The 121,896-nt window shown below is 45.5% G+C and overlaps 2 protein-coding genes across 2 annotated transcripts; one reads left to right on the top strand and one right to left on the bottom strand.

Moving 5' to 3' along the window:
- Positions 1–24,576: 24,576 nt before the first annotated feature.
- On the bottom strand, positions 24,577–65,455 carry GCK (glucokinase). The gene is made up of 10 exons (XM_066589422.1): positions 65,432–65,455; positions 38,862–39,024; positions 34,267–34,421; positions 33,088–33,207; positions 31,345–31,440; positions 27,345–27,444; positions 26,961–27,144; positions 25,692–25,847; positions 25,321–25,554; positions 24,577–24,721 (listed from the first exon to the last, which is right to left on the bottom strand). The coding sequence occupies exons 1-10, from the start codon at positions 65,453–65,455 to the stop codon at positions 24,577–24,579; spliced, it is 1,377 nt and encodes a 458-aa protein (XP_066445519.1).
- A 15,990-nt stretch (positions 65,456–81,445) lies between these two features.
- YKT6 (YKT6 v-SNARE homolog) lies at positions 81,446–99,329 on the top strand. Its single transcript, XM_066593161.1, has 8 exons — positions 81,446–81,573; positions 81,643–81,757; positions 85,429–85,511; positions 86,052–86,152; positions 86,923–87,027; positions 95,820–95,885; positions 96,626–96,727; positions 98,253–99,329. Exons 2-8 carry the CDS (start codon positions 81,654–81,656, stop codon positions 98,286–98,288), a joined length of 597 nt encoding a protein of 198 aa, XP_066449258.1. The 5' UTR covers positions 81,446–81,573; positions 81,643–81,653; the 3' UTR covers positions 98,289–99,329.
- Positions 99,330–121,896: the final 22,567 nt, after the last annotated feature.

Raw genomic sequence — 121,896 nt, 5'->3', positions numbered from 1 at the left:
GCGTAGGCAGGACTTGAGGAGATACACAGGAGAAAAAGTGGTGAGGGATGCGGAAGAAGTAAATGCGATGTAGGACTAAAGGCTCCCATATAAATTAGGGTTTAGTCGTCCGAACCTATCAATAACGACAAGGCCGGACGACTGTCGAATGTGTACAGATGTGGCTCAACTTTCCACTGACAGAGGATGTTGGAGAAAAGAAGCATCAGGGACGTTGAATTTCCATTCCTGATCCTCTTGTTCCAGAAGAGATTTGCAGAGCTGTCTAGCCATTGGCTTACCTCCCTAAGCACATGAACGTTCAGCCAGGATGAATGCTCATGTGTATCGGGCAGCTGGGGGGAACAGCTGTTGGACGAACAATTGTCTAACAGTTGTTGAAGGTATATTGGCAACTTAAAGGGGTTGTCCCGCGAAACAAATAGGGGTATACACTTCTGTATGGCCATATTAATGCACTTTGTAATGTACATTGTGCATTAATTATGAGCCATACAGAAGTTATTCACTTACCTGTTCCGTTGCTGGCGTCCTCGTCTCCATGGTGCCGTCTAATTTTCAGCGTCTAATCGCCCGATTAGACGCGCTTGCGCAGTCCGGTCTTCTTCCTTTCTGAATGGGGCCGCTCCTGCCGGAGAGCGGCTCCTCGTAGCTCCGCCCCGTCACGTGTGCCGATTCCAGCCAATCAGGAGGCTGGAATCGGCAATGGACCGCACGGTGCACCGTGGGTGAAGATCCCGGCGGCCATCTTACTTAGGTAAGTAAGAAGTCGCCGGAGCGCGGGGATTCGGGTAAGTACTGGCCGTTTTTTTTTTTATTCCTGCCTCGGGTTTGTCTCGCGCCGAACGGAGGGGCTATTGAAAAAAAAAAAAAACGTTTCAGCGTGGGACAACCCCTTTAAGGTTTGTCTACTTTCAACCCCTTAATGCAGCAGCAAATACATTTGCATGATGGCTGCGGGGCACTTAACACAACAGGACATAAATTTATGTCTGGTAGATAGCGTGGGATCAGAAGTAAGCCTGCACCATTCCACAGCCGGCATCCTGCTGCAACAGCAGGGATTGATGAAAACATCGTTCTCTGCTCTTAACCCCTTACATGCCGCTATCAATGTAAATCCCAGCACGTAGAGGATTCATAGATGTAATCGTGGAGGGCCAATGGGCTGCCATGGCAATCGGACTCCAGACACTGCTGTCCCAGCCTGCCATGGTCTATGATCGCTAGTGTGAGTGATAAGCCATTGCAGTACTATTAGCATAGTGATCATAGCTTTTATGGTTCAAGTTTCCTACAGGAACATAAAAATGTAAAGAAAAAGAAAAATAGTGTAAAACAAAAGTTTAAAAAAGACTTTTTTGCACACAGTCTCCTGTTTGTATAAAAAAAACAACACATTTTTGTTATCATTGTATCCATAATGACCTGTACAATAAATTGATCACACTATCCTACACGGCAAAAAACTAAAAAACTGAGGAAAAATGCCTCCCCAAAAAAACGCAATACAAGTGAGCAAAAACGTCAGATGTAGCCCAAAATGGTACCAATAAAAACAACTTGTCACGCAATAAAAAAAGCCCTCATAGAGCTCCGTCCACAGATAAATAAAAAAAAGCATTGGGAATATGAATGCAACGATGCATAAAAAAAGAGTTTTAATTGCACAAAAGTTGAAAGACCTAAAAGAACTTTGGAATAGTCCTAAACGTACCAGGCCGCAGAAAAATGTATTATATCATTTATGCTGTATTAACACTGTAAAAACAAATGGCAGAATTGATGCGTTTTCTCTCCCTGCCCCTCAAAAAATTAATAAAAGTTTTACAATGCATTGTTCACATCAGCAGAGGATCGGTGGTACTGTATGGATACGAACCATCACTAGTACATTTGTTCATCCTTATACAATGTGCATTCCTTGGCAGCACAGCCCCCTGTTCACATGGGGAGATGTGCTGCTGACGAAAAAGAACGTTTTTATGCTTGCATAAAAAAATCAAATCAGCTAACAACCAAGTATGTGTTTGCTTATAAGCTGATTGTCGGTATATTCAGACAAACCGATGATTGGGATGGTGAACATTGATGCCGATCATCGGCCCGTGTAAATGGGCCTTAAGACATAAGCCCTATTGACAAGTCAGCTCGAAATGGGCTTGTTGACTGCTGGATCTTTGGACCTATTGTGTCATGTGGACTAGAGGATCAATCCCCTGGTGGGCCAGTCAGACCTTAAAGGGGTGGTCTCGCGAAACCAAGTGGGGTTATACACTTCCGTATGGCCATATTAATGCACTTTGTAATATACATCGTGCATTAAATATGAGCCATACAGAAGTTATTCACTTACCTGCTCCGTTGCTAGCGTCCTCGTCTCCATGGTTCCGTCTAAATTCGCTGGCAGCTTGCTTTTTTAGACGCGCTTGCGCAGTCCGGTCTTCTCCTTTCAGCACGAGCCGCTTCAGTGTGCTCCCCGCTACAGCTCTTCTGCGCATGCGCAGACGAGCTGTCACTGCTCGGGAGCGCGCTGGAGCGGCCATTCTGTACCTTCCTCTGTTAGAGGAAGGTGCAGAGCCGCCCAGCTGTCCGGAGAAGCCGCCCAGCTGTCCTGCCGTCCAGCTGTCTTGCCGTCCAGGTAAGTGATGGGCCGGGGGGGCTGCCGCTGCGCCGGGGGGGGGGGGGCTGCCGCTGCGAGGGGGGGGCTGTCGCTAGGCCGGGGGGGGCTGCCGCTGCGATGGGGGGGCTGTCGCTAGGCCGGGGGGGGGCTGCCGCTGCGATGGGGGGGCTGTCGCTAGGCCGGGGGGGGCTGCCGCTGCGATGGGGGGGCTGTCGCTAGGCCGGGGGGGGGCTGCCGCTGCGATGGGGGGGCTGTCGCTAGGCCGGGGGGGGCTGCCGCTGCGATGGGGGGGCTGTCGCTAGGCCGGGGGGGGCTGCCGCTGCGATGGGGGGGCTGTCGCTAGGCCGGGGGGGGGCTGCCGCTGCGATGGGGGGGCTGTCGCTAGGCCGGGGGGGGCTGCCGCTGCGATGGGGGGGCTGTCGCTAGGCCGGGGGAACTAGCGCTGGGCTCCGGAACCTAGCGCTGGGCTCCGAAACCTAGCGCTGGGCTCCGGGGCCTTTACCTGGGCTGAGGGTCTAGCGCTGGGGAGCCGGGGGCTAGCGCCGGTTACCTGCTGCCTGGCGGTGGGCGACTGGTCGGCGGCTGCGGGGCGTCTGGTCGGCGGCTGCGGGGCGTCTGGTCGGCGGCTGCGGGGCGTCCGGTTGCCATGGAGACACAGCTGGCAGCGTCTCGGGAGCGCGCACGTCGGGCTGCAGAGAGCGACGGGGAAAGAGCCGGCGGCCATCTTGAGGAAACTTTTATAAGTTGCTGAAACGCTGGAACGGTAAGTACAAACCAGCTAGGAAAGTAATTTACAGGGGTAATTAGTAATGTATGTTTAATTAGGGGGACTGGGCAAAAAAAAAAAAAAACTGCTTCCTCGAGACATCTCCTTTAAGTAGAGGTCTAGTTAGAATATGACATGTCTAGACGTATGCACGTCTTTCTGCATCATCCCATTCCAAGCTGAACCCACTCTGCTAATTTCCCTCTGCTTAAATCATCTGTTCTGATTGCACTGTGACTGTGTATATTTCATTTTTCCTGTCTACATTTGGTACGTTTTATTGACTAAATGAAACTTTACTTTTAGTCACTTCTGCCATCCACCTTTCCCAAAAGCATCTTCCCCCATGTTGTTGAGATGCTTGCCTTATCTAAGGAGAGCAATAAATAAATCCCCTCCCCTTTTGGTCTGTAGGTTTGCAATGCTAAACTCAGCTGTATAGTCAAATGGAACTTGATTAGCCACTCCCATTTGTTTCCTAGTTGTACCTTAACTTTCATTATAAAATCAGAGTAAGCTTAAAATCCACGCCAGTGGCTGCCTCGCTAATATAAGCTGTATGAAGTGAGAGCTGTATCAAGTGTTTTATGCAATTCAAAAATGGCAGTTGGACAAGGCAGGAAACAGGTAGGCCACAAACTCTGCCTAAATGCCTTACATTTCAAAGCTATCACTAATGTTGTCACCTTTGTCCTAAATCCTAGTTTTAGAACCTCTTTCAAATGACCACCTCTGGTGCACTATATTTACATCAGCCCTTCTCTCCTATCCTCACCTATGCACAGTTGATGTGCACCCTTTACTTTCTTACTAAGCCTCTAATCCCCTAATGCCACTGACAAACATAACAGTCACCCTCCAAAATCTCCTAACCACCTGCTCACCCTTGCTATCTTGCTGCTACTAGCAGCTGGGGATATCTCTCCCAATCCTGGCCCACCCTCCACTGCTCTTAACTATTTGCCCCCACTTGACTCACTTAGACACCCCTCAAGCCCAACTGGTAGCCCGTGCATACCCTCTCCTGACCCTTTTAAATGTGCGCTCTGGAACTGCCAGTCAGCATGCAATAAACTCCCCACCATCCACGACTTTCTTACTGCTAAATCCCTAAACCTGCTAGCTATCACAGAAACATGGATACAGCAGTCTGACACAGCCTTCCCTGCAGCATTGTCTTACAATGGCCCCCAGTTCTCCCATACCCCGAGACCAGATGACAGGCATAGTGGAGGAGTAGGTGCTTTTCTCTCCCCGAAATGTACCTACCAGGTCATCCTGCCCACACCCTCACTCACTTTTCCATCATTTAGGTACATATGCTACGACTTTTCCGTCCGCTGTCCATGCGAGTGGCAGTTATCTACCACCCCCTGTTTCTGGACCACTTTGCCGCCTGGCTTCCCCACTTCCTATCCTGCGAAATTCCAACCCTCATCTTAGGTGAACTTAACATCCCCACTAATGACCCCATCTCCCCATCTGCCTCTTAGCTTCTACCACTCACCTCCTCCCTCGGTCTCTCACAACTCACAGCTTCTCCCACTCATAGGGATGGCAATACTCTGGATCTGGTCTTCCTCCATCTCTGCTCTGTCTCCCACTTCTCTAACTTCCCTCTCCTACTCTCTGACCCTAACCTCCTCTCTTTCTCTGTAAAGCTTCCTAGTATCTCCCCAGACCCTCCTACCTACCGTACATACAGGAAACTTCAGGCAGTTCACACCCAATACTTTGCTGAGTCCCTACAGTCCTCTCTGTCCCCTATCTCTATCCTCTCCTGCCCCAACCTGGCTGCCGTACATTACAACGCCACTCTCAAACATGCCCTAGATGAAGCAACACTCCGCGTGACCCAAGTCATCCGCTGCAGACCGTGGCAACCCTGGCTCATGCCTCAAACAATGCTAGCGACCTTCTCCCCTCACACCTTTTCCTGTCTCTCTCCCCGGTGGTTATCTCTAGAGATGAGCGAGCATACTCGTCCGAGCTTGATGCTCGTTCGAGTATTAGGGTGCTCGAGATGCTCGTTACTCGAGACAAGACCCACGCGATACTCGTCTCGATTAAACGAGCACTGACTATTGAATTCAATGGAGCCGGCAATACAGCCGGCTCCATAGAAAGCAATCGGCTGCCGGCGATCGCGGGATGAATTGTCGGGAAGGGCTTAAATATATAAGCCCTTCCCTGCAATTCATCCAGAAATGTGTAAAAATTAAAAAAATATATATTCACCTTGTCCCGGCAGACGGAGTTCAGCACGGCCGGCCTGCAGTGGGTGTGAAGGGGGTGTGAGTCAGACCTGCCCCTGATTGGCTCAGCGCTGAGCCAATCAGAGGCAGGTCTCACTCACACCCATTCATGAATTCATGAATGGGTGAGTGAGTGCTGCCTCTGATTGGCTCAGGGGCAGCTCTCAGCTGAATGACATTCAGCTGAATGACAACACGCTCAGTGTTGCCCTTATCCACTCTTGCCTCAATTATTGCAACTCACTGCTGATTGGCCTCCCCTGCACCAGACTTTACCCCCTGCATTCCATCCTGAATGTGAAAGCCAGGCTCATCTTCCTGTCCAGCCGCTACTCGGACGCCTCTGCCCTGTGCCGGTCACTGCACTGGCTGCCCGTTAAATACAGAATTCAATTTAAACTCGCTACCTTCATCCATAAAGCTCTCCATAGCATTGCGCTGCCCATAATTGCCTCCCTCATCTCAATCCACCACCCAGCCCGGGCCCTATGCTCTGCTAACGAAATCAGACTGAGTGCCACATTAATTCGAACCTCTCATTCCCACCTGCAAGACTTCTCCAAAGCAGCACCAGTCCTCTGGAATGCGCTACCCAAAACTATCCGCGCAATCCCTGATTCACGAAACTTCAGGCATGCTCTAAAAATGCACCTCTTCAGGGAGGCATAGCATATCCCCTAAACCAAACCCCTCTGTACTCCCCCTGATAACATGCTCCCTGACCTACTGACTGCAATCCCTGCTAGCCGCCATCAACCGTCCCCTGCAGTCATACCGATTCAGCCACCACGTGGCTAAATGTCTGACCATTGTCTATGTGTATAGCATCCCTCACTCTCCACCTCACCATACCTTGCACATCTCCAGCCCCTTTACCTTCTGTATAACCCCATTATTTGTAGTATGTAAGCTTGTTGGAGCAGGACCCGCACCCCTATTGTTTCCATCAACTGATTGTTATGTAATCGTGGTTTTTGTATTTTTGTACTTTTGTCTTTCTGTATTCCCCCTGTCTATGTAAGCGCTGTGGAATATGTTGGCGCTATACAAATAAAGATTATTATTATTATTAGAGGACCAGATATCGTGCAAAGTGTCACCAATATAGTTTAATCTTCTTCCTCCTCTCTTTCTATTGAAATTGCAGATCTTCATCTCCCTATATAGGCCTAATCCTACAGCAAGCTTCGGGTATTTCTCATGTGATGACACTGATACTGTACCTAATCACTGTCATCTCCATAAAGACTTGTATATTTTATACTGTCTGTCTAATTCATAGGCCATTGTCAGACAGTTACATAGGGTCAGCTATAAGCCTTGTGTGCTGTTATCAGCTATTATTAGCTCTTCTACTCAAAGACCATTAACATTACTGCTTCTGGACATGAATGTAGCAACTGATTGGCAGAATGAAGGCTGCAGTGAGAGACGTGTTAAGGAAGGTGTGTAAGGATATGAGGAACCTTACATCACTGTCCTTTGTAATACAGGGTTATTACAAATAATCTTCCTGATGTGAACCCCCCATAACTCACCTTTAACCCCTTCATGACATGGCCTATTTTGGGCTTAAGGACGCAAGGATCATTGGCGGATTTTCTTCTCCATTTATCAAAAGTCATAATTTTTTTATTTTTCTGTCGACGCGGCCGTGTAAGGACTTGTTTTTTGCGTGGTGAACTGTAGTTTTGATCGGCATCATTTTTGGGTACATTTGACTATATTGTAAAACTTAATTTTTTTTTTTATGATACAGGGAGAGAAAACGCATCAATTGTGCCATAGTTTTTTTTTTTTTTTTACAGCGTTAATCATGCAGCATAAATAAGACATTCCATTTTTTCTGCGGACCAGTACGGTTAAAACGACACCAAAATTCTTAAATTTTTTTAGGTTTTTCCACTTTTCTGCAATAAAAACCCTTTTTTGGAAAAAAATTGTTTTCTAAATCGCTGCATTCAAAGTCCTGTAACTTTTTTATTTTTTGATGTACGGAGCTCTATGAGGGCTTATTTTTTGCGAGACGAGCTGTAGTTTTTATTGGTATCATTTTGGGGTACATATGGCTTTTTTGATCACTTTTATTGCGTTTTGAGTGAGGCAAAATGCTAAATATTAGCATTTTGCCTGTTTTTTAGCGTTTTTTTTTACGCTTTTTTCCGTGCACAGTCAAAATCATGTGTAGCTTATTGTACGCGTCGTTACAGACGCGACAATACTAAATATGTGGGGGTTTAATTTTTTTTTACCTTTTTTTATGCTAATCTGAGAAAAAGCATTAAAAAAGGTTTTTTTAAAACTTTTTTTAATTGATTTTTTTAATCTTTTTTTTTTACAACATTTGTGTCCTGGGGGACTTTCACCACAGCCCTGATGATTGCTGTGATAAGGCATGGCAGGGCTATTGCCCTGCCATGCCTTATCGCTTATACAGCGATCTCAGGCACTGGCAACACAGGACGCCAGTGTCTGGCGTCTTGTTGCCATGGCGACAGGCCGGGCTCTTGCATTAACATCACGAGAGCCGGCCGAAGACACAGTGGGAGCGCACTCCCTCTGTGAACTCTTTCCCTGCCGCGATCTACTTAGATCGCGGCAAGGAAGGGGTTAATAGCGGGGGCGCACATCTCAGATGCCCCCCCGCTGTTGCAGCAGGACGCCGGCTGTGACTGACAGCCGGCTCCCGCTGCGGGATAGCGCGGGATCACAGGATGTAAACTTACTTATGTCACTCAGATCCATAAATATGACATAAATGGAAAGAAATTCAAAAGGTTTTGCTGCACAACATCAAAAATGTTCTCCCCATCAGAGGTGGTCAGTGCGGCCCCCTCCGTCACTGGACACACATGGAGCCTGACGTCACGTTCCTGCCATACACGTTGCAGTGTATCACGATTGATTTCATTACCAAGTATCTTTCACCCTTTCATGACCAAGGGTCATTGATGCGCCTGCGTCCGGGTCACATTCTGTACGAGTACAATTTTACTAAAGTTATATGGCTTTTAAAATATATTAATACATAAAAAAAGAATTGCTGCCGCCATCTTTTGATCTCCATAACATTTTTGGTTTTTCTGTCGATATGGCTATGTGAGGGCACCTTATATTACAGGGTGACCTGTAGTTTGTATTAGTACCATTTTGGGAAAGATACGACTTTTTGATGGCTTTTTATTACCTTTTTTTCTTGGAGATAGAGTGACCCAATACTGCCATTGCTTATTTTTTTTAATCATGCAGAATTAATAATCTGATATTTTCATAAATTGGACCTGTATGGAAGTAGCAATATCAATTTTTAGATGTGACGACTGGGAAAGGTGTTGTTTTTTTTTACTTTTATTATTTTTTTATTTTAAAAACAATTAAAATATCTTTATTTTATCTTTATTTTACTTATTCTTATTTCTTTCATTTGTTCCCACAGGAAACTTAAATTTCTGATTGTTTGATTGCTTATACAGAATAATGCAATGCTATGGTATTGCATTATACTGTATTTTAACAGGCTGCCTATTCAAGAGATGCCACAGGCACATCTTTAATAGGGCAAATGACCATGGCAGCTGTGGGGACCTTCTGAAATCCCCATGCTACCATGATATTCAGATGGCTACCACACAATCTTATTGCAGTGGAGCCATTCAGAACATTTAAATCCCAATCGGGGCATTTAAGGGGTTATCTCTGATCGTGGCTGTTTCTGGCGAGTGTTGGCTGTCAAAAACATGGCTATGACTAAGGCCTCATGTCCATGGGCAAAATTGAATTGTAGAATCCATGCGGGTAACAATCTGCAGTTCAAGCAGCCCATAGAGAAGCATGGGGCGTCCGCCCTAAATTTAACACCCGCGGATTTGATTCGATTTGCAGATTGCACACGGGGAAAAGAAATTGCAGCATGCTCCATTTTACTGCGGGTGACGCACGGATGGGCTCCACTCATCTTTATGGGAGAGAGTGATCCACAGTGCATCCGCAAATACATTTGCGGATGCACTACGGATTTGTAGGTGGTGATCAGGCAGGGAAGTGTGAAAAAGGCTAGGAGATAGGGTTGCAGATTTTTTTCCGTGTGGATGATCCACTGTACATCCACGCAGAAAAACAAAGAATCCGCAGTACATCCGCATGCGGAATCCGCACATGCTGTGGACGTGAAGACTAAGAACACTAAGTGCATTTGTAGCACTTTGGAATTCTTTTTGTGCCCATGTGAACTCTGGCATGCTTTCAAAAAAGCTGTTCGATTAAAGAAGAATTATACAGAATTACCATGGGAGCTGGAGTGTTTTTGAGAAAAAGGAAAAATGTTTTGTGATCAGATGAATCAAAATTTGAAATTCTACTTGGAAACCACAGACATCATGTACTGCGGACTCAAGAGAGGAACCATCCAGCTTGTTATCAATGCACGGTTCAGAATCTGACATCTCTGGTGGTGTGGGGTTGCATGACCCGGGTATAACGGAGTTGTCGCTGCTATGACCTTCCCTTACCATTTCCCCACCTACCATTCGCTGCACAAACCACCGACACCATCTGTTGGATAAATTTGGCCACAGCAGCCATTTTATTATCACAAACAACATTAATACATTTAAACTTATTTCACCCCCAACCTCAATAATAACAATATCCCTCAAATGTAAACCTGGAAGAGGACCTTGGAGCCCAACCCCTGTCTCTACCACATCCTGCCGCCTCACACCAACAAGGGGATAGCTGTCCCGGCCACCCGCCGCAACTTGGCTGACTCAGGCGACGCTATCCCCGAACCTTTTCTAACTTTTCCTCCCGCCGCAGGTCGGCAGACTCGGGAGACCGACGACACTCTCCCTTAACCTCCGGCCGCCGTCTCATACCGACCCCGAGGCCGGCTAGCCACCCCTGGCTAGCCTCTCCCCCCGACTATCAGGGCTCCGCCCTGTAACCCCGGAGGCGACAGGCCACAAATTACGGCAAAGGAGGGGAAAAGGGGGCTATGTAGCCCCTGCCATTCCCCCACTACCTTCTATACGGGCTCCAAGGATCCCTCTCCCTCCCCCGCTGCTATGACAAGATCTCCTTCTCCTGACCCCCACCTCCCCCCTCTTGCTTCCTCTAGGGCGGGCGGGTGGGACTCTTTTGCTTCCTTCTCCTCTTCTTTTCGCCGCTCTGGGCCTCTCCCGTGCTTCTGCTCCTTTTATAGTACCTCCCGGTTGAGGCCCCGCCCCCTCCCAGAAACCACTGCGCCCGATGACGCCTCTCCTCCCCGTTAACCCTTTCATGCCTGCCTCCCGCCTACCGCCCTGCGGGCTTCCGGCTCCGGCGGTTCTTGACCCGGGTATAACGGAGTTGTCGCTGCTATGACCTTCCCTTACCATTTCCCCACCTACCATTCGCTGCACAAACCACCGACACCATCTGTTGGATAAATTTGGCCACAGCAGCCATTTTATTATCACAAACAACATTAATACATTTAAACTTATTTCACCCCCAACCTCAATAATAACAATATCCCTCAAATGTAAACCTGGAAGAGGACCTTGGAGCCCAACCCCTGTCTCTACCACATCCTGCCGCCTCACACCAACAAGGGGATAGCTGTCCCGGCCACCCGCCGCAACTTGGCTGACTCAGGCGACGCTATCCCCGAACCTTTTCTAACTTTTCCTCCCGCCGCAGGTCGGCAGACTCGGGAGACCGACGACACTCTCCCTTAACCTCCGGCCGCCGTCTCATACCGACCCCGAGGCCGGCTAGCCACCCCTGGCTAGCCTCTCCCCCCGACTATCAGGGCTCCGCCCTGTAACCCCGGAGGCGACAGGCCACAAATTACGGCAAAGGAGGGGAAAAGGGGGCTATGTAGCCCCTGCCATTCCCCCACTACCTTCTATACGGGCTCCAAGGATCCCTCTCCCTCCCCCGCCACAGCAAGCGAGGCTCGACCCCCTTGAGCCTGCGCCGCCCTCCACACCAACAGCGCGCGCTCAATGCCCTCCTGCAAGCCCTCCATCCATAAGTCCATCCCGATCTCATTCAGATGGACGCCATCTGCCCTCCAGTAGTTGCCAATACCTTTCTCCAGGTCTATGTGCCGCACCGATATTCCCCCTTTTTCCCCCACAAATCGCGAGACTTCTTTATTCAGCTTCACTCTCGCTCTGTTTAGGCCCTTTTCTGAAAGCGCCCCCCTCCACACTTTTCTTGGCACCACTTCAGACCAAACCACCACTACACCCGGGTATGACGCTTGTAACCTAAGGAAGTCATACCGAATGTCCCTCGATAGGTCCCTAAATCTCCTCTTTCCCAAGTCATTCCCCCCCGCATGTATCACCAATACGTCCGGTGCCCTATCCCATCTCACCCTCCTTTCCACTTCCTCTAAAACAGTGCCCCACGACAAGCCTCTAATCCCCAACCACCTAATTAGTGCTTCACTCTTCGGGAACCTTAATTGTCTACCGTTGGCACGCACCCCCGCTCTCTCCGCCCCCCAGAATACATATGAATGTCCCAAGATCCATACTAAAGCTGGGTGACCATCTGCAAAACAAAAACAACGATACAATTTGTTAACAACCACCCCTATATGTCCCCCCCCCCCACCCCTAGGCTTAAAGCAGGTGGGGGCGTACATAGGATTCAAAACGTCCTGACTCCCACCGACCTATTCTCTTTATCGCCTCCACTCCCATGCCCCTCACTGACGCCTCCGTTGCTGCTCCCACCCTAAATGAGTGTGACCCAAACTGCTCTTTGTCAAACCCCGCTACCCCCAATGCCTGCTTAAATATTGCTATGAATTGAAAACGGGATAAGAATTGGCCATTCTCATGGCGCAACAAGGGGCCTGACCGAGATTCTAACCCTCCACTATACTGCTCCCATGTCCTCCTAGGGCACATAAAGGCCCCTGGCACCTCGCCTAGCTGGATTACCTGTCCCCGACCCTGCTGGTCCGTCTTAGACCGACGGATCCGCAACTCCAACCTCCCTTCTATCACCCTTACGTCTCCTACTTGCAACCCGCCCCCGGAAGTCCTGCTGGGAGACACCAACTCATTTATCCTAAATGCACCGAAAAATGCCAGTGAAAAGGCTACCCTGAACAACCGCCTCTCAGACTCACTCCCGCATACAATGTCCAATGCTCTACCCAATTTCTCCAAGACGTCAAAGGAAACCGGCCGCCTAGTGTCTAAACTCCCCCTACCTTTCCTTAAACCCTTTAATGCCTGTTTTACCAAAAAATTTTTTGTCACATCCCCCACCCCCCTTAACTTAAAACCAAATGCTATACCCGCTATAAATTGATTAACCTGTGCCACTGACCTCCCCAATTCCGCGCTTCTCCCCAACCAGCTCAACAGCAGGCCTACTCTATCGTCCTCTGAATGTGCCCCCCCCCCCCCTTTCCTCAACCATTCCTCCCACTCCCGCCATGCTGCGCCATACGCTGCCCTAGTTCGCCGAGCCAGTGACCGCTCTATCAGGCCCCCCACTGCTCGCTTACCACGTTCCAGATTTGATCCGGGCATTCTCTCCCCACCAGCTGTGCACCCGGCGCCAGTGTCCGGAACCGCTCCCACTGAAACCGAGAGAGAGCATCCGCAATTGAATTCTCGACACCTGGAACGTGAGCCGCCACTACCCACATATTCAATGACAATGCTTGGAGCACTAACTGACGCAGCAAGTTTACCACAGGGGGGGATGATGCCGAAAGGCTGTTAATTACCTGCACCACCCCCATGTTATCGCAGTGGAATTTTACTTTTTTATCACGGAAGTGGTCACCCCACAGCGTGATGGCCACCACTATTGGGAATAGCTCCAATAGCACTAAGTTCCGTACCAATCCTTCTTGCTTCCACCGCTCCGGCCATTCCCCCGCGCACCATCTACCCTGAAAATAGGCCCCGAACCCTGCACTCCCTGCCGCATCAGTATATAACTCCCAGTCCACATTATTGCTGACCTCACCTATGATTACCGACCTGCCATTATATTTTTCAAGGAAGGTGGACCACACTGCAAGGTCTGCCTTGTGACTGGCCCCCAAACGGATAAAATGATGTGGTGCCCGAATCCCCGCCGTTGCTGACGCCAACCGTCTACAAAACACCCGGCCCATGGGCATGATTCTGCAGGCAAAGTTCAGCTTGCCTAACAGTGACTGCAGCCCTCTTAGCGTGATCTTTTTTCCTCTTTGCGCCGCACGTACCTCCTCTCGTAAATCACACAACTTATTTTCTGGTAAACGACACACCATTGCCACTGAATCAATGGTGATGCCCAGAAAACTTAGACATGTAGTGGGCCCCTCCGTCTTGTCGGGTGCTAACGGCACCCCGAACCGCCTCGACACCCACTGTAAGGTGCCCAGCAAGTTCGCACAAACTGGCGATCCCCCGGGCCCCACACACAAAAAATCATCCAGGTAATGAATGATCGACTGCACAGCCGCCGTATCCTTCACCACCCATTCTACAAATGAACTAAATGCTTCGAAGTATGCACATGAGATGGAACATCCCATGGGTAAACAACGATCTGCAAAATAACTCCCTTCCCAAAAACACCCCAACAACCTAACGCTTTCCTGTGCTACCGGGAGCAGGCGAAAAGCCGACTCAACGTCAGCCTTCGCCATCAATGCTCCTTTCCCGTACTTTCTAATCCACTGAAGCGCCGCATCGAACGACGTATACACCACCGAACATAGCTCAGGGTCTATTCCGTCGTTCACTGATGCCCCCTTTGGATACGATAAGTGGTGAATCAGCCGGAATTTATTCGGCTCCTTCTTTGGAACCACTCCCAAAGGAGACACCACGAAATCTTGCACCGGCGGTTCTTTAAACGGCCCCGCCATGCGCCCCAAGCTCACTTCCTTTTTTAACTTCTCCGTCACCACCCCCGGATAATCTAACGCCGATCGCAAGTTTTTCAACGAAAAGGGGACCCCATGTAACGGGGGCGGGATGTGAAAACCATCCCTAAAACCCCTAAAAAGCAACTCCGCCTTCTCTCTATCAGGGTATCTATTTAGATGAGGTACCATCTCTTCCAGAATCACCGGGGTCATCCCTTTTTGTAAAACCGCCGGGACCCTTTCCTTTCCCTTTTTTGAAACATTTCGATGCCCCGTGGGACCCTGCGCTACAATGGGAGCAGGCGTGGCGAAACTTGCAGGTTGCACCGAACTTGCACTGCCCCTCATTGTATTGCCAACAGTACCCAGGCCTACTTCCCCCCGCTGAGCTCCCCTGACCTCCTGCCGAACTAGAGGCCAGGCCGAACGACCCGGCACCGCCCTGAAAGGGCTGTCCAAATCGCGCGGGGGCCATTACTCTCAACCATAATCCAATGTCTTTATGCTCCCATCTGATAGATGGGCGCACCGCTTTACGCTGCCTGAACTGCTCATCATAGCGCAGCCAGGTCTGCCCCCCGTATACCCTATATGCCTCACCTATTGAGTCCAAATAGCAAAAAAGGCCGGAACAATTGTCCGGCGCTTTTTCGCCTATCACGCTCGCTAAAATGGCAAACGCCTGCAGCCAATTAGCGAACGTCTGGGGGATCAGGCGCCATCTCCTCTTCTCCTCCTCCTCTTTCTTAAACTCCGTTCTTTTCCCCTTGTCCAAATTGAATTTTTCCAAGGGGAGGAGGGAGAATATCTCGACATATTCATCCTTCCAGATCTTTTCCCTCACCTCTTTTTTGAGATGGGCCCCCAGCGGTCCCTCAAAGCAGACGTATACTTCGCCTTTTGCTTTGTCATCTAGCCGTATACCCTCCCCGTCCTTCTCTGTCTGTACCGCCACTGTAACCCCTGCTGCTGCCCCTACCTCCGTGGTACCCCCCATGGCCCCCGCTTGGAGGCTTTCCCCGGTGACTTGTGAGGCCCCTACGGGCCCCCGCTCCGCCAACGGGGGGGGTTGCATGGATCCCATCGCCTGTCCTACCCCAGTCCCCCCAGCAAGCGGTCCCACCATGCTGGATGACGCACTGCACGGCGAGCTCCATGCTGCGACAGGCGACGGGTTGTGGCCCCCCCCCTGCCTTCTCAAGAAATCTAACATAAGCCCCAGCAATGCACCTGCCTCGCCGCCTACACCCGGTGTGGTTCCTGTCGCTGCGCTACCCCCCGCCACTTGCGCAACGCTATTCCCCACATGCGCTGCGCGGCTAACATTGCTGGACATACTGTACAAAGAGCTTAACTCACCTGGCTGCGTAGGGGCTGTGAACCCACCAGCCGCCGAACCTCCCGATTGATCTCCTTCACCGTGCTGCGACCGATCTGCCAGAACCGCAACCGCCTCCGTTCTTCTTGGCCCCGCTTGACCGTGGGTCACCTCTGTCGATGTCCACCGCCTTCCTGATGCGCTCGCCGTCAGACCCAGAGATGTTCCAGGCCGCTCCACACCTGACCCGCTGCAAGGCTGCTCTCGTCCTGCAGAGCCGCCACCTCCTCTCCCTCTGCTCTTTGCATTCAGGTTAGCGTTTGGCCCCGCCCCCCTCTCAGCACGGGGCCTCATGCTGCCCGCCGCACTCCCCCGTTTCGCGGGAGTTCTCCCCGCCTTGCTCCCCCTGCCTGTCGGTGTTGCCGGGGGGAGCCTACTACGCGGGGGGGCCGGGGAGAGACTCCGCATCCTCTGCCTGCGTGAGGGACCGTGCTCGGGGCTCAATCTCTCTGGCGCACGGGCCCTCCGCGGCCTAAGCTCTTTTGCGTGCCCCGCTGGTGCTGCCGCCGCCGGCCCCGCACCCCTGGTTGACCTCCTTCCTTCCACCCGATCTGCTTCCGCCATCTCCGCGTTTTCTGCCGCCACTTCTTGTGTTGCTGCCGATGCCACGTTGGTATCAATCGCTGAAGATCCTGCCGCTGCACCGAGCGCTTCGTCTGAAAGCTCTAAGAGCCACTCCAGACCTCTTTCTTCTGCCGCTGCCCGGATTCTGGAAAGGACCGCCTCCATCTCTACAGGTGCTGCGATCTTCGGGCGCTTCTTTGCTGCTTTCGCTGCTGGCTCTCCTCTTCTTCCTGCTTCACTGCTCAGGACGGAGTCTTCCTGCTCTGCCGCTGTCCGGGGGTCCCACGTGACTTCCGGTGCTTCGGGTAAGCCGCGCGTCCTCTGCCCTCCCGCTGTCTGCCGATCGCCACCCCGGCTTGCTCTTCTCACCGTTCTTCTCCCGCCGCCTTCAGCCGCCGATCGCGCTTCTCCGTCGCTCCCTCCGCACCTGTCGTTCCAGCTGCCGACTCGCCGCTCCTGCTTCAGCGCTCGCCGACCCTCTTCCGCGCTTGCCGCTCTTCCTCAGCGCTCACCGCTCCACTTCAGCGCTCGCCGCCCTTCTTCAGCGCTCGCCGCACTCGCCGCTCCTCTTCAGCGCACGCCGCTCCTATTCAGCGCTAGCCGCTCCTCTTCAGCGCTCCCGATGCTTGATCTTTGCTTCGTGCTCTTTTGCTTCCTTCTCCTCTTCTTTTCGCCGCTCTGGGCCTCTCCCGTGCTTCTGCTCCTTTTATAGTACCTCCCGGTTGAGGCCCCGCCCCCTCCCAGAAACCACTGCGCCCGATGACGCCTCTCCTCCCCGTTAACCCTTTCATGCCTGCCTCCCGCCTACCGCCCTGCGGGCTTCCGGCTCCGGCGGTTCTTTAGTGCCTATGGCATGAGCAGCTTACACATCCTGAATGGCACTCATCAATGCGGAGCAGTATATAGAGGTTGTGGAACAATATATGCTCCCATCCAGATAATGTCTCTTTCAGGGAAGGCCTTTAGCAGTACAATGCTAAACCACATACTGCATCCATCACAACAGCATGGCTTCACAGAAGAGTCCGGGTGCTCAAGTGGCTTTCACCAATAGAAAACATTTGGCGCATTATGAAAAAAAAAATACATCAAAAAAGAAGGGGTTAAGTAGTAAGAGATTATCCCATCCCTACTGTACAAGTGAAGGGTGTTCGAGCAGTTACCTTCTAGGGACCTCGTTCCAAAGAGCCCCAGGCTTCCAGGTGACCCTGGCTGGCAACATACTTGGCTACAGGGGCGTAACTATAGAGGGTGCAGGGGATGCGGTTGCACCCGGGCCCAGCAGCCTTAGGGGGCCCATAAGGCCTCTCTTCTCCATATAGGGAGCCCAGTACTATGAATAAAGCATTATAGTTGGGGGCCCTGTTACAGATTTTGCATTGGAGCCCAGAAGCTTCAAGGTATGTCTCTGTGCAGCATGGTTTAGGTATGGGTACGGGTACAGATACAGATAGAGCGGGGGGGGGGGGGGGGGGGGCGCCAGCTCATGTTTTGCATCAGGGCCCCTGAGCCTTTAGTTACGCCCCTGCTGGGCTACTATACAATATGTAATATACAGTAACACAGTTTCCATAGAAAACACTAAAGAACCAGGCTGGATAATAACTACATTGTTTTAATCCTCTTTGCACTTGCACAACAAGTCAGTGGCATCTTACTGGTATCTTATTTTCACAGGCAGAGAACGGCATCAAAGTTCAACATAATGCCAGATATCACCATACAAGTTTTAACACGTGTCACCAATAAATTAAAACCTGAAATTGAGTAACATATTAGACATGCATGAACTGATTCTTTATAGAATTACAAACACGAAATGTATCTAATGGTCTATACAGCAACAGATCAATTCCAAGCTAATGTGGTATACATATAGCAATTGGATAACTATACTCTAAAGCCAGTATGAGAATAGTAGAATCTAGTGTAGCTTATTCAAGAGGCGAACAATAAATGATCCTAACATTCAAGAACATATACATATATAGGTTGGATGAAAAAGTAAGTGAATCTGCTGATATTAACTGAGTTTCTGCATTGACTACTAACTAAATGTGGTCTGACTGTTATTGAAGTCACAATGATAGATAATCTTAATAATAACACACAGAAGGTGTACCATTTATGACTTTTATTGAGTACATTGAAAAAACATCCATAGTGCAGGGAGAAAAAGTAAGTGAACCCATACATTTATATAACCTGTAGATCACCATTTTAGCTGCAATCACCTCCACATAATGTTTCCTGTAACAACAGTACAAATTAGATTTACACAATGTTGAATGGGAATTATGGACAATTCCCCCCTGCAAATGTGTTTCAGTTTAACAATATTTCTAGGATGCCTTGTGTGCACAGTCCTATTCAGGTCATGCCATAGCATTTGTACCATTTTTTAGAGTCTCCTGGAGGTGTTTGGCTGCTAAATCTGGATTCTTTCTCACATCTTTCAGGATTGCCCTTTGTGCACTTGGACAAGCAATCAAGGAAAAAATCTCAGCTCTCCGTTAAACTATACAAGATCGCACTTGGGGTCTTACTTGTTTAGGTGTGCCGGACCCGTGGCACCCCTCACATCCAGGTAGGCGTAATAGTAAAGGCAAGGAGAGGTTCCCATATATATCCTACTAGCTGATATATCCGGCTTCGCCCGAGTTAATTTGGTACTGGTGTTTATCTGGTGTTCACACGGAAAACCTTATAAAGTCGTGGTTACTTTAGAGATACCGGAAAAACATATGTTCACCATTTTGCATAGTTCTCTGCGTTACCCAGGAAACACCACGGGGAGGTAACCATGCAACGTTTCCTTTATATAAAATGACATCAGGAGGTGAGAGAATTAGATTCCATACGTGAAATTTGGATGCTAATTCTTTTGCACTTAGAATTGAATAATCGAGTTGGGACCCATTAACTTTTCTTATTTATGACATAATCAATGCCCTGCCAAATTTCATGTTTCTATGACATCGGGAAGTGAGAGAATTAGATTTCGTACGTAAAATGTGGATGCTAATTCTTTTGCACTTAGGATTGAACAATCAAGGTGGGACCCATTAACTTTTCCTATTTATGACATAATCAATGCCCGCTACAAATTTCATGTTTCTATGACACCAAGAAGTAAGAGAATTAGATTCCGTATGTAAAATTTGGACACTAGTTCTTTTGCGCTAGAATTGAATAATCGAGTTGGGACCCATTAACATTTCCTATTTATGACATAATCAATGCTCGTGCCAAATTTCACTTTTCTATGACATTGGGAAGTGAGAAAATTACATTCCGTATGTAAAATTTGGATGCTAATTCTTTTGCGCATAAAATTGAATAATCGAGTTGGGACCCGTTAGCTTTTCCTATTTATGACATAATCAATGCCGCTACAAATTTCATGTTTCTATGACACCAGGAAGTGAGAGAATTAGATTCCGTATGTAAAATTTGGACGCTAATTCTTTTGCACATAGAATTGAATAATCGAGTTGGGACCCATTAACTTTTCCTATTTATGACATATTCAATGCCCGTGCCAAATTTTAAGTTTCTATGACATTGGGAAGTGAGAGATTTAGATTCCGTACGTAAAATTTTGACGCTAATTCTTTTGCGCTAGAATTGAATAATCGAGTTGGGACCCAATTACTTTTCCTATTTTGGAGATAATCTATGCTTGTGCCAAAATTCATGTTTCTACGACATCGGGAAGTTGAGGAACTTTTGTCGAGCCAGTCAGTGAGTCAGTCAGTGAGTGAGTGAGTCAGTGAGGGCTTTCGTCTTTATATATATAGATTTATTGCTCTATTGGGAACCTCTCCTTGCCTTTACTATTACGCCTACCAGGATGTGAGGGGTGCCACGGGTCCGGCACCCCTAAACAAGTAAGACCCCAAGTGCGATCTTGTATAGTTTAACAGAGCGCTGAGATTTTTTTCCTTCATTGCTTGTCTTTCTCTCTCTGACATATATATGTTTGGAGCTTCCTCATGCTGCTCTCCGCCATTGGATGACTTATTAGGACCGTTGAACTACTTTATACTCTCTAAACAGTGAGACTATAAGCCCGTCTGGATAATACAACCGACCGGCCCCTATTTTATAGGACTGGCCGAGTCGGGGTGAGTCATATATCTTACATACCTTTCACAAAATTGTATAATATTTGCCATACACCACTGGAGCGCCGCTTCTGAATATTGTTTCTTTGTGCTCTTGGAGTGATCATAACAGGACGCCCACCCCTGCAGAAAGTAGCAACAGTCCTGAATTTTTCCCATTTGCACATCATTTTTCTAACTGGGGATTGATGTATACCCAGGTCTTTAGCAATGCTTTTGTAGCCTTTTCCACCTTCATGCATCTTTATAACACCTCTTCTGATGTCTCCTGAAAATTGTTTTCATTGAGGCTTGGTTCACATTAAGCAATCTTTCTTGAGAATATTTGCCAGTAACCAGGCTTTGTGTACCTTTATTTAATTAGCAAAGCACCCATGAAACCCACTTTTCAAATCTCATTTAATTAAAACATTGCAATAGTTCTTGGAGAAGTCATTAACACAGAGATTACACTTACATTTTCTCCCTGCAGTGTGGATATTTACTCAGTGTGGTAATAGAAGACATGAAGGGTACAATAATTTGTGTATTATTAGTTTATTTAGATTGTGTCTGTCTAATTTAAATACCAATCCACATTTTCTTAGTAATCAATGCAGGTAAATCCATAGCATTCACTTATTTTTTCTTACAACTGTACATTGGCTTGAATTCATTGTGTATGTTGCGCCTCAATTACCAATTACTAAACTCAATTACCAAGCCAGGCAAATCAGTTTTTATGCACAGTCCTAATTAGATTTGATGTACACCCTTATAATCTGGTGTAGGATTAGTAATCTGTCCATTAGTTAATCAAAATCCTTGGTTATTAGGAAAAGCGACAGTAGTATGAAACTAAAACAACTATGTAATCATTTAAAAAATAGATATTAGGAGCCCGTCTGTAAACTTATCTAAGGTGCAGTATGAAGTGTCTGTCCATGACATCTGTACACCTATGTAGGTTAGATGGACCTCATAAAAGGCCTTTTTGACCTGATTTTTCACACTCAGGTTGACAGTCCTGACAGACCAACAAATCCCTGTCCATCTGTATAATTGGGCAGGAAAGTGATCTTGTTACCCATATAGGAACATACAGATTCAATTATATAATTAATAATTATATTATCCGTTTCGTATGCTTGTCGATCAGTGCTAGTTTTATCCGGCCAATAATTCGGCTGGTGTAAAAGGACTCTAACTTGAGATGAGCGAGCACGCTAGGTTAAGGCTGCTACTCGAGCGAGCATCGCTCTTCTCGAGCAACTGAATACTCGTCCGAACAAATGCGGGGTGAGGGGGGGGGTGAGTGGGGGGGGGGGAGAAAAAGAGATTTCTCACACTCTCTCCCTGCTCCCCCCCACCGCCCCCGCATTTTCTCAGACGGATATTCAGTTACTCGAGAAGAGCGATGCTTGCTCGAGTAGCAGCCTTAACCTAGCGTGCTCGCTCATCTCTAACTGTAACCCATTTTCAAAATGAAGGTGGCCTGGCCTATGTAGTCATAGGTCTGGCCTGTGAAACTCCTAACAAGTACATAGTCATAAATTCACCCTACATGCCAGCCATTAAAATGAATGTCCAGCTATGCAAATATTGTAGATGGCCTTGCTAGGTCCGCCAGATGGAGAGCTGATTTTTGCTAGCAGCTCTCCATTCTAGCTATTAGATGTCCAAATAGTATGAAACAGTATGAAGAAAGAGGAAAAGGAGAGATTTGGGCAAAGCACCCTTAAGGGGGAAACCACAACAGGGGTGGCTCACTAATTTGCTGTGTTCTAGAAGGTGTTGTAAGACCAATGTAGAGAAGGTGCTACTGGCCTAGTACGCTGGTCGACCAAAGGTCAAGTTAGCCTTGGTACTGTTATTAAAGCTTGTGTAAAAAAGCTAGAGCTCATGTGAGGCCTATAGGCAATTGCCAACTAGGAAAGTATAGATCCATTTATGTTGATTAAAAGCTGGATGAACTTATGACTACATCATAAACTTTTGAGACCAGCAGTGGGATATATAGTCATATGTTCATCCAGCTATCTGATGAAGAGGCCTATAAACCTCGAAACACATTACCTGCTGATTCAAAATCCAAAGCTCCACTCTCTTTCTAAATCTGCAATTGACAACAAGTTGCGCCAGATACCTAGCTTTTGTAAACCACCATTAACATCAGTATCTTATAGAAACGACCACTTTAGGACTTTATTTTATGAGCCCCATTCAACTTTTTATGGTTTACAGATATATAGGAGAGTAATATCTATTAAATACATACATATCACAGAATCATATGTAACACAACTAGCAGTGTACATATATCTGGCTTTATATCTTACAGTAAGCAGCATCATCTAAAAGAGGTATAGTATGTAGTCTGTAAATAGTAAATGAGCCCGACCTCGATCATTACCAGTTATAATGGTTAGTAGCTTGTGATATCCTTACAATACTTTCAGCTCTATTGCAATAAAAAATAATTAAGTTCAAAACTAGAATACATTGTTTTCTTATTCTTTAGGGTATATGAGCAAATATTTTGACAAAATTTTTTCTTACCAAAAACGCACTTAGCAGTAAATATATCTTTTACCGAATACCATTACTACAACATTGAAAAACATTGACATGAGGCTTACTGAACTGAAGTGAATCTCAATTTTTATGTGTCGGGCTCTAACCACACCTTAATACATTGTCTTCTAACATTATTGAATATATTATAAAAAAGGATTTTGTGGAAAATAGTAACAGGTAATCATGAAAATATCAACTCTAATTCCAGTAGTCCCATTGAAATGAATGGATCGGCAGCTCAACTGCAACTCTGTTGAATCAAGGACCTCCGAGACCTCAGATCTCGGGATCAGTAGGAGTTCCAGCAGTTGGACCCCCACTGATTAGATACTAATCCTCTATATTTAAGGTAGTAAGAATAAGCAGAGGCTGCCGAGATACCTGAGGAGAGGGAGGTCCAGCTCAGGTTGGCTTTACTTCGATTCCTCATGGGCATTGTTAGCCTCAATGAAGCGCATAGGAGGGGCATGTTGCCCTTTCTAACTATTATGGATTAATAGGAATGTTGGAGGTAAAGGCCTTGAGTATCCTTATTTATGGATTTGGGATGTAGTGGGTGTATATTTTCACAACTTGTATACTTTTTCCCCACAATTTCATGTATTCTTCCATCATCAAGAATTACTATTGACTGCTTTCTTGTAGTCACACAAGACACTGACGAAACATACAATTCACAACATATAATATACAGATTCTGGGAGAAAGGAACCACTTTAATGAGTACTGTAGAGGGATTCTTCACTTTTACCATATGCTGAAGATCTAAACTGTTGGGGTGAACGAATGTTCAATCCCAGTACTAAATAAGATTAGACCAAGTCATCGTTTTCATTTCCATCCTCCAGGCTGAATGTTGAGTATTGGGATGGCTGGGCTGTCAAAGTTTGTAAATTGATTATGTCTCATGTCCGCTCAGTTATAAAAACATATTACCTGAGAATTCCACATGGGAACTGAAAAATGTGCAACTCTGTAACCTAAAAGCAAAAACTTGAAGATGTAACTTCACGGGTGTATGATTGCCTTGAGAACTCTGCTTGCTTTGGCCAGACAGGAAGTTTCTTCGACGACTGTCCTATGCACACTTTTAATACAGACATAACAGAGAAGCAGTGACAATCTCTTTGAGTTGGGAATGTCACATCTGACGTGCAGATACCCAACAATGCACAAATGTCCTGTTGTATTTCTTTCTAAGTGGATCATGTCATCTATCACTGTTCTGCAGAATTCCTGTTGAAGCTTTGGGAAGATACTTTTCACCTCCTACAAATCATGAAAGATACATATATACTTTTCAGGTCTGGTGGACCTTGTTGAGGTGATGGAGCACTGAAGGTTGTTTGGACTTTTGTATAAGTCTGCAGAAACTCTATAGATCTCAGGAGGTAGGAAAAACGTATTTCCAAGACGTATGTTGCGTCAATAGCTAATGACCAATCAGGTAAGCCATCTTGTATGCTACTGCTGAGATCAGGGCTGCACCTCGCCCGCTGCCTTCCTCTGATTGGATGAAAATAATGTCGCATTTTGGGGTCAACTTACGGACTGCTGCGTGGAACTTTTCCTTGAAGCTGGAAGTAGAAGTAAATGGTGTCAAATACATTTTATAGAAGGTGTCAAAATAATAATTTGCAATTACTAGGAAATTACTAAATTAATTCCGCTTGGAAGCAGTTTGTAATTTGCTCACTGTCAGCTTTCACTGGACGAATTGATTCACCAAAGATTAAACAATCTCATCAAATCAGTTTACCCAGTTATAATAGTAAAGGTCTGACTCGAAAATAATAGATTAGTTTGGAAATTATGCATTGGGCAAATAATTCTTGACTGTAATGTAGACAATTAAAGAGGTTGTCTTACCAAAAGTAGTTATCACCTAAGGGGGTCCCGAAGCAACCTGCATGAATGGAGTGGTGGTTGAGCATGTACATCGCTGCTCCATTCAATAGGACTGCTGGGGACAACCGAGTTCAAGTGTTAAGCCATCCCCAGCAGTCTAGTTGCTTGACTACCACTCCATTCGTGTGGTGACCTTCGGGATCCTCGGCCTTGTAATCAGCAGAGGTTCTAGTGGTTGGACCCCCTTCCTGATCAACTAGTTAACCTATATCCTATAGATGGTGAGAACGTCTTTTGGTCGAACAATCTTTTTAAATACTTAACTTACAAAGGATGGAGTTTGTAGACAGATCCATCCACTCCAACTGTGATCTTGAGGATGTCATCTCCCCGGTGCTTATGCATGCGGTTCAGGACTCCAGCAAGGCCAGCTCCACACATACCAGCTGCTCGTGTAGACACGCTTTCACATGCCATACGCACTGCATGACAATCCCCAAGAGTGGGCTGAAGCCCCAGTGTCCGAAGGATGTTGCAGGTTGACTTAAAATCGGAAGAGTCTCTGGAAATCAGAATCAGAAAAATATAAAAATGGGGTCTACAACTAAAAATGAGGAGGGGAGGGAGTATCAGCGCTGGATCGTGGGTGAATGTAAAAAAGGGCGAAGAGCTATGTTAGTAGAAATGTCAGATTTTTACCCTTCCATCTGTGACACAAATTGTGTTTCGAAACTTCCTCTCGTCTTCAGTTTTTCAGAAGCTTCTCCTCCAAATATCAAATTTTCATTCACCATCTTCATCAGGACCAGTCTGACAAGTTCACCCATGTACTTTCCACCAATCATCTTCTCATAGCTTTTCCATGGAAGAAGTAAATAGCAAGGGAGTCAAAATCAGAGCTCATCATTAAGGACACAAAAACATATAAAGGGATGAACTTTGTGCTCCGCTTTAATATGATCCCTGTTCTCGTGATGAGTGGGGGTCCTAGGAGCATACCCCCAAGAATCATACACATCCTGTACAATTGTGTATGCATATTTTAAAGGGAGTCTGTTGCCACATTTTATCAATGATAATAAATGGTAACGTTGGATGGAGGTCTTGGTGAAGATTATAATGCTACTAGAGATGAGCGAGCATAGTCGCTAAGGCAAACTACTTGAGCGAGTAGTGCTTTATTCGAGCACCTGCCCACTCGTCTCTAAAGATTTGGCTGCCGGCGGGTGGCTGGGAGCGGCGGGGGAATGGAGGGGAGATCTCACTCTCTCCGCCCCCCACTCCCCATGCTCACTCCCGCAACTCACCGCTCACCCGCGCTGGCGAATCTTTAGAGACGAGCGGGCAGGTACTCGAATAAGGCACTACTCGCTCGAGTAGTTTGCCTTAGCGAGTATGCTCGCTCATCTCTAAATGCAACTTTAGTATTTTGAAGCGATATACCGTTCCACAAATATAAAGCAGTTTGCAAATGCAAAGTGGACTGTCCAATGGGTGGTGCATCTCAAGCTCTCTTGTAGCTCTCATGATAAAACATGCCCCCTTGAAGTCCTGATTGACGTCTGTAGCAACTGCTGGAGATATCTTACATTGCAAGGCTTTTGCGCATGCACCCCTGAGAGGGATGTGTTGCATGTACAATGGATTACTCTCTGCTGGACATGTCAAGAATGACGTCACATGCATGCACCGTCTTCAATGTGGCACATACATGAAAGCCTTGAAATACAAGATGTCTCCAATGACCAGTTCTGGACCTCTAGGGTTGTGTTTAAACATCAGACCTAGAAGAGAGCTTTATAATCCTCATCAAGACCCCACCTAACAGCACCATTGGTCATCATTGAAAAAATGTGGTGACTCTTTTAAGGGGTTGATGGCATTTACTGGGGGTCCTAGTGTTGTGACCCCCGAGAATAGTTAGAATGAAATGATCACTTTGACTGGAATAATATAGTATGTCCTTACAGTTGCTGACCAGGATTTAGGGAGCCCTCATCCACTACTCGATCATACTCCAGACGGAAGTCTTCTAGTTCACCCGTATCCCCAAATGCACCCCACTCTGTGTTGACACACATACGACCCTCTTCTCCTTCCACCAGCTCCACATTGCACATCTCTTCCATGTAACAGGCATTGCATCCGGTGCCTGGGAATCAAGGTAAAATAATAATAATGGAAGGTTGGAGTATATAAGTTATATAAGGTACACCCCCTCCCCCTCCCTCGCACCTTCATCAGTCTAATCACAAAAAAAATGACTGAAATTGCAGATATTTTTGAGACCACACATAGTTTTACTCCCAGTACAAGCAGTCGACTATTACATTGTCTTCCGGATGTACTTACCTACTATCATGCCAACTTCACAACGATGATCTTCATAGTAACAAGAGATCATTGTAGCAACGGTGTCGTTTACCATAGCAACGACATCCATCTCAAAATCCTGGAGTGAAGAGATAAAATTACCAGAAATGAATGAGAATTTAGAGGAATAGCATAATACTAAATAATATATTACTATTGGAAAACTAAAATACAGTATTGAAAATTGTGTATCTGTAACTATATTCATAAATATCTTTAAAACAACCCTGTCTCTGGAAGGTGGAGAGGATTATATCAACTGTATATGATATTCTAGGCCATCCCTCCATTACACCAGTTCCTTGTACAGTTTTCGGGTAGCCAAGATGGCCTTCACCATTTTCTAACTATTTTATGTACTGCCCTGTGATTGGCCAATGCTGATTACATGAGCAGTGCTGCTAAATCACAAACACAGCTATAGTGCATTGGTCTTGCTAATACTACCAGTGCATTTTATGTGATTAGGTAGTGTAAAGATGGTGGTGACCATCTTGGCTACCTGAAAACAGCACCCAGAACTGTTGAAATGGAGAGACAGCCAAGAAGATTATCTACAGGTAATATACCCCCTCCACTGTCTGGTCTTGGAAGACACTTTTATCCTGAAGATTGAGGGTCACTTTAAATAGAGAAAGCTGTATGCATTTAAATAATTAAGGGTTGTAGCTTTATGCGGTGCAAATAGAGCAGTCGCACCACCATCAGTGGTACATGGTAAGTGGTGAGCCCTCTTACTGATTTTGCATTGGGACCCTGGAGCTACCATGCAAAACTTGGCATGCAGTTACATCTCAGGCAGATGTGCAAATGATTAGAGTTGTGATGTGATTAGATGAGCAGTCTTGCCAACTAAGACCTACAACTAAGACCAACCAAGACCTACAAGTGGTTCCCCCGTTGGCCTATAAAACAGCTCTCAAAGACTACTTGTGTGTAGTGGACCTCTTTTTCTGCTTGTGGAGAGCTTGTTGACCATTAGACATGCATCTACAATTCAATTGAAGAGATTTTGCCCAGTTAAGAGTTTGAGGGGGTTGGGTTATTGGAATGCAAGAAGCTGGATGGTCACATAAACGAATTGCCCCCGTTCTGTCCCGACTCTTATGAGGTGTTGGAACCAGTGGATCTGTGACGACACACACTCAGGATGCCCTCAACAAACCAACAGTAGATAGGATTGTCGGATCGTCCGACAAGCACGAGCAGCGCAAACTGTCTCATTGTCTGCCATCCAAAGACAGGTGGCCGCATAGTTACAGGGTCCTATGTCTGTCTGAACTATTTCCAGGAGCTTGGCGGACGGACATTTCATCCGGGACTAATCCAGTTTTAGTTTGGGCAATGGTGACAGCTGTGTTCGTGTCTGGATGCCTAAGAGTTAAGCACCTCAATCCTGCCTTTGCTGTGGAGCGGCACACTGCCCCTTGCTGGTGTGATGGTCTGGGAGGGCATCAAATATGACAGTTGGTCACCTCTAGTAGTGGTATGAGGCACAATGACAGCTCAGCGATATGTTCAGGTCATCCTGCAGCCACATGTGTTCCTCTCATGGCGGCTTCCAAGAGGCATTGTCCAGCAGGCTAATGCTCGTCCGCACACAAGGGGGTCACTGGAATGTCTCCACAACATTGTCATACTTCCGTGGCTGCCCGGTCAGCAGGTTTGTCACCAATAGAACATGCATGGGACCATCAGGATGCCAATTTCGACAGCCTACAGGTTTTCACGATCTAGAGGCTCAGTTACAATCACACATATAAAGTTTAATTTAATTCTGATAACTCTTTTTAGGTGCATCATTTATGTTACAATGAGTATATATTAGTGTGGATATGCCACTGGAGATAACATTATTTACTACTTTCACTTTTCACAGAAGTAATAAAGATCAATTACAAAAGTGGTTATTTCATACAGTGTAAAATCAAGGTGGAATCATAAAATGTTTATTTTTTTTTTACCAAATATAACGTATTGCTTGGATTACTTTATTATCACAGCATGGCATTAGGAAGCGAGGGGGCAGTGCCCACTTATCCAAGCACCAACTGTTAGAATAGAATATGGTGATGCTTGAAATGATTTCTTTACCATCCTTTGTAAGGCCACTTTCAGGTGAACGTATGTTAGCTCTGTATTTGGTCCGTGTTTCGTGAACTGTAATACGGAGCTAATACAGATCTATACAGTCATGTCTCATCTCTTGGCCATAATGCTAACTAACACCCACATTTATCAGTATTCTTTTGCGTGTCGTCTGCTATAGATGCTGAGGGAGCCTGGGGTGTCATGCCAGTGTGGCGCACTGGGGTGATACAGGGCAATCCACTGCTTCGCCAGTAGGGGTTGTAATCCTGTTTAGCGTGGCGCACTTATCTAGGGCTGACATCTTTGGTATCGGTTCACATGTGCAGACTATTTTATCTGCAGTCACCCCTCCCCCAATTTGGTTTGAGGTGTGTGGCTGCATTTTAGTCTACACTGGACAATTGCTCCCTCTTATTGCAATCTGGCACTCTGCATGCTATCAAGGAACACGGTGATTGAGCCTGTCCTGCAAAGTATCAGGGGGTGCATACTAGGCTTCTTTTTATGTGAGTTATGTCTTTGTATGTTTTTTCTCTCACCTCTGTGATTTCATACATTCATGTCCCATTATTATGACCACCTCCTACTTTCAACGTTGGCAGCGCATAGCCCATAAAGGAAATTAAGTGTCATTGGCTGGCTTGTTGGGTATATAAGGTGCGCGATAAGCTGTCTGATCACATATCACTCATTGTTGTCATGGGTAAAAGGGGTGATTTATCAGAGTTTATCAACTGATACACTACAGTGGAGCAGTTCACCATGAAAATGAAGCAGGGGGGCTATCATACGTGTGTCCAAAAGAACAGTTCAGTGAACCCTACTACATACGGGGCTCCAAAGCAGACGGATGGTCACTGCACCTATACTAACAAAGGTGCATTAGAAGAAAAAGCTTCAATTTGCGCGACAGTATCAGAATTGGACCACCACTGATTGGCAAAGAGTTGCCCTCACTGATTAGCCACATTTTCTGCTTCAGGGGAATTTTTTGTCGCACTTTCTGGGTCTTCTCATCCATGTGGAAGGCACTCTGAATCGATTTGGTTCTGCATTCATCCTTGCAGACCACGTACAGCCATGCATGCCGTTTGTCTTACTTGGGGTAGATGGGAATTTCGGTCAAGACAAAGCGACATGTCACACAGCTAGAAATGTCCTACAGTGGTTGGAAGAGCATGACCAAGACTTCCAAGTACTTCCCTGGTCCCCTAATTCTCCATTCTTAAACACAAATGAGCATGTGAGGGACCACCTCGATCGTCGTGTTTGGTCTATAGATCCTCCCCTATGGACCCTCCAGTAACTACGGGATACACTGCAGTCAGCATTGCTCCAGAAACCTGAGACACGCTACCTGCACCTTCCCAGCCCGTCCAGCTGGTATCTGTGCAGAACACGGGAGTTAATCTGGATATTAGCTGGTGGTCATAATAATGTGACTCGACTCTGTATGTATCTTTTCACATGACCGTATTTTTCATGGCCGTTTTTTAAAAGCGCAGGATGACCAACTTTTTGCATATTTGCCTCTGTATTTTCATTCTTGTCTATTGGGTAAACATGGATGAGTATTTGCTCAGTGAAAAGTAAAATACAGAGACAAACACCGATCAACTGGTGATGAAATACTGAGGACATAGGGTTATAATGTCATCCGTAACAGGTCCGTAATATGGATTTATGTTAAGGACATGTTACAATACGCTCATCTGAAACCAGCCTAATACAGTATACATTCTGGTAAAGGATGGAGCGCCATGCTTGGAAATCAATGTGGTTCCACCAGCGCGCACTTTTTCTTTAGAGAGGGTCTGTCAGCAATTACCACTATTGCTCCTCACATGGAAAAGGATTGCTCAGTTCATCACAATGGCCAATAGCTCACCCCTCGTCTCTTGATGGCATCTCTCAGCAGTCCAACAACATTGTTCCCCTCAGCTCCAGAAGCTTTAAATCCTTTGGTCCAGTTCAGAAGAATCCCCTATACAGAAGATATAGATAGCACAATATAGAAATGCACCGTTAGTTTTAGGGCTAATGCCCACAGACGGATTATCGCTGCAGAAATCGCAACCAGACAATCGACGCAAATTCCGCAGCAATAACCTCCATAGACATGTTGTGTAAAGCGATTTTCCGCTCGCGGGGGAGAATCAGTCAATGGAAGCTGTCCAACCTGCTATACTCCACGCTGTGGGCGCAGCGTAAGTATCGCAGGAAATCACGTCACCGTTGGCGCGTCATGCTCACTGGTTTGCCGGCAGAAACCCTTGCCGTGGATCCGGAGAGGTGAGTATAGGGTCTCTGGGGGGCGCCGGGTCTGATTCCACTGTGATATTCTGCAGCCAGAATCCGACCCAGCGGTGGGCATTAGGCCTTACTGCTAACTATGTGATATTAAATGCTCTTGTATCAAAAAATACAAATATATTATAAAGGTTAGGACGGACTCACACGGCCGTAAGTATAAAATGCCACTGGGCTCCCGCAGTGTTTTACAGCTGTGAACCTGTCCGTGACCCTGTGTACAACCTCATGTGGCAGAGAAATTATACTGCACATGGTTCTGTACTCACACAGGGGATCAGGCGCAGTACACTTGTTTTTGGTTTTTATAGATTTCCCACGCCATCATTTAGCGATGCGTAATTGCATATGGGCTGCGGGTTTATACATAGGAAGAGAGAACAATGGGCTCTATCTCACATATATACGCGGCAAAATAGAACACGCTGCTTTCTATTTTACGTTCGTGGATTACGCAAGTCTGTAGAGCCCGTGTAATACACAATTCTCATACGGTCATATGAGCCCAACCTTATAATGTAAGTGGCAAAATATATATATATATATATGTATATATATATATATATACACACACACTAAACAGCTGAGACATACTGGGGCTTATTTACTAATATTATCTAAAAGTTAGACAGTACAAACTTAGAGTAGATAGTCTTAAAATGACTCAGATTTATCACTGAGTGATATATCTGTCAAATTTCAAGACTGTCTATTCTAAGTTCATACAGATTATTAGTAGGCTTAGTGTATGCCAAAAATTGCACCAAATTTTTAGTGCAATATGCAGCACTTTAGTGCAATTTTTGCCACAATTTAGAACACACCCCTTTTTTGGATAAGTTGGAAAAACAGTCTGAAATTGTCTAAAAACACATAATAAATGTGGAACCAGCATGTAAGACAGCTTTCTGATGTAATTTGCGCCCAAAACGGTCACATTTTGAATAGTAAACAAGCCCCACCATATGGCTCTTTTGTGTGTACGTGTTTATATATATATATATATATATATATATATATATATTTTTTTTTTTTTTTTTTCTTTATGTGTTCCTTCAGATATAATGTCTTACTATAGCCCAATGAAGCCTGCAAACATACTTTTTCTGCTTAGCCAATTAAGGTATCACCTCTATAATACTTTTATATAATAATATTTCCCATCACATAGTTTTCTCTGGCTAACACTGTTACCTACTATTTTTGCTCTACAGCTTTCCTGTATAACAAATAGACAACCCTGAAAGTGTACAACAACACTATGGCAGTGATGGCCTTAGTAGCGATATGTCCACATCTCATGTACAGTAACGTGCTTCACCTTATCAATATCCTCATGTCGGACTGGGAAGGAGAAAGTAAATCCAAGGGGTAATTTCTTGTGTTTCATGTTCTGCTGGTCCAGATAGTCCGAGATACATTCAGCAATGTAATCAAACAGCTGGAAAGAGAAAACTTGGTGGCTTAAATGGTTAATCCACAAAAAAATGCTCTACCTATTATTTTAGTACCCTACCCTTGGATTACTTTTACTATTTAATTTAAATGAATTCAGACTTCATCTAATCTGACATCATTTTATCTGAAAGACGGTTTCTACACAACATAGAAGGGGGTTCTTTACTGTAACAGCAGTGATACTATGGAGCTCAATGCCCAAGGACATGCTGAACTCGATAAAAGAGTACTGGATGTCTTTTTTCGGTGTTACAATATTACACGTTAGAGTCCCTGATTACTTCAAAAGGTCGGTGATCCAGGGATTATTCTGAGCACCAGATTTGGAAAGGGGGAGGAGTTTTTTTCGCCTTATATTAGGAAAATTGGCTTCTACCTCATTGGTTTTGTTTGCCTTTTTCTGGATCAACACTGCAGGATAATAGTCTGAACTGAACAAAATGGAAGCAATTTATGCATAAATAAGGGGTAATTCCATTAAAAACATTGCTCTAGTTTCTGCAAAGTCTCCAAGTGAATTGACGAGTGGATTATGCCAGATGAAATTTAAAGGGATTTCTGGGACTGAGATATTGATAGGTTATCTTTAAGATAGATCATCAATATCAGATTGGTAGGTGTCCGACTCACAGAATCTCTACTGATCAGCTACTTGAACAGGTCACAACGCTCTAGTGAGCACTGTGCCCTTTTCATTGTATTCCAGGCACAGCGCCATGCATTTCATACTAGCAGTATTACAGCTCAATCCCATCGATTTGAATGGGATTGGGCTGCATGAAGGCCATGTGACCAATGGACATGATGTCACAGGCCGAGAAAGAAGCCATGTTGCTCACCTAAGGGCAACAGACTCTTCCAACTGTCGATCAGTAGGGGTGCAGGGAGTTGGGTTCTCACCAATCTGATATTGATGACCTAAGGATAGATCATCATTTATATCTAAATCCCAAAACCCCTTTAATAATATTTTGATATTTCATTATACTCCACCAAATTAACTCAACATTATGTCTGATGCTCTTGCCATAAGGTTTCTCACCATCTCTGCAGTTCCTGTCATTGCATCCTCAGGGATCGAATACATCTTATGCTTGGTCTCGACTTTCCACTGTCCATCTAGATCCTCCCCTACTTTAACCAGCATTACTCGGAAATTGGTGCCACCGAGATCCAAGGCCAGGAAATCTCCAACTTCTGAAGGAGTCAAATGGAAAGAAAGAGACAGGATCATGTTGAGGCTTTTAAATAGCTCTATCACATTAGCATTCATATAAGAAAGCCATATATCAGCAGTTACTAGCAGTGCTGTAGCTATAGGGGTGCAGGGACAGAATTTATGCCCAGATGTCTCACCGTCACACAGGCCAATATAAATGGCACATGGTAGGTGGGGACCCTATTATAGGGTTTGCATTGGGACCCAGGACCTTCAAGTGACATCTCTGGTTACAAGTTACAGCCTCTGATAAGTGCATTTCATACATTGTCACCAGCACCTAAGGCAAGTGAAACATCTCTGTGTTCTCAGGTTATCGTTGGCATATTTGTATTATGTGACCCATCTTCATAAGTATCGAATAATTGCAAGAAAATGATCGAATAGGTCTGGAGATCTCTCTGATTAAGGGGCTGTCCCAGAGTCATGCTCCACAGGGTAGGTGATGAAACTCTGATCAGAAGTGGGGTGTCTCATCGCCAAAAATGGGGGTCCCGTGTCCCTCCTCACAGCATCCCCCAAGAGTGAAGAGGAGCTTAAATAGAATGGCGGCTGAGCATGTGCAGTGCTGTTCCATTAATTTTGAATGGAGCTGCCAGAAATAGTTGAGTAGAAGTGCCTGGCAATTTATGGCAGCCCCATGGAAATTAATGGAGCACCGCTCCAGGTGGACTGTGGAGGGGGGGGGGGAGCGGAGCGGGGCAGGAGGAAGAGTGAGAGAGATCTCTCTCTTCCCCCGGCTCCCACCCGCAGCCCACCCGAGCCTGCTCGGATCACTAAGCAGTTACTCGAGAAGAGCGATGCTTGCTCGAGTAACTACTTTACCGAGTAGGCTCGCTCATCTCTAATTACAACGTATATCATTACAATTTCATCAGTATTTGCCTCTGTATTGTTTTGAATTTCTACTGGGCAAATACTGATCCATAGTTGCCTAATAGCAAAACGGAGGAAGAAATGCAAAAAATAGGTCATGCTTCAATAAAAAAAAAAAGGCCATGAAAAACACAGCCATGTGAATAGATTAATATTAGCTTCATATTATGGTCTGCAAAACGCGGACCAAATATAGAGCTAAGATATGCTTGACTAAAAACAAATGTAGTGGCCCAGTACATGCTTTCCTGGCCCCCTCCATAATGTCATACATGTCATGTCTTGTCATGCACTGTGCAAAATGTCTTGTCATTCTGGTATTTGTATTGCACAGCTGCAGCAAGGGATGGGTTAATGTCTGCAAAATATGAGCTGTCTGCCTGTGAATGTATCAATTCTGTCCTGTCACATGGTGTGAGAGAAGGTATAAGGCCTCGGTCAGACGGGCGTTTTTTGCCGCGATTTGCGGATCGCATGACGGATGCACATCCGCAAATCGCGTGACCAGGGCCGAAAAATTGCCGGAAAAATCTGCTCCTAGCCGCGTTTCCTTTGAAACGGGCCGGAGCACAGGAGCGCTGTCCAGCCCATTGAATTCAATGGAGCCAGCAATACAGCCGGCTCCATTGAAAGCAATGGGCTGCCGGCGAGCGCAGGATGAATTTTCGGGAAGGGCTTAAAAATATAAGCCCTTCCCTGAAAATCATCCAAAAATGTGTAAAAATAAAAAATATATATATACTCACCTTGTCCCCGCAGATGGAGTTCAGCCGCAGCCGGCCGGCCGGCAGTTTTCCTGAACTGCTCTGAGTAGTATTCAGCAGCCGGGGATTTAAAATCCCCGCCTGCTGAATGGGCTGCCTCTGATTGGTCCCAGCCCTCACCAATCAGAGGCAGCTCTCACTCACCCATTCATCAATTCATGAATGGGTGAGTCAGAGCTGCCTCTGATTGGCTCAGCGCAGGGACCAATCAGGGGCAGCTCTCAGCTATTGAATGTGTATGCTTGAGAGAGGGAATAGGTCTTCCATCTTGAGTCCTACCAGAGAGAAAACACAGAGGCACTTGGGGGCACCTTCAGCCCTCATGTGTTGAAGATGGAAGAAGAGGAGCGGTTTCCGAAATGCAAGAACCTGCATGGATTGTAAGTGAGCTCCAAAGAGAAAGTGAGCAGAGAGCAAGTCCAGTCTGTCAAGGCCTAGTGCAGAGGTACTCAATTGTCTGTTTTGCATGCCCATGTTTCCTGAAGTCTGGGACTGCCGCTGGAGGTATTGTTCTGTCAGAGTGTCTGTGGAGGTACCCTACCCCTATCCCCCTTGGAGTGTTTCCCTTCCAGGAGCGGTACCTGACAGATAACTTAGACCGCAGGACCGGTATCATCCTGAATTTCCTCCCTGACCTCAAATCTTCTGTCTTACCTGCACTAGTGTATCTGTTGAATTTGTGTCTTGTATTGCTGAAGTTTTCCAGTAAAGTTATTTCCAGGCCCTGACCGTTCCCGGGGACCTGCAGTACTTAAACTGTCTGTGGCTCATTTATTTTCCTCGCCGATGGTCATGCCGGGGGGGTATCAGGACGGTGGCGTCACCTGTGACAAATCGCTCTACACACCTGTTTATTGGGCATCCCCATGCTGGGGTGTCCGGAAGAGCCCCAGCGCTGCCCTGGCCTTGGCTACGTGCGTCCCTCCGGAAGGGAGCGTGGTAAGTGCTGCCATGACAAGCCAGCATCTTGCCCTCCCATCTCCTCAGTGTATGCCATGTATCCGGGACGCTGCACAAACCTTTTACACGGGATGATAATTGTTCAGATTCCCACATAGCCTGAACGATGCATAATAATTCGTTCACTTATAGTTCGTCGCGCGGTTTATACATGCAGAAAACGTAACGATAGATCGGCGCATGTATACAGGCCGTCATTCAGCTATGAACAACGACCTGTTTGCTATGATTGGAGCCCGGTCGACTGAAACGATCCTCGATGATTGTTCCTCCGATCATTAAATGGGACGACCTGTTGGACATCTGCGCCCGACAGTCATTCTGTGTTAAAGGGCCCTTAATGTACACAAGCAGCAGGTGACTTGCTATATCATTGATCGGCGCTATAAACTGACCATATGGCTTGAGAATAAAACTAATAACACTTCTCTAGATTATATAAAGCCTCCTTGTGTTGAATGTCATTGTTTACCCTTTTATATGTCTACTGCAGTGAATTTGTGACATTATATAACCTGGGATAGCTGGCCGCCCTCCCGCTGCACGGATGGCCACTTTCAACGTGAGTAAACAAAAGATTTGCTAAGAAATGAGAGGCAGAGCAGAAATCATGATGCCGCTGGGCTGGGGGTGAAGGACACGGGCAGGAGAGCTGCACTTGGCCACTGTTTGGATAAGGACTATGTTTGCTTTCAGACTGGTGACAAACCCTGTGCCCAGTGAGGGATGCTCTGTATAATGAGCGTATCAGATCTTCTCTACAGTTAAAGTCCAGGAAAAGTGGTGACATAGATGACAGTGCAGGACATTGCCACTGCGTATACCCAGCACAGGCCCCCTTGCACTATTTAAAAGGATCCTGTCACTTCATGTACGCACCATAAACTAAGCTACGGTGCTTATAGGATCCTATGGAGTCCGGGGGTGTCATTTTTATATTTACCAGACTCCCCGTTCCTGCACCATTACCCCTGAAAGTCATTACTCCACCTATCAGTACGACACAGGAGAAATTAAGCATTGCACAGTTCTCATACAAATCAGTGGGTTGCCCATGTAATGCAGGACAGGACAAGCCATCCAGAGCGAAATACGCTCTTTGTAACCAGTCTCCAACTTAGCCCAGAAAGGCGGATCCTGAACCGAGGACCAACCTCTGTTAACTCAAAATTCCTAAATAGGGTATATGAAGATGGATTTTCTAAACTAAACAACTCTCTTAAGATCATTGGGTAAGAGCTTGGGCTCACTGGAGGGTCCTCAGATTCTCCGGTGGCCTAGTCTCACGCTGAATCAAACTGATTTCTATTGGTCAAAAGAGATCATGTGCAGTATTGTGTAAAAGTTTTAGGCGGGTGTGGAAAAAGTGTAGAAGAGTAAGGATGCTTTCAAAAATAGAAGGCATCTGATTGGCTACAAATTTATTCTGCAGCGGGACAACAACCCCAAACATCTAGCCAATGTTACTAAGAACCATCTTTAGTGTAAAGAAGAACAGGGAGTCTTGGAAGTGATGATACGGCCCCACAGAGCCCTGATCAAAACATCATCATCCAGTCTGTCTGGGGGGATTACATGAAGAGACAGAAGGATTGGAGCGAGCCGACATCCACACTATGTTCTAAGTTCTCCAAGATGTTTGGAACATGTTTGGAAAGCATTTTCCCACACCTGCTTAAAACTTTTACACAGTACTGTACTTCACTTATATATCATGAAAAGTACCGTGTGGTGTGGAACATCTCTGTTGATGGTCTCTACATTATTCCCCTCCCCCAGGCTGTGTAGGTCTACATTGCACCACACGGTCATACTTACCAGAACCATCAGGTGTGGAGCGCACATAGGTGGGTAACATCTTTACACTGGCTTCTTCATTCGTCTCCAGGTGAAGACCTCTTTCCATCTCTGCCTGAATTCGGCTCATCAGCACCTGCAAGTCTTCTTCGTGAAGCGTGAATTCAGACAGCATCTGCTCCACCTACCAGGGGTATAGGACAATGTCAAAAGAGAGGTCAAATGGACTAGGAAAGTCTATACATTTAAGCATCATCTATAAAAATGATATTTCATGAAGTCTAAATTTAGACAAATATCAATAGATAAAAACGAAACCACTGCTTAAGGGCTCGTTCAGGGGAGCGCTGTTATCAGCTCTAATAGGAATCAATAGGTTCCTATAGAAGCAGTCACATGAGAGAATGTTAGGCCCGCTGAATCAGCACACCTAACAAAAGATAGGACATGCCAGTGCAAACTCGCATGTTGGCTCAGAGGTGCGCCCAAACATAGGACATGTCCTATCTTTGCTACGTGCTTTCCATAAGCTCCTATTGGAATCTTTTCATACCTCCCAAGTGTCCCTCTTTTGGAGGGATAGTCCCTATTTTTGACCGAGGTCCCTCTTTGGCCCTTATATATCCTTTTCGACCTTAGGAAATAGACTTCCATTGATAAATTTACAATATTGCTCCATAAACTATCTGTATTGGTCTTAACTGTAATTGAGACTCCAATTTGCACGTTATTCCATCATATGGTATGGTTTGAATCATAAAAAAATTCTATATTCTGAAGATTTTTGTGCTAATATTTAAATTAAAGGCATTCAAGCATATAGCTATGGATGTAAAAATGGATATGTCACACAATGGACCATAAATGTTCCTCTTTGACCATCCAAAAAGTTGGGAGCACTAGCGTAACTAATAGGGGATGCGGTTGCACCCAGGCCCAGGAGCCTTAGGGGGCCCATAAGGCCTCTCTTCTCCATATAGGGAGCCCAGTACCATGAATAAAGCATTATAGTCGGGGGCCCTGTTACAGATTTTGCATTGGGGCCCAGGAGCTTCAAGTTACGACTCTGTGTTAAGGGGTTAGGAGAAGTTGGGGGGCCCCAAGATAAACTTTTGCACCTGGGCCCATGAGCCTTTAGCTCACAAAAAACACCATACATAAAATTAAAATGCTACCAACTGGTGACTGAATAATACTGCTAAATAGTAGTCAGATGCCACTGCCAGACATGCACCTTGCAGAGTATCATCACTGTAGAACATATTAGTAAATATCAGCCACTATGAGCAATACTGGGCTGCTGTGGATGCCTCGTCCCCATGCCAAGATTAACGTTGAACCCAGGACCCCAGCACTACAAGGCAACAGCGCCAACCTCTCAGCCGTTATGCTGCACTTTATAAATACTAATTCCTATAATGTGTCTACCGTATATTAGCTCTAGATTAAACCTATTTATTTCCATATGAAAATATATCAGACTTCCTTAGGACTGTTTATAGGAGCGTATTGGTAAATGTATGTAAGTACAGATCTGCTACATGGACGCATGATGAAACAGGTTGCATCAGTATTCCATCAGTCTTGCATATGCAAGGGGTCATTTTGGGGCAATATTACACATTACCCATGAATGCACATGCTGATGCAAAAGGGGGGCCATATGGATGCATCTGTATGTTAGGCATTGTCCATGGGCTTGTTCCAACGACAAAATGTATAAAGATAGTGCATGCTGCGTTCTTACAATACACGTGAATAGACTAATAGATGAACTCCTGCTTATGGACAGAAACCTACTACAGAGAAAACTACGCTTGTGTGAAAGCAGCCCTATGGTTAGTAAGTAATAAGCAGAAATGTGGTAGAAATGTTCAACCCTGGCTGCCATTGTACACAACGGGGGGACTTGATCATCTGAACATTTTTTGAAGCCACGTTTCTGGCATACGTCCACAGTTGAAAATGCCATAAATTTATCACATTTTGGAAAATGTTCATAAATTTATTGCATTTTTTTAATATGTCTTTTTGTACGTCACCCATCCACTGGAGTGAGATTGGGACAAATGTGGCACCTTTTTAAAAGCCATATGGCATAATTGTCTCTGAAAACCTCAATTCACTCAAACCTAACTCTCTTTTCTAGAGACTTTTGATAAGTGGAGTGGGAGGGATTAGAGGCGTTCTTTTTGGTGCAAATCGAGAGTACAGTTATCTAAACCAATTTGCACCCAAAAAAAAAAAAAGGAGACACAACTTTCCCCAGAATTCTAGCACAGTACCAATAATTAAAAAGCCCATTATCTGTACATGCATGTCTAGCCTTACATACTGGAAGTTCAATTATTGTGCAAGTAGTTGTTGGCTACGATTAATGGGAAGTAGAGATGAGCGAGCGTACTCGGTTCGGGTGTCTTTGCACTCAAGCACCGCTTTTTTCGAGTAACTGACTACTTGGACAAAAAGATTCAGGAGTGAGCGGGGGGTTGCAGAGGGGAGTGGGGGGTGGAGAGAGAGAGAGCTCCCCCCTGTTCCCCCCTGCTACCCCCCGCTCCACCACGCCGCCCCCCGGCACCCCCCGAATCTTTTAGTCCGAGTAGTCAGTTACTCGGGAAAAGCGGTGCTCGAGTGCAAAAACACCCGAACCGAGTATGCCCGCTCATCTCTAATGGGAAGGGCGCACAGTGACACTTGTACATACAATACATGGCGAAGCAATGCTGCTAAACGTACAATACATGACCAGTGGGCATATGCATGTAGCACTATACAACCAATGATGACATTTATACTCTCCTCAGCGACCTTCATCAATTCTGTACTACTTGTCAAATAAATAACTTGTGTGAAAGTTAAAGTATCACAGACATTTCTTATATGACCCCATCCATACCCTTAGCAATATCCCAGCACCCTCACGCAATCTTCTTTGTAGACTTACATCTGGATGAACAATCTGATCCATTCTTCCAGGATGGAGATCTCACACCATGGAGAAGTACAGCGGGATACAGATGTGTGCGCTTGTCACCGAACTTTCTTGGCGTCTCTGTTCTTTATGTTTGGTGACATATGTAGGTGGTTCCTACATATACATTGGTTATTCCAGTCGAAATTCTCCAAGACTTATCCATTTGACATCCATGCTCTGCGCTGACCGATCTCAACCTTCACTCCTATTAAGCACTGCTTGTCTACTACTACTATTCACTAAGAGCTGCGGACGGTTTACAGTTCAATCTGACAAAAGTTCTATGGATGATGAAATTTAAAGGGCAAAAAATGGAAGGGAGGAGAGTAGGAAGGGACTGTCACATGCGGAGAGGTACTGACTGAACAAAAGGATAGGCAGGTCCTCTGTAAGAGGATGGACTGAGAAAAGTCTCAAATTGCCAAATCAATATAGAAGACTAGTACTTAGGGAAGATGCTTGCAACCTTCATTTATGTCCTTCATTGGGAATTGCATTATGTGGCAGTGCAAGAGTTAATCAGTAACTTAGTTAATAGGAGATGTGACCGGTCTAAGACTGCTGAGCACACAGTCCAGACCACATACATATATATTTAGGTAACTCTTCCCTCCCTAATGCACGCATATGTGAACTTGTCTATAGGTGCAACATTGACTATTAAAATCACCCTCCAGTTTAGGGACAAAATTCTGTTCCAGGAACGGAGGAAGAGAGGGGTATATATATTACCTGCAGTTCTTCTTCTCTGCCATCCCTCCTATCTGCCAGTTCTGGGTTCTGTTTTCAGCTTTTCAAGATGGCCAACATGATCTTTAGTCTACCTAATCCCCACAATGCATTAGTAACGTTGGACTAGTAATGAACTATACCTGATCTCTGATTGGCAAGTTGGCCACTCGATCAGCACCGGCCAATCAGAGAGCAGTGCACAATGTGCATTGGGTAGTTAGAAAATTACTGAAGCCATCATTGCATGGCCAAAAATGGGTCCCGGAACCGGTGGATTGGGGGGGCAGCAGAAAAGAACTGCGCGTAATATATCCCACTCCCCCATTTGTGTCGGGACAGAATCATGGGTCGCTTTAAATTTTGCAGGTATTACTATAGCGGTGCTAGCTATTCTTACATCAGGTGCTAGACAGTAGTTAGTCTAAGCAGCCTTAGTAAAGATATATTTTCTATCAACCCATTAAGATGATGCTTTTAATAGGTACTTCAAATGAAGCAGAGAACAGATCAATGATTTATCTCGGACCGGAGTAGATATCGGAACATTCTTCATGGTTAAACAATACACAGGCTTCAAAGGGGTTATCAGGGACTTAAACATTAATGACATATCCTGTGACCTTCAGCCTTTAACCTCACGTTCATTTTTCACATGGACTTTTTGCCGCTTAGTCCCATTGAAGAGAATGGAATGGAGTTGCAGTACCAGGCACTGCCACTACAAGATGTATGGCGCGATGTCGGGTATACAATAAAGAGGTGACGGTTCTTCCTGAGTGTTGCACTGTGCCCCCCTCAAACATTCGGCAGGAGTACTGGGAGTTAGATCCCCAGTGATCCAGCATTAATGACCTATCCTCAGTGAAGGATAACAATATTTAAAGAGTAACTGCACTTAAATTTTTATTTTTTTTATATAAATAATAGGCATTTATAAATATTTTTGCAATATGTTTTATCAGCCTTTTCTGTATATTTTTCATACAAACTCCTCTTCAGCTATGCTGTTAGGTGCAGACGGGGCTGAGAAATCCGTTGGGATGAATAGAACCCACATAAGCAAAGAAACCTCCATCTGGGGCACTTGTGTTAACTACCCCTTGAATAATTGACAACCACAAATATTTACCTGGTGAGAAAAAAGGTCACAGCTTTTATGAAAGGCACTTTAATAGCATAATCTGATAATTTTTCCCCAGAAGAGAAATGCCAACTGGGAACCAATCCCTGGGCAAGTCTTCTTTCCAAGCTTCCAACTTCTCTACTTCACTGACACTGCCATGAAGGAGCCCATGTACCCTTACACAGCAACTCCAACCCCATCCAGCAAAAACAGGACCCAATCAATGCCAACTTGAAGGCCAGACAGGAATATGTCATTTAAGTGGACCCCTCTGAGCGCATTATATTGGCATTCTCACCTTCCAGTAAATGGTGGTGGACCACAACTCCGGACTTAGATTGAATAAACCAAGATATACAAGAGTTAATGGTATGTCTAGCCTTCACCACAGCCCTGACAACCGCTGACTACCCCGACAGACTACACAGGATACATTCTCGATCAAATCAGGACAACTTCCTGGAAGAAGCCCAGAAAAAGTTCCAAGTTGGTTCGCATCATTATGAGAAGCTCAGTGACATGCAGGTAACAGAGGTAATTGGCCCCGTCATGCACTAAAAGAATGGTATGACCACGAGTCTCCTGACTAATGTTGTTCACCTCTGGGAAGACCTGTGACCTTCGCATTCAACAAATGTCACGCCAGAATACCTCTACTTCATGGAAACCTAGTTTCCTGCTGCTAGGCTTGCATTCTGCTCGCTAGGCTGCCCAAAAGATGTAAGAATGACCAAGCAACCACACAGCCAGGTGAGCTATACTTAGGGAAATGAAAGAGAATCAAATTAACAGATCCAGAAAGACCAATCTGCATAACTTCCAACTCTGGGAGACCAGCATGAGCAGCCTCAATTGCAGTCCCAATGTGGAGGGAATGGGTACTGAACTACCAAGGACTAAGACCCAATGACACAAGACATCAACAAAAAACCTAGTAGGGAGGTACCGTCCTTAGGTTTTTAGTGCAGTATGTCTCCACTGGAAGTATGGATTGGCCGGGCTGACTTACAGGTAACGCCCAGGTCATGCTTAAAGCTGACAAAAGCTCCTGAGTGGAGACATACTTAAGTGCCATTTACATTGGACGAATGTCGGGCAAACGATGCCTGACCCTGTGTGTACTCGCTCCTGTGCTGCTGCACAGGAGCGAGTATCTCTGGATCACACAGTAAAGAGGTGGGGCAGCTGGAGGGGATTTCTGCCCCCCACTCCTACCCACCCCTCTCCATTCACTTTACACAGCAGCCGTTCAGTACTGAATGGCTGCTGTTTACACTGAACAATCATCATTCAGGATTTTAAGCTGCATAAAGTCCTGAACGATGATCGTTCAGTGTAAACAGCAGCCGTTCAGTACTAAACGGTTGCTGCTAAAGTGAATGGAGAGGGGCGGGGGAGAGTGAGGAGTGAAATCTCATCCAGCTGCCCCTCCCTGCTGCCTGCTCTGTGAGTGAGCCAGCGATACTGTAGCATGTCCCCACCGGGGTGTGAAACTGGGCATGACTTGGGTGTAACCTGTAGATCAGCCTGGCCAAGCCATACTTCCGGTGGAGATATACTGCTCTAATACCCCATCCTTGTGTGCCAGAGAATGGAAACATATTAAGGGAGGAACCACCCTTTTGTGCCAGAAAATTCTCGCCCAGATGATCAACACAAAGAAAATTAAACAGTGAGCGGCGACTAACAGAATGGTATTTAACAAGGAGAAATGCAAAGTCCTACATCTGGGGAAGAAAAATGAAATAAGCACATACAGAATGGGAGAAATTGGGATAAGCAGCAGCACATGTGAAAAAGACTTCGGTATACTAATAGATCATAGACTGAACATGAGTCAACAGTGTGATACAGCAGCCAAAAAGGAAAACACAATTCTGGGGTGTATTAGGAGAAGCATAGAGTCTAGATCACATTAGCTAATTATCCCCCTCTACTCTTCCTTAGTCAGACCTTATTTGGAATAATGTGTCCAGTTCTGGGCACCCCACTTTAAAAAAGACAGACAAACTGGAGCAAGTTCAGAGAAGAGTTACCGAGATGGTGAGCGGTCTGCAAATCATGTCCTATGAGGATCACAGTGCAGAGGGATCAGCCCTATTCTCATTTGCACAAGGAAAGACTAGAAGCAATGAGATGAAACTTAAAGGGAGGAGACACAAATTAGATATTAGAAAAAACTTTTTGACAGTGAGGGTGACCAATTAGTGGAACAGGTTACCACAGGAGGCGGTGAGTTCTCCTTCAATGGAATTGTTCAAACAGAGGCTGGACAAATATCTGTCTGGGATGATTTAGTGAATCCTGCACTGAGCAGGGGGTTGGACCCGATGACCCTGGAGGTCCCTGCCAACTCTACCATTCTATGATTCAAACGTAGTGGGCAAGGAGGCTTTCAATTTTTAGGTATGAAAACGAACAGAGTTGTTGGCCATCAAAAACAAACTCCCACAGCAGAGAGCAGACTGGGGGACTAGCTCACTCACCGACAAGGCAAAACACACCGAAATTGCCGGAAGATTGCAAAAACAACAGATAATCTAAAGTCACTGTTAAACAATAGCAAGCATCACTAGCTACATCCCTGCCACCACCACTCTTCTCATGCTTTACCATGCTGTCACCAAGTGGAAGAGGGCATTAGGGACCTCACCGGTGCCATCAGTTGAACTCCACTAGGGTCTACAAATGAAGAGGGCATAGCTGGGCTTCCGATTTTGCCATAGGATCCAGCTCCCGAAATTCCTGCCAATGGAAGTGCTGTTTTCAACTACCAGAATGTCCCGAGCCTGAAACCAGATATTAAGCTCGAGGCAATGGAGAATCAAGTGACGTAGTAGGGATAAAACTAGCCAGGAAGATGATGACAATTGGTTGATTGACTGCACCATGCTCAAGCTGTCTATCCAAAAATGCACTCTTCAACATTGAGGAGAACTAAACGCCCAAAAATAGAACAGACAGCGCTCAAAAGCATCTGTCATAGGGTGTGTGAGAGGCTCCATTCAAAAAAAATGGGAGCCTCTGACAGCGTTTAGCGATATGCTGAAAGCACAGAGCTCAATGCTGAAAAAAATGTCTGTGTGAGGGAGGCCTCAAACTTAAAATCCATAATTAAGATGCTGAAAGACTGAGCAGATATATTCCATTTGAATATATTTCACTCATCTTTCAATAAACTGCAGGATGTTCTCCTTGCAGTATGTTTACACTAGCTGTGAGAGCAATGGAATGTGTTGGCAGCTGTTTGCACAATTGGGCATGTGTTTAACAACACCCTGGGCTCTGCAAACAATGCATGCAGGTCCTTTTACATGCAAACGAAGATGACAAAGTGTTAATGGCCATTAATACTTTATACAAATAGATTGCTAAATCTTTCAATCTTTCAGTCCTTTAAAACGGAGACTTGTGTATAGTACCTCAGGTCCCTAGGAACGGTTAGGGACTGGTATAACTTTTACTTGAAATAAACTTGAATAACAGGTAATGCAGGTACAATTCACTTTCAGTGTACCTTCCCTACCTCTAAGTGCAGAGGTAGGGAAGGTACACAGGATCAATACGGCCCTATAGTCCAAGTTATCTATATGTCACCAGTCCTGAATTGGGAGCACTCCGGAGGACGAAAGGGGGTAGGGGTCACTCCACATATACTCTGACAAGCACACTTATTTAAGAAGGCTTAGCCAATAAAGTACCTCTGTGCGTGTAGTAGACATGATAAGCAGTGATCCTAATGACGGACGGCCGCACAGGGAAAGCCTGTGGTGTGAACAGGTACCCGTTTTAGCAAACTGGGGTAGTGTGCTCTCTCTGTTTCTGGTATTCACTCCTCTCACATCCACTCTCCAGACCCTACGGCATGTTGCTCTTCCTCTTCCATCTTCATCTACATTGAAGCTAACGGTGCTTCCATGCGGCTCTATGTTAGCACGCTTTCTCCTGAAGATGGACTCCTTTCCCGCTCTCAATCTCTCTCATTTATAACCTCACTTGTACCACATGACACAATAGAATAGATACATTCAGCAGACAGAGCTGACAGGCAATGATTTTATTACTACTAACCCTTCAGACGCCGCAGCTGTGCAACACGCATACAGAAAATGACCGTAACACAGAAAATGACCTAACTTGATTCGAGCGTATGACGGATGCCTCTTTGTAAGTTTTTCTATTTATATGCATGTAAATGTGTTATTTTAATGTATATGTTTGAAAAAGACACGTTTTGTATAGTGCCGAAACGCGTAGCATCAGAAATAAAACTTTATGTATTGCACTACCATGTACTTGTGCTGCTTTGGACCCTAGCAGCGCGGTGCCATTTTTTGCTATTGATAATACAGAAAATCACATGACAGCTTTCCACAGTGCATCCACATGGGACAATACATGTATGACAATTATGGAGGGGACCAGGATGTTGTTCTGGGACACTACAGAGACTACACAAGACTGGGACACTTTAAGATACCTTTCACATGGGTAAAAGAAGTGTATAAGATGCACTGCAACAAGTAAATTCTGCACCAAAATTCGCATGGCTTAAGGCCCCTGTCCACAGGCGTTGCGAAGTCCCACGGCAGATCTCCACCGCGGGAGCCGCTGCCTGGGAGCAGGATTCGTCGCCGAATCTCCGCCGGTCAGCCTTATCTGATAGATAGGCTGGTCACGGAGAATCGGGGCAATTCGCAGCATGCTTCTTTGTGGCGCTCTTTTGCTGGCATTTTTTTTGTCTGCTCCACCGTAATTCTCCGCTGGTCCCCAGCGCTTGTTTGAAGTCTTCCGGCAGCGCTTCCTGGATTGGAGGTTCAAAAACCCCGCCTCCAGGAAGCGCTGGCTCTGATTGGTTTTCTGCAAATCACTGCAGCGCTCGATGAACCAATCACAGCCATCGCATTTTATCAGCCTACAAGACATCCCTAATGTGAAGGAATCCATAGGAAAGCATGGGCTTCACATACATGCGATTTGCAGCACTGTTGCATCGCGAGAAAATCACACGATTTTGTCGCCTGTGTGAACGCGCCGTAAAGGGGTAGTACCAAGGTTTACTTTCATCACCTATCCACAGGATAGGTGATGGTCTCAGAGCTGGGACTCCGACCGATCCCAAGAACAGGGGACCAAATTCCTCCGTGTTCCTCGCTACAGGTTCACAGCACCCCTGCACTGATGAGGAGACTGAATGGAGCTATGACTGCGTATGTGAATACAAGCGCTCAGCTATTTCCATCAGCTGCCACTCTATTCATTTCAATGGAGCTGCATGTAAGAGAAGCAACCCTGCAGTGATGAGAAAATGGGATACCTTGTGGATAGGTGATAAAAGCTAATCCTGGTATAACCCTTTTAAATAAAATCTCCAGCATCTCTCAGCTTGCTTGTGATATTGTAAGGCGGTATATATTTTATTGTTATTTAATGATCCTATAGTCTTTTTTTCTTTGTAATGGTATTGTCTCTTTAAGAGAGGGCAAAACAGAGACACAGAGCTGAGCAGGAGGAAGAGAAAGGAAGTAGTTGAGAGAGGTGCTTAGTGCAGGACAGAGGTTGAAGCAGGAGTCTCTCCTGTTGTACTGCAGTGTTACAGAAACAGTCCTAAGGACTGTTCCCTCCATGAAAAAAGAGATACAGCCATTGAGAAGACTGCAGAGAGTAGAGAGGACGGCTAAGTTATGGACAGAAGAAAAAAGGAGTCTCTTCTGTTTTGTGCTTCAGGGCTGTAGCAATTGTCCTAAGAGCAGTTTTCCTCTAGTGAACAGGAAAAAGAGTACTGAATAATGAAATCAATCCCAAATGGTTCCTCTGTTCCCTCTCCTCGGATGACACTGATCGCATGCCAGCAGGCCTGGAAGAGAGTCATTCCCGGTCATAGAGTTGCTACAGGAACCCCCGCTAGTGGATCTGAAGACTGTTTAGTAATACAGTCATCATTTATTACTGATCCCAATCAACTAGGCTATTAACTGTTTATATGGACTCTTGAACGTTATTGACAGACTAAGATACTGTGGATTACCGGGTCACAAGTTACTATTTTCCTGTTTTACAGTTAATAAAGTATTGTTTGTTTAGCAATGATCCTGCCTGCGCCCTATGTCTGTCAGGATGACTTTGACCCGGAAAATCGGAAAACTCCCGAAGCCACTTACAATACGCGACCACTAGAGGGAGAAATAACATACCTTTCTACTGTATTTAAACTCTATATAATTAAAAGCCAGGAATTTGTTAGTATTTTGAAGAAATGTAATACACGGGTTTCTTTAGAAAAATTACAAAGCTTCCAACATCTTACGATGGCAGCTTAGTGCCCAAATGTAAGTCTAAGACAGAAGCAAGAACGGCACAAGTCCTGGAAACATCAGGAGGCATTTATTATCAGTGGAATTTTTGATGCCAGTTTTCTGGCAACTTTTCTTCCCTTTATCTTTATGGAAAAGTAGTGGGCCCGGCGTAAAGGTCCAAAAGCTAAAAATTTTGATGTATGTTCCAAAATTGTGACTCTTATATGCCACTAAACTGATGTACAAAAGATGATCAATATACCTCAATAAGTCCAGAAGTCACTAAACCACTAGCAACCACATATTTCCAAATTTACAGATGGTACAGATGCTAAACTAGCTCCTGGGTGAATGCCTATGCAGCCCTGTACTTCCCTATATTTGTTTCCCAGAACACCACAAACAATATGATCAGCACTATAAGCCAGCCATTTTCTGGCCAGTCAGAGAAAACAAACATGTCTGAGTTTGTGAGATACAATGTTTGATATGAACTTACTAAGACCAGCTTCATTAGGTCGGACGGCCAGCCTGAGAACTACAGAGGATGGAAATGTGCCTTCTGAACTGCAATTAGTGACTTTGGCATTACTGCTGCTGAAGAGCTAGATCTGTTGACCAGGTGGCTTGGTCCACAGTCTACAGAATGTGACAAGAGAAATAGATCTATCCACATTGGTAATCCAGCAGGAAGCCTCCACTGCTTGAGCGAGAATAGAACAAAACTTTGGCACTCCTAAAGCCACAGTGAATGCTCTATTCAAGTGGCTAATACGTTTTCCAAAAATACCCATTAAGGTCAATCTGAATCTCCAACAGTTCAATCTCCAAAACTTAGAAGATTCAGTTGGCCAAGCCGGATGCTCACCTATGTGGAATCAGTTACCCGGACATTGATTATGGGGTATACCCAATAGTTTCCAAGCTGCCATACAGTATTCGAGAAAAGTGGACTACATTTGGGTCAAGATGCACAAGAGAAAATCAAGTCTCCTTTCGCTTTCCTACATTTGCAAGTTTATCAAGAACATTATAAAGTCCAAGCTTTTCCTGCAGTGAGTCCAGTGGTCCTAGTTTACATCCCACTGAGTATAATAGCCAATGCCCTAACTACAGCAAATGCAGAGGTTCAGCGTAAGTGAAAAAGACTGATATCCTTCCCATACCCACATCAGCTTCGAACCTGAACAACCAAGTTGAAAAGATTAAAAACCCTAATCAGTTATTTCTAATTCATAAGAACCTACAACCCCCCAAGCAGTGCATCGGCTTCAGAAAGAAGCTGTTCCAAGAACACAAAGAGCTTCTAAAGAAATTTGGATATATATATATATAAGAACAGCACTCAGATATATCTCCTGTGAAAATATAGTCATAACACGATGAGAAAGGACTCACCCGGTGTACGCAGCCAAACCCCAAAAACTTGGGCTGACCGCTACACCCCGATGATGCCAATGAAACAAGATCTTTGTAACCTTTTAACCCACTCGTTGTGGAGCTGCTGGACCAATGACCAGGCGCCATACATGATTCCCAGGAATAAACAATAAAATGCACAATAAAAAGCGGTCCCGCGCTCCTTAGGAAAGGCCAAGTATGGAAAGCTTTAAACAAGTAAATGACAGTTACTTTTGAGAGGGGTCCCCTCCTTAGAGACCCTCCTTAATAGGAAAGATAAGACCTTAATAACGAATGACCAAGAATTCTTCAAACTTCCGGGATAATTCAAGGTATTCCAAAACAGGTAAGTGGAGTATTTAGAGGGTATTTATTTGAACAAAGTACAAATAAAAAGTACTAAAAAACACATGGGGATGCAAGCAGATGGAAGAAGCAATGCGTTTTGGGTTTTTGCGACCCCTTTGTCAACCTTGAATTATCCCGGAGTGCAGCTGTGAAGGCCACATGTGTTACCATGCAGGGCGCGTGCCGCTCCGATGTCGGCTCCGGCGTCCCGGAGCTCTGCTGTTGGGGATCTCCCGGCGGCGTGGAGCAGCCAGCGTGCAGCAGCGTGGGCGTGTCCGCCCACTCTCCTCCACCTTCCATATGCAACAGTGGGAGAGTCGGCTCCTCCCACTCTCCGCCCCTGGGAAGAGGCTTTAAGTTAAAAGGCTGGCAGTGACCTGAGCTCACTGCCAGTTATTGGTTCTGTTAGCCTCTAGTCAGGTCTGTCTCAGTCTGCTCTAGTTGCTAGTCAGTGTCCTTTCAGTTTGCCTGTGAGCTCCATCTCCAGCCTTACTCTGCCTTGTAAGTACTGTTGGTCTTTTTCCACCTGCCTCTTCTGTCGGCACTCTGTCCCCCGTTAGTAGTTCCATCTAGGTAGTCGCCAGGTCCCTAGCCAGAGCAGGGACCGTCGCCCAGTTGTCCGCCTGGGGTTAGCCAGGGCTGAGGCAAGTAGGCAGGGACAGTGGGGTGCGGGAAGTTCAGGGCACCCCACCTGGCGCTCGGGGGGCAGAGTGCCGTAACAACATGCAAGCACTACTGCCATCTCAAGTCAACCTTACACTACCTGCACATTCCCCTCCTGCGACAAAATGTGGCAGGGAAAATGCAGATAAAGTTGCAAATCCTACCACACTATCTTCATGTATAGATGTCAGTGAAGAAAACCTATGCAACAAGTCCTACAGAAAGATATGTCTAGTCAATGTATATGCCCCAAGGTTCAGCCAGAAAGGACTCTAAAGGTGTATAAAATCAATGGATCCCATGATGTTTGCCAAATGCTGTGATTTATCCTGGGTTATTATAGGCAATGTCTGCATGGAAAAAATGAAGACACCAACCAAGAGTTTCTCATTTAATGCCCTACAGTTTCAATTGGTGTTATCGCTCCTTCTGTCTGAAGGAGAGATAACACACAGGCCTGGTGATCCTCTAAAACCAATTTAGAGATCATAAAACTGTCACATTACTTTCCAGTGGACTAATTAAGTATTTGCTTCTCTGCTCATCTTCTCTGGTATTGTTTTAAGTGCAAATTAGTCTCGCTATGTCTGTGCCTTTTCATATGTGTACATATGTATATACATATATATATATGTATGTGTGTGCCCCATCCAGATCTGTTTCATTATGCCTGAGGAAGGATCCTGAGCGGTCCTAAAGTTTGCTGTAACATCGTATATTTTTGTTAGCCATTAAAAGGTATCATATCTTCAAGATGACTTGGTTTCTCTTACTGAGAACAATCATACTTTGCTCTACTCACTAACGCGGTATCAACCTTTTTTTTTGTTGGGGGTTAAGACACATCTTTCACAAATGGTCGCAGCACTTATATTCAGTCGTGCCCACACCATCACTGAGCAAGAGTAAATTGCGGCATGATCCTCAGGATAACATTAACATGGTCATGTCTAGGAATGATCCCCCTTGGATTAACAGTGTTCAACTCAAAAGGTGAAGACAAGAAACTTGCACCAGCAAGAGGGGATGAAGAATTTCTCATGGTTATGGACAAAGAATTCACTTAGGATGATTCCAACAGGTTGGTAGCACCTTTATCCTTCCATTTCCAAGAGTAAAATCACTAATGTATAGCAAGCAGTTGCTAGAAAGAGGAGACCAGAGATGGAAAACATTTTATAGACTTCACAAAGAGATCATGTAGAACCTTCACCACCACTAAAGGAAGGATAAGAATGACGTTACCTTCCATCCTCTCACGTTTATCACTCTTGCAAACCAAAACAAATCAGAGGGGTGGTTGAGTTGAGTGCTCAGTATAAAGGTGTCTTTCTCAATAGCCTGTTCTTCACTGAACCTAACCTAAAGGACAGCCACTTAGGAGGGCTAATTTACTTCAGGCATAAACCTGCTACAGTAATGGCCGACATTCAGCAAATGTTCCACTGCTTTATTATCAGGAAAGAAAATAAAAATCTCAGCTTCCTATGACACAAGGACAATGATGTCAATGAAGTAATAGATTATATATCAGATGATGTCTCCAAGAACAGTCTACAGACTGGGAAGGATAGCCCAGGAAGGTGAGAAGAAGTATGAATCTGATGCTCCTCAATTTGTTGAGAAGAACCTATATGTAGATGATGGACTTATACTTTTACCCAGAAGTGTGTTTTGATGAGATCAGTCTCATCAAAACCCAGAAAATGTTGCCTGTAACAAACCTTAGATGTCACAAGATCTCCAACAACCAGAAGATAATGAAAGTATGCCCTTCTGATGATTAGACAATCAACTTGAAAGAATCCAACTTTGTGATGTTCCTTCCATTTAACTCAGCCTAGGTTTGCTGTGAGACATCAAAAGAGACACACTATCATTTTTAGTGTCAGTCTGTGACAGATGATGCCAAGGGAAAGAAGGTTCGGGGACTTTGACTTTCAACACTTGATTCTTTTGTTCCCCAGGAGATAAGCTGGCGCTAGAGCTGTCTGGCTGTGGCTTACCTATTTAAATGCAAAAACTCTCAGCCCAGCTGAATGTCTAGGTGTATGGATGTCAGCTGTCAAACCAACGATCAATCGTCTCACAATTGTTGAATATGTACAGGCATAGAGAATTATATAATCTCCATCTCCCAAATTATCTGGTATTGGCTCTACCACTGCAGAGTTAGAAATAAATTCCCTTTGACAGCAAAAGCAAGTTTGATCCAGTTGTGGTCAAAATACAGAGCGGAGGAGATTAGAAAATTGATGCATGCTTTCACCAGCTAATTATTTACAGATTGATAAGTAAACAATTCAGCGTACACAAAGTAGTAAATTTTGACAGCGCCATGATGGCTGTAACAAAGCGCTTGAAAATGATTTACTACATGTATGTTGTTGGAAGAGAGACTGAGACAGATCACAATGAAGACAAAGAACCCATCTTGGAATCTAAACCTCTTTTACACAGCACAATTATTTTGCAAATCGCTTGTTAGAATGATCTTTTTGCATGATAATTGTGTTGTGTGAACGCGTGCAGTGAAAGAATGATCAGCGATAAATCACTGATCGGATCTCTCATGCAGATCTAAAAATCATTGCTGGTCTGCTGCTGCAATAACGGTTTCAGGCACTGGGTTGGGACATCAGGTCTGATAGCCACAGGTCTGGAGAGTAGTCTGGGATGAGCCAGGAGTCGGCAATGGGAGGTCTTAGTCTGCAGTATAATAATAAATAATAATAAAATAATAAACTTTATTTGTATAGCGCCAACATATTCCGCAGCGCTTACATAGACAGGGGGGATACAGAAAGACAAAAGTACAAACATAACAGAACCACGGTTACAAAGTAATCAATTGATGGAAACAATAGGGGTGCAGGTCCTGCTCCAACGAGCTTACATACTACAAGTAATGGGGTGATACAGAAGGTAAAGGGCTGGAGATGTGCACTGTATGGCGAGGTGGAGAGTGAGGGGTGATATACGCATAGACAATGGGCAGACATTTAGCCGTGTGACGGCAGAAACAGTATGACTGCAGGAGCGGTTTATGATGGCTAGCAGGGATTGCAGTCAGTAGGTCAGGGAGCATGTTATCAGGCGGAGTACAGAGGGGTTTGTTTAGGGAATTCGGTATGCCTCCCTGAAGAGGTGCGTTTTTAGAGCACGCCTGAAGTTCTGCGAGTCCTGGATTGCTCGGGTAGCCTTTGGTAGTGCGTTCCAGAGGACCGGTGCTGCTCTGGAGAAGTCTTGGAGGCGGGAATGAGAAGTTCGAATTAAAGGGTATAGATGGTTAAGGCGGATAATGTAGTCAGAAGGGAAGCCAGGGGTCAGCAACAAGAGGTCTCGGTTTGCATTACAGATGGATGAGGCAAGAAATGTAGTCAGAAGGGAAGCCAGAAGTCGCTATCAGGAGGTCTCTGTATGCAGTACAGATGGATGAGGCAGGTGACATAGTCAGAAGGGAAGCCAGAAGTTGCTATCAGGAGGTCTTGTAGCAATAGCAGAAGAGCAGGATGAAGTAGAGCATGAACAATGAATGCTGTGGAGCAAAATAATCATGTGCTAGTGCAGTGGCAGGGTCAGGCTTTTATAATGAGCCCAATTAGGAACAAAGGCAGGGTCAGGACCAAGAAACAGGAACTAGATAACTAGATCATGGAAGAAGACTGAGAGTCATGAAGGCTGGATGGCTCAGTAGTGAGAGCTACCGACTGGATGCAGGTAGTCCCCGGTTTGATTCCTGACATCTGCATTCTTCTGTGTAAACTGTCCGTATAAACAATGGGCTGCCTGTTTACTGTGAATGGAGGCAGGCAGGCCGGAACAATACCCAGGCTATTCCACTTCCAGTCACTGAGCAATGATCGCTGCTGTGTAAAATCACAGACGCGATCATCGGTGCTCCACTCTGGCTCAAATATTGCTCTGCAAAGCTATGAGCAAATTGTTTTTGGTGGTACAAGCAAGATTGCTCCTACTGTGGTCAAAAGAAAGTCTTGAGCAGATTAGAAAATTGCTGAAAACCTTTCAGCAGCCAATTACTCACAAGGTGATAAGCAAAAAAATTCAACAGACACAAACTAGTAAATTTTAAATGTGGTTGGATCGAAATGCCTGAAAATTATTTACTATGCAAATTTTGTTGGTGGAGCGATTGAGACAGATCCTAGCAAACAGGAAGACAAATAATCCATCCCAGAATCTAATGAATCTATAGAAAGACAGACACTCTCTTATTGCAGACGCATCCTCCCATTGAGATCATTTGGGCTCTAAGAAGCCCTTATTGCCAGAGGTAACAGTAGCTGACACCCTGACAACTCCTCTCCTTTCAACATTGGATGTCTAACCACTCCACTACCCAAGCACCATATTACTACTCCCATTCCCCACTACAGAAGATTGAACTGTGTTTGCTCTTATTGAATTATGCAACATCTGGTCCCATCTCTGTACTTTATATTACAGCTAGCATTACTGTAACACGAATGGGACTAAAAAAGAGCTCAAGAAAGCAATGGAAGTGATATTTTCAAGGTCTCATCTGGTGCATCTGGTGTACAATACCGTATGTCACAACCCTATGCACTGAGACACTGACAGGAATGGCCGTGCTGTGAGGGGGAAGCCGTCTGCAGCATAGAACGGCTTCTCCTTTACACAACACCAGGGTACAGACCAGCAGAGACAGGCAATGAATTAAAGCAGCAGTGCTGGGGACAGATCCTGGAGGCGCAGATGAAGTATGTCTGAAAATCACTAAAATACTATATAAAGTAGGCTTTATAAATAAACTTTTATATGGAAACAGCTGTTCCTGCACTAGAGAAAGCAGTGCATGCACAGCTGGAGCTCCTTGTTCAGCTGTGCAGTTGGCTGAAGATGTATTGCTTAGCACTGTCTTCCAATATCTGCATAGCTGAAAAGAGGTTTTGTATGAAATATGTACAGGATAGGCTGATAAAACCTATTTCAAAAATACTTAGAATCCATTATTGTGTCCATTTTAGAAAAAAAATTAAGTGTGATTACTCTTTAGGAGTTGAAAAGACTACCTAGAGAATCCTACAAAGATAATTTTAGCCTTGGCTTCACAAAGATGGGAAAGATAATTAAGATTCCTGCTCTGATTGCCAGGTTCTGGCTTCAAGGCCACATAATTGTAGTCCCCTGGTGCCTCTGTCAGTTATTGAAGTACAAAATGGTGAAGAACACTGTACTTTGAGTAGAAAACTGAATGACCATGGCAAAAAATATGCAATTGTTGAGAAAGAGTACTGGAAGCACTTCAATATGACCTTCTTGACCATCACTTTAAATTGGTCACAGATCATGCCCCACTTAAATGGATATATGAAAATAAAGAGAAAAATTAAAAAAAGTCACAAAAAGCTGGTTATTAGCCTTCCAGAAATACACGTTTACTGTAAAACATAGGTTAAGGACCCAAATGGGAAATGCAGATGCTTTGTCCCATATTCACACTAGAGTTCACCGGGGTAATACTGACACTACGTCGCTGCAAGTGGGAGAACTGTATGGACTGTATGCTCCCTATGCATGACCAGCTTTCAAAGGAGTGACAGACAGCTAGCCAAGGCAAAGGGATATAGGGCCTTATTTATCAAAACTGTCTAAAAGAAAAACTGTCTTTATTGCCCATTGCATCCAATCAGAGCTCAGCTTTTATTTTACCACAGCAGTTTCAGAAATGAAAATTGTGCTGTGATTGCTTGTTGTGGGCAAGAAAGTCAGTTTTGATATGAGGACCTATAGAATTTGTACTGTGCGTGTGGGGGACAAGCAGTGCCATATAAGAGAAAGAAAAAAAAACTGAATACGCTATTCATGCCATTGCTCATCAACCGGATGGGAGAATAAGCTGGGCGGACAAAGAGGGCAGTAGTACTAATACCAGGGGGCGCCATTATGCATATCATAGGTGCATATATTTATACTTGGGCATGGTTATTTTATAGGTAATGATACAAAAATAATCTAATGCCTTCTGCTATAATTAATATAAATGATGTAGTGGCACAACCCCTTTAGGTGGTTTAACAGAGGGAGGGGACACCTTCTGTAACTCCTTTAGCACTAATGTGTTGCCATGTAGCCAGGAGATTAACAAAGACCCTTTGCTTCCCATGCCTATACAGTATGTCTAATGCTGCAATGATCGTCCTGATTGATCATCTCCCAACAATTTTCAAACTACAGGTTTTTCATGTAAAAGGACCTTTAAGGGGTTTCCAGGCAACCTTTATTGATGACCTACCCTCAGGATAGGTCATCAATAGTTGATCGCTGGGGTTCGCCACTCTGGACCCCAACTGATCAGCTGTTCCGCCGATCTCTGTCAGTGGCAAAACACAGAGTGGAAGCAGATTGCTATGACCCTTGTGTGATGACTGATGCTGGTAATTGGAGGCGCAGTTGTCAATGATTTTAATTAGAGCTGCGCCTGCAATTACCAGCACTGACCACTACACAGGGGTTAGAGGGATCTGCTTTGCTCGATACCCTGTGTGTTTTGCCGGCAACAGCAGGCAGCGGAAGAGTTGATTGGCGGGGTCCCAAGAATCAGACACCAACGATCGAATATTGATGACCGATCCTGAGGATAAGTCCTCAATAAAAATTGCCTGGAGAACCCCTTGAAGAGAGAATTCTGCTACCCATGCATCCTTCTCGTGGGTTGATCTCTAGTGACAGAGATCAGAATAGGAACAGGAAGTTACATGCAATGATGGATGATACAACTGTTAGTGAAATGAATATGACTCCATGTTGTATCCTATGCATAGCCATTTTGTGAGCAAGTAGCTATTTTCTTTGCGAATTATTTTGTACTTTTCCTTTAACAAGATTTGCTTAAAGTATTGAAGAATAAGAAGGGACCTCGATGATTAGAACATTTCCAAGGCCCTAGATTTATTGTCTCTGGTCATTGCACCTTGTTCTCCTGTCTCTCTCTAAAAAAATATTGTTTATAATTAAAGTATCTTTGTATTCTGAGAAGTTAATCATGTAGGATTCTACTGCATCTGTGCTGCTTTTCCTTCTGCAATTGAGATGTTAAATTCCTTATCTTGCATGTTTATGTTTCTTTGACCAATGGTAATAAATGGATTATAATAGATTTGAATTATTGTAATTAGATCATGTGCTTCTATAAAAGCTGCAGTCTGTCAATCAATAAACAGATAACTTTGATCACACTAAGAGTTGATGTGGTGATAGTTAGTCTCCTGAGCTCAGCTTACCTCTAACAATTGAATTTGGACCCCAATAGCATATCGTATAGCAAATATTGGTTTGCACTAACACAACTTCCTAGCTGCTGACAGTCGAGGAAGGAGTAGGTAGATACATAGATCATGCCTTCCACTATGAAGCTGGCATTATGGAAACTACAATGACTCTGGCATTGTGGCAATTGCACATTTTAATGGCATGAACATCTTCCTTCATGACCTGTTATCTAAGGATGAATGATTTCAGACAAGCAGTAATTGGAAAAGGCACAGACTACATTAGATCGCTCAGCGGCACTCATCACCTGTCCCAACCTCAGGCTTATTATATTGCAAAGTCAATAAACAAGGACATTATATACATATACCTTATAAGAGTGTCTCTGCCCACCCTCCACTATTCCCATACACAGATGTTTATGAATGGGTGAGTGCTTGTGTGTATATGTTGATGTGAAGCAGGAACAGATGGCGGTTTTGTCTGTTATCTCCACTAATAGTCCCGGTGGTTGTAAGTCTATCCTATTAATCAGCATGTTATGGCAGTACTAAGGTGTTTACCTGACATCGTATGTACATGCTAAGATCAGAGGTCAAGAAGGACAAACTGGGTGCATGACTGCACTAAGACTTATATGTTACATAGAAACATATTACATGCCAACAAGTTCTTCTCTTCGGTTCATTCACTTTGCACTTTGTTAAGCCCCGTTTATATGGAGCAATATCAATTCAGAAAATCGTTCAAACGAGCAAAGATGAACTGTAATCGTTCAGTTTAAATGCGGGCAAATGATTGAATGACGAACGAAATTTGTGAGGTTCTCGTTTTTCATTCAGTTTCAGCTGGCATAAAAACGCCAGCTCGTTCACTTCACTTGTGCAGCTCTCAGCTGTCATTCAATAGCTGAGAGCTGCCCCTGATTGGTCCCTGCGCTCAGCCAATCAGAGGCAGCACTCACTCACCTATTCAGGAATTCATGAATGGGTGAGTGAGAGCTGCCTCTGATTGGTGAGGGCTGTGACCAATCAGAGGCAGCCCATTCAGCAGGTGGGGATTTTAAATCCCCGCCTGCTGAATACTACACAGGAGAACTGCCAGTCGGCCGCGGCTGAACTCCGGCTGCAGGGAAAAGGTGAGTATAATTTTTTTTTTACACATTTCTGGATGCTTTTCAGGGAAGGGCTTATATTTTTAAGCCCCTCCCGAAAATTCCTCCAGCGCTCGCCGGCATCCCATTGCTTTCAATGGAGCCGGCTGTATTGCCAGCTCCATTGAATTCAATGGGCGAACAGCGGACAGCGCTCCTTTTGATCGAGCCCGTTTCGCTGAAAACGCTGCTAGGTGCAGATTTTTCAGCGAATCGTTGGCCCCGGTCACGCAATTTGCGGATGCGCATCCGTTATGCGATCCGCAAATCGCGGGAAAAAACGCCCGTGTGACCGAGGCCTAAGGGTGGTTTCCCATCTACATTGGGGTCTCTGTTTCCCTGCTCAGTTCGGGGAGCAGAAAAGGGTAATCCCTGTAGCAAAACTGTTCTGTCTCCAGACGGAACCAAACAATGCCAGACAAATCCAATTGACCATAATGGATCTGCCCGCTTTCCACCCAGCTGCCTGGCTTTTAGACGAAAGAAAAAAGCGATGCATGCAGCGCTTTTTCTTCCTGTATTTTCAACCAGATCTGTGACGGAGGTTCCTACACAGATGTGAAACCAGTCTAATAGTGCAACTTAGGTTAGATAGTTCTAAAATGTATCATGTACATTTGCCTAACTTTATACCACTTTACTTACTTAAAGTTTTAATAAAGCCCTCGAGAGTGTTGCAATCTGACAATATGGCCCTTGACCAAAAAATATTGTACCCCAGCTCCGGATGAATGGATGGAAGGACATTTTTACAAGTAGGATTTATCAGTTGAATGTGCAATAAATAAGTGTTATATACTACACCACCAGCAGAGGGAGTTATAGAGAGAAATTATTTCTTCTTGTACAGGAAAGACATTACGAATAATTAGATTCTAAATGATGTAGAAATTGTACTAAAGCACAGTAGAAAATATAAAAACCAAGGATTTACTACAATTTTGCTACGGAGTTGCTGTGTAGACAGAGAACAATCGATAATGACTCTGTGGTCAAACAACTTGGTTAATGGTTACAAGAAACACTCACAGTCGATTGCACCGGCAGCCTGCTCTTTACTGTAACTCTTAACAAGCCGCTAATAGGCCAAATATGATATCAGGCAGTATCAGCTCTATACCATAAGCAGGGTTGTTATGCTCAGTGCTTGCATAGTGCCTTTAGCAGTAGTCATGGCATCTGTATTATGCCCCTTGGATGTATATAAAAACAGAGCAGCTGGAGGAATATCAGGGTTAGGCCACCTGCAGACGGCCGGGTCGGATCCCGCTGTGAGAATTCGGACCCGTGCCGCTGCAGGGACCTGTGGGTCACCCGCTACTGGCGTCTTCTGTTACTTGCTGTGCGCCAGCTGCCGGCCAGCCGGCGCATGCACAGAGCGGAGCCGGCCTGTCGGCGCATGCGGGAAGCGGAGCCGGCCCGTCACCACTGAACATGCCTCGATTTGTTTTCACGTGGACAAATCGCGTCCGTCTGCCTAGGATTGCGTTTTGTAATGCAATCCTATGCAGACGGTCACGGGCAGAAATTCTGAGGGCAATCCCACCGCAGAATTCCCACCTGTGTGCAGGGGGCCTTACTTAAAGTTCTACATATAGACTGCCCTTTATGGATGTCTGTATTCTGCAATGTCACATAGACTATAGACTGTCATGAAGAACTTCTAAAGATCCTGTGTTTTCAGATGTTTTTAGTTTTAATGGGAACATTTTTCTTATCATTTTATTAAGGTAATTGCAGCTTTTGCATTTTCCTGATATTTTTTTTTCTGAAGCGCCTTCAAACCAAAGGTTCATATCTAATACATGCGGAAAGTCTTCAGGCCCTTCACTTTTTTTTACATTTTGTTATGTTGCGGCCTTGTGCAAATAAAAAAAAAAAAATCAAGTTTTCCCCCATCATTCTGCACTCAATACCCCATAATGACAAAGTGACAGCAGAATGTTAGAAATCTTTGTACATTAAAAAAAAATGAAAAACTAACATTTTGCATTGACATAAGTATTCCCACCCTGTACTCAGTACATAGTTGAAGCACCTTCGGCAGAGATTCCAGCCTCCAGTCTTCTTGGGTCTGATGCCACAAGGTTTGCACACCTGAATTTGGGGATTTTCTGCCATTCTTCTCTGTAGATCCTCTCAGGCTCTGTCAGGTTGGATGGAGGCCGTCTATGGAAAGTCAGTTTCAGGTCTCTCTAGAGATGTTCAGTTGGGTTCAATACAGGGCTCTGGCTGGGCCATTCAAGGACATTCACAGAGTTGTCCCTAAGCCCCTCCTGTGTTGTCTTGGCTTTGTGCTTAGGGTCATTGTCTTGTTGGAAGGCGAACCATCTGCCGAATTTGAGGTTCCTTGTGCTCTGGATCTGAATATCTCCGTACTTTGTTCCATTCAGCTTCCCATCAACCCTGACCGGCCTCCCTGTCCCAGTCACTGACAACCACCTCCATAGCATGATGCTGCCACCACCAGGCTTCACTGTAGGGATGGTATTGAGCAGGTGATGAGCGGCGCCTGGTTTCCTCCAGATGTAACACTTACAATTGAGGCCAAAAAGTACAATCTTGGCTTCATCAGACCAGAGAATCTTGTTTTTCACAGTCTGAGAGTCCTTTAGGTGCTTTTTGGCAAACTCCAGGCAGCTTTCATGTGTCTTTTACTGAGGAGAGGCTTCTTTTTTGGCCACTCTGCTATAAAGCCCAGATTGGTGGAGGCTCCAGTGATGGTTGACCTTCTAGAGATTTCTTCCATCTGCACACAGGATCTTTGGAGCTCAGCCAAAGACCATTGGGTTCCTGGTCACCTCTTTTGCCAAGGCCTCTTCTCCCCAGATTACTTAGTTTGGTGAGTCGGACAGCTATAAGAACAGTCCTGGTTGTTCCAAACTTCTTCCATTTAAGAATTATGGAGGCAGCTGTACTATTGTGAAATTTCAGTGCAGCAGAAATTTTTTTGTGCTTTCTCCAGATCCGTGCCTCCACACAATCCTGTCTCTGAGCTCTACAGGCAGTCCTTTCCCCCTTGTGGCTTGGTTTTGGATCTGATATGGATTGTGAGCTGTGAGACCTTATATAGACAAGGGGTTGTCTTTTATTATTATGTCCAATCAACTGAATTTACCACTGGTGACTCCAATCAAGATGTAGAAACATCTTAAAGATGAACAAGAGAAATGGGAGGCCCCAGAGCTAAATTTTAAGTGTCATACCAAAGGGTCTGAATACTTATGTCACACTGCACACTGGCGGGTTGGATCCTGCATGCAGGATTCCTGCATTCGAGTTTGACCCGCTGCCCGGCCAAAACGTAACTGTCCGGAGTCTTCTCTGCGGAGTTCACTGTGCTGCGGATCTGCATACCGACACTCTGTCACACATGCACAGTAGCCGCCGATGCTTTGCGATGATGCAGATCCCACGATATTTACCCAGTGCTCATCGTGGAAGTATCGTGGGACGGACGGCTTCCATTGACTTCGTGGGCAGGAAATCGCATTTTGCTATGGGCTGGATTTGCTGCAGAATCCCGCTCCGGATTTCACAATACAAATCCGCCCGTAGGCAAGAGGCCTTATGCAGCCTGGATACATTGACAGTTTTGTCTAGTGTCTGTGTGCTGTACGATGTGAGTTGCGCCCAGGCCTCTAAGGTACAACTTACATTCTTGGCTAGTGTGCACCTAACCTAAATTTGGGGACACTTAAAGCGACCCTCTAGTCCTGGATAAACAAAGAGGGCTATACCACTTTTCTGACACTTTGATCTGATCTGATTGACTCATGTGAACAGCGCCAGCCAGTTGGAGCTGCATGTGTTGTCATAGACTACCAATGCACAGTTTGCATTAGGTAGTCAGAGAAGGTGTGCAGCCTAGAACTGAAAAGCCAGTTCAATACACATTGGTGGCTCAGTGGTTAGCACTGTTGCCCTGAGCACAGGGGACCTGAGTTTGAAGCTGGACACATCTCCATCTAGTTTGTATATTCTCCCCGTTAGTGCAGGTTTTCACCCATGAAAGCGATTTTGCAAGACTGCCTTTGCTGAGGATAGTTCATCAATATCAGATCAGAGGGGGTGTGCCGCTTGAGACCCACGCCAATTAGCTGATTGAAGAGGCTGCAGCGCTTGTGCTAAAGCCTCTTCATAAGCATCATTCACATGGTCTGAGAGCAGCTTAGTCCCATTCAAGTGAATGGGGCTGAGATGCAATACCAGGCAAAGCCTCTATACAATGTATGGCACTGTGCCTGAGATGCACTTAAGTTGCTTCGGCGCTCAAACAGTGGTGTACCCCCACCAATCTGATTTTGATAACCTTTATCATATGACCAATATTGTAGTCTGAAAAGTATGCTTTAAAATAAGTTAATTGGCTTCCTTTGAAATCCCTAATCTGCATGTGACTGATAAAGAAAAAATAGACTGTGAGCCCTACTATTTGCATGGAGTGATGATAATCTCTATACAAGGCGTCTGAATATACTGCTGACATAATATTACACTGCTTGTAGAATCTAAAGCTGTAGAGGAGCAGTACATAGTACGGTATATTAGTAAGGGGCTCCAGGTATGGACTATTTAGCCATGTAACCAGTGAATAAGAATGCATGCTAACAATAAAAGAGTGCATGTAATACCCCAATATCTTACCTTCTGCATCTGGGTGACCTCCATTCTGCCCTTGGTATCCAGCATGAGGACCAGAGGGTACAGGTAGTTATCTAGCGCAGTACTTGAGGTCTCTGTCCCTGGTGCTGTTAGCTCTGCGCTCTTCTTCTGCAGGGATCCTAGTGCTCTGGGGTTGATGGAGGATGCTACGAAGTTTCTGCCCAATGCTTCCTTCCTAGGCTACCTGTTGCGTCCTGCTGCCTAAGCCCCACCTGACCATACAGCAGATGAAATCTTTCCCAACTCTTAGGAAATTATGGCAAAGAGGACACATTGAAAAGGCACAGAAGTAGTCCGAGCCCCTTTCCTTGTTCGTATAACCTGCAGGCCGGTGTGTTGCAAGCTCTCTATATATAGACACACAACGCATTGAACCGTTAAATGTGTTCTCCATCTTTTAACCCTTTCACCATACACTGCTACAGCTGTGACCTATAGGTACACAGTAGAGGTGAGAGAATCAATTTGCCAGGTTGGAGAAGCACAGACAATCAGGCCAATTTGCAGCCTGCAGACTAAGGCTGTAGTTGCCTGTACTGTACTTTTTAGATCTCCTTAGCGGGCACACTTTGCACCAACTGGCTCTTAAAGGGGTATTCCAAGAATCATCTTTTAGTGTCTACCTTTTTCCCCTCAAAATAAGACATACCCTTAAAATAAGACATGTCATGGTTTTCCAGAATTTTTGAGGATGCAAAATGATTTTTCAGGCTTTTTGAGGATGCTTGAATTATAAGCCCTACTCCAAAATTAAGCCCTGCTAACAGGTAATTAAAAAAGTCAATGTAAATAGTGTCCAGGCAGCTATACATGTAAAAAGTTAAACCTTTTGAAATTAATATAAGACACTGTCTTATTTTCGGGGAAACGGGGGTATCCATAGTGCAGAAGATTAAACTCTGATGGGGGTCTTATATCTCCCTCTTCTCACTACATCTCCCAGAAAGAGGAGGAACGTGAATGGAAAGACAGCCGAGCATGTGTGTCACCGCTCTATTCATTTTCATGGAGACTGCCAGAGACAGCTGCTCCTATGGGGTGCTGAAGTGCATGCACAGGAGGTGAAAGTACCTGTATCTGTGCCTATGCAAAAGTGGACAGAGCAGGGGAAAGAGGGGAACAGCCGAGGAAGTATGGTGTGTGGTTAAATCATGTGACCATCTCCAACGTCATTCATATGGATAGGAGAATGCCGCATTCATTGTTTTCACAGGCAGCAGGGGGCCTTGAGATAAGAGAGTGGTAACAACCAAGATTTTATAGAGTACCCCTGTAATGAAAATTTTTACCAAAGGGAAAGTGTCTGATTTAAAACTTCAGCTCGCCCCCCTTCCCAGCTCAGATACAGTCACTCAGCTCTATGTATGGTAGTATTTGGCACCTTTAAATAATGCAGTCACCATATAATAATCAAATTCTAGTCCTACACAGTGATACTTATTGCAGTTCAGTTACTCTCAGTGATCATAGGTAATGTTTTTTGCAATTGGAGTTATTTGCTTACCCTTTTCTTCTTTATCTGGGGCGAGACTGCCATGAGAACGTCTTCCAGCCATGACTCGTCTCTGGGCACTCTCCCTATCCTGCTATTATTTTTAATGCCCCTCTCAGTTCCCCCCATAGCACTAGTGCCCAAACGTTGCACCCAAAACAGTAATAGTGTCCCCTGCTGTATCCCACCACAATCTGCATCCCTTCAGCCCTCAAAACTCCAGCATGCACACCTACTAATGCCAGTGTCTCACAGGTTGCACAGCATGTATAGGGCACCTGACTCCCTCCTGGTACTCATACAGTATCCTGAGAGCCAGGAGACGGGGGAGGAATCGGGTACGCAATTCAGTCCCCGCTGAACAACCTGTCAGTGGCATGAATAGGTGTAAAAGTGTGGTTTTACTTTAGAGACAGTGTTTGGTATTGCAGCATTGGGAATGAGCTACAACATTCAACAAAGCCCATGGACAAGCGTGGCACCATTTGTAACAAAAAGGAGACTCTTTCTTCTAATGCTGGACCACCCCATCACAACTAGTTATTAGTGGGGGTCCAATCATTGGGACCCCCACCGATCCTGAGATTTCAGCCATGGCGTATCCTGAAGTTCTGGCAGTAGAAGCTGTGCATGCGCACCTCTACTCAGTTCACTTCAATGGACTGACGGAGATATCTGAGCACTTGAACTCAGTTATATTTAGCAGTCCCGGAACTTTGGGATGTGCTAAAACTGAAAACATGAGAATGATGGGGGTCCCCACCGATTAGGGATGAGGGAATTGAGGGGAAACTCATCAAATTTGCCAATGACACAAAGCTAGAAGAGATAGCTAACACTAGAGGACTAACAGAATGGTATTTACCAGGGATAAATGCAAAGTCCTACATCTGGGCAAGAAAAATGGAAAAAGCACATACAGAATGGGAGGAATTGGGCTAAGCAGCAGCACATGTGAAAAAGACTTGGGTATACTAATAGATCATAGACTGAACATGAGTCAACAATGTGATGCAGCAGCAGAAAAGGCAAACACAATTCTGGGATGTACTAAGAGAAGCATAGAGTCTAGATCACATGAAGTAATTATTGCCCTTTAGGCCGGGCTCACACAAGCGTAAGATTACCGAGCGATATCCGTATGTGTCATACATAATAATTTGCTGGCAATTAAATACATTGCCTTATGTTATTTTGCTCACATTTGCGTGTAAGAATTGTGTAATATACGAGCACAAAAAAGGACAAAGCATGTTCTATTTTGCCACGTACTAGGCGCAAGAGAGCCCATTGCATAGGGGCGGTGTATATACGCGTTGTTGCAAAGTGCTCAAATTTCCCTGAAAGTGGGAAATTTAAACAAAAAAAAAAAGTGAATTTGCGCATGACAGCATCTGTGAAATAATCTGTCATGTGTAGTACAATATCAATGCCATATGCGACGATGGGCCAGCTTACTCCCGCCTCCACAGAGGCAAAACACTGCATGACTCATGCAGGGTTTTACGCATACGGCCATGTGAGCCCGGCCTTAGGCCTCATGTCCACTAGAAAAATACAATCCGCGCAGAATCTGCTGCAGATCCCAGGCGGATTCCGCACGGATTTGCTTTAGATGGTATTTTTTTTGCATGCAGATATCCGCACATATTGCTATCAATGTGATAGCAATGTTGAAGATCCGCACGGAATCCGCGACAGAATGGAGCATGCCGCGTTTTTTCTTCCGCGCGTGAAAAACGCAACTCTTTTAAAAAGCCATCCGCGGGTGCAAAAATCAATTTAATGGACCGCGGATGGCCAATGATTCTCTATGGGCAAAATCTGCTGCGGAAATCCGCTGCTGAATCCACAATTCCATTAAGCTAGTGGACATGAGGCCTTAGGCCTCATGTCCACGGGGAAAATCAGATCCGCTGCGGATTTGGGCTGCGGATGCAGTGTAATTGTCTTTTATTTTTCATGCGGGAGATCAATTGAGCTATGTGCCCTATGAGCTCCCGCACGCGTGATCCGCACTAAAATCGAGCATGTCCATTTTTTTTCATGCTCCAGAAATTTTTTAATTCACTTTCAAATACCATCCGCAGGTATTTATCTACCCGCGGGTGGTCAATGCATTCCTTTGGGGTGCGGATCCGTGTGCAGGAAAAACGCTGTGGATTTTAATTCTTATTTTCCCCGTGGACATGAGGCCTTACTCTTCCTTAGTCAGACCTCATCTGGAATACTGTGTCCAGTTCTGGCCACCCCAACTTAAAAAAAGACAGAGAGAAACTGGAGCAAGTTCAGAGAAGAGTTACCAAGATGGTGAGCGGTCTGCAAATCATGTCCTATGAGGAACAGTTAAAGGATCTGGGAATGTTTAGCTTGCAAAAAAGAAGGCTGAGAGGAGACTTAATAGCGGTCTACAAATATCTGAAGAGCTGTCACAGTGCAGAGGGATCAGCCCTATTCTCATTTGTACAAGGAAAGACTAGAAGCAATGGGATGAAACTGAAAGGGAGGAGACACAGATTAAATATTAGACAGTGAGGGTGATCAATGAGTGGGACAGGTTACCACAGGAGGTGGTGAGTTCTCCTTCAATGAAAGTCTTCAAACAGAGTCTGGACAGACATCTGTCTGGGATGTTTTAGTGAATCCTGTATTGAGCAGGGGGGTTGAACCCAATAATCTTGCAGGTCCCTTCCAGCTCTACGATACTGTGGTAAGTTCAAGTCCCCTGTGGGGACTAAATAAAAGTGTAAACAAATGTAATAATTTTTTTAACAGTAAAAAAAATATTAAAACTTTAAAAAACCCTTATCTGATAAAAAACTAAGAGAATGAAAAAAAGACATTTTTGGTATCTCCATGTACATAAAAGTTCAAACTGTTTTTAAAAAATCAATATTTATCCTGCACAAAGAAAGCCGTTAAAAAAAAACAAAAGTCAATGCCAGAAGTGTGATTTTTTATTTTTTGATATCCTGGCTCCAAAAAATTGGAATAAAATATGATCAAAAACACGTAAGTGTTCCCAAAATGGGACTAATAAAAACTACAGCTATCACCACAAAAAACGAGCCACACGATGCCGAATTGACGAAAAAGTAAAAAAGAATGGCAAGGCAAAGCTATTTTTTTTAAAGAAAAATTATTTACTTTTTAAAAATAAAAGTGTTAAAAAAACTATAAATTTGGTATGATCATACAAGACCTACAGAAAAAAGTTAATGTCATTTTTACTGCATTGTGAACATTGTAAAAACTGGACCCATCAAAAATGACGCGATTGCATTTTTTTCATTTCTGTTCACTTAAAAAAATTGTTAAACGTTTTTCCGTACATTACATGTTACATTAAGGCTAACTTCACACGGGCGAGTGCGATTGTGAGCCAACATGCGATTTCCTCTCAGATGCAAGACGTTATTATATCAAAACTGCCTCGCATCAGTTCAGGGGAGTAGCGATCCTCTGGCCGCAGCTATGAGGATTGCGGAGTGTTCCCTATTGTTTTAAATGGAGAAACCTTGCATCGCACTCGTGTCCACCTAGCATTCAGTGTCGCCATCAGCCCCATTGAAATCAATGGGCGATCCGAAGGCACGCCCAAAGATAGAATGTGCTACGATTTCTTTAGCTCATTCATATGACCACACTCAAAGGAAAGGGGTTCATATTCGTGTGGCATTTGTGCGTCTCGCAATGTATAAATCTCACGCGATTTTCTCAGCCGGCCTAAATTGTACCATTAAAAAAATACAACTCGTCCCACAAAAAACAAGCCCTTGTATGGCTATGTGAATGAAAAACATTGAAAAGTTATGGCTCTTGGAAGGCAAAGAAGTAAGAACGAAAATAAAAAAAATGGAAAACCTTTGGTCCGAAAGGGGTTAAGATCCCTACAAAATTTTGATACTCTCACAGTAATCATTTCAATAGCTTGAGCAGTATTCTGGCGACTGAGGTCCCCCTTTTCATACCAGACCACAGAACTTTTTCTGATTGTTTAATTGACTTCTGGATGTTAGCCATAGCCAGGCTGAATTCTGTTACCTACCGGTATAACCCCTAATACTTCAAGTTCCCTTACATGCTTGATAAAGGGCATTTAAGCCCGAAACGTTGCTTTATGTGAACATTTGGATTGTCCAAATAAATTTTATGCGCATTCAAAAAACTACAGTGTGTGTTGTCCAAACCGTTTATTTTTGAGCAATATTCTGTAACATGAACAATATCTACCATTGTGCCGCCTGAATAACAGGTCATTAGATGAGTAATGACGCTTATTCTCTAGCATGCAGCAGCTGACTTCTCAGCAGGGGTGCGGCCTTTAATGTACTTTGGTACATAGTACAATATCTTCAGAAGTCCCTGCTCCATCAGAGTACATGTTATTTGCACTGTTAGCCTGGCAATGTGTTCAAACAGCAGCAGTATAATGCAATATAATGCCAATGTGCCATCTGTGGCTGCAGCAATCTTGTGGATTTTCCAGGATTGCCTCCATTTACACAATCAACAGACGACATGACAGCTAGAACACTCAAACTATACTAGGCGATAGTGTAATTACATAATATAATGTGATTAGCAGAAATGCTTCCTGAAAAGAGATGTATCACCTACATTTTTTTAGAAGTTAAAGTCTTAGAAACATTTTCCATTTTCTAATTAGTTTTTAATTTTCTGATATTTTATTCTACTTTCTGTACATGACTATGGAGGCAGCCATCTCGCCTGAGCTGCAATTAACAGCCTTTACATGTAAGCTTTACAGCAACCTCGTGGGCCGTAGACACAGAACACAGGAACTGACCCATTGACTTCTGCTGGAGAGTGTTGTGGGCATGCTCTGTGCAGAGGTCATTGTGCAGGGAGGAGGAGGGGTGAGCTGTAACCACTGTGAATGGTGAATTCTGTGTTATCTATACATAGGTGTCACCTTTCATTGTAATCCCAACTGTGATGATAATGAGATGTCTGCTGAGAAGTTTTCTCTACAGAACAGGAAGTATTAAAATATAATTAAGCTTGTGAAAAAAAACAAAATAGTGCTCCATAGTCCATAGGGCTTTCCACTGGTAGGTGAGGTGTCACAAATGGGAAAGTTAATCCCAGTATTAGTGTATCTTGAGACCACCAGGAAGTCCTGGTGGAGTCAAGATTGACAGGGGAGTGACGCCCCCTGTACCTGATTGGCAGAAGAGCTGGATGGGCTGTAGGTCCTTGCAACCCACTAATGCAAGCTGTGGAGGCAGAGAACTGCGTGGCGTGATTTCTCATTTATGTCTGGAATGGTGGGTTACGGTGATGGTGTCACAGTTAGGCTTATATTCAAAATGTAAGCCTAACTGTTACACTTACCCCTCACCCTAACCCACCATCCCAGACATAAATATTAAAAGATGGCACGCTGCTGTTCCCCACTCCCGCTGCCGCTACCCCTGCGGCCGAAGCAGCAGGGAACGCATTGAGTCATTGCTCCTGCATCATGTATTCTGCTTCAGCTTCCCCGCGCTGTCAGTGCCGTCCACAGCTAGTAGGTCCTTCCAGGACCTGTGCTTCTTGACCCTATCAGGAGCTGGGGGTGTGAGAGGGGCGTTCCTCCTGTCAAACCCCTAGCTTCCGGTGGCGTCAAGATACACTAATACCGTTGATGCCTTAGAAATTGCACAATGGCACAACATGTTAGAGAGCCTCCCTGAATTGATCTGTGGAAGCCTCTGTTATCAACAGCATAAGAGATGAATAGAGGATGTTGGTGCTGCTGACATAAGAGGACAGGACACCAGCGGAGAGTAAATCCTTTATTGGCAACACGTTTCAGTGTTGAACGAACACCTTCTTCGGGCCATTCACAAAAATGAATAGACAAGTTGGGACTGAAAAGTGACGGGAAATGGCGATATCTGACGTCATCCAATCACATGACAGTTCAAAAAACTGCTTTCATATCAATAAATCAAAAAATATACCCCTTGTTAAAAACACACATGCCTGAAACATGCGCCATTATCCTGGATCCAAAGTAAAAATGCCGAGGGGTAAGTATGTTAAAGGGGTTGTCTCGCAAAATCAAGTGGGGTCATACACTTCTGTATGACCATATTATTGCACTTTGTAATATACATCGTGCATTAAATATGAGCCATACAGAAGTTATTCACTTACCTGCTCCGTTGCTAGCGTCCCCGTCGCCATGGTTCCGTCTAAATTCGGTGTCTTCTTGCTTTTTTAGACGCGCTTGTGCAGATGGGTCTTCTCCCTTCGGCTCCGCTCGGCAGCATCGGCGTTTTGGCTCCGACCCCTTGTACGCATCATCGCGTAGCTCCGCCCCATGACGTGTGCCGGTTCCAGCCTCCTGATTGGCTGGAATCGGCACGTGACGAGGGAGTCGTTCATCTATGAATAAACTGTTTGTTTGCTGTGAATGGAAGTGGGCAGCCACAGGAGATCTGTAATGCACTCAAGTCCATTCAATGCGTGATCAGCACTCCTTTGTAGAAGCACAGGAGCAATAATCGCAGTTACAACAGTCAGGCGCTCAAGCACCCCACAGTTGTTCTGTGTAAAGGCATCCTAATGCATGGAAAGGCCGTACCTTCCAAATCGCGAGGCGCTCCCTGTGAGTGACTTTCCACTCATAGAGAGGAGTCTCAATCAGAAGACTACCCTCTATGACGTCAATATATCGTAGCTGTAATTTGCCCATGCCCTAAAATACTATTGCTTCCAGGATCAAAAAAAATCAAGCAACTCTGTACTCTTGATTAAAAAGTAGGAACAGAGTATACTGCTCTAGTGCAAACCAATATAGCTTCAGCCATACTGTCCTACATCTCATTGCCTGGTGGTACTTGGACTTATATCTCCGCAGGTCCTGGAAGTCTTTGGGTTATAGTTTAGCAGTTATATCACGATGCTTAGATCCACAAACCAGCAGTTCCATTAAAACCAATGGGCTGTTATTGGCAGGTCATGCAGAATCACGACACTCAGGTAATGAGCCATCATCTCCGGCAAACACTTCATCACCAGGATTACATAGCAACCTCCACTCCGCCACCCAGAATGAGGCTCTGACGTCAGGGTTGGGGGGGATGCTGTGCAGATAGTTATCGTTACAAATAAAACGCTGATGGTGCCAATATGCCATTTTGTCTTTCCTTACATAATCCTTAAAGTAATGGAGGCCAATTCTACAATATTATGCAGCTATCCATGCATCATACTGAAATAACTCAAAGCAGATACAGATACGGAAAAACACTGGGTATGGAAAGTTTGTGAACCCTTAAGAATTGTGAATCTTCCTAGATGGAAGGCTGCATTTTTTTTCCTGTATTAATGGTCTATGCAATGATCATATATTCCTCACCAAAACTGAAGCAGATCCATTCACAGGAAAGCAGAAAACATTTCTCATTCACACGGGGAAGGAAGGGGGGGAGGCATTGATTGGCACTGGGATAATCAGACATGCGTTTATCACGCACGTATTTGCGTGTGTAAAAAAAGAATGCGACATGTCCTATTTAGGGTGGTATGAAGCACTGAAGGAGGCCATTAAAGTCAAGGTGATCGCATAAACACGCATTGAACACACATGTATCACACTACACATAAAATAAATGGGGCCTTCTTGTATTTTTGTTGTGCATGTGAAAAATGCAATAAATACGAGAGCAACAACCCCCACAATCACCAGAGAATACGCACAGTTTTCGTCCATGACTATGCGGCATATTTCACAGACCGAAACTGGATGTGTCCACGTGAATGAGCCCTAACAAGAAGATATGGCTGTTTGTCTCTAATACGATCTGCTCCCGATTTGTGCCAAACTTATACAATGCTGTATAAATCAATGAGGGGCAATCCCCCCTAAACAGCTGCCTGTGTATGGTTTCTGGCTTTGGACTACAATTCCCAGTCATTGTTACAAGACTTGTTTAAAAGGTCTAACATTGAGAGGGGCATGGCCTAGCACCACAGCGGGATACACGCATGGAAGCTCAGCTCCTGGGGAGTAATACTAAAAAAAACCATATTACGGACCCGAGAGGGTAACGGATTATTTCCACTGGCTGATCCGAACACCGAGGAAAGAAAGGTATAAGCAGAGACCCTGTCAGCAGACAGTTAAGTGTTGCAGTGTACCTGCTGCTGGAGGCCGCAGGCTTTGGCAAAAAAGACTGATCGGCGGGGACCAGAATACCGGTGGAATGGTGCCAAGAGGCGCCGGAGAGAAGGTGAAAAACTCACTCTGCCGGACTAGAGAGGGATCCTTCAACCACCATAGTTAGACACCGGGAGTGTTGGGGATCCATGGAGTTCCTCTGCTTATCCTGCCCTGGATGTGCCGCGGCTGGTGTAGTGCCGCCGATCACATCTGCAACCCACTGAACGCCGCTTCATAACAGGAACAGCGGCGCCTGCCTTCCACCCATTGCAGTGTCCATAAAGTCACCAACCAAAAGGTTTTCTGACCCTTAGGTCAATATATTAAAGTGGACTTCCCAGCTAGGGAATATCCTCTACTGTAAAAGTAGGCAGACCCAGTCACCTCCAGAAAGGGTCACCCAGCCTAAAACCGCCATTTTGTGAGTTACATAGCAAGGCTGCCTCCTCAGAGTCACTTGACGTTTGCAGTTATATAATTAATACTGGAGTGTAGGCCTGAATAACTCTCTAATATCAATCTACTGGACACATAAACCTTATCTCCATCTGTCTCACTGTGATCTATATACAACTTGCAGAAAGGAGGAATAATACTTTCCATAGCCCCCTGAATTTGCAGAGTTTAACTTTGTCTTGACAGAAGAGGACTCCGCTGCCACAGAGTGGCAAAATCTATATTGCAGTATGCAATCCTATGAAGGGCTTCCCTTGACCCTTCATCCATTCAACAACCTGCCCTTTCTAAAAAGCCGTCAATAGTAGCGATTCTACCATATATCTGACCACTACCTTCTTCTGTTCTGCCGAGACTTACTAACAACTGAAAGAAAGGCAAAACGTAGAATCGGTTGCCATCCAGTGATAAAGCCTACAATATACTCACTGGCCTTTGTCTCACAGATACTTTGTAAATACCATTAATAATTGGTAATCTACCGCACATTCTGGTGATCTAGATCCTGTTCCCCACAGAAACGCAGCGGACGACATTTGGCCTCTTGGGTGACCGCATGGCCCCAATTGTAGCTAAACCTGAGCTAGGTGCCTAATAGAGGACATCAATTTGAGGAGATTCCTATTCCTGCCCCAACCTTCCTACCTACTTGCTTCATTAAACACTCATTGCAGCCATGCGCCCTACTCAAACGAAACTTGGTAGGAGTAACCTATCTCACTCTACGACCAAACAATCTTCAAAATCGACAGTCTTCGGTCGTCTCAGGCGAGTCCTCAAATTCGTCAATTGGAGAACCTATACTCGCCTAGGATTCCACTCCTACGCGCTCCAACGAAGCAGAGGCTATTACAACCTCCATCTCTGATCCACTTTTACCCCAAATTCAATCTATGCTAAAGAAAAAACTTTCACAAATCTCAGACGATATAACGTCCAAACTCACTAAAGAAATCCGTGACCTTGGCTACCGAACAGCAGCATTAGAAGATCGAATGGATAATGCAACAACGGTCCTCGAGTCTCATGAAAAGGAAGCGGAGCAGTTACACGAAGAAGTCTTGATCCTTCATGACAAGTGGGAGGATGCCGAAAACAGAGGCCGCAGGGACAACTTACAAATTTGTGGCCTCCCCGAATCATAGATCTCCAATCGACAACAACGCCCTTGTTTCAAGAACTGTGCCCTAACATCCCTATAGAGAGGTTGGAGATGGACAGGGTCCACAAAGCATTGTGAGCCCACAAGACAGTAAGTCCTCCGAGGGATATAATACTAAAAATGTATTTCCACCACTCCAAGGAACAACTGCTGCAAGTAGCCTGTTCTACTTCAAAACTAACTTTTCAGGGGCACGAATATCAATTGTTTTCTGACCTTGCTCCCTCAATGCCAGCGAAAAGAAGAGCCCTCAATCCCTATTTAGAGACCCTACAACAGAAATGAATACAATATAGGTAAGGGTTCCCATTCAGATTAACATTTACCTTCCACAACAAAACCCATGCCATCTTTTCTACGGTGGACGCTCGACACTGCTTCGGGGACCTGCAGTTTCAGCAACCATCCCAAGAAAAAGCTCCCCAACTGCATCACAGCCTCCTAGATCTTCCAGGAGATTAAATAGGTATAGCAAAGAGTCATAATTTCAACTAGCACCCTCCATTTGGGACACCTCATCCTCACCAGCTTCCTCCTTGAAATTTACTTTAAGAGAACTAAACTACTCCCGGCATCTAGACCTACCTCCTTCGACGTTCATGAAAAGTTTATTCATTTGATCCTATATGGGAACTTGGCAGTATTGTTTTTCACCCAATATAGAGGGGGTCACTTACTAGAAAGAATAGGCGCCAAACCAGTTGCAGTACATACCATCTTCTCTTTAGAAGGATTCTACCCTCTAGATCCTCTCAAAGTTCAACCAACGATGAGATGTTTTTATAGGAAAGTTGCCACTATTCTGGACATATTGACCCCCTTGGAACTACTCTAGAGCTGCACGAGAGCTTTATGGTATAGTTATTCCCCCTCTTTCTTCAGAACCAGAACAATCCCTGTTTCCATATTAGTTCTTAGTTCAGGTAGATGGGTCCCTCTGTAGGGTTACCCCCTCGTCTTCTAGTTCCATTTGAATGACTACTTTGCCCATTATCAGTTCAACAGTAGGACCTAAGTAATGTATGAATGGTCTTATGTTACAGTGGCAGGTTCACAATCCAGTTGAAAGCTAATAATTGACTGGTAATTGATCTGCCACATGTTTAATAGGGTGTTAAAAGTTGTACGTTCCCAACTTCCTCTTCCTTTTTTCTTTGTTGTTTTGTCCTCCCTACCAGTCTCTTCTCTGCTTGTCCTTTTCTCTTAGCCCCTCTGCTTTTTACCTTTATGTTCCCCCCAAAAGAGGGGGGTCTCCTCACTTTTTTTTAACTTTCACCTCCCATTATAACCATCAGTTCCTCTCTGGCACCACTGCAGTGAGTGTGCCGTTACCGTTAGCAGTTGTTGCTATGACTACCACAGCAGCTTTTACTAGACGTTATTTGTATTGTCTCCGATGTTACTTTTCTATATTGGCCATCCACCCCCCTCTTCCCTCTTCTCCCTCCCTTCTTCTCTCTCAGGGCTGGGGCAGGGGCCCCTGGATATTATCCATTTTTCGTAACTTCTTATACATCCTCCCATGGATTTAAAAATTATTTTGCATAATGTACAGGGTTTTAATTCCCCCAATAAACGATCCAAAGCTTTTCGTTATTATAAAAGCGTCCACGCTGACATGGTATGTCTACAGGAAACCCATTTTTTTAACCACTCCTCACCGCGCTCTCTCATTTCCCTACCTTCTTTTCAGCAACGGGGTCATCTACAACAAAAGGAGTGATGATATGTTTCGGCTGCTCTTTTCCTTTTACTCCAGAGAATACATTTATTGTGTTATTTATACCATATGTGGAACACCGTAAAAACATGACTCAAGAACAATGGTGAGATTTCTGGGGAGATTTTCCATCCCAGTCCCCTAAAAAAGACTTTTTATTACAGTATATGTACCCAAAGTGGTGCCATTAAAAATACAACTTATTCTACAAAAAACAAGCTATATTGACATAGTAACATAATCTATTAGGCTGAAAAAAAGACATCCATCCAGTTCAGTCTGTCGTCATGCAATGTTGGTCCAGCGGAAGAAAAAAAACAATGGGGTAGAAGCCAATTCTCTTCATTTAAGGGAAAAATATTCCATCCTTCCCGACTCCAATACGACAATCAGAACAATCCAGGATCACCGACCCTTCCGAAGTAATCAGTGATATAACATGTAATATTATTACACTCAGAGAAGCTGTCCAGGCCCCTATTGAACTGTATTAGTGATTTCGCCATCACCACGTCCTCAGGCAGAGAGTTCCACAGTCTCACTGCTCTTACAGTAAAGAACCCCCTTCTATGTCGGTGTAGAAACCTTCCTTCCTCTAGACATAGAGGGCTCCCCCTTGCTACAGTCACAGTCCTGGCATAAACAGATCATGGGAGAGATCTCTGTATTGCCCCCTCATATATCCATACATAGTTATTAGCCTTTTTTTTCTAAACTAAATAACCCCAATTTTGATAACTTCTCTGGGAATTGCAGAAAAATAAAAAAAGGTAATGATGAAAATAAAAAGTTGTCTTGGCATTAGGACCCAAAATACACCAGTTACTAAAGGGTTAGAATTAAGGATGAGCGAGTATACTCGCTAAAGCACTACTCGTCCGAGTAATGTGCGTTAGACGAGCATCTCTCTGCTCGTCCCTGAAGATTCGGGGGCCGGCGGGGGGCGGGGAGGAACGGAGGGGAGATCTCTCTCTCCCTCTCTCCCGCCCGCTCTCCCCGCTCCCCGCCGAGACTCACCTGTCAGCCGCAGCGGTCCCCGAATCTTCAGGGACGAGCAGAGAGATACTCGTCTAAGGCACATTACTCGAGCGAGTAGTGCTTTAGCGAGTATACTTGCTCATCCTTAGTTAGAATGTATGCAGTGGCGATTTTTTGGGTACTTGGCCGGTCATTAGAATTATTCATTTTGGCTTTCTAATTTGCTGATTAGAAAATATCAGGATTTTTGGATTGTAGGGAAAAAAAATCTGGTTGGCATCATTGTGGCACAGAGGTGGTTGTAGAGCAGAGGTATGTACAGGATGGAGGCTACAGTAGTTGCTGGATGGCATTGCCATCTATAAGTTGACAGGCACGGTTGTGGAAAGTTAGACGGCACAGCCATGGTTGGGCAGCGGGCACAACAGGTGGCTTTGGTTTTAGAATTCGCTGGTCAAATACGTTTGTCCGAGATGTTTGGGTAGATTTATGGAGGTAAAAAAGCAGACTTCAACCCCTGGGGGGCATAGAGGTGGGTGAAGAGCCCAGGCAGATACAGGCGGGTGGCCACTGTAATTGTCGGATGGCATCGCCATATACACGGCAGGGGTTCACATCTGCCCTAAAACCTCCATTCGGAGGTTCTGTCACAGATATGACACAAAATACCAGAAAAAAAGTCTTCCGGTAAAATGGCGGGCAGCTGAGCGGAAACCGAACGGACGCCATTATAGTCAACGGACGCTGTTAGTTCTGTCATAAGGCGTTTTGGCCAGCGGATTCTCCTTTTCTGCTTTCTGAACGGAGCAGAAAAACGGAACTCCCAATGCAGATCTGATAGTGGCGTTAGGACTCCGTTCAGGGGTTTTCGTCTTTGCTCAGTTTTTCCCCCCGATTTCAATGGGGTTTTTTTTTTAAAAAAAAAAGTTAAATGGAAAAGCTTGTTTGCCACCAATCAGATTTCTTTTTTTTTAACAGAAAAATATCGCAGTCTGGAGCGTTATTTTTCTGTAAAAAAAAAAAAAACGTGAAAAATTACAGAATGGAAGCAAATGGGATCAGTTATAGGGATCTCACACACTTGCGTTTTTTTAACGCGATTGTCAGTGGGCCTTTCTAATGTTAAAATCGCATCACAAGTCGGCGCTTTGCGTTTTTTGTGCGATGCGTTTTTAACATTAGAAAGTCCCACTGATATTTGCGTAAAAAAAACAAAAACACGTGTGCGGGAGCCTTTAGGCAGCTTTCACATCTGCGGCAGGGATTGCGTCTTCCTGCTCCATCCGGGGAATCCCGTCCATCTTATGGCAGAACCGAACAGTGCCGTACAGACTGCGTTGACTATAATGGAGTCCGTTCGTTTCCGCTGAGCCGTCCAGTATTTTTCCTGAAGACAAAGCGCGGCATGCAGAGCGATTTCCTGCGGTATTTTGTGTCGGATCGGTTATACCTCTGAGGCCGCTCTCAAGCAGCAGCGCGACAAAACGTCTCAATTTCAATCGTGGCGCCTTGCCGTGAATTTACTTTCGTTTTCGGTTGCAGCTCCCCGCGGCCGACAGCGAGGTGTAGCACACATTATTGATGAGGCGTACCAAACGTCAAAGATGGAGCAGACTCCATTCGAAAATTGTGGCGCTAAATAGTGTTGCAATCAGGCGCATGTCTGCGAGGCTCCCATGAAATTAATAATAGCATTATATTGCGGCGTTCAAAACACCGCGGTAAGTACGGAAAAAAGCGCCCGTGTGAGCCCGGGTTCCAACGCAGATGTGAACCCGGCCTTCAGTTTCTCTCCTCCAAAAATAGAGCAGAGACAGAAACCCTGACTAACGCAGGTGTGATGGCCGCCATAATGGCCGTGGTTGCTAGGAGACGCTCCGTGCCCTCAGGCTGGTGAGGCCCTGGCACCTCCTCTACCCGCCCGGTATGACTACCACACTCTATGTCAGCGGCGCCCTCTCTTGAGCTCAGTCCATAATGCCAGGGACCTCCCCTCCAGCAGTAAGTGGACGGCATCTTCTTCCGGGCGGAACCAGTTTAGCGACGGACGCGTTTCCGGTTTGTGACGTGTAACGGGAAGGGCCGCTTCCGAGGCCGGGAGCAGCGAGAAGTAGAGAGGAGGGAGGAGAGCGGAGCCCAGGTGAGGAGGTGCCGGCTGTGTGTAGTGGTGGCCATGTCTGTAGCTGACTAGTTATTGTGCCCCCTACAGGAGGAGGAACCATGAAGCTGTACAGCCTGAGTGTTTTGTATAAGGGAGACTACAAGGTCCATCTGCTGAAAAGTGCCTACGATGTGTCCTCCTTCAGCTTCTTCCAGAGATCCAGGTAAGGGAGACCGCAGATATTACACGGCCCCCATGGACAAGTCGCTGCGCCCTCTTCCGTCCGCCCCGCCGTTCCCACTCAGCTTTTCCAGTATCCTGAATGGCAGTGCCCGGGTGCTGGTGGCACTGTCAGGGAGTCACTTGATTCCAATGGGTACAACATGGGAGGCAATCTGACTGCTTTGGGTCCGCTGCCCGTACCAACTAGGCGATCGCTGCTGGGTGGTTTCATCCGCAGGGGGTGGATTTAACTAGACCGCGGTTTCGTACGTTGGTATTATGGCACCCTGCCACCAGCTTTCTTTTATACTTGAATGCCATGGGCGTGCTTTCTGCGCAATTGCTGCTTGCCGATAAACCCCATATGCTATCTTAGCGTGTATGCGATTGGTACGGCGTAATACGTGCGCAAAACCCGGGCGTGTAATATGCTTTAAATACGTTTGTGTGAGAGCGTCCTAGAGGTCCTGTTACTAAGGACAGTCGGCGGGCGCTCAAGTGCTCAACAGCCGCCCCAATGGTCCTCGCTCCAGCGCTTTCACACAGGAGTCCTAATTATTAAAGCTGCTTTCACACATGCATGAAAATCGCGTTGGGGCGCACGAATATGAACCCTATTCTTTTGAATAGGCCATATACATGAGCGATATATATATTTTTTTTTTAGTTCTTTATTTTTTTTCCCGTATCGCAGTGCTGCAAGAAAAAAAAGGGGGCGCCCTTTACGTCTAGAGGAAAGAAGGTTTCTGCACCGACTGAGGCCTCATGCCACAGCCGTGGCAGACTCCACTAGCGGACTATCGCAGTGGAGTCCGCCACGACGCCTCCCCCCAAAACCCCCATACTCACCTCCCGGATCCACCGCATCATTCCCGTCCCTAGAGCCGGAACGCATGCGCAGTACAGCGCATGACCCTCCGGCAGTGCGGGATTACGTGGTGGGCGCGTATTCACACGATACTTCTGCTGTGCTACAGCGGACGTATAGTGTAACAGACGGCTTCCATTGACTACAATATAAGCCGGACGCGTGTATTCCCGCGGCAATTAGAGCATGCCACCGGTTTCTTTTACGCTGCGGAATTCCGGAACATTGAGCTATTAGCTCGTTGTTTTCAGTCAACCGGCAAAAACTTTGCATGTGCGTGCGATACGAGTTTTCCCGCATCTGCGGGGACATCACACGTTATCGCACTCACCTGTGTGAATGGAGGCAGTGCGGAGAGCTCTAAAATATGCGCCTGTGAAAAACGTATGGAGGTGCCAGCCTGGTAATACGTCCGTCAGATGTGATGGCGCCTGCGTGCGCCACACAGAAGTGGGTGAGCTGGCGTGGGTTTCAGCCATGATAATATAGATCAGATTCTGGCAAAATGCAACGCCAAAACCCGCTCAGCGCATGGCTATGCTTCCCGCAAGGACAGGGGCCGCCGTGCACTGCAATACTCCGGCACTTCTGTGGAGTCCAGAATACAAACAGCGTTTCATACATACAAGTAGTTCGCAACATTGCGCCTGCGAGTTTCCCACAGAGTTGTTTCACGTTTCTGGCATAAGCTATAGTAACGCGGGGGCCACATGGCGAGCCGTCGCGTGACGTCATGTCTGATGGTTGTCAATGACGTCTTATTGTTAACTGGGTTTGCATTGCAGCCTGCGACCTAATGTGACAGTCGCAGAAAATCCACCGTACGCGTGAATGTAAGGCGCACATGACCACGACTTTTCTGAACTTTGCCAGTTTTGTTTTTCTAAATATCCAAATTCCAGCGGTGAAGCTGTGGTGGGACGTCAGGTCACGGGCGAATCAGGCGACTTTTACACAATTTGATATTGTGCGACATCTGTCGCTTTGTAGCCGTTTTTATTGAAAGGGTCGTTCAAGTATAAATAACCTTTTTGAAATGGTTAGGCATGTGATAAAATAACAAGAGGCCGAGCTTACCTCCTCCTGGGAAACAGCCAGGTGATGATCCCGCTGTCAGCACAGACTTGAAATCAGGTGACCGCTGCAGCCAATCAAAGGTCGCAGTGTCACATCCTGGACACCATTATGCCGGGACTTCAGAATGGTGACCCTGTAGCCTCTGATTGGCTGCAGCGGTCACCTGACTTCAAGTCTGTGCTGACAGCAAGATCTTCCCTGGAGCAGCTCCTGTGTTTCCCAGGAGGTAAGCACTGACCCTTTTGTTAATTTATCACATGCCTGGGCATTTAAAAAAAAATAAATTGTACTCTGCAAACTCCTGTACGTTTTTTGGCTGCTGTATCTTTTTTTTTTTTTTGCAAAAAAAGTAAACTGCTGCCAGATATTAGCTACAAGTCAATATGGAAATATTAAACACTACAAATTGTGTATTTTTAATTTTATTTTGTGACTTTTTAGTTTTTCCATTTGTCGTGCTTTATTTGTGTCAGTGTTTTTTTTTTAATTTGCCGTCTCAGCAGGCTATAGGTTTGTTGTATTTTTTTTTTCCGGTGTCTTTGCTTAGTCTTCTCCGTAGAACTTGAAAAATGCCAGAAAAAAATGACGCATGAATAATAAATAGCCACCCAAACACTGACTCGTAAAAAAAAATTCTAACTCTTTAAGGGTGGACGCTCACTGGCGATATTTTCTTTCTTTCTTTCTTGCGCTGCGAGAGCACGAGAAAACTCTCGCCTTGCAGCGCAAGAAAGATGCCGGAATAGAACCGGCATATCGCTAGTGCTTTCAATGGGGCCAGCTGCAGCAGCGCTAGCCCCATTGACAACATAGGGAGACCGCGGGGTTGAAGGAATCCTCTGCCGCGGACTTCTGCCACAGCTGTGGCATTCTATCCCATTGCTTTCAATGTGATCGGCACTGCTGCCGATTCTATTCAAAGCACTGCTTTCTGCCAAGCCCTGCAGTATGATTATCAGGGAAGGGCTTGAAATATAAGCCCTTCCCCGATAATCATCAATAAGTGTTTAAAAAAAAAAAAAAATTTACTCACCTCTCCAGCGCTCAGACGCGTTCTCCGGCTGGCTCCCCTGCACTGCTGTTAAGCTCTTTCAGCAGGTGGGGATTTAAAAATCCCTGCCTCCTGAAAGGGCTGTGCTGATTGGCTGAGGTGTTCCCAGGGGCCTATCACTCACTGAATGGAGGCAGAATGGGCTGGAGATCTCAGGAAAATCTAGGCCTGAGGTCTGAGAGAACAGGTGATGCTCTTACATAGTGACTCTCCTATCTGGGTAATAATTGGGGGTCCCAAGTGGGGGTAAACTTGCTCTGAAGTTCGCATATGAACAGTTCCCAATCGTTGCCCTGTATAATGTCCACAATCGGCCGTCAAACAATCATTTGTCAGCTGATCGCATCGACTAAGGCCAAGTGTCTCAATGGTAATACTTCTGTCGGGAAGACTGTAGAAGACTTCTGTAACTGCGGCCTGTAAAAACTCAAGACGATAATATGACTATGCAGGAAATAGTTCGCAGACTCTTTCTTGGTTTACATTTTATTCCACGTTTTCTGTGTAGACTAGAGGCCTTTAATAGTTTGATGGTCCTATTCTCTAAGGATTCTCTGCTTCTATTCTTTGTGACTCTTGTGGCGCCATTCCTTGTGCTATAATGATAAGCGTCATGTGCTAGTTTTATCAGGGGTCATGGTACGTTTTGATAATTAAGTCTATCCGCTGCTTGCAGTGTACAAGAGTTTATGACGTTCACCAGCCAGCTGATTGTGGAGCGATCAGACAAGGGGAGCCGCTCGTCAGTGAAGGAACAAGGTAGGCGTGTAGTAATCACTGGGGCTTGGAGGTTTGGTTTTATTAAACAGGTTGTCCCACCATATGAAGCCTACAAGATCGGGGACAGCTATCTGATTGGTGGGGATCCAGCCATTTTGATCCCTACTTATCCATAGAACGAGAGACCCGAGGGTCCCTGAATGGAGAAGTGGTTGAGTATGACCATTACCACTCTTCATTTTGATGGCACTGCCAGAGATGGAGTACAAGTGTTTATCTCCGGTGGTCCTTATGAAATGGTATTGTTCATGCTCAACCTTTGGGACTCCCATTCTCAGGATCTGTTGCATCCTAGCTGTCGGACCCCCACCGACCATATAGTGGCTGGGGGATAACTTCAATTGATGGGACAACCACTTTTGATTATCAGATGCTAAAACCGTAAGAGGAGGTCAATTCGCTCACAGAACCCTTTGATGTTCAAGGAAGGAGCGTCATGGAATCTGGTTTATAAGTCTGTGCATAGCAATGTTCTAGATGGCTGTAATGTATATTATGTTGTTTTGTATCCTTATACAGAGTACCTTTGCCACGTGTATGTGCGGAATGACTCCCTGGCAGGGGTAGTGATTGCTGATGCAGAGTACCCTCAGAGAGTCTGCTTTACCCTCCTGGAAAAGGTAAGATGGTTTTGGTAAGGATGATTATGCTGCAAGGGAGAACATGCTGTGATTTTTATATCTTCCGGTGTTCCCTTGGAACTCCTCACCAATTGTTTCCAATGGGACCTTGAAAGATATTGCATGGCACTCACATGCCATGCCATGTGATGTGATGTTTTACATTGAAATCAATGGGAAACACTTGCGATTCTCTGAAATATATGCCTGAGAATCACAATTTTGCAGAAGCGATGCGAGGCGTTTTTAAATCACCGCATGTTGGCAGGTGCTCGCCTATGTGTATGTAGCCTAATGGTGCATTCACATGTGAAAATCTGGATTTTCCCCAGAGGAAAGATCTGCATCAGAATCCATACCATTTGGGCCTGAAGGAATAACCTGGTGGACTGCGCAGTTCTTTCAGGCATAGAATGCCAGAAACTACCAGCAAAACATGCCGAAATGGAGACCTATCCCTTTCTTGGTATTTTAAACCGAAGCCCCAATGGGAATCCTGGACAGAGGTCATAGCAAAGTGCGAACGGGTCCTTAGATAGTAATTCTGGGTTTAAGAGCAGCTGTAATGATCGTACTCCTTAATATGCATTATGTTTAAAGCCTCTTTCTAACACCCAGATAAATCCATGGAGGAAAATACATTGATGTAGCAGACAGTATGTAATCTGACCGTACCATATAGGGCACCACAGACATTTATATAGTGGCATTCTGCTATTGGGACTGCATTGATTTGTAACTTATGATTCTCATCTCTTCCATATCTTCAGGTTCTTGAGGAGTTTGCCACCCAGGTGGATAGAATAGACTGGCCATCCGGTTCTCCGGCCACCATTCAGTACAATGCATTGGACTGTTACCTTGCTAAGTACCAAGTAAGAGAATTAGTCTTCTAATTGACATGAGCTCTTTAATGTCCATTGTACTATGAGTTTCATCTCCCTCTATTGGCAGCTTTGTTGTACCCTTTGAATGATAGCAGCACCTATTTATGTGATAGAGGCACATGCCCTTCTAATAATCATAAAGGGGTAGATGGCAAAGAAAAATCTGTAGAGGCTTTGTACCTTCAATGTAAGGCTTCTTTCCCACGAGCGTATATCGGCCTGCTGTTTTCACGGTCGGCCAATATACACTGTGATCGGATGCATTGGATTCCAATGCATCAGATCACGTGGCCGTATTCCTGAGACGTAAAAGCGCCCGGCCGGCCAATATAGCGCTGGACGTTTTTACAGTGGGCCCAAAAGATAGTCCTGGAACCATCTTTTGCGCCGGAATACGTCGGCCGCTGCATCTGCTCCTATGGGAGCCCATGACAGCGTCCGGAGGTGGGAGGGAGTTGAGCAGTGTGGCTGCTAAACTCCCTCTCTCTGCTCTCCTCCCCGTTCGCTCTTTGCAATGTGGGGAGGGGGGGGGGATTGGTAAAGGCTTATTATGGGCCGAAATGTAGCCTACCATTTTATAAAGATTATGGAGAAATAAAAAGGCTGCTGGCTGTGGACAAGCTTGGCTCCGCCCCCTTCCCTACCCTTGTCCGCAGCCAGCAATGGGAGGAAGCGGGACGGGGGACACTTGGCTCTGCCCCTGTCCCGCTCCTCCCATTGCAAAGAGCGAGCGGGGAGGAGAGCAAAGATGAGCTTGTGAGGGTGAGCGAGGGGAAAGGGGCGACGGCATGGTAGCCTCGGCGTATATGTTCCAGGGACCATGCCGTGTGAACGGGCGCACTATTGTTAGATTTGTGCGCCTGTTCAGGAGCTTTAATGCCACAGATGGTAGTGTCTATCGGCCGACTGTGAAAATGGCGTCCGCTATACGCTCGTGGGAAAGAAGCCTAAGGGTCTTTTTCTTTTTTTAACATCACCTGGATTCTTCAGCCCGATGTAATGAGTGGTCAATTTGTGTGTTTCATTTTCTTTGAAACGGGCCGAGAATCAGCTTATGGGGACAAATCATTGCCACACACACACACACACACACACACACACACACACACACACACGCTAGCTGTAAATCTCCCCGTTCACATGGGGACGTGTATAGACAATAAGTGAGTGTTTTTATGCTTGATGAAGATTACCTGTCGGCTGACAAGCAAGTGTTTGCTTGTTCATTGCACTTTTACAATGCCCAGAAAGTTTAGAGGAATGTTTGTGCCCAATAATTGGGCCATGTAAAAGGACCTTAAGCATCCGTGAAGGTCCTATTAATTAGGCAATCATGAGTCAGACATTAATGGCACATCATAACTACTATGAGGTAGCAAAATGTCTTTAGTTTCTACATACTCTTTAAAGTGGAATTTTCCTTCCATGGAAAACTTTCTCCAAGACAAGGCTTCTTAAATGGGGTCTTCTTCAAGATGGTCTTTAAACGGCAAACTAGTTGGCTCAGTTACAACCAATGAATGCCCCTCCTGTACAGCTTACAGGATTGTTGCTATGTAAAAAGTCGTGTACATCATTAGCCTCATAGGCTATAACAGGGCTGTGTGTTGTCTAAAGAGAAGTTTGGTACCGTGTTAGCCAGTAGAGCAAAGTGGGATTGTTCCCAGCAAGAGAAACCAAGGATTCTTGTAGATTATGATACCTTTTAATAGCTAACAAAAACACATGACGTTAATGCAAGCTTTTTGGACCTGCGCAGGGTTCTGCTTCAGGCTTTAAAAAAAAATGTTAAACTCTTCCAAATCTCATAACCTTGTAGCTTGGAACAGTAAAATAGAATAAAACCTGCTGAGCTTCATATAGCAGTAAGTTTTCTGATTGTTTTGGTACAACTGACTATCTCGGGGTGGCAGATGTTGGGTTCCCATTGCTTCCACGGAAGATAATCTGCTACCGGAGGCGTCTGGCTGTGGGTTATTACTAAGGATGAGCGAGTATACTCGCGAAGGCACTACTCGTCCGAGTAATGTGCCTTAGACGAGTATCTCCCTGCTCGTCCATAAAGATTCGGGGACCGCTGCGGCTGACAGGTGAGTTGCGGCATGGAGCAGGGGAGAGCGGGAGGGAGAGAGAGATCGATCTCCCCGCTCTCCCCCGCAGCTCCGCGGCGGCTCCCGAATCTTTAAGGACGAGCAGGGAGACTCGTCTAAGGCACATTACTCGGACGAGTAGTGCCTTAGCGAGTATACTCGCTCATCCCTAGTTATTACCCTTGCCCCTTGGAGATAACTGTGCATGCTCAGCCATGTGTGGATGTTTATGGTGAAGTCAGCAGACAGCTATTTGGCTAACAACATGGCTATGAACTATTAAGCTGACCTGTACTCTCCTTTTTAAGCGAGTTTTCCAGGGAAATCCTATTGATCACCTGTCCGCAGCATGCAGAGCTATTTTATCCTATAACATGCTGGATGGAAACTGACTCCATTATAGTCAATGGGGGCCATTTGGGGCCTTTTGGTTCCTTTATAAGAGGGGTGCAGTTCTTTTGTTCCTTAGTGCAGATGTGAACGGTCCCGTACACGCATGTGATCTGCTCTGACCTTACACATGTGAGTATAGTTCAGTTTAATATCTTGCAGTTTATACTAGCATACACAATAATAAAGCTCCCAGACAACCCCTTTAACTGTGTGTTTTGAGCTGCAACCTCTATAGAGAATTGTTAGGCTGGGGTCACACAGGGCGAATTTGCCGAGAAAATTCCATCCGGTATTTCGCCTCAGCAAATCCGCCTGCGGTCGCTAATCCCGAAATTTGGCCAGCCATGTGGACGAGATTTGTCAGAAATTTAATCCACACAGGATGGTGAATCCGTCACTTTGAAGCCTGTGTTGCGGCGCGGATACCCCGGCCGCAGCATGTCCCTTTTTTTTTTCCCCGTTGCGGACGCGCTTTCCTCTGTGGGAGCGCCAGCCACAACGGGAAAATGTGTGCGGCCAAGCCGCTCCAAAACTCACGGCTAAGTACTTTTACACGAGTGGACAGCTGCCCGAGTGATTGCATAAAAGGCAATTGCAGGACCCGCCAGGGCAGGTGAGCGAGAATTGCTCGTTTATTGTAGTTGCTTGGTTTTCAGCTCAACTAAAAACCAAACGACTGTCGGCCCGTGTAAAAGGGACTGGTTCATCTATAACTGACGCCCGTTTATTGCGCGTGGCTGTGGCCGCCGGAAGAGATCTCCGCCGCGCTCTGCCTCCATTATGCGAGCAATCATCTCTCCTGTGTGAAAGCACAGGGGTAATGATCGCTGGGACGACTATCTCGTGATGAAGCGCCCCATGTAAAAGTATCTTACCGGTATGATAGCGCTACCCAGGGAATCTGCCATTCTGTGCCGCGGTGTGTTTGTGTATACGGCCGAGTCCTGTCAGTGTTGGAGTATCCATCTTTAACCCGCTGGCATGGCCATCTTTAATGCCCGGTAAGGGTGTGTTTCTAGCCTGTGTTCTACACACCAAGAATGTGGGTGTGGAATGTGGATTTCTGGCCCATGTGATTATAATTATATTACTAAATGAGTAATGGTTAGTGCAGCTGGTTCTCCTTTCATGGGAAGAGCGGTCTGACCTCTTACCATCTCATGACTGGTATTTCAGATGTGTTAACGCTTACTGCCTGTCATTTCACTCTTTTACTCCTTAAGGACCACCCCTTTTATTAATTTCATTTTCATTCCCCCTCCCCCCCCCCCCCCCCCCCATTTTCAGAAAACCAATAACTCTTTTATTTATCCATCAGCGTAGATGTCTGAGGGCTTGTTTTTTGGGGGACGAGTTGTATTTTTCATTGGTATTATGTAATGTACCATACAATGTACGGAGTAAAAAAAATTAGTGTTAAATGGAAAATAAAAGTGCAATTCCTCCATCTTTGGGGGAGTTTTGTTTCTATGCTGAACCCACTGTAGCAAAAATGACACAACTTTAGGCTGGATTCAGACGACCGTATATTGGCTGGGTTTTTACGCTGAGCTGATATACGGTGTCCTTGTCTGCAGGGGGGGGGGGGGGATGGAAGAGCCAGGAGCAGGAACTGAGCTCCCGCCCCCTCTCTGCCTCCTCTCCACCCCCTTGCACTATTTTCAATGAGGAGAGGCGGGGATAATTCATGTTTAGCCCCGCCCCCATGCCGCCTCCTCTCATTGCAAATAGTGCAGAGGGGCGGAGAGGGGACAGGAGCTCAGAGCACTGCTCCCAGCTCTTCCAGCCTCCACCCCCTGCAGAGAGAGACGCCTTATATTGGCCGGTCGTTTGAATCCGCCCTTAGGCTGGATTCAGACGAACGTATATCGGCTGGGTTTCTACGCCGAGCCGATATATGGTGTCCTCATCTGCAGGGGGGGGGATGGAAGAGCCAGGAGCAGGAACTGAGCTCCCGCCCCCTCTGCACTATTTGCAATGGGGAGAGGCGGGGCAGGGGCGGGACTAATTCACAAAAAACCCTTAGGCCTCATGTCCACAGGCAAAAGAAGAATTAAAATCCGCAGCGGATTTTAACTCTTCTCCCGCCCGCGGATCCGCATTACCAAATATGTTTTGAACTTTTTTTATTTAGTAAAACCTGTTTTGTTTTGTTTTTTCCCCATTAGTCCCCATTGGGGACATGAACTTGCAGTTGTTTGATCGTACCTGCAGTATGCTGTAATACCATTGCCTGTCAGATCACGGTATCATGTAATTCTATCTATCAAGCCACATAATAGGCATGCCTTGATAGGCAATCTGCAATGGCAGCCCTGGAGACTCTCAGAAGGCCCCTGGCTGCCATGACAACCGAACAGTACCGTGTGATCTCATCCCCAGGGGCCATTTAGAACTACAGAACATTGATTGGGGCATTTAAATGCTGCTGTCAGAATTGACTGTGGCACTTAAAGGGATAGCAGCGGTGATCAGTTGAGGTGCTGCTTGCAGCTGTTTCTGACAGGTGTCAGCTGTAAGAAACAGCCGGAACCTGCATTGTATGGAGCCGGATCGACCCCCAATCCCTCACCATACAAACCACAAATGCACAGGACATAACTGCAAATCCTGTGGTGTTAAAATTTTTTTTTTTTAGGACTTTTACGATCAGTGACCTGTTCTCAGGTGGGAGTCCACCTCTTGGGTAGATCGCCGGACAGCACTGGAAGCAGATAGCACTGTTAACATTGCAACTGTCCAGTATGATACTGCAGGCACAGCTCTTGTTGAATTCAATAGAAGCTTTGCCTGCAGTACCGAACCTGGCCGCTGCAATATGAACAGCGCTGTCTGCTTCCAGTGCTATCTGTGCTGACAGTGGGCCCAGCGATCAGTTGATAGGCAGGCATCCCCACCCATCAGCTATTGAGGACCTATCCTAAGGATAGATCATTGAAGATAAAAGTCCTGGAGAACCACTTTTATCCCTTTACAGTCCAAGATGCATATGTACGTCCTGGGGCATGAGGTTTGTATGGAGCAGGTTCAGGAACCGAGCCTAGTCCGTACATGGCTGGTTTACGCTGTCTTTGACAGCTGACCTGTAGCTGCAATAGCCGCCATCAGTAGATTTGGCTGTTAACTCTTTAAATGCTGCTGTCAATTCTTAAAACGTCTTTTAAATTCCCTAATCGATGATTCCTAACGGCCCCCTTGCAATGAGATCGTGAAGTGTGTGGATGCGTGTCAATTATTTTCTATCATGGGGAACGTTTCTAGATGTCGACTATAAATCCTTGGTCGTGGCACTCGGCCCGTGGTCACATCCAGCTTGCGCTGTGCATTAGGTTGGGTTGTATGCAGTGCTGTGGTCGTGTCACTTGGCTTGTGGTCACTACCAGCTCGCGTTGTGCACTAGGTTGGGTTGTATGTAGTGCTGTGGTCGTGGCACTTGGACCGTGGTCACTTCCAGCTCGCGTTGTGTACTAGGTTGGGTTGTATGTAGTGCTGTGGTCGTGGCACTCGGCCTGCTTTCACTTCCAGCTTGCGCTGTGCATTAGACTGGGTTGTATGTAGTGCTGTGGTCGTGGCACTTGGCCCGTGGTCACTTCCAGCTCGCGTTGTGCACTAGGTTGGGTTGTATGTAGTGCTATGGTCGTGGCACTTGGCTTGTGGTCACTACCAGCTCGCGTTGTGCACTAGGTTGGGTTGTATGTAGTGCTGTGGTCGTGGCACTTGGACCGTGGTCACTTCCAGCTCGCGTTGTGTACTAGGTTGGGTTGTATGTAGTGCTGTGGTCGTGGCACTCGGCCTGCTTTCACTTCCAGCTTGCGCTGTGCATTAGACTGGGTTGTATGTAGTGCTGTGGTCGTGGCACTTGGCCCGTGGTCACTTCCAGCTCGCGTTGTGCACTAGGTTGGGTTGTATGTAGTGCTATGGTCGTGGCACTTGGCCCGCGGTCACTTCCAGCTCAGGCTATGCACTAGGTTGGGTTGTATGTGGTGCGGTGGTCGTGGCACTCGGCCTGTGGTCACTTCCAGCTCGCGCTGTGCACTAGGTTGGGTTGTATGTAGTGCTGTGGTCGTGGCACTCGGCCCGCGGTCACTTCCAGCTCGCGCTGTGCACTAGGTTGGGTTGTATGTGGTGTGGTGGTCGTGGCACTCGGCCCGCGGTCACTTCCAGCTCGCGCTGTGCACTAGGTTGGGTTGTATGTGGTGTGGTGGTCGTGGCACTCGGCCCGCGGTCACTTGCAGCTCTCGCTGTGCACTAGGTTGGGTTGTATGTAGTGCTGTGGTCGTGGCACTTGGCCCGTGGTCACTTCCAGCTCGCGCTGTGCACTAGGTTGGGTTGTGTGTGGTGGTCGTGGCACTCGGCCCGCGGTCACTTCCAGCTCGCGCTGTGCACTAGGTTGGGTTGTATGTAGTGCTGTGGTCGTGGCACTCGGCCCGCGGTCACTTCCAGCTCGCGCTGTGCATTAGGTTGGGTTGTATGTGGTGCGGTGGTCGTGGCACTCGGCCCGCAGTCACTTCCAGCTCGCGCTGTGCACTAGGTTGGGTTGTATGTGGTGCGGTGGTCGTGGCACTCGGCCCGCAGTCACTTCCAGCTCGCGCTGTACATTAGGTTGGGTTGTATGTGGTGCGGTGGTCGTGGCACTCGGCCCGCAGTCACTTCCAGCTCGCGCTGTGCACTAGGTTGGGTTGTATGGAGAGGAGCCGCTGCTCCTGTCTGCAGCAGCTGCTGACATGGATTCCCCTGAGCTTGTTGTTCTGTGCCTTACTGGGGCAGAGGATCAGAGCGGTTATTATATCGTTAGGAGGAGGATCCGGAGAGCTGTAAACATTCGCCTTCTGTGTAGGAAAATGGTAAAACGTTCCTATTTTTATCAATTACTGATGACCTGAAACACATTCAGTGACAGTCTGTGTTTGTTAAGGCCCGTTTACACGTAACGATTGCCGCTCAAATGAACGACCGTGCGCAATAATCGTTCCATCTAAACGCAAAGCCATCATGCACTTTTTGTTTATCGTTCAGTTTCAGCCAGCATAAAAAAAAACATTGCTGGTTCCCTCGCTTTTTCGTTACGTGTAAACGATCCCCGCTCAGTGTTTCACATAGGATGTTAAGCAGTGGCCGATTCTCAACGACGGTCTGCCTGTCTACACATTCTGCGCAAACAGCTTCCGATGACGACGTGCGCTCGTTCATATAAAATCCCCCCCCCCATGTAAAAGGGGCGTTACACAAGTGAGAAATGGTACGAGCTGTTAATGTGTTTTCATGTAACTTTAACTGTACTACTTACTAGTGCCGACAGGAACACCATGCAAAACTAAGCTAGTGAAGCTAAATGTGGGATATGCAGGGAGGGGTGGGGGGACATTTTTGTCAACCATAGACCAAAAATGGAGCCATAGTTTTTTTTTTTTCACCAACTGTCACAACCCTCATTCTCACTTAGAACATATGAATATTGGGCCGCCCTCCATGAGCAGGAACAGTGTAAGAGCACCCCGGTTCCGGTGGACTATGACCCATCCTTGTATTACAGGACGGCCGTTCATCTGAAAGGCTGCCTTGATAATATTGCATCTCCCCTGCGGCGGACGCTGTAAGGGAAACTCCCGTCTGAGGCTGCAGCTACCTCGATGAAATCACCTGGAGTGCTGGGAGGATCCAGAGAATATATTTTGCAAAGGGTTGTGGCTGATACCCTTTTAATTAGGTGCAACATGATGCCACCTAGCAAAGCAGTCACTGGTGGGTTAATTGATGGGCATAGTTAAGCCCCATTTATATGCAACGATTATTGTTCAAAATTCGCTCAAAAGCCATCATTTGAGCGATAATCGTGTGTAAACGCTCCCATCTTTCACTCTTTGACTGAACGATGATTTTTAGATGAGCCAAAAATCCATTGTTCAGCCGGAACATGCTGTGTTCTCCATGGGGAGCGCTGATTACATTTATATTCGGCTTGCAGCCCCTTGGCAGAACAAAGGAACTGTATACAGATAACGGACCACATGTTCTCTGCATACAGCTCATGGAGGCTCTTTTACATGCACATATAGATAATAAGCTACTAATGGACATTAGTGCCTATTAGCAGCTTATGCAAAATGATCGCTCAAAAGATAGGGAGAATGATAGTTTGAGATCATTTTTGCATGTAAATGAGCCTTAAGTTGTAGCAGTGTTCTCTATAGGATAATGCCTCCCTTGCAAGTAATTTAACTCTATCTCCTGTATCAGGTCTGTTGATGGAAAACATTGTGATGTGGTTGGTAAGTTTGGACTGTTCTGTCTTTCCAGAACCCTCGAGATGCTGATCCAATGAGTAAAGTACAAGCTGAGCTGGACGAAACCAAAATCATCCTGGTGAGTATAGAATTGTATATTATTCATACATGATTTGCATTGCTTTTGAGGATGGTGATATAGGAGAACCACTGACGGGGATTCCTCAGGCTCCACTGTCCGTCCATATAATTCAGCTGGATGGTGGAAGAATACCCAGAATTGAGCAGAGGTGTTAAAATGAAGAGATATTGAAGACTCACTTATCCAGTGGCTACCCGCCCAGCGCTGCAGCCCTGGTGCTCGCCCCCACAGAACCCAGAAGCAGCGGGTAGTGACATGCCATTCATTGTACATGTGACCACTCAGCCACTCACAGACTTCAGCAGCCATAGAAGAATGGCTGCTGGAGTCTATGAGTGGCTGAGCGGTCACATGCACAATGAATGGCATGTCACTACCCGCTGCTTCTGGGTTCCGTGCGGTGGGCACTGGGTATGTAACGTTGTAGAGGGAGCCCCCGGGATAAATGTGTAATCAATTTTTCTTTGTCTCAACCCTCCTTTTTTTTTTTAAATGTCCCGGAAAAGCCCTTTAATGCTTTACAGTATTGTAAGTGCGCCGGCCAAAATTAAAGATTTATTGTGCCCGAGGGTAAATCTGTTTAGATATTCCTAGCAAGTATCTAGTTTACACCACCCTACAGCATGAAGCAAATGCAGGACAACCAGTAGAGGGCAGCACATTGCAGGGATTGGTTATAATGCAATTTGCAGTTTTTGCTTTGCTTGTATGTAACGAGTTTGTCTTGTCATTATCAGCACAACACCATGGAGTCCTTACTGCAGCGCGGGGAGAAACTGGACGACTTGGTCAGTAAATCAGAAGTGCTAGGAACCCAGTCCAAGGCCTTCTATAAAACAGTGAGTAATGTCCACTCTGCCATAGAAGTCATGTGTTAATTAGGGGGATTGTGCAGTGTGGATAATGTGTATTTGTTAAGGCCCATTTACACGGAGCAATGATCGCTCAAATGAGTGAAAGCTTTGAGCGATCATTTTGCATAAATTTTTAAGTAGCTACTCAGCTACTTAAAGGCAATTAAGGTGCAAATGAAGCCTTTAGCTGAATGCAGTTAATAGCCAGAGGGCTCTTATCTGCTTTCAGTTCTTTTGTTCTCCTGCGGGAAACAACTACCCGTGGAGAACTCCTGATAAGTCCGAACGCCGTTTTTTTTTTTTTTTTTTTAGGTTGGACTGAATTTAACGATCAGCTAGCAGTGCATGATGGGCGCATGTATAGACGCAACGATTTATGCTCAAACGATCGCTTTTTTTTTTTGAGCGATCATCGCTCCGTGTAAATGGGCCTTTAGAAGGGTGCTTTGATGATATGCTCGTTAAAAAGGTTTCCGTAGGATGACTTTACATGGGGACAACAAGTGTCTAAATAGTCGCTCGATACAGCAAATATAAGTGAGTTTTGTGTAAACACGGTCAACAACTGGGTGATGAGTGAGAATTCGTTCACTAATCTGTTTGTTTTAACTTGCCTAAAAACAGTTGCTGGTTGATTTAAAGGGGTTTTGTATCTTACTTAAAATTGCTTCATAATCAATCTGTCCTTCCTGGTTACTGATGACCAGGACATGTGACTGCTGCAGCCAATCACTAGCGATTGAAGGTCATGAGATCACAGGGGGCTGTTCAATTGCCATGGTAGCTTTGTACACTTTGGGTCCAGCAACTATCATCAATAGTCGCTACAGTGATCAGCTTTAATCTGGCAAAACCTCACAGGGGGTCCCAAAGTTTAGACCCAAATGGATCATTGAGTATAGGTTGTATCCTAGTGATATGCCATCCTTATAAGGTGGAAATAATGCTTTAAAGATTACTATTTTTTTCAAACTTTTTGATATCACACCCATGCACTGTGCCCATTGGCTCCTCTAGGCAGCTGAAGACAGAAACGTAGAGGTCTATAGATGTCTATACATCTATATGTCTCTGCCCTCGGCTGCTAAGAGGATCCAACAAACAACAAAGGGGCTCAGCACTCAGGTGACTGCTGCAGCCCCCTTGTTTCGGCGATCAGTAGGGGTATCTGCAACAGGGCCCCACTGATCAAAACTTTTGACATGTCAAAAGTGTGAAAAAAAAGTTACTTTTTTACGGTTTTCGTTCGAATCAATGGGTTTTCTTTATGATACAGAACAGTCCTGAACACAGAAACTCTGAATTCCCTTATCGGGTATATAGAACGAGTTCTCTAAACTGGACAACCCCTATTAAGGCAATACTGAAAGTGAAATATCTTGAAATTGTTTTGCTTCTGTATGACTGACGTGATGACAATGTGGCCATAGAATGTGCTAACTTGTATTTGACACCATAACATATATTTTAATATTGTTATGACTTATAACTTCTGTCCTTTCTTTTTAAGGCACGGAAGCAAAATTCATGCTGCGGAATCATGTGATAGACGCACAGCGATGGAGAATGGATGAAAGACAATGAGCAAACCCTTCTAATATCAGGGCTGACACACCAAATCAGCTACCACTCAGCCCTACCTATCCCCAGCAGGGGGCAGTATAGGTGGTTACTGCCCTTAGGTCAATTTTTTTTCTTTTCCTTCAATTATCAGGGGGGGATCTTGTTAACATTATCTTTTAATGTGTTCACTTTTTACTGCAAGACCTAAGTTTCTCAAGTCTGTGGCCCACCTCCCCAGTATCAAGTGACACCCCCCCTATCCCCAGGGGATTGTGCTGACCATCTTCTGTTCCAATGCAAACATTCCTGTGATATCTAACGTGATACCAAGTATCACCATGCATTGTGTGTTCTACGCTGCCACCACGCTGCAGAGTGATGTTGAGTGACCTGGTAATTTGTAATGTAGTAACGCTGTACACTAACTGAGTCCTAATGTGTTCTTCCTGGGAGGCAATGGGTTAATTGTCAGTTTGCTTCTTCCTATTACACTTGTACACTTGCTTAGTGTAAGGTTCTTCTAACACCCCTCTCCTCCATTAACACGGACATGTCTTAACTGTGGTTAACCCTGTAGTATTTGCAAACTTTTTTTTTTTTTGTTGTCTTGGAGCGCCCATCATGAAATGAGTCGACTAATTCTGAGCATCCATAGCAAACAGAACGCTGCACTCCGCAAATAACTCCTTATGTCTTTGATGCCGAAGATCTTCTCGTTCTTTTTACCACCTTGTCTTATCCAAAAAATAACAAATCTTCAACAACCAATGGATCCCGTTCCACCGAGGAGCCCCTTCGTGTGGACAGTTGAATTCTCATGCTGTATAGATAAGTTATTGATGTTCCAGTGTTTTATTTTTGGGGTGTTTATTCTGATCTCCAGTGGATTGATTGTTTTGTTTTTTTTTCTTTTTTTTTTTTCACATATATTTCTGATAAACTTGTATTTTAATAAAGATTGGCCGAACCTTTCTGTACCAAATACTGACGTTGATAAAAACACATTTTTAGATGTTTGAAAGCATTCTGTTCATGTGTCATTCCAACTAGCCTAGCAGGGTTTTATTTCATGTTTTCATGCTTTTTAGTCATCTATGTCCAGCCAAAGTACCTCTGTACCTCCAGTACCTTTTTTATGGCCATTGTTACCCAATGAATGTTTGATCCTTTGATGCTTTTGGGCGTACATGTATTCCCTCCAGTGTCAGGGTTTGTATACAGTGAGACTGAGAGCCGATCCCACTACATGCAGGGCGGGTGAAAGCTGTTATTGACAGCTGACACCCGCTAGTAACAGCTGTGATCAGCACTTGCACTGATTGAGGCTGTTTACCCTTTTAGATGCACTGCGGCATTTAAATGCTCTGATCAGAGTTTGGATCAGAGATTGCAAGGTGCCATTTAGTTGCCACGGCAGCCCTGGGGCCTTCTGATGGCCTCCAGGGCTGCCATGTCTGATTGCCTATGAAGCTGTGGCGTTGCTTGATAGACTGCCTTTAAAAGTGCGGTATAATAGAATACTATGGTAATATATTATACTGCAGGAGCGATCAAATGGTACGAGTCCCCTATGGAGACTACAAAAAAAGTGTGTGTGGGGGGGGGTGTGGGGGGGGGGAAGTATTGAATATTAGAAAAAAATGAAAGGTAGCAAAAGCTTTGGTCACCCTGCCCCTTAGAAAAAAATTATAGAAAGTGAAAAAGTCATATTTACTCCAAAATGGTTAAAAAAATACGAACCCTCACACAACTATTTATTATCAAAGGAAAGATAAAAAGTTCTGGTGGGCAGAAGTTTTTATCTTTTAGCGATTTTAAATAATAGTACAGCAAAAAACCCTAAATAAATGTGCTATTGTAGTAATTGTACTGCCCCACCGAATAAAGTTATTTCTGCTGCAGTGTGTACGCTGTAAATACAATAGTCCTGCAAAGATGGTGAAATTGCATTTTTTTTCCGCTCATTTCATGCCACTTAGAAATGCTCTTGTGAGCTGAATCTGCGGCTGTAACTAATCTATGTATCCACTGGATGCAAGTATGAATGTCCTCATAATTAGAGGGCTAGTCCTCTCACTTGCAGGTACATAAGTAGTCCTTCGGATGCATACAGTGGCAGCTCTGAGTGGACAGCGGGGGAAGGGTGAAGAAGGATTCTGTGCTTCCGCTTCTATCAGTCCATAACTTTAAGCCCCATTTATACTGGATGACTGTTGTTCAAAGGATGCCCGACACGCGTCCCTGGATGTACTCGCTCCCGTGCTGTCACACAGGAGCGAGTATCGCTGACTCTCTGACAGATCAGCCAGGGTGGCAAGGAGAGATCTCTCTCCACAGCACGGGAGCGAATACATGCGGGGATGAGTGTCGGGCATTGTTTGCTGAGCTGGGTTTGAGTGCTAAGGCAAGGGGACACCCGACAATCATGTGATTGCTTGGTCAAAAAGCGGAAATGGCATTGCTGCTTCGTTTTATTCACTACATGGTGCTTATTAAAGGGGTTGTCCCGCGAAACAAAGTGGGGTTATACACTTCTGTATGGCCATATTAATGCACTTTGTAATATACATCGTGCATTAATTATGAGCCATACAGAAGTTATTCACTTACCTGTTCGGTTGCTAGCGTCCTCGTCTCCATGGTGCCGTCTAATTTTCAGCGTCTAATCGCCCGATTAGACGCGCTTGCGCAGTCCGGTCGTCTTCTTTTCTGAATGGGGCCACTCGTGCCGGAGAGCGGCTCCTTGTAGCTCCGCCCCGTCACGTGCCGATTCCAGCCAATCAGGAGGCTGGAATCGGCAATGGACCGCACAGAAGACCTGCGGTCCACCGAGGGTGAAGATCCCGGCGGCCATCTTCACAAGGTAAGTAAGAAGTCACCGGAGCGCGGGGATTCAGGTAAGCACTATCCGGTTTTCTTTTTTAACCCCTGCATCGGGTTTGTCTCGCGCCGAACGGGGGGGGCTATTGAAAGAAAAAAAACCCCGTTTCGGAGCGGGACAACCCCTTTAAGCAGTGTTTAGTCTGCAAAAGAGAAGCAGTTTAAAAAAAATAAAGCTTTTCTTCTCTGGGTCCTTGGCTGTTAGTGAAAGCTGAGGACCAAACCTGTTCCTGCTAGATTGCAGGAGCTTCAATCCTGTGCTGTATATTTACTGGAGTTAAAGCCCAGGACCATGTGCCATGTATTCACAACACTTAGTCCTTAGGCTAACTTTACACAGGCGAGTGCCATATGGGGCTGTGACTCCCACCCTCATATCGCGCTCCCCACCATGTGAATTCCCCAGGAATGCAAAGTGTTTTCATGGGAAAACAGCCTTGCATCACTTCAGGGAAGAAGCAGTCCTCCACCTTGGCTGTCACAGTCATGGAAGAGGATCGCAGAGCTTCTCCAATGGGCGCTGCGCTGTGAGATTACGCAGCAAGATAGGACACGCTGCGGTTTGTTTCTCGCATAGCATCACATCGTTGTGACATGCAAGGAAACATCGCTTGCTTGATTTTAGCATCCATGTGAAGGCAGCCTTATTGGGTTAACCACCAGTGACATGTAGTTCTTTGTACTTCCACTAGGGGCTACCACATGATAAAGCTCTATTGAAGGCAGTGTATGACGTTTTGTATCTGATTACCACAGACAACCATTTATTTCCACACTATGATTTTCCTAAAGACTCTATTAATCGCAGCAAAATCTGCAGCTTTTCATTAAAGGCGTTGGCTGAGATATAGCAGAATTTCACAGAGGGCAGGAAATGGAAAATGATAACAAACCAAGCACTACTCGAAGAGCCGATGCCCTGCTGGTCCAGTGATGTTGCTTCTGCCCTTACTGCTGGGCTTTGCTTATAAACTGCAGCAGTGATGCATCCGTATATGCACATGACTGCTGCAGCCAATCACAACACTGCTGAGGCCAGTGATCGGCTGCAGCAGTCAAGTGCATATGGAACGTACCTGCTGCAGCCATGTAAGCAAAGACTGGCAGGGAAGACCGGAGGGGTGAGTAGGGCTTAGTTTGTTATAGTTCACCATTTCCTGCCCTCTGAAAGTTTACTACATCTCCAACATTCCCTTTATGGCCAGTTTCACACAAGTGTATTATGGCCACATTTCTGTGTCCCCAATATGGATGCACAGTATGTACTGGCCCAACTGCAGGATTTACTGACCCAAACTGTCCTATGTCACCATCTTAGGAATCTTTCTTTGATGGTGACAATACGGGTCAGTAAACCCCACGATCGAGCCGGAACACACATCCGTATTAGAGTGGCTTTACATAAAACATATCTGCTGCAGGCTTTTGCACAGTGGAAAACTCATGGAGGAGTTCTAGTGCTACCACAGACTGTGATGGAGATATCAGATTTAGGTCATCGAGAGACGGCAGAAACTCCCCAAAAATTCTGTTTTACAGCGTTTCCCCGAAAATGCGTCCTACCCCGATGGTAAGATCCATCAGGTTTTTGGGGGAGGCTTAAAATATAAGGCCTTCCCTGAAAATAGGACCTAGCTATAGTGCCCCCCCCTCACCCCACCAAAAAAATCAAAATTCACCTGGTCCGCAGGGTCCCGATAGTCTCCATCGGCGCTGCTGTAAACTTCGTCTTTTTCTTCTCACAGTTGAGGTTCTGCAGGTGACTGGGCTTTGAATACCCCGCCTCCAGCAAAGTGAGTGCAGCCAATCACAGCCATTCAGTGAATGCCATCAGAATCATCATGACGCCGCGGACCAGGTGAGTATAAGGCTCCCCCAGAAAATAAGACGCTGTGCCCTTTTAGGGGCAAAAGTTAGTATAAGACAGTGTCTTACTTTCGGGGAAACAATGTAGACGGACAACATAGTGGTAGAAACAGTGAACAGATAATTATCACTGGCGGTTTGAAGAAGTAGGGGTGTAATGTCATGAGAAGAATTAAATAATTGGGTATCATCAGTATAAAGATGGTGTTGAAACCCAAATCTACTGATAGTTTGCCCAATAGGGGCCAAGTCCATGGAGGAGAGGACCAAGGTCCGAACCCTGAGAATCCCAACAGCAAGGGGAAGAGAAGTAGAGTCAGCAAATGATATACTGAACGAGCGGTCAAAGAGGTAGGAGAAAACCATGCAAGTGCAGTATCCTTCAGGGTGCATTCACACAAACATATATCGGCTCGGTTTTCACGCCGAGCCGATATACGTTGTCCTCGTGTGCAGAGGGGGGGGGATGGAAGAGCCAGGAGCAGGAACTGAGCTCCCGCCCCCTCTCTGCCTCCTCTCCGCCCCTCTGCACTATTTGCAATGGGAAGAGGTGGGATGGGGGCGGGGCTAATTCTCTTCCATCCCCCCCCCCCCTGCACACGAGGACAACGTATATCGGCTCGGCGTGAAAACCGAGCCGATATATGTTCGTGTGACTTCACCCTAGGGCCAATAGCATATGGAGAGCTTGGCAGTATTGAATGCTGTAGAGAGATCCAAGAGGATCAGTAGAGGGTGGTTGCCATTCGATTTGGCCATCAGAGGATTGCTTTACACTTTAGTAAGAGCTGTTTCTGTAGAATAGAGAGATTGAATACTAGAGTGCAAGCTGTCAATAAGAGTGTTAGCTGAGAGAGAGTTTATGAGATGAGAGTAGACCAGGAGTTTGAAGACGAAGGGAAGATTAGAGTTGGTAGAACTAGTTAAAGGGGTTGTCCTGCGCCGAAACGTTTTTTTTGTTTTTTTTAAACCACCCCCCCCCCCCCCCCCCCCCGTTCGGCGCGAGACAACCCCGATGCAGGGGTTAAAAAAACAACCCGCACAGCGCTTACCTGAATCCCGGCGGTCCGGCATCTTCATACTTACCTGCTGAAGATGGCCGCCGGGATCCTCTGTCTCCGTGGACCGCAGGGCTTCTGTGCGGTCCATTGCCGATTCCAGCCTCCTGATTGGCTGGAATCGGCACGTGACGGGGCGGAGCTACACGGAGCCGGCATTCTACACGAGCGGCCCCATAGAAGACTGCAGAAGACCCGGACTGCGCAAGCGCGGCTAATTTGGCCATCGGAGGGCGAAAATTAGTCGGCTCCATGGGAATGAGGACGCTAGCAACGGAGCAGGTAAGTAAAAAACTTTTTATAACTTCTGTATGGCTCATAATTAATGCACAATGTACATTACAAAGTGCATTAATATGGCCATACAGAAGTGTATAGACCCACTTGCTGCCGCGGGACAACCCCTTTAAGTCAAGAGACCGTTTTAGTAATGGGGACCTGACACCATGTTTAAAGGAGGAGGGAAAGATACCAGAAGAGACAGGTTGAATATTGTTGTGAGGTGACTTGTGTCAGTCGGGGAGAAACACTTAAGGAGATGAGAGAGAATAAGGTCACTAATGCAGGTAGCAGGGTGAGAAGAAGAGAGAAGAGCCTGGAGACTTCTGTTGTTGAGTCACTAACTGAGTGTGAACTAGAGGGGCTGAGGAGAGAGTGAAAAATGTCAGTCTTTTTGAGTTATTGGCTAGTGAGGAGATGAGAGGTTTGGCGTGGGGAAGGACAAAGCCGTATGTTCTGATCATGAAGTTGTAGTGGAGACTGCGATTTTCGTTCCACATGTGTTTGGCATATCTAGAGCAACGCTGAAGGAAGCTCATTCGAGGTGTGAGCTAGGGTTGCCACAATCTACATTTGGAGGGTCAGATCATGGGGGACGCCGCTTCATCTAATGCTCTTTTAAGAGTTTATTGTAATGTTCAGCAGCCAGATCGGGAGAAGAGAAGGAAGAGATCGGGGACAGCCATGACTGTAATAAGTCTGAGAATTATGGAGTGTAAACTGTCTGTAGACTTCTGCATATGTGGTAGGTAGGAGTGTCCTTAGAGAGACGAGAATACTTGATAATAAAGGAGAGGAAGTTATGATTGGAGAGGGGAGTTTGCAAAGTCAGAAACAGAACAAATTCTGATAAAAACCCAAATCAAGCATATTGCCAACTTTGTGTGTGGGAGAAGCTGTAAGTTGTGAGAGGCCTAGGGAGGAAGTTGGTGATAGCAGTTAAGAGGCAGACTGGGAGATCGGGCTGTCAATGGTTATGTTAAAGTCATCCAGGATGAGAGATGTCATTTCATAGGATAAGAATTGGGGGAGCCAGGCGGCAAAATGATTCAGAAATTAGCTTGGGGGCTCAGGGGGTGGTAGATGACTACCACTTGCATGGACAGAGAATGGAAGCGTCTAAGGTGTGGATCTCCAAGGAGAGTAATGTAAGTGAGAATACAGGGGGAAGGGGGTGACCACAAAGGTGTATTTCTGTGAAAGAAGAACAACTATTCCTCCACTGTGCCTGTTCTCACGCCTAGGGGTATGCGAGAAGTGTAGGCCATCAGAAGATTTTGCAGCGAGGGAAGCAGAGTCAGACTGTGGGATCCATGTCTATGTGAAGCCATCATGAATTGTAGGGAGTTTGTTGAAAACTTAAATAATAGAATCCCATTGTAAATGCAAACTTTATTGCTGTGGCTGATAATTCACAATTACTTATATAGACAACTTTAGACTTAGGGTGCCCACCCACTAGCGTTTTTTTACAGCGAAATTCGCAGCGTTTTTTTTTTTCTGCAGGGGTCTTTGGGCTATGGGACATGCAAAGCTAAAATCGCGATCGCGCAAAATCGCGATATCGCGGTAAATCGCGATTTTGCGCGATCGCGATTTTTACATTACAAGTCCCATAGACCCCCTGCAGAAAAAAAAAACCTGCGAATTTGGGTGCCTGCACACGAGCAGAATTTCAAGCGCGTGATTTTAGGCACATAATCCGCCCCAGACCGCAGCCAATATACTCCTATGAGGATCCGCAGTTGTCCCCAGACGGACGGATGTGTATCGCGTTTTTTCACGCGCGTGAAAAAATCTGCGACCTGTTCTAATTTTGGTCGGATCATGCGCGTGAAGCCTCCAATACAAGTGAATGGGTGCGTTTTTTCACGCAGTACATCCGCAGTGCAGCTGCGGATGGAGTCACTGGTTGCTATGACTACAGGAAGTAGGCATGGTAGGAGGTGTCCCAACACACAGCACAGAGCTTCACAGGCACATTTCAACTGCAGATCTGTCCTTTCAGTCCCCTCATCTACCAGAGAGCAGCCAGCAGACACCAGCCTGCCACAAGCCATAATGATCGACATGGGGAAACTGGTGGCAATGATGCAGGACTTCCCCAGCCTATGGGACAGTAACTCCCCAGAATACCTCGACAAGAACAGAAAGGAACAATCCTGGCGTCTACTGTCCGCGCAGGTTTATGGGGATGTGTGGACGAACGCAGTAGAAGCAGAACAGAAGAACTTGCGTGAGTATTATTCGCTATTGCGTCAAATGTACTTTTTTTTTTCATTTTAACCCCTTAGTGGCCAAGCAGTTTTACTTTTGTTTTTATTGTGCTTTTTTCCATCCCCACTTTTAACCCCTTAGTGACGGAGCTTTTTTACTTTTTTACTTTTTTTCCCCCTACTCCCTAAAAAAATCGTAGTTCCTTTATTTATCCATCGACGTCGCTGTATAAGGGCTTGTTATTTTTTTGCGGGACGAGGTGTATTTTGCAATGGCACTATTTATTGTACCATATAATTTACTGAAAAACCTTTAAAAATTGTAATCGGAGAGAAAAAAAAAGACTTTTCACCATCTTTCGGTGCGTCCTGTTTCTGCAGCGCGCAAAGTGCAACAAAAACGACCCGATATTTTTATTCTATGGGTCAGTACGATTACTACGTTACCACACTTATATAGTATTTTTATAGTACGTCCGAAAAAAGTTACAAGGATCAACCATGCCCACAAAGACATCTGCTCACCGGGTGAAAGCATGTTGCCAGAATAATTTAACGGTGCTCGCACAAGCAAGAGGGACAAAACGGAGTCTGGGTGTTGGTTTTTAAGCCGTTTTCCAGGGAATGGGCAGTTCTCTAGGGGTTGGGTTTACAATAAGGGTGTCTTCCGGATTTTTCTGCGCGTTTTTTTCCGCAACACATCCGCGTATATCCGCGCGTGATTTTTCACGCATCCGCACCTATCCGCAAGCACATTTAGGTACCATACACGCGTGAAAATCTGCTAGTGGAATCCGGAACGCTCGTGTGCAGGCGGCCTTTCGCAGTGAAAAAAAACGCCAGTGGGTGGGCACCCTTAACCAGTTATAATGTGAACACACAATTCTCTAATATTGGGTAGTGATGCATATCAAATACAAGGACGTCTAGGAGGTGCAGAAGTTGTAGTCACACTTGGGCCCTGGTACCTGAAGGGAGCCACAGTCTCTCTGCCACATTTGGGAACATTTGGGTTCCCTCTTCTACATTGGGCACAGAAACTTCACTTAGACCTCTGATCAAAGGCGTTGTGATATGAGACTTGTGAGGATCCTCATATTCCCATCCAATCTATACAAATGTATCAAGCCAAGCTGGCTGTTTTCTTAGTAATCTATTAAGCACATGTCAGGAGATGTTCTCAGAACTAATGACAGTGTGAGCCTGTGCAGGACAGGATACGACAAGGCAAACAGGCGAATATTAACAAATGACATCCGAGAAGTAGGCTGCAGATGATGTGACTGTGCCGGGGCAGGGCCATAAATAGAGATCACTCAGACTTCATTTCATAGACTTAAAGGGAATCCGCCATCGGGGTCATACTGCCCGAATGGCAGGAAGCATGAACCTGGGACAGGTATGCCCGTTGCCCCAGTGGGTGTTTTATTCTGAAACGCTGTGGTGTTTCAGCATTAATACACTTTGAAGTATTACTTGGCACTGAGCTCCGAGTCATGGGATGGGCCATGCCAGCCCCTTCGCGCCTGCTGCAAGCAGAGTGACAGCTCTCTATGCAGCGGTTGGGGAAAGGTTGGCGTGCCCCCACCCACCCCTTACCCCCACATGACCGGAAGCTCATCAAACTGCAAAGTGTATTGATTCTGAAATGCCGCAGTATTTCAGAATAAAACACCCACAGAGGCAATGGCTATCCCTATCCTGGGTCCATGCTGCCCGTCATTCAGACAACATGAACTTGATAACAGAATCTGTTTAAAGGGGTTGTCGCAACAAGACAATCTTTATTTATATGGATACAATAGGGCAGGTCATATCTGTAGATTTCGGCCTCTATTCAAGATAATAATTGTTTCATTATCAAGAAATCCCACGTTCCATTACAACTGGTTTACACTGCAAAATGATGCATGAGACTTCTTTTAAAGGGAACCTGTCACCTGGCTAAAAAGACTTTAATCTTACTTATGGCAGTGCTAGGACAGGTGACAGGGTGTCAGGTGGTACATTTTTTATACTCACCCGCTTCCTGGTTACCGCTATGCCCGCTGCTGAAGTCAGACTTTTCATTGACTTGCCTAGCAGAGTGCGCATACAGGACCCTAAAACAAGTTGTGTTTTTGTCTGTAGTGCGGACTTCAACAACGGGCACTGTGGGAACCAGGTAGAGGGTGAGTATAAAAAGTACAGCATCCGGCTCCCTGTCACCTGCCCTAACGGCACCATAAGTTAGTTCATGGTGTTTTCGCCAGGTGACACATTTCCTTTAAGTACAGCACTGCCTGGTGTTTAGTAGAAGGCTAGGGCCATTCAATTACTGAAACAAAGACAGTCCTAGCCTATAGACCCATGCCAATGAGATCTTCTAATATATCACTGTGACATCTCATAAGATGGTTTTAAGGTTTATTTCCTCTTTAAGCGAAAAAAACAGAAAGGAAGTCCAAGTTTTAAAGTTTTCTTCATTAGTAAACTACAGAGGGGAAAAGGCTTCATCAGAATGAGAAGGATTTGAGAAAAGTATATGCAAGTCACCTCTCCCATGTACAGATACACTTCCCGTGAACAGAGGAAAAGCAGAGGCAGAACTATAAATAGCCAGAATTCCCGTGTATGACGAGCTCGTTAACTATATGCATAACATCAATCCAACCAGCTGATGGACCAGAAATAGTCACTGTTCTGACCATCCACAGGATCTGTCACCTCCCCAGACACCTCTGTTTAAGGTGAGCTTGTTCCAGGTTGTCTTTTTTAAAGTGGGGTGCCCAGAACTGTACACAGTATTTCAGATGAGGTCTGACCAATGAAGAGTAAATCTAGACTCTATGCTTTTCCTAATACATTCCAACATTGTCTTTGCCTTTTTGCTACTGCATCACACTGTTGACGCATATTCAGTCTGTGATCTATTAGTATACTCAAGTCTTTTTCACATGTGCTGCTGCTTAGCTTAATTCCTCCCATTCTATATGTATTTTTTTCATTTTTCTTGCCCAGATGTAGTACTTGCCAAAATGCATGTTGAGCAACATTAGACCCAGGACAGAGTCTTGTGGTACCCCACTTGCTACATTCTTCCAATTGGATGTGCAACCATTTATGACCACTCTTTCAGTGTGATTGCATCTAACTGTTGCCTTGTCGATCCTATATTTGGTAATTTTTTCAATAAGGACGGTTTGAGATACTTTTTTCAAATGCTTTTATAAAGTCAAGCTATATTATATGTACTGCATTTTCCTGATCAACCCAGTCAGTGATTCTGTCATAGAAGGAAATTGGATTAGTCTGGCATGACTTGTTTGTAACAAACCCATGCTGGTTCTAGTTAATTACTCCATTCTCATCCAAGTACTTGCATACATGCTGTTTAATCATTTTTTTTGCAGATCTTTCCCCGGTATAGAAGTCAGGCTCACAGGCCTGTAGTTTCCTGGATCCACCTTATTCCCTTTTTTGAAGACAGGGACAACATTTACCAATCTCTGATCTTCTGAGACTTCTGTTCTCCAGGAATTTTCAAAGATTACAGCAAGTGGCTCAGCAATTACATCTGCTGCTTCCTTCAGTATCCTAGGATGTAATTCCTCTGGACCTTGAGACTTGAATTCATTAAAGTTATCTAAGTGTCCCTTCACCATCTCTCTGCTTACAGATAGCCTACATTCTTTTATTCCCCCAATAGCACAGAGAAGATCATTTGATATGCCATCTACTTTCTGAGAGAAAAGAAATACAAAATAGGAATTTAAAAGTTTGGCCTTCTCAACATCAGTCTTAACCAATTCACCATTTTCATTCTATAACCATCCTATGGCTTGCCAGCCTCAATTCATTATTAGCTTTAGCTTTTCTGACACTTGCCCTACAGTTTCTGCAGACCGCATTATATTCTTCTTTAGATATTCCCCCCTCTTTCCATTTGATAAACATATTTTTCTTCCTTTTTAACATGCGTGCAAGTTCTGTGTTTATCCATCCTGGTCTCTTTAAATGCTTCCCATTCTTCCTTCTTTTACGGATTGTTAACGATTGTGCTTTGAGAATCTCATTTCACATTATTTCCCAACCTTCTTGGACATTTCTGTCCTTAAGAACATCCAGCCATTAGATTTTTCCTACCCTCTTTCTGAGTCCAATAAAATCTGAAATCCCACCTTGAGTTCTGAGTTTCTCAGGTCTTCCTCCCCTTGTTATTTAAAATTCAAGGATAGCATGATCACTGCCTCCTAAGGTCCCAGCCACCCTTACTTCCTCAGCCATTTGCTCCCTGTGGGTAAGCATTAGGTCCAAGATAACAGATCCCCTTGTTTTCTCTTCTACTTTTTGGAAAATAAAGTAGTCAGCAAGAGCGGATAAGAATTTGTTGGATCCATTACTTTTACCTGAGAGAGATTCCCAACAAATGTCTGGATAGTTACAATCTCCCATGATCACCATGTAGCGCTTTCTTGAGAGCTTGGCCATCTGATGTAGAAAGAGTTCATCCATATCTTCTGCTTGTCCAGGCGGCCTAAAGTAAATGCTTACAATGGTCTCCTTCCTGTTGTTTTGATAACCTCACTGTTTATTGTAGTCTGCCCATTCCATTTGTTACCTAAGTTGGCCACCTTTGAACTCGCTCAAGCTCGATATATTCTTCTTGAGTGTCGGTGCCCAAAACTGTACACAATATTCCTTGTGTGGTCTGGCCAGTGACTTGTAAAGAGGAAAATAATGTTCTCATCATGTGCCCCTAGACCTCTTTTCTTTGAACGTTTTTTATTTTAAAGTAAAGGAAACACAGGAGTACAGTTACAATAATTTAGACATAAAGCATACATGGTCTTACAATAGAAACGTGTAAATCATATGAAAATCCTTGTCTTCTTCACTTAGAATTTTTTTTTATTTGAACATTTGCTTATCTTTATTTAGATTTCAAGTATCATTTGACTTTAAAAGGATAACAAATCAACAATAAACGTAAAATTTAACAATGAAATGGGGTGTTTTGCATGTCAGATGCTCCACGTCTCTAAATATTAATGGACGATGTTGGATCTTATTGCCATCAATTTGTCTATTGTAGCATGGGTTGTTAGAAGATTTTGTAGGTCTATTCCCCTAGCTATTTGTTGGATTCTCCAATTTTTGGCTATTTGGCTGTTTTTTTTTGCCTTCCCCTGTGTGTGTGTGTGTGGGGGGGGGGGGGCTGAAACTTTCTGACAATAAGGGTGATCAATAAGTGGAACAGGTTGCCACGGGAGGTGGTGAGTCCTCCTTCAATGGAAGTCTTCAAACAAAGGCTGGACGAATATCTGTCTGGGATGATTTAGTGAATCCTGCACTGAGCAGTGGGTTTGACCCGATGACCCTGGAGGTCCCTTCTAACTCTATGATTCTATGATTCTATGACATGTGAAAGTGCAGGTAATATTTAACTTAAATCTCCACGTCCTTTTTCATGTCAGTGTTACCCAGTGCTTTCCCATTTAGTGTGTAATGGTGACATTTCCCTGCCAATGTGCATAACTTTACATTTATCAGTGTTAAACCTCATTTGCCTTTTTTCTGCCCCCAATTTATCCAGATCCATTTACAACCACATCCTCTCCTCTTTTGTTAATTTCTTTACATAGTTTTGTATCATCTGCAAATATTGATATTTTACTGTGCCACCCCTCTACCAGGTCATTGATAAATATATTAAAAAGAATAGGGCCCAGTACTGCCCCCTGTGGTACCCTACTAGTTTACGGTGACCCAAACAGAGTCTGTATCATTAATAACAATCCTCGGTTTTCTATCACTGAGTCAGTTACCCACTTACACATATTCTCCCCCAGACCAAGCATTCTCATTTTATATACCATCCTTTTATGCAGCACAGTATCAAACACTTTGGAAAAGTCCAGATACACAAGATCCAGTGACTCTCCCCGATCCAGTCTAGAACTTACCTCCTTATAAAAGCTGATCAGGTTGGTTTGACAGAAGCGACCCCTCATAAACCCATGAAATGCATAATTTGGCAACTGGATGTTCCCATTCTCCTTCTGGAAGGGTTGTGCCCCTACACAGTCTGACTGTCAGCGTTGATTGGACAGAGTCATAATGTGCAAGGACCCACCCTTACTGGTAACACCCAGCTGTCACATTCTTCATACATTTCTAGGAGGAATAACAGGGGAATGGCACAAGTGGTAAGTCCTTGTTCATATTGCCATTATCACTTCTATTCTGCCCCGTGTAGGAGCAGAACAATGAAAGTCTCCACTGACTGACCACTGGTCTCCATTGACTATAAGTGGATACATCATGGTGTTTGACATTCTACTGTAAAAACAGAGCTGCATGCTGCGCTATTTTTTCAGGTAAATTTAGTGGAATCTGTGGCTGAAGCTCCTAATAGAACCTCCAACATAGCGGTAAGTGAGACTTTAGGAAAGATGCTCCAGAAGAAGCATGGATTTAAATTTTTTCAATTTTTTCTCTGCACGAGTGAGCATTGGGGCCTGGAATCTATTCAGTTGTGCCCTGAAATCCAATGGGTGTTCCCTCTATTATAGGTCTAGCCATTTGTCCTATGAGTAGATTGGGGATGCAGTGGGTATGTTTCTGAACACGGGACAAACGGGTATCCATTTTGTGGTGCAAATCCTCATTCGTAATTCGTAATTTTTTCCTTCTGCTTTGCTTAGATTCATTCAAATATTGTCAAATACGGTCAAAATACACAATACACCCCTAGATGAATTTGTAAAGGGGTCTAGTTTTCAAAATGGGGTCATTTGTGAGGGTTCTATATCGTTTTGGCCGCTCAAGGGTTCTACAAGTGTGCAATGGGGCCTAAATCACCTTCAAGCAAAATGTCTGTTCTGAAAGCCACCGGCTGCTCCTTTCAGTTTGGGCCCCGTTGTGCCTACAGACATAATATTAGGCCCACAATGGGTATTTTTCTGAACACAGGACAAACAGGGGGATCCATTTTGGGTTGTAAATCCTCATTTTCATGTGCACTATAGAAAAAAATCCTGTCTTTAAAATGACATATTTGCAAAAATATCACATTTTATTATTCTTGTCTAAATTGCATCAACTCCTGAAAAAAATCTGTGAGGTCAAAATACTCCTAACTCCCCTCAGTGAATACATTAAGGGGTGTAGTTTTTAAAAGGGGGTCATTTGTGGGGGTATCTATCGTTCTGACGCCTATGAGCCTTTGCAGACTTTGCTTGGTGTAAGAAAACAAAGTGTTCCTCAAAATGTTGATGATTATTGTTAAATTTGTACGTCTCCTAAATGGTTTAAAAAAAATGAAAGTTTTTCAAATGTGCTTCCAGAATAAAGTAAACAGATATAAATATATATCTCATTAATACTAGTACAATATGTTTGCACATATTAGATATATTACTATTGAAAATGTGAAAAAATGACAATTTTTAAAACATTTTCCTAATTTTGGCGCTTTTAATAAATATACACAAGTTCTATCGGACTATTTTACCCCCTAAATGAAGTACAATATGTGGCAAAAACAATGTCAGAATCACTTGGATATGCAAAACTTTTATGGAGTTATTCTATGTTAAAGAGACACATGTCAGATTTCCAAAATTTGGCCTGGTCATTAAGGCGCAAACAGGCTTGGTCACTAAGGGGTTAAGGTGAGCACCTAGAAGGTGAGTGAGGAGACTTAAAAGGCCATTTATGCTCCTCTGGGTAATATGCAAATAAGGGAGATGAAACAATACCTGGTCACTGTTGCAAGGCTTGCATAACGAGTCTAACATTGGCGTTAGGTATTGCTGCCTTCCAATAGGTGGCACTGTGGAGGTATTGTTTCATATCCTTTATTTGCATATGACGCATAGGAGTGTAAATGTCATTTAAGTCTCCTCACTCACCTATTTTTTTTATTCAGCTACCACAATTACTTTTGCTGGTTTTTTTCCCCTGTTAGATATAAGACTATTTTTATATCTTTTTTCACTGACTTTTTAAATTTTATTAGGGGTAAAAAGCTTTAAAAATATTTAGTTAAATTTATAGTTGTTTATTTTTAAAATTATCACATTTAACATAAAAGAAAGCATTTTGTTTCTGACATTTTGATATATAATTTGTACAGTCTCGGATTACAGGGTGCATATGGAGACGGTTTTCGTTGGCAGTGGGTCATTTTATTTTTTATATATGTATTTTTTGTTTATTCTGCAATTTTTTAAAACTTAGTTTTGTAACAATTTTTTTTAACATCTATGCCCCCCATGATTTCATATAAGATTTCTGTGGGTCATTCACATTGTCTTTTTTTTTCTTGATTTCACATTATTCCACTGTAGTTGGGACATCCATAGGAGCCCCAGTTTCAGGGGAAAACATCCCCCTGTAGTGACAGTAGTCACTAACAGAGCTGATCTGGGTCTGATAGGACCCTGCCCCCACATCAGAGTCCTCCCTCTGTGCCCGTGCTATCTAATAGTGCATTCACAGTGCTCCTGCCCCTCAAGTGACAGTATTCCTTCTGTGCCCATGGCATGTAATAGTAAGTCCTCTGTGCCCATGCCCCCAAGTGATAGTGCTCCCTCTGTGTTCTGGCCATGTAATAGCGCTCTCTCTGTGCCCATGCCATGTAATAGTGCCTTTGCCTCCTCAAGTCATATTGCTCATTTTGACCACTGCCCTCCTCAAAGGGTAGTGCTCCTTCTGTGCCCATGCAATGTAATAGTTCATCCACTGTGCCTCTGTCTCCCCAAGTGATAGTGCTCCCTCTGTGCCCCTCCCCCCCACCCCCACCCAAGAGATAGTACTCCCTCTGTGCCCTGGCCATGTAATAGCACTCTCTCTATGCCCATACCATATAATAGCGCATCCTCTGTACTCTTGTTTCTCCAAGTGATAGTGGTCCTTCTGTGTCCATGCCCCTCAGTAGTGGTCTTCTTGGATCCCCATTTGTCTGATAACTTCACATCTATATTCCGTTCCTCCTCTTGCAGTGCACCGCTGGTAGAACAGCGCTGTTGTGTGCAGTCCGGATCCTCCTATCATGATGCCTCGGATAATACTAGAGGAACCAAGAAGGAGAAGTCAAGGAAGCAGCATGCAGGCTGTACACAGTGTAATGCACCCCGAAGACTCTGTGAGAGGAGCATCAGAATAAAGATGTGAAGATACCACACCAGATAGCACTAGTGTGTTGAAGGGGGGCTCCATGCTCCCAGGCTTAGGGGTCTGGTATCAGTTGTGACCCCTGCAACTCCTATAGCTACTCCACTGTGTACAATACAATAATACCAGAAAAATTGACTAGTATTTTATCTTTTTCTGTTACATAATTGGAGGAGTCTCATAATTACTTTACTTTTCTGCTCAGTCTCCTACTTCTGGTGTTGCGAGTTTTCATTATGGTAACTGCAAATAATGGCAACATTGGCAATTAGAACATTATATTATCGAATTTCTACTTATGCAAATTCTTGTTTAAGAAGAAGTCGACTAACTTGGTATGAGAGCACTAATCTCATATTGATCAACTGGCATTATACAGAACTCCAGCTAAAAAAACTCTGTGACCAGCATGATAATTGCTGTGTTACTGGCTTGTGTACAAGCTGGCACTGTACCCTGCCATTCCCAGCGATGTCTCCAACTCTCCCTGTAGTGACCCAGTACATCATCCTGGTCCCCTCCATAAATGTCATACAAGTATGTCTTGTGTTGATGCACTGTGCAAAGCTGTCGTGATATTTCCAGTATGTATGTTGCACAGCTGCAGCAAGTGAAGGGTTAAGTGTTTGCAGAGTTTGGAGACTGCATGCAAATGTATCAGTTATATCATGTCATGTGGTATGAGAGGATGTTATAAAAGGGAGTGCTTGAAAGTGGAAAAGAAGTTGTTTTTCAAGCTTCCATCTTATGGAGTAGAGAGAGTCTCAAGTACAGAACCACATAGGGGCACCTTCAGCCTTCATGTGGTGAAGATGGAAGAGGAGGAAAGATTTCCTGTATTGCTTGTAAGCTGTATGCAAAGAGAGTGAGCCCCAGGATAGAGAGCCTTCTTAAATTCTAATCTGTGTTTCCTCAAGGCCAGTGCAGAGGTACTATCTATACCAGTGGTGGCGAACCTATGGCACGTGTGCCAGAGGCGGCACGCAGAGCCCTCCCTACTGGCACGCGCCGCCATCGGCCGCCCACCACTTGTAAATACCGGCAGGGCCCGCGGCTCCCCTGCCGGCATTCACTCAGCTGCTGTGCTAACTTCGACGATCCTGGGGCACACTGTGACGTCAGTGTGCAGCCAGGATTGGACGGCACTGGAGTATTATGAGCTACTGATTGGCTGGGGCAGAGCAGGGCCTGACCAGCGGCCCCGGCATGGAGGACAGCAGTGAGGCAGGGAGCGCTGGGACAGAGGACAGCGCCGACCCTGGGAGCTGCGGCACAGGCTGAGACGCAGGAGGAGAGCGCACCACAACTGAGGTGAGTGAGTGGGGGAGGGGAGGCCGCTATGAGATGTCACTATTGCACTGGGGGACACTATGGGATGTTACTATTAGGCTATGAGATGTCGCTTATACGCTGGGGGATGTCACTATTATGCTTGCAGGCCCCTGTGGGATGTCGCTTTTATGCTTGCAGGCCGCTGTGGGATGTCGCTGTTATGCTTTGGGCGCCGCTGTGGGGTGTCGCTTTTATGCGCTGGGGGCCGCTGTGGGATGTCGCTTTTATGCGCTGGGGGCCGCTGTGGGGTGTCGCTTTTATGCGCTGGGGGCCGCTGTGGGGTGTCGCTTTTATGCGCAGGGGGCCGCTGTGGGGTGTCACTTTTATGCTCTAGGGGCCGCTGTGGGGTGTCGCTTTTATGCGCTGGGGGCCGCTGTGGGGTGTCCCTTTTATGTGCTGGGGGCCGCTGTGGGATGTCGCTTTTATGCGCTGGGGGCCGCTGTGGGGTGTCGCTTTTATGCGCTGGGGGCCGCTGTGGGGTGTCGCTTTTATGCGCTGGGGGCCGCTGTGGGCTGTCCCTTTTATGCGCTGGGGGCCGCTGTGGGATGTCGCTTTTATGCTCTGGGGGCCGCTGTGGGATGTCGCTTTTATGCGCTGGGGGCCGCTGTGGGCTGTCCCTTTTATGCGCTGGGGGCCGCTGTGGGATGTCGCTTTTATGCGCTGGGGGCCGCTGTGGGATGTCGCTTTTATGCGCTGGGGGCCGCTGTGGGGTATTGCTTTTGTGCGCTGGGGGACGCTGTGGAGTGTCGCTTTTATGCGCTGGGAGCCACTGTGTGGTGTCGCTTTTATGCGCTGGGAGCCGCTGTGGGGTGTCGCTTTTATGCGTTGGGCGCCGCTGTGGGGTGTCGCTTTTATGCGCTGGGGGCCGCTGTGGGCTGTCCCTTTTATGCGCTGGGGGCCGCTGTGGGATGTCGCTTTTATGCGCTGGGAGCCGCTGTGGGGTGTCGCTTTTATGCGCTGGGAGCCGCTGTGGGGTGTCGCTTTTATGCGCTGGGAGCCGCTGTGGGGTGTCGCTTTTATGCGCTGAGAGCCGCTTTGGGGTGTCACTTTTATGCACTGGGGGCCGCTGTGGGGTGTCGCTTTTATGCGCTGGAGGCCGCTGTGGGGTGTCGCTTTTATGCGCTGGAGGCCGCTGTGGGGTGTCGCTTTTATGCGCTGGGCGCCGCTGTGGGGTATCGCTTTTATGGGCTGGCGGCCGCTGTGGGGTGTCGCTTTTATGCACTGGGGGCCGCTGTGGGGTGTCGCTTTTATGCGCTGGAGGCCGCTGTGGGGTGTCGCTTTTATGCGCTGGAGGCCGCTGTGGGGTGTCGCTTTTATGCGCTGGGCGCCGCTGTGGGGTATCGCTTTTATGGGCTGGCGGCCGCTGTGGGGTGTCGCTTTTATGCGCTGGGGGCCACTGTGGGGTGTTGCTTTTATGCGCTGGGAGCCGCTGTGGGGTGTCACTTTTATGCACTGGGGGCCGCTGTGGGGTGTCGCTTTTATGCACTGGAGGCCGCTGTGGGGTGTCACTTTTATGCGCTGGAGGCTGCTGTGGGGTGTCGCTTTTATGCGCTGGGGGCCGCTGTGGGGTGTCGCTGTTATGTGCTGGGGGCCGCTGTGGGGTGTCACTATTACGCTGGGGGGCCGCTGGAGTGGGAGTCACTATTATTGCTGGGGTCGGTGATGGGGGTCACTATTACCGCCGGGGTGTGTGTGTGGGGGGGGGGGGGGTTCACTATTACCACTGGCCTATGTTTACATTTGAAGGAAATGGGCAGGGCCGCTTCAAAATAGACCGGGTGCAGATTTTGACTGCTTTTTGTGTGCGGAAATGCTGCAGAATTTTGTGACAGAAATTTCTGTTGAGGACATTCTGTAGTATTTCCACATCCAAAAAGCAGTTAAAATCTGCACCCTGTCTATTTTGAAGCAGCAGGAGGTAAAATCATATGGCGTGATAAGCCCCGCCCCCTGGCATGTTGGCACTTTGCGATAAATATGTGGGTTTTGGGTTGCAGTTTGGGCACTCGGGCTCTAAAAGGTTCGCCATCACTGATCTATACTGTTAATTTTCCTACGCGGCCGTCTGAAGTCTGGATCACCGTGTAGAGGTACACCCTTTATTTGTCACACCCATGCGTCCCCAAGGCTGGGTGGAAGTACTGCAAGATTATAATCTCTGTTCACACACGCACGTCCACAAGACTGTGAGAGAGGGTGGAGGTACTAATCTCTAAAGTCTATTTATCTGCCTGCACTGTGAAGTCTATTATTGAACTGCCTTGTACTGTCTGTTATTTTTTCAAGTAAAGTTTAAGCCGGGCTCTGAGCATTCCCAGAGACCCGTGGTACTCAAGAACTGTCTGTGGCTGAATTACTTATCCGCCGAGGATCATACCAGTGTGTGTAGGAATGGTGGCATCACGTGTGACAAATGTTTCCCTGTTGTCTCCATTTATTGGGCATCCCTATCCTAGGGGTGTGCGGGGTAGGCTGCAGCTACCCTGGCCTTAGCTGCATGTGTCCCTCCGGGATGGAGCGTGGTAAGTGCCACTGTGACAAATCAGCACTCTACCCTCACAGGTCCCCACGTATTTTAGGAGTTCATGCATCCCCAATGATCATTACAAAGAAATACAGCCTATCTTCAAAGACTCTTTATATCGTACACAGTATTTTCTCTCAAAACCAGCAAAATCTTCAGTAATTCTGAGTCATTGAGTTATTCTCTATAGAGGCAGAGGTCTAACTTGGAAAATACTAAACTTCAATACAAAAATGGAGCAAGACCTCCACGTACAATATGCCATTTATATTACTGGTGCCTTCTATGTGGCAGAGATGCCATTGGGCTCCTAATGGTACCAAGGTTCAGATACAGCTGTAACCTCTGCATCACCTATACTAATGACCTCGGCTACAGGGGGTATAGAAGTTACAGTAGCACTCAGGTCCTGGTGCCCAGGTAGCTGTCATGGGGAGGCTGGTGGACCGCCAGGTGATTCACCGAGCCAGCTCATGCTCATTGTTATTCCCCGATGTGCACCTGGTTATTCTGTTTGTGTCCCGTCGGGTTGTGCCTTGTTTTCCTGGATCCAACATACTTGGTTTGCTTCTAGGATTTCTGTTCCTCTCCTATTCCGTCTAGGATATTTTAGAGGATCATCTGAAAGTAAACTTTAGCTTGACAAAAGAAGACAACATTATTTACGAGTGATTTTTTTTTTAATGGGGAAGGGGGGGGCAGTGATTTATTAGTACATAAAAGCAATTTTTCAAGATGGTTCATGTTAAGCAGGTGCTGCGGTATATTCAGCACTAAGAGACCTCATGCTTGTAAGACTTTGAAGTAAACCAGACTTGTATTTTAGGTCTGGGGGAAGTCTTGTAGGGACAGAAGAGTTATGTGCAGCTAATTGGGACTGTCTGGGTGTAGTACAAGTCATCATCTGCCAGCCGGGTCTTCTCTTGTGGTTGGGGATGTTTAGGCACTTGGACAGTGTAATGGAAAAACACATTTGTGCACGGTGCAGAATATGTCGGCAGCTCTTAAAAGATAGAAAGGACTTAAAGTGAGCCTGTCACCAGTCATTAGCACCATAAACTAAGTTATGGTGCTCATACGGCAAGTACCCTGCAGTCTGGAGAAGTGTTTCTTATATTTACCTGGCTCCCTGATCCAGCGCTGTCGCCCCTAAAGTCAGCGCGGACTGTGCAGCTGGACCACTGGCTGCACGCTGTGTGCATGCACTCCCATAGCAATCAGATAATTCCCGAATCACTGACCCTTCTGAAGTTATTAATGATACTAATATATAATATTGTAACACTCAAGAAAGGCGACCAGGCCCCTCTTGTACTCTTTTATCGAATTTGCCATCACCACGTCCTCAGGCAGAGAGCTCCATAGTCTCACTGCTCTCACAGTCAGTGTAGAAAACTTCTTTCCTCTAAACGTAGAGGGCGCCCCCTGGTTACAGTCCTGGGTAAAAATCATAGACAAGTGAGAGTTCACCGCCCAGGACCCTTGTTGATCAGCTGTTCTCTAGACCAGTGCAGACATCTCTGTTCCCCCTTGCAGTGAATTGTAACTTTGCTTGCAATACTAAGCTAGACCACTGCAGTGGGAACGAATCTGTCTGTTCCTGCAGAATCAGCTCCATGTACAAGCACGCTGGGCGAGAGAAAAGCTGATTGGCGGGGGTCCCTAAGGATAAGTTATGAGTAGTTTAAAGGCGTTTTCCGTGGAAATACTATTGATGACCTATCCTCAGGATAGGTCATCAGTAGTTGATCGGCCGGGGTCTGCCACTCGCCACCCTGACTAATCAGCTGTGCAGGCACATGCTCTCAGCACTGCAATAACAGAGGTCAAAGTAGAAGCCTCTGCACCGACCTTCATGTAGTGAAATCAATTTGCAATGTTTTCACGCCTGCGATGCTGCATGAAAAAAAAATTGCAGCATCTCCTTTCTTTCTGCGATATCGCCCATTGTTCTCAATGGGGTTAGTGGCAGCAGTGCTGGACCAATTGAAAGCAATGACTGAACATCGCGATCTACTGCTCTGCTGTGACAGCTGCAGCAGGGGATTCCTTCAGCCCTGCCGGGATGTGAGGCTGTCACACCCAGGGGTTTAACCCTGTTCTCAATGAGGCTGGTGGCAGCAGCAGTGTTGGCCCCATCGAAAACAAAGGGATAACATTGCGATCTCCTGCTACTACTGTGATAGCAGCAGTAGGGGATTCCTTCAAGCCCGCAGGATTCCCCTCATCACTGAACACTGTGAAAGCAATGTTCTCGCATTGCTTTTTGAATGGAGC

Source organism: Eleutherodactylus coqui, chromosome 2, assembly GCF_035609145.1.
Source record: "Eleutherodactylus coqui strain aEleCoq1 chromosome 2, aEleCoq1.hap1, whole genome shotgun sequence".
In the NCBI taxonomy this organism is placed as follows: domain Eukaryota; kingdom Metazoa; phylum Chordata; class Amphibia; order Anura; family Eleutherodactylidae; genus Eleutherodactylus; species Eleutherodactylus coqui.
This window is presented reverse-complemented; position numbering and strand designations above follow the sequence as displayed.

Excerpts from the sequence above, each read along its gene's own strand:
- GCK (XM_066589422.1), bottom strand. The coding sequence starts at position 65,455 with ATGGAGGTCACCCAGATGCAGAAG. Across the intron at positions 39,025-65,431 it reads AGGTCACCCAGATGCAGAAG|GTGGAGCAGATGCTGTCTGA; the intron begins GTAAGATATTGG and ends TACCCCTGGTAG. Across the intron at positions 25,555-25,691 it reads TTTGTGTCACAGATGGAAGG|AGACTCTTCCGATTTTAAGT; the intron begins GTAAAAATCTGA and ends TCTGATTTCCAG.
- YKT6 (XM_066593161.1), top strand. The coding sequence starts at position 81,654 with ATGAAGCTGTACAGCCTGAGTGTTTTGTATAAGGGAGACTACAAGGTC. Across the intron at positions 85,512-86,051 it reads CTCGTCAGTGAAGGAACAAG|AGTACCTTTGCCACGTGTAT; the intron begins GTAGGCGTGTAG and ends ATCCTTATACAG. Across the intron at positions 87,028-95,819 it reads GTTACCTTGCTAAGTACCAA|AACCCTCGAGATGCTGATCC; the intron begins GTAAGAGAATTA and ends CTGTCTTTCCAG.